Raw genomic sequence first — 121,896 nt, 5'->3', positions numbered from 1 at the left:
GCTCAGCAACAGGGAAACCACACTCCCCGCGTTCAAAGAATAACCAGAGCTATTAATAAAAAAGAAACCAAGTTTCCAGAACAGTCCTTCCTACTGAGAGGCTACTTCTTGTAGAATTGGCCCCATGCCTGAAAGGAAAAAATAATTTAAGCTTGGAATTTACTGTGTGATATGAGCAAAAGACTTCTATCTGCTTGATTCTTAGTACAAGGTGTAACCAAAGGATGTGATTAAAAAAGAGCTTGACTGAAAAAAATTCTGAAATGTTTTAATTCATATCGTACATACTTTTAAAAAAGGCGGAAACATTTAGGGTAACACCACTGACGTGAAAGAATCTTGAGCCACAGGACCTTGAAAATCAGTCTGAAAATGTTTTGATTTCACATTGTCTTTTTCATGGCTGCTTGTGTCATGCTGAAGAGATAAGCTTCGTAGATTATATTCAAGAAGTTGTCATCGTTCTGGAAAACAAAATCAAAAGACCCAAGGGAATGTGATTTGGCTGGCAGGAACCAAAGGCTTCCTCTGTCTTGGAGCTAAACTGGCATTCTGACACTCAGACGCTCCTCTCTGCCTGTCTGCTCCAACGGCTGGTGGTTTTTCACTGCACACGAGAGTGTTAAGTGGGACTGGAGGCCTGACCAAGTCAGCTGCTGGTGTCCAACAGTCATATGAGAAGTAGCAAGTGCTCATTACCTACAGCACGGATGGGCAGCCCAGCCACATGGCAGTATGGGATGAGGGTCACTCAAAAAAAGCCCGGGTCTGTTTCAGGAAAAGATACAGGTTCTAACAGAAGGCTGGAGTGGGAGGCAATGATCCAGGTCAGTGGTCTCTTTGGTCAGGAGATAGCTGGGGCTTCTTAAAGGTTCTCCAAGTCTCCCACAATATATACACTTTATTTCAACATTAGTTAAGATTTACTTGCAACATGCTTCATTTATATCATCGAAACTAGCATAATTCTCCCATTAATTATGGAAAGTTTTTGGTCTGGGTGAGTGGGCAGCAGTTAGACTGGCAGTCTCTGGGCTCTACTGCCTGGCTAGGACTGAGGGAGAATCATGGGTCTAATCAGTGGTGCTCTTTGTTTTTAATTCTAGAGACTTCTCCCTCCCACTCAAATCCTTTAAAGCTTTAGCAATTCACCCACATTTCACATTCCCCCTTCATTCCCTCTTGGCACCCCACGCACATAGAGTTATTCTCATGCAATGAAAGAGTGATTTCTCCCTGTTTTTCCTACAAAGTAGCCACAAAGTCCCTGTGCGTGAGACTGTGTCCTACCAACAGGCGAAGACTAAAAACAGTCTGCATGAGTGACTTCCAAGAGTCCATCAGGAAGATGATGTCTACATGGGGAAAAGTAAAGTGTATGCAGAGAGTGGACGGATCATAATTTTCTACCTAGCAACGTACCAGGCCTGCTCTAGACTTTTGCTGGAGTCTTGGCTCCTGTACAAAGATCTTTGGAACAATGTTTTTTTAAATGGAATGAACCAGAAAAAAATGTGAAACTTTTCAATTTAAGTTTTTTTTTTTTTTTATTGCACATAAAAAAGAAGTTTATAGATGTCCTAAGTCCTCATGAACTTATGAGTGGCTTGAAAAGGTGGGAAATATTTTTACCCTGATATTTGTTTATGGATTATATGGATCAGCAACTCATTTGTTGCTGATCTTTAGTGGGCTGCTATTCTGCTTTCACACTTGGACACTGATTGCTAGCCCTCTCTCCTTCCCTTCCCTCCAAAATACGTGACCTTTAAAAAATGTTTTTAATAACAGAGACCACAGGCTTTTTAACTAGGACGGAACATCTGTGGAGTGCTAGCCAGCTCTCTGAAAGTCTGCCAAAGCTTAAGTAAAGTACCACAAAAATTTTCTTAAAGACTATATCAAAGACACCTAACTATGTTAACTGAGGTGTTTGAAGTCTGTCTGGATAAAAGTGTTCCACTTTTCAAGGCCTAGCATATATTTTTGGGGTATGCTTCACCTGGTAGACTGCTGAACGGCCTCCGGAGGCCCATCCCTTGCAGTCCCATTACTACCATGGCCCCAGCCCAGTGCAGCAGGAAGGAGCACTCTGTAGCCAGACTGCGGTTGAATCCTAGCTCTGCTATTTCCTAGCTGTGGCCTCAGGCCAGTCACTTAGCCTCAGTTTCCTTGTCTTTAAATAGAAAAGATAATAGGGTTGTTGTAGATGGATTAAATGAATTAATATATGTGAAGCATTTAAGACAGTGCCCGGCACAGAGCTCTCTACATGTGGCCACTGTTATGTTGTTACCTCATGAGCCAAGTGAGACAAATGGCTGACAAAGAAGTCCCCTCCTTCTATCCTGTCCTATCAGTAGGTTTCAAAATTATTTGTAAAATATGCCCTTAGTAGTCACAGCCATTACTTGCTTCCCTACCTTTTTCCTCCTTCTTCAACAGTCCTTGTGAACCTTCCCCTAAATGCTGCCACTTACTCAAGATGGCTCTCACCTCCATTTCCCCATGGTGAGCTTTCTGGGCACCAGCCAGCACCTACAATCCTCCCAGTGGCTGCTTAATTATACAGTATACGTTTCTTTCTTTTCTGGCAGGTGACAGCTTGGAGGACCTAGTCAATACTACAAAATCCTTGATGGTCTGAGACACCCAAAGTCCACAGCCAGTATTTTGAATCTCACCCAGCTAACTGAGCATGGATGCCATTGAGGTTTAGGTTGAATTGTTACATGGTCCTTTTATTCTTGGGGAGTACTAAGTAGGCATTAGCTAACTGAGTCTTTATCTCAAAGTGGCAACCAACAGGTCAGCAGGGAAAGGGAAGAATAGAGATGACGTGACTCTCCTACCTGAATGAGATACAGCAGTGCTTCCTGAAGCTGGAGCTTGGTAAGTGGGCTGCTGGTGACTGCAGGGGGTTCTGGGGTCTGCAGAGGCAGGAGGAGGCTGGTGGAAGTGGCAGCTGGTTCTTGGCTTCCCAGAGGCAGGAGCCCACTGTCCCTCTCCTTTGGTGGGGCACAGGTGGGTTGTGTGAACACCATAGGGGACATGAGCAGAGAAGGAGCCACTGTTGCAAGGACGCGCGGAGGTGAGATGGCCTGCTCACAGCAAATACACACAGAGGGCAGGAGTAAGTAGCAACTCATTGAAAAGAAAGGTAGACAGATAAAGAGGCCCCTCGCTGGCAAGAATGGATATAAATGAGTTTCAGTATTAATTGCTCACAACTCCACTAGGTGGAGGAGCCTGTAGGAGCCTGACTCCTGCTCAGTTGTCTCCATATTTTCCTTTGTCATCACTAAGCTGCTCTGGCAGTCTGCCGCTGTGACTATTGTTCCCACTGCATATAAAGCTCATCCTCTGAGTAATATTTTCTGCAGTTTACCACCATCACTTTGCAGCATGCATTTAGGACTGCTGGTCTCTTCCTCAGGGCCAACTGGCCACTACTCTGACCTAAAGGTCCAGCAACCCACGTGAGTTGTTACACTTGCTGGGGGCACACACACATTTCCGCTCCTGATTTCTCTACGTGGAGGAACCTTCCCGGCCTCTCTCCACCTGCTCATGATTTCTCACTAGGAGGGAGACATGCTTATTAGGTTCACCCCTCCTAGTCCCTCCCTGATAGGATCTGCCAGCTCACGGAGAGCATCCAGCTCAAGTATGGGGGCAGGAAGGGCCAGTGGTGCTCAGCACTGCCAGTGACTTATCTGTCCAAGACAGTATGTCTACCTCACTTGGCTAAACACCTAAAACCAAGTTTTCCAACAGCTTTTCCAGTTATGCAAGTGACATTTTATCCCTGTCTGACGGACTCCTACAGCTAGCTCTCATTTGTTTCTAAGGCAGGTGAGAAAAAATGCCCCAAAAGAACTCACGAGAAGAGGGCATAAAGGCTGATAGTCTAGAAGCTGCTGTGATTTTTATACTCCCTCAGTATCTTTTTGGGCAGAAAGAAGCCTGGAGGAAGGCAGGTTGTTTGTTTTCTTTAACTGTCCCTATCTGCCATCGCGAGGAGAGGAGCTAGAACAGATGCCACCCACAGTGCGGGTCCCGGCACCCTTAAGGAGAATGCAGTGCAGGCTGACGGATGCACACTGTCGTGATCAGCTCTCCACGCACGTGGGCACTGAAGAGAAATGAGAATTGTGCCCACTGAAGTTGATGTCAAACTATTAACCCCAACTTTTCTAGCGTCCCATCTAAACCACCAAGAGAAGCAGGTATCAAAGAAAGGGACACTATTGCACTGAAATGAGGAGGGGGGTGGGTAACAATCGTTTCTTTGAGATTGTCATAAATAATCAACAACACTTTGACTCATGTATACAAAGACTTATGCTATGTGACTGTGATCTTTGTTTTCAAAAAGGTGAAGGACTTTTGAGGAACCGTTGTAAGCTACGGTCCTGTAAGGAGGACAAAAAGACCAATGCTGACATCTGTTAATGAACAGAGAGAATGTCCTAACTTTTTTATTTTTTTTAATTTTCTTTTTTAAAGTTTATTTATTTTTGAGAGAAGGAGACAGAGCATGAGTGGGGGAGAGGCAGAGAGAGAGAGGGAGACACAGAATCTGAAGCAGGCTGTAGGCTCTGAGCTGTCAGCACAGAGCCCGATGTGGGGCTTGAACTCACAAACTGTGAGATCATGACTTGAGCCGAAAGTCAGATGCCTAACTGACTGAGCCACCCAGGAACGCCAAGAAATGTCGTAACTTTTAAACCCAATGCCTTTTCACTGAATTTGTACCAATCCAAATGGGAAAAAAAAAAATCAGAGGTCTCCAGATGTTACTCATAGGTGATGAAACAGCTGTGGTTTTCTCACCACTCCAAGTTACTGATAAACTTAGAACTGCCTTCCTCAAAGGACAGAGTATTTCTGAAAGTATTTCCTCCTGTCTGGCACTTTGTGTGTGTGTGTGTGTGTGTGTGTGTAGTTAGATGGCATACTCACTCCTCTCTCAATCTTCATTAAGCTATACCAGCGACAGAAATAAAACCAGCCTGCACCTCTGAGGTGGTGAGTCTGCATGCCTTGTCACTTGTCACACACCTGCAGGTATGTACCCACAGGAAGCACGGTGCCCGGCACGTAGTAAGTGCTCAAAGGTATTTAGTGAATACATGGATAAACAGTAATGATTTTAAAATAATCAGAAAAGGTCGAATGTTTGGCATCTCACAGTATTTCAGAGCAGACAGTAAGTATCCATGGTCCAAGATTAGGGGGTTCTCGGCACATCCGTGTTGTTTCCCGTGTTCACGTGCTTGTGTCAGGCCTTATGACACTGTGAAGATTTAACTGTACAAATAAAGTATCTCTAAAAGGCGGGAAGCCCCCAGATGGCTAAGCAAAGAAAGGATGCTCTCTCCAGGCAGAAAGTTATGGTGATAATCAGATGCACAGATATGGCGCTCGGCGCCCTGCTCTGCACAGAAATGTCCCTAGAGCACAGAGGCTGATGTCAAGCTTCACTGCAGTGCAGCAATACCGCCCCCACGCCCCCACCCCTGTAGACACGCACCTGAAAAAGAGGAGTCTGCTTTTCTGTGCTGGGTGTCTTGTCTATCCAGGACTCCAAGGTCTTCCCTGTCCTAGAGCTCTGGGTTACCACGGGGAACTTTGCTGCCAAAGCCGGCCGGTTAGATGCGTGCAACTGCTGCTCCTGCTGTACAATCTGAAGCTTTTTCAGTAACTCTTGAGGGGAGATCACTCCAGAGCTGCTCATCTGATTGCCAGAGAGGGGGAGTGTCGGTCTCGGGTGTGTTGACTGCTCTTTTCCGTGAGCCTGATGTCCTGGTGTCTGAGGTGGAAGGGAGCCATTGAAATACCCCACCTGTGCCTGCACCAGTCCCCTTACTGGAGCGCCAGGGGTGGCAGCGGGGAGAGTGCTGCTGAGGTTTGGGGCAGCTGAGCCAGCAGGTGCTGGTATACTAGGCTCATACTTGTTCGCTGACCTTGGGGTGCTCCGAAGCTTCTCCAACAGGTTCTGAGTTCTGGAAGCACTCTGTACATGACAGGAAGTCCCAATGCTATGGGGAGACCCTGGCTGGACAGGTCCCAGAAAAACCTCCCCAGCAGAACAGGTATTGCCATTTTTACAGGGCCGGTTTTCAGGCAGCTCTGACAATGGATGGAGGTCTGTACTCCTGACCATGAGTTTCTGAATGGCTGGACAGAGCTGTTTCTCGAGGGGGGGTGAGTGTCTTCTGGGTTCCTCATAGGAGAGAGAGCGTACAACCCCCTGCCTGACCGGAAGTTTCTCCTGCTGCTGCTGCTGCTGCTGCTGCTGCTGCTGGTGGCGGATGGTCTGTGGGGACCCCACAGTTTCTTGACATGTAGATTTGTCCTGCTTCCCAAAGAGAGCTGTCAAGGACAAGTGTTGTGGTTCAGGGTCTAAGGTCTGGAAAAAATAAAAATGTCTGAAAATGGTTCTATAGACAATTTGGTTATATAGGGGGGCTATGAAACATAACTAACCTCACTGATGATTTATTCTATTTACACAGGATCAATTAGAAGGGATGAAAAAACTATAATTATAGTAAATTTTACAAATTTAAGACCTCCTTTTAAGGTCAAAAATTTTCAGTATTCTTCTCTACCACCCCTGAGGTAATGGTCATATTCTAGCATCTGTTGATAAAATAGGTCCTTGATGGGCTTGGGGTTCACAGACAGGGGACCAGTATGGTACAAACATATACTAAAAGGGAAATAATCTCTTCAACAGGAAGTCCGCCTAACCCTGCAGAGTACAAGAAGATGCTGAGAATGCACAGGAATGTGAGGATTTTTGTAGAATTATAAATTTAGGACTGGAAAGAAATCTAAGTCATCTAATCTAACTTGACCCTTTCAACTATATACCAGTAGCTTTAAAACAATCATCATGTGCATACATACTATGTGCCCTGGCCCGATCAGTCACAAAGCTACCTCCTTCCTGCTCTGTATCACCTCCTGCTCCTTCTGCTGCTTCCTGTGTTGTTGGACTAAGAAAACATGAGCTTCATTCTAAAGTCAACCTATTCCAGTTTCTCTATTAAAAAAAATTTCCATGGAAGGCAAACAAAAATAAAAGAAAGCTAAAACATAATTAGAAAAGACTTATTTTTAAAAAAAATCAACATGAGCCTTTCATTTAGACAGTCTTTATGTCTTTTGGCTCTATATTCATTTTCAAAATTGATTTAAATGAATTCCTTAAAAACAAACAAAAAAAAAAATACCAAACCTTTAATGAGGAATAACCATAGGAAACAGAAATAGCCACGTCACATTTGTAATCAATAATGGGACTTCCAGATTAGCAATTTTGTTAATGCTGCACTATTCTGAAAAATATATGTACAAAATATGCCATCATATTTATATATTTAGATGCAAATGCCATGACAAATCATCAGGTCTACAGGGGAATTGTATGCCCCTCCTCAGAACAGGAATCCATTTCTGTACACTCAGTGCCCAGCGCCACACCCAGTATGGTGGAAGTGCTCAGAAATGTTTAACTGACTTGTTGCCTTGGTGTCCTTCCCTCAGTAGCCTTGGGAAGCCAACCACCTACCTCAGAAGAACACAGGCCTGCCAGGTAGTATTCCTGTCAGCTCTGACAATGTTACGAGTTTGCTGTTTTTTAAAAAATATATTATCTAAGGAGTTCAAGTCCACAAGAGATGAGCACAGATTATGGTAAATGCCAAAATTAAAATTTCAACCTGCTTCTAGGAAGAATACATTAATAGTAATTTTTTAAAAATCTTGAATTTGAAATCTCTTTCTTGGGTTTACCTTGAAGCACCCTTGAATAGTACCAGGCTCTCCCTTGACTATACTCTGGGTCAAAGTTCTTTAAGAATTCTAGAGAGACATGGCAAATGAAAAGCACAGGACTTGTACCTGGCTGGGCCGAGGTATGCGCTGTTGCTGGTTTTCACTAGGCTTCACTGGAATTGGTTTGATGAGATTGGGGTTGTCATAGATAGCAGATGAACTGGTTATCTGTTTTGGCTCAGAACAGGTTTTACACTGAAATGGAAAAAAGAACCTTATTTTTGGTGAAAAAGAAGCTTTAATCTTTTTAAAAGTACATAACTTGTTGCTCTTTATTTTATCTAATTGGTAGCTATTTTTTGATAAATTTTTGTGCAAAAAGGAAAATTACTTTATCTCCTCTGATATGAACTATATTTGAGTATAAGTCAAATTCAAATTTAATTTTTCTTTGTTGTACAATTTCAATGCCCTAAAAATATTACCAACAGTGTCAGTCTGCAAGACCCAGAGACTCTGAGATACCTAGATGCTTGAAAGGCTATGGATATGCTTAAGAAGCAATAGTTTAAAGATACAGAGTCTAGGAGCACCTGGGTATCTCAGTTGGTTGAGCATCCGGCTCTTGATTTCAGCTCAGGTCATGATCTCACCATTGTAAGACTGAGCCCCAAGTCACGTTTTGCACTGAGTATGGAGCCTGCTTAAGATTCCCCTCCCTCCCCCCCCCGCCCCTCCCCCGCTCATGCAAGTATGTGGACACACTCACTTGCTCTCTGTCAAAAGAAATGGAGAGAGTATCACTTACTTAACCATATGCTTATTGTTGTTTGTTTACATTATTTCACACTTTTCAACATGGTATAATAAAGATTTTTACTTGTGGAAAAAAAAGAAATGGAGAGTCTAATGCTTTTCAATGAAAACAGTGATAGAAACAATGATTTATTATTTTTAAATTTTTTAATGTTTATTTATTTTTGAGTGAGAGAGAGAGAGAGAGAAAGAGATAGAGTGTGAGCCAGAGAGGGGCAGAGACAGAGGGAGACACAGAATCCCAAGCAGGCTACAGGCTCTGCACTGGGAGCACAGAGCCCTATGCGGGGCTTGAACCCACAAACTGTGAGATCATGACCTGAGCTGAAGTCAGACGCTTAACTGACTGAGTCATCCAGGTGCCCCAGAAACAATTCTTTAAATGCCATGTCTGGATAACTGTATGGTTTATTCACCCACTAGCAGTTGACTTAAAACTGGGGAGTTGCATTATCAAAGTAACTAAACTTTTCGGTCTACAAACCAAAAAGTAAAGCTGATTCAAACCATTGACTTAAAAACTGCTAACATCATCTTTATTTAATAAATGACGTTTTACATAAACAGAATAATTCAAATCTGAGTGTTCTGAGCCACTCACTACAAATTAGAATTTCACAGAGAAAGAGACAAGAGACAAGACTCATCATTTCAAATACTGAATCATTATCATACATTAATCTAACCAACCATGCAATTGCTAACACAGTAGGATTTATAACACCAAGAATACAGCAATGATGTCAGTATCTACCTTGTTGAAACACCAAATATAACTGAATATAAAACCATACCTTCTATTCTATATTCTCCATAGCATTGCTAGTTTCAACTGTCAAGGCCTCAGGCCAGAAAATATCTCACACTGTCCCTGACATGGAATGAGCTATAAAGACACTCTTATTCCTCAAGAATCTAAGGTGTTTTACAGTTATTGGGTTGTATTTTCTAATTCAAGGATGTAAGAGTATGGGGTCAATTACCACCATGTTCATTTGTGTTTGTAAAATTAATTGTACATAGGACTTATTTTCTTCCAAGAATCCTATCAATAATTTGGGTATTTGGCACTAGATTGATTGGGAGGTGAAATCCCTTTGAGTCAAAAAATGTTATTTCTAATTCTTAGGTGAATGCTGGTGGCTGCATGGACCAACTGGCCTGGCTTTCCAAGGCAATAACCAACACAAGACAAGAATACAGCCTGAGATAGAGTCACTTACAAAATGTTAGCATGGAAGCCTAGAACTTCTGCTTGCTATGTAAAAGAAAGAGGACACTCAGATTACTTTCAATGAATGACTGTGTCTGTACTTTTTCATCCTCTCTGTTCAGGGACCTTGAATTCAAACAAAGAAAAACAGATTTTCCCCCCACCTTTGCTATACACATATCTGCATGGGCCGAGAAGCTGCTGTTTCTTGCTATGCATAAGCCCCAGATAGCCCTTCTAAGTAAAACTGCTATAAGCTGTCTTCTGTGTCACTATCTATCCATCACTGAAGCCTTGCTTTCATGTAAAAATTGTTCTTTATCAAATTGCTCAGAATTAAACATCATCTGCCTCAATAGTTTGTAGCTCATTTTCCAGCTGTTTAATTTTCTATGCTTCTCTCGACCCAAATAACTCTATGATACTTGGAAAAAAACACAGAGCTGGAAAAAGTGCATAATGGATTCTCCATAGAGATCCTGAGGCACTTCTTTAAAGCCTTAAAAACTATGTCACATGATCTCATTTTCTCACACAGAAACACACAAACATATGTACCCATGCCAAGAGAAAAGCCTGGAAGAAAATATACTGAAAGCGTTAAAAGTAGACATCTTGGGGTTATAGGATTATGGATATTTTTTATTTCCCTTTTCTACTTTTTTGACTTTCCTCATTGAACATCAAACGACACTTAGTAATTTCTTTAATTTTATAAATAAATCACAGTATATTAAAAGAGACTTATTAATTCTTGCCTTAAACCACAAAACACAACATAGTCCATTTCTGCACACTCAGAACTTAACTATGCAGCCAAGGATCCTTTCTGGCCCTGGTTCTTTTTCTTACTGAGCGTTGGTGGTTTTACTGTATTGCTCATTTGCATATCAGCTAGAAGTCTAATAGGAGGTAAAAAGAGATGAAGCTCAAATTAACATCATGCTACTTTACAGCAGATTCACAGAAAGTTGTTGCTTAGGGGAAAAAACATAAAATATTGGCCAAAATAAGGTTTTTAAATTATTTTATTAACTTCATGTAAGTAATTGCATCTGATGTCAGTAGGCTTCACTTTACCAATATCATGTACCTCTAGCTCAAAAGTTTTCCTCCTCTTAATTTTTGGGATTTTCAAGAATTGAGTAATTTTAAAGTTGGGCAGCATCCCAGAAATCACTGAGTTGAATCCCTACCCAGAGAAGTGAGATTCTTTTCTAGTATCCTGGTATGTCATCATGTGGTTTCTTCCTGAATACTCCTGGTGATGGGAGAGGCACTTCCTCACATGAGAAGTCCGAGGGAAATCTTGTTTTCTTTCTCTTTTGCCTCTTTCTGTGTTCCCCCTTTCCTGTACCTCACAGCCATTTTACTCATGATCTCCACATGTTCTGAAATGTCTGTGTGTGGGAGAGGAGGTAACACAAACACAGGCAAATATAAAGCAGGTTTACACAATGCAACGGAAGTTCACAGAGGAGCATATACATCAGGTTGTGTAGATCAGAAATAACAGGATGGACAAAGACCATTTGAAATGGGCCATGAAGGGCTAATCATACGTTGGCAGGTAAAGAAGGAGAGGGGACAGCATGGGAAGAAGGCATGAAGACACTTGCAGGAAGTGACACTGTTACTCTGTTTGGTAGGAGTTTCAAATATTTGTGGGGGGTGGTGGAGTAGAAGGTAGTGAGATTAGAAGAATAAACTGGGGCTATGTTATGTAATCCTTGGAGAGTCCAAAGGTTCATATACTAGGCAACGAGAAACCAGGAAGAATTTAGACCAGAGAAGTAATGTGATGATTCAGGTGCTCCTGGGTTACATCACTGGCTGTTAATGACAGAAGGAATAATTTCTTCTGCTTACCACACAGTTGGAGCAATTAACATTATGCATATAACATGTATTTGGGTTTAGAGAAAAGCAAGTCTATACGCTGATTAAACATCTGCACCTCACGTCAACACTATAACAACCAATATGGGGGCATAATGATGAATAGAACACTGTTTTGACCTCAACAAGTTTATTATTTTTATTTTTTATTTTTTTAATGTTTTTTTCAATTTATTCTTGAGAGAGAGAGAGAGAGAGAGAGCAAGCATGAGTGGGGGAGGGGTAGAGCAAGAGAGGGACACAGAATCCGAAGCAGGCTCCAGGCTCTGAGCTGTCAACACAGAGACCAACGTGGGGCTCGAACTCACAATCCGTGAGATCATGACCTGAGCCGAAGTCGGATGCTCAACCGACTGAGCCACCCAGGCACCCGTGACCTCAACAAGTTTATAGTGGTAGAAGTTGACTTAAAGGTAACAAATGAGGAAGAACAAAATAAGTTCTAAATAGTAACAGACTGCTGAGTTCAGTAGAAAGAATAATTAATTTGAATGAAGAGATCTGGGAAAATTCCATGTAAAAGTGGAATTTTAACTGGGCTTTGAAGGATATGTAGATTCTGAAGGGCAAACAAAGTGAGGGGAAACACTGCAAGTTGTAGGTACGGTATAAAGTGATAGCCTACATGACATCTCCAAAACCACGTGTGAGTGTTTCTGTGTGTGTGTTCTGTGTCCTTTGATGAGACAGTCAGGTGCAGCTATAAGAGGAGACACTGGAGAGGCTCAGGAAACAAAATTACACTCAAAGGTCCTAGAAACAGGAGGCACAGGACGCCCCGCAGGGCCACATGGGGCAGCCTCAGGGTGGGCAGGGAGCAGAAAGTGGGAGCAAAGGGAAAGCCAAGACTAGAGCCTCTGCTGGGGTTTCTGCACTTTAGGACTGGCTAGTTTGGATAACTGCAGTATGTTCTACACTACAGGGTGGTCCCTAGTAGCCTAACCTGGTTCTGAAATGATTAAGGCAGAGGAATATTACCTCCTGGGGTGCTGGGGCCAGATCCAGGAGGGATGGCTCTAGACTGGTTAGTGTGCATGTCAAAGGCATCCTCTGACTGGGCCCTTTGCTAGTTCTAAGAATGGGCTAGCCCAAGGAGGAGGATTCTGTCCCCAACCAGAAGACTTTTAAGATGTCAAAACATCATAAAAGAAAAATAACACAATATATGTGTTTGCGTATGTGAATGTGTGTATGTGTGTGTATGCATATGTGTGTGTGTATTGAGAGGAGGGAGGGAGAAGAAAGAAAATAATTTTTGTTCAATATATGCATTCATTATTTATTGGCCATCGTTAAGCTGTCCTCACAGAACCTAAGTTCCCAGAGGGCAAAAATGTCACCTTTTAAGATTAATCTTTGGTGTGCCTAACATAGTGCAATTAGTAAAGTATAATGAGTTGACAGTTGCCAAGTCATTAGGATATCTTTCAATGGCTGTTAAAGAATTAAGCAAAACACAAAACTAATACAGAAATAGTTGTTACTGACTGAATCTGGCATTTTAAAGCATCCTCTGTCCAGGCCCTCCAATCGAAGGATAATGAAACTGTGGTTAATTCAGATTCATATTCATTTGTATTCATTCCCTCAACAATCATTTATTTAGCACCTATGTGCTGGGAGCTCTGAAGGTTCTGAAGATAAATGAAGGATGTTCTTAGTACTCAAGTAGCTCACAGTCCAACAATCAAGAGAAGGTCAACCATCAAGTCAAAGGCATGCTAAAGAAATTCAGTCCGTTGTCCTTTACTATGTACCCTCCCCTCAGGATTTTTCTGAGCTTCCTTGTTGTGTCATTGAAGTTGTTTTCTACCTGCCCTTTCCCCCTCTTCCCTTTCATTTTCTGTAAACTATAAAGTTTAAGAAAGCTCAAGACTTAGATTCAGGATCTAATGACATGTAAGAACATTTCGAAGTGGTGCTACATGTTTCTGTTTCACATTATATCACATTAGGAGGCATGTGATGTCTGGTTATCTGACTTTTTTTTTTTTTTTCAACGTTTTTATTTTTATTTTTGGGACAGAGAGAGACAGAGCATGAACGGGGGAGGGACAGAGAGAGAGGGAGACACAGAATCGGAAACAGGCTCCAGGCTCTGAGCCATCAGCCCAGAGCCTGACGCGGGGCTCGAACTCACGGACCGTGAGATCGTGACCTGGCTGAAGTCGGACGCTTAACCGACTGCGCCACCCAGGTGCCCCTGGTTATCTGACTTTTAAAGGCACTGATCAGTGGATTCAGATGGTGGCAGATTGATCCTTCCATGGTCAAGTTTCCATCAAACTTTCTCATAATATTAACATTACTAATGACAATTGCTTGAATCACTTATTTTACTATGGTGATTTTAAGTTCTATCACTTCATCTACATTTAATAGCTGGAATTCTTGGTTGAGAACTTTCCCTCCTAAACCAGGATTATGAGGTTACTCTGAAAATTGGTCCCTGCTGGGCAGGCAGGGTAAATGCTTAATTCCTTCCCATAAACTACCAATTATCAGAGGAACGACTTGGTGTCCTAATACCTCCAAGAATAGCCAACAATTATTTTTTGTTTTGTTTTATATTTTTAGTCTGCTTGCTCTCTCATCACCACGAACTCACAGATTATATATATGCAATGTGTTTCAATCCATTGTAGTCATTCTTATTGATGTTAGAATTTGATGTTTTGGTTAGCGGTCCCTTCACGTTGACTTCTGTGCCCCTTTCACATAACCCTATTGTTTGATTTTCCTATCCCAGACATGGGATATAGGAATTGGGAATTTCTTCAAAGAGCGCTGATACCTTTTAGGAGGGAACAGTATTTAGAAACAAAAATCTTGGGGCCAAGGGTGCTTATTGCTACTGGGTTGTCACTTATCTCTAGGTCTCTTCAGGGTAGAAGTTAGTAACTACATATTTAAGAAACCAAATATGAACTAATTCTCACACTTCTACTTAAAATTTAACATTATATGACTTTAACTTAATATTTTTCTCTCATACGACAGGTTTTGTTCTGAGCACATAAACATACTCATTTATTATATCCATGACAGCTAAAAAAATTACAATGCCAATATTATTATTAACAATAAAACCACTGAATGAAGTTTACAATTTCTTTGCAGTTCTTTTTGTCCTTCAAATATAATGCTCTAAGGGTCCTTATGTCCTTTAGATATAATGTACTAAGGGTCCAAATATGGGGCTCTGAAGTCACTCTAATTTCTTTTCTAAGTAATTATATCACAATATGATATTCAGTTATGTACATTATTTCAGCTGGTTTCCAAATCCTAGGTTTTAATTATCATTTTTCCCTAATTTTCTTTTTTCCTATGTTTTTAGAGAGTGTCAATCTTTTACTTCTCAATTTTTATAAGAGCAGTGTATAAAATAGGGAAATTAACCCTCTTCCTGTTGCTTAAATATAAATGTTTCTCAGTTTTATATATCTTTCCACTTTTTAAAACCAGGCAAAACATTTATTTTTTGATTTTTATATAGCTGAATGAATTGCTTTTGGGTTTTAAGATATAGTTAGGAAGATTTTCCCTTTCCAGATTACAAAGAAATCCATACAAATTTTTCTCTGGTACTTGAATGGTTTTTTTTACATTTAAATTTCTAATAATTTGGAATTTATCCTGGTATAAGGGACAAATCCAATTTTGTATTTTTCCAAATGGCTACCATTTGTTCCCATTTCATTTATTTAAATATCCACTCAAATAGTTGATTTGAGATTTTCATCTTTATCTTCATCCTAAATGACATCCTAATGGGGGGTCATTTTGGACTTTCTCACCTGTCCCATTGGTCTCTCTGGCTGTTTATGCATCGATACCATCAAGACCATAGTGTTTTATGTGCTTAGGTGTTAATGCCTTAATATTCAGAGTTTGCTGCCCCTTCTCTCCCAATAGTGCCCTTCTTTGTCAGAGTTTCTGCTGCTTTTCTTCCTGTATATTTCTTGATGAACTTTACAATCAACATGTCTGGCTCCAGAAAAGAAGAAAATAAACCAGTCTTTATTTGTTTAGGAATCATCTTAAATTTACAGACTAAACAGAAGTGAAAGCTTTAAGTTTCATCTTCTTATCCAAGATCAGGACATATATTTCCATTTGGTCAAGTCTATTTTTATGCCTTCATACAGGTTTTGCCCTTTCCTTGTTACCTTTATTCCAAAGAATGTTATATTAATAGTTGCTACTGTAAATGGGGTCTTCTAGTAAACCTTCTGATTGGGTACTATTTGTATATATGAAGCCTGATGATTTCTTAGGCTACCTTTTAATCCACTTAAAACAAACAAGTCTTCTTTATCCTGCTGAAAGCAAATAAAGACTTAACTTGTCATACAATTTTGTTTGGTGGAAGGAATAGCGCTAAGCCTTTCCCAACAAGCATATTACCACTGTAGGATTTAAGTATGTTTCACAAGGGAAGACAAAAACTCACCTTGGTGTATTCATCTTTGGCCTTGGTGAGCATTCGCAAGATATCTACTTCCTTGCCCTCTCCTGAATTGAGGATCATCGGGGAGTTTCCTGCTCCAGCTCCCTGATGGGCTTTCAACTGTTCATACTGAGTTAGGCTAGAAAAACAGAGGGGAGAATCCACAGAAGAAAAACGAACTCAACATAAATGGCTTTTAAAACCATCCAATTCTCATCCAGTTGTTTTTGTCTTGCTATAGTCATAGAAGTAAGACTGCTTAGGAACTGAAAGAAGAAAAATAAGAGTGGAGGTCCTGAGTACAGTGAGTACATAAATGAATCCAGAGTAGGGGTGGGCAAACTATGTCCTGCAGGCCAAATCTGGCCCACCACCTACTTTTGTAAAGTTACAAACAGACACACTGCTACTGTATCACTTAGCTGCCTCGCACAGTAACTGCCGAGTTGAGCAGATGTGACAGATAACTATGGCTTTACAAAGCCTAAAATACTTGTTTTTTTGTTTTGTTTTGTTTTTCAGAAAAAGTTTGCTGACTCCTCATTTAGAGCATTTGACAGGACTCATTAATTGCTGAGGAAACCCAATTTAGAGTTCTCAAACACTGAGCAAACGGCATGGCATATCGAGATTTCCACCCCCCCTCCTTGTTTCAATATGCCTTGAAGTCAAAGCAAAATTGATTCCAGCAACTCAAATCCTGTAGTCCTCTGGCAGTTTATGAACTATGAAGATTCCACTCTAGAAGAGGGGCATTACAACAAACAAACAAACAAACAAATGGAGCAATGTAGAGTGTCTTCTGTTTTCCTGAAAACAATACAGAAGGGAGACCAGATTGCTCCTATGTGGTGCTAGGTGACACTGAGAAAAATACTTTTCCTTTTGTGTGCTTTGACTTTCAGCTCAAATTTTTACAACTGCCATGTCATTTATGGTAAAAGAGATCTGAGAATTTACTGGGAGATTTAATTCTAACTGAGGAAGGGCTCGGAATCCACACATATCAGCTGCTTATTGCTAGTCAACAATCAATTTCCTGCCCCAGCTGTTAAGTAATTACTGCAGAATGCTAACAATTTTAACATGGCCTCTTGGCTGAGCCACAGGGTATTTTTTAATCTATATAAAATCCTGCTATTATTATCCATTGCACAGTTTACAATAACATGAATGTGTTAGGAACTAGTTGTTATGGTGGTAAATACCAGTTTGAGCACACTTAATCACCATCTGCAACTTGAGCTGGTTACCTACAATTAGCTATCACAAGCTAGATTTTCAGAAATCTATTTATAAAAAAGTGTTCCCCACATTTCGTTTTGGGGGGTCACTTTTAAGTCATTTCCTTGCCTCAGGATTTAAAATTGGAAAATGGTTCTTTTACAGATGGAGATGCTTTGTCAAATCCATGCGGGCAGCAGCCATACTGTGTGTTTGGCGAAGTCCAGTCACTGGCTGCGATATGGCATGTGTAGGAAATTTAGTTCATTCTGAGGCTTTAAACCATCCCCATAAAGCAGGGAAAGAACTGCCTCCCAGTGAGCAGCGTCGGGGCTCAAGAACCAATCACAGAATAGACAGCATGCTTACCTGGGCCTTCCTTTCAAGGCAGTCAGGGGAGCCAAGAGTGGGAAAGTCAGACAGTGATTTAAATTTCCCAAAATGCAGATGGGACAAACCACAACGTATCAAGAGATTAAAAGAAAAAGAGACTAGCTACAAAAAAAAAAAAGACTGTCTACTGATCACTAAACTAATATTAACCCAGATATTTCCAACAAGATTGAAAATAAAGTCTACGTACTCAACAGCATTTGAGATGTGAGGAAATTCTGACCTCCCATAACCATGGGTATGCAGTTAAAGGAAAGAGTTTAGGGCAGGAAGGAAATGGAAGATCTTAGAGAATGTGTAGTGGCCTTTAAAATGGCTCAGAGTGTTCTTTTTACTGACAGCTATACTAATAGCTTTTCAAAGAAAAAAACTGCTAATTTGCAAATGAGTAAAATATTGAAGAAAACTGCCATCTGGAACAATTCATATCATCGATATTTCACACATGCAAAAAAAAAATGAGGTGAACTGTTCTACCTACTGAGGGATCTTATCTAGTGAAAATGTAAAAATATGTCTGTTTTTCATCTAAGTAGTAGTAAATGTTTTCCTAACCACTGTGGAAAGGATTGCTGTGAGAGAGATATTCTGTTAAGAGTATAGTGCAGTCATACTGGGAAACACAAACAAAATCATCATGTCCTGAAAAATACTTAGCCTTTCAGTACCTACTTTTTCATAAGCTCTGCAATTCTTTGGCATTCTTCCTTATCATAAAACCAAATTCCATAAATGGACACTGCAAAAAACACATCAAACAAATTATGAGCACCTTCAAAACTACAAAAGGGAAAGAAATTCCCTTTCCATCTTGAAGAAAATACACACTTACAAATAAATGAAACCAATCACTGGAGTTTAAGCTTGAAAACCTAGTACTCGAATTTTCTAAGGCCACAGAGAAATCTGTAGTGGTCTTATGCGTACACAGACACATATATATACCCCCAATAAAGTATGTTGCCCTTAACAATATAGTACCTGAACATAATGGGCATCTGGCAAATGCTTCTTAAATGAATGAATACAGGCTGAAGACTAAACTCCTGGCTTTGAAGCATCATTGTTTCTAGACTCCATCTGCACATTTATATATGTATTTCATCTTTAAGTATTCAGAAACCTGATGCACAAATTAGGCCTAGAAACCTCTCTCCTTCTCTCAGGAATATGTTAACTGAAAAACTGGCTTTGTAAGCTGTAAGTTAAGAAAGAGTACAGAAAAAAATAAAATTCAATAACAAATCTCTGCCTTCAGAATGTACAGAAAACTTACAACTGTTGAAAGATGAGATGTGACTATGTCTTACTCATTTAGGAATGAAAGAAAAATGTAGTAAGTTGTAGCTGCTATGGATTCATCTAACAATTTTCAAATAAACTGTATACTTTAGTATGTGCCCATTTACATCATTTTTATAGCAAAGGCTAAACAGTTCCAAAGTACATTTATAAAGATCTAGTTAAGGATTTGGTGGTATTAATCATATAAATGATGCATTAACTACAGATACATTTAAATAATCTTCATTGAAAATAGCAGCAATGTTACGATAGAGCAATGAAAAATAACAAAATATTAAAAAAAAATTTTTTTTTAACGTTTATTTATTTTTGAGACAGAGAGAGACAGAGCATGAACAGGGGAGGGGCCGAGAGAGAGGGAGACACAGAATCTGAAGCGGGTTCCAGGCTCTGAGCTGTCAGCACAGAGCCCGATGCGGGGCTCAAACTCATGGACCGCGAGATCGTGACCTGAGCCGAAGTTGGCCGCTTAACCGACTGAGCCACCCAGGCGCCCCAACAAAATATTTTTTTAAAGGAAAAACTTTAAAAATTTAAACGTTCAAAACATTTAATTATATACATATTATTTGGTCATTAAAACAGCTGATATTTTAACAACTTCTTTTCCCCACCTGTCTGACCAGTGCCTCAGTGTGGGATTTCTGCTTCTTGTCAGTAATGATTCAGATACAAAGCTTCAGGAAATGTCTCTTTAGTGCTATTTTAAACAGATATATTTTTTAAAAGGAACCCTATAAATCTGAATTACTGACTCGCCATAAGGTGGCAATGAGGTTTTAAACTTTTTATATGATTAGTGTGCCAGGAATCTTTATCTTACCTACATGTGAAGAGGAAAAAAAAAAAATGGAAAAACCCTCCAGCATTTTCCTGAACAGGACCATTTTATCCTCCTAGAAATACATACACATATTTCTCTTTAGTACATTGATAATCTTTTGAAAAAAGAACATCTGAATTCTGAAGCTTATGTGCTGAGAGAGCCTCAATACTGAAAAGAAATTCTTTCATCTCAAGATCATTAAATGTGTATCTTAAAGCTTTTCACTCAAGGTTCTTTGCAAATCCATCCACACTAATGTCCTATTCTGATTGCCTACACAGATTCCTATACACTCACCCATTGAGCCTTGTGTCCTTGTAAGCAAAAGTGCATTAGGTCACTGACATTCAACGACAATAAATCTGAATACATTTGTGTGTTGTGGCAGTTTTAATTGTAGTTATAAAACTAGGAGCCTGGTCTATTTTTTGGTTACAGTGAAACCTTTCTTTTCTTGGAGACTGGGTTTCCCAAAACTATCAAAAGAGAAAGGTGGTAGCAGGGGAGAAAAACACAGCACAACTAAGAAACTCCAGGCCCACTGGCAGAGGAAAACGAGCCATTTGTGTCTCATCTGTAGAATGTATTAGTAGAAATGTTTTGAGTGTCATTTTTTTTGTTTGATGTTACACATTTGTGGCATTTGACATAAGGATTAGGTTTTCATAAGAGTTAGATGCCAAGGAAACTGTTGATACAAACAGAAAAGCAGTCTGACAATGTCATTACCATGAGGTAACTGAAATGTAGATTTAGGAAGGAAAAATGCTATGAAAACATCTTTCAGATGCCAAAGCAGAATGAAGGGAAGATCAGGTCTGTAATGACTATTTAAGACATGGTGGAGGTTTCTTTAGGACTTGACCATTTATCTCTAAAACAACGGGACTTCAAAATTAAAATGGGATCATTTTGAAATAGCACTTTTCATCCCAGTTAATACTTAGTTTGAACATAAAATTTAACTAGTCGGTGGAGAAAAAACCAGACCGACTAACAGTCCCGGCTACTGAAGGGTAACACTGAGATAAAATGTAGAACTGGACCTAAGTTTTTTTCTCCTTAAAATAGTTTCGCAACTTGAGTTGCATTCCACCAGGAAAGGGCCAACAGTTACATGAGCGTGCACATTCCAACTGAAGTTTTCTGCCTCTTAGGCCCAAGGTCTCCCAACCCCTGGACAAAACTATCACTCTTCCACACAAGAGGCTATATCAAAGCAGCTCGTGCTGATATATAAAAACCAGAGATCAACATGCCTCAGGGAGGTGATGAGCTGACAGGCTGACAGAAACCATTAACTTCACATTTCAATCCCAGTTTTCTTGTACAGCCACTGGGGGAGAGGCCCATCCATATGTAGGCAGTGAGTACAGCAGGCAAGACAGAAAAAAATAGGTTGAAAAGAACCAAAAAAGAAGGTGTGGTTTCTCGAATTCTAACACTTAAAAAGGAATCACCGGGACCTAAATTTGCGAGGTGATACAGCGGTGTAAACTTGTAGAACAATGAAATGGGAATGACTTCTGGGCTTTAAGAAATTACAAGGAGAAAAGCTCATGAGGAGATTTGTTTTAAAAAACTGACCTATTAGTCCACATCTGGACATCCACCATGCTTCGAGCCTTTGTTCAGCCTGCTGCGCCTGCATACCAGCCGCTTCCCAGGCACCCTTCTGCCGAGTCAGAGGTGAAGTTTAAGGGCACTTTGGTGCATGAAGCTCAACTCAACTGTTTCTACATCCCTCCTGGAGGTAAGTAACCCAAAAGTGGAGTACAGGCTAGAAAGAACACGTTGAAGTTTACTCTAAAATATTCTAATGACATCTAGAATGTGTGATGTAACAACTCATCTTTTTGGCAATCCTCTTCGTATTTAATGCAGGACTTTCAATAGCACAGTTGTGAACTTTTGCTGAAAACTGTACTGTCCTGGTCTATCTTATGCTTTGGAAAATTTCAATTGAAAAAAAACAGTGTTTGAAGCAACAGGCAATGTAATATTGCCTTCACCTATCTATTTAAGCAACGATCTTCCACTTTCTTTTTAATTCTGCATGCAAGATTAAGGAAAGTAAAAATTCCCCCATTAGATTTCATGTCTGAATATGTAGGTACACACAGATGACAAAGAGAGCAAGCTGATTATATCTGATAATGGTATTTTCTTCTTTTTAAATTTCTTCAGCAGAAAAATTGAAAGCTGATAAAAATTTAAGAGGGTAGTTAAGAGGTCATTAGAGGCAATATCAAAGGTCCTTAAATGCACTCTTGGATTCGTATTAGCCTGGAGCATTAGTTCATTCTGGATGTTCTTTGGGGATTTACCTCATCTGGCTTATGTTCCTAAGAAGTATTTCTATATAGGATGTTCTTTTAAGCCATATATCATTTGCCCCATGTTTTACCCTAAATATCTTTCAACTCCAAATCATGAATGGTAGTGTGCAGTCGTCTAATAAGGATTCATGCTAATATTTGTGCAACTTCAAAATATAAGGCATATTGCCATATAGTTAGGAAGTAGATAATTCATAATTACATAGGTAAAGTTTAAATAGGCATGAGAAGGATATCTGATTTGGTAATGCTCTCTTCTCTTTCTCTCCTTAATTTTTTTTTAATGTTAATTTTTGAGAGAGAGAGAGAGAGAGAGCACACAAGCAGGGGAGGGGCAGAGAGAGAGAGGGAGATGCAAAAACTGAAGCAGGCTCCAGGCTCCGAGCTGTCAGCACAGAGCCCAATGCAGGGCTGGAACCCGCAAGTCGTGAAATCATGACTTAAGCTGAAGTTGGACACTTAACCAATTGAGCCACCAAGCGCCCCATTCTCTCTCCCTCTTTAATAATTTCATTCAAAAGCAAAAGGATATATGCTTCTTAGAATGCAGCAAAGAAGGCATTTAAATTCTCTTTTTTAACTAGGAAAGCTATGGAAATGTGGCAGTGTAAATTACATAAATCTCTTCTGCGCAGTTAAGGATAAACCAAAATTTAAAATTCCTTCAAACCCCATTCCTTTCACCAAGTCTTTTCCAAATGAGTGGAATAATAACCCCAATGTAAGGACCAACATCTAATTGATGTAAACACTTGTTTTTGAGACTTTGCTCAAATATCACGTTTCTTGAATCTTTCTGTAAGATTGGCCACGTTGACGATGACTTGTCACTGGTATTTGGTGGTAAGTCTGTACACCCAGCTCCTACCCCTTGAAAGATCACCGGTAGTTAAAAAATCAGAAGTTAGAATCATGAAGTTTTAGAGCTGGAAGGCAGCTAAGAAGTGTGCAGTTCAACAACCTATTTCACTAATGAGGAATGTGTGGTCTAACAAGGCAAAATGACTTAGTCAATGTCATTTTTACTGGTTCAATCTGTTTTCTCTAAAATATGCTCCTCCCCCCACCTTACAAATGAAGTAAATAAAGATTGAAACAATTTTTATGTTTGAGGTGTAGGCTTGGTTTTAAGAGATGGGAATTAGCCTTTTTTAAAAACAAGTTTGATATGGACTCTCAAAAAGGAAAAAAGGAAAGATGGGAGGGAGGGAGAAATGAGGGTAGAAGGAAGGAAGGGAGAGGGAGGAAACAAAGAGGAATCTGAGATTTCTAGTATTGGCAGTATTTTTATGGCACTGAATGCTAGGACAGCAATCATACTGCCCATGTTCTGGCAGCCACATATGGGAAACGCAAGCTCTGTTTGGCTGTTCTACGCTGACTCTGTACCTCTACCCCATTTGGAAGGCTTTGCACTAAAAATGTTTTCCTTCATAATGTTCTTTAATGCCTTTAGAGCAGTGTTCTTTCATTCACCTTCTGCCTTAGCTCTACTGACCAAACACGGACACAATCTTGTAAAACAAAATCTTCACTGGCCACGGAGAGTCTACATAGCGGTGTTATCTTTGGCCCCCCGGTCTGGTTCTTTTCATATGACATAGCTTTACTGCACCTCACAAATCAGTGATTCCATGATATCAAAATACTGGAAGGTTCACAGTAGATGAGAAGCAGTTTCTATTTTATGGGTGACTAATACTCATGAACATTTTGTGAGAAACAGTAGAAAACCTAAATAAATATTGTGAAGTAAAAACAATTCTTTTTTCTAAATAAATTATCTTCATTGTAAAGTTAATGTCAGAAACAACAACCACAAAAACAATCTCTCAACTAAAGCATTATAGTAATTTGGATTAAGTTAATATGTATCTCCAACCATACACTAGCATTTATTACTTCAAAAGAAAAGGATGGATTTATCTTTTAAAAGGTTTTTATTTAAAACAAATGCATGTTATGTCATTAGGCCTCCCTAATCTCCACAGAGGTCGTTATCCAAATGAGAAACTTTAGGTCTGCTACTAGCCTCAAGTTCATGAAAGGCCAGATGGAATCTTTTTCATGACATACTAATTTCCTAATTTTATTTATTTCAGGGGAAAGTTCCTTTAATCTGAGATTTAACAAAGTAAATAAACATTAAAAAAATTAGGAAGCAGGAAAAGTTATCGGTAATAATAAATAAGAATTACTTATTCTGCTTTTTGGCCATTTAAATTTATATATATATATATATATATATATATATATATATATATATATATTTTAATTTTATTTATTTTGAGAGAGAGAGAAAGAGAGAGAGAGAGAGAGAACTCATGTGTGCATGTATAAGCAGGGAAGGGACAGAGAGAGAGGGAGAGAATACCCTAAGCAGGCTCCACACGGACAGCCACAGAGCCCGATGTGGCGCTCGATTTCACCAACTGCAAGATCATGAACTGAGCTGAAATCAAGACTTGGACACTTAACCAACTGAGCCACCTAGGTGCCCCTACATCTTCTTTTTGTTCATAATCCTGTGGATTAATTTCAAAATCTCCTAGACCACAAATAACAAACATGGGTTCCCTAAAGTGTCTTTCCCCCTCTCTGAGCTAATAGTTGTCTTCAGAACTATGAGTTTTTCTCATTCCTTTAGGGATAAATAATCTCAACTTCTTTGTTGCTCCCATAGTTTTTTGTACACCCTTGAACCAAAAAAAGAAAAAAAAGAGCACATGTCATAATTAAGTATTTACACAACTGTTTGCTCCACTAGACTATGAATTCCTGGAAGGTAGGACATTGTTAATACACCCAGCATAAGACTAGCATGGGGTAGACAGTCAATAAATATTTGCTGAGTTGAACTGAAATCAGACTACAAGATCTTATACTATCAATATTCCTTGTATTGCTAATATTAATAGTTATCACTATTCTGGGCTAATTACACATCACAGATTAGATGTGCTAGATCCTCTGTATTCAATGATAACAACTTCTACCAGGGATTACATAGCATGGGAATTCTGCTAACATTGCTTAACATTTCTCCTTCTAACCGGAATTTAGTTTCACACATTTGGTAACCTTCAGCATTAGCCATCTTGATGGGATTTTGTCACTGGGGTTGAACTCCCTCAGATTGTATATTTCTATTGCCCCAGCACTTTGTAGGCACTAATGTACTCATTTCATGTGTATTTATTATTATGACAATTCTACCATATGCCAGTCTTCCTGACTGAATACCTGTCAGGCCCTGGCAACTAAGAGCTCAAAGAATGCAATTAATCTGCAAAATCACATGCATTTATCTTGAATCTCAACGTAGCAAAATAAGTCTTATCGCATACAATTATAGTTTATGAAAAATATATGTTTAACCTAAACATAAAAGAGTGTTTCTACATGTCAAAGCTTGTTCCAATGAAAAGCAGACTTCGTCATATTTGACTCAGATTATTTAACCAAGTGTTTGATAATTACAGGAATAGTTTTGCTGAAAATATCCTAACTATTAAATATATGATCAAAGAAAAACTTCTAAGATTCCATATAGCAGTGGCCTAGAAAGGAGCCAAATGCTACTTCTTTAAAAATTTTTTTAAAATTTTTAATGTTTATTTTTGAGAGAGAGAGAGAGAGAGAGAGATAGCATGAGCAGGGGAAGGGCAGAGAAAGAGAGAGGGAGACACAGAATGTGAAGCAGGCTCCAGGCTCTGAGCTGTCAATACAGACAGCTTGAACCCACAAACAGTGAGATCAGGACCTGAGCTGAAGTTGGCCGCTTAACCGACTGTGCCACCCAGGCGCCCCCAAATGCTACTTCTTGATTGAAGAAAAATAAGCCAGAGTTTCTGTACTTGTTCCAATTTGACCTCAATCTATAATTATGGATATAGGAGATACCACTTTTCCCAAAGCCCTTTATGTTATAAACATTGAATCATGTTTTGGTCCTACTTAAATTAAATTAGATCTCTAAGGCTGTATACAGGATAATTTTAACACAAATTCTTGGCTAAAATCGTTTTATTTCTCCAAAACCCCTAAGAACATGAAAAATTCTAACTTTTCCTTCTGTGGGTTAAGAAGTATATTAATCCAATACTTTCAAATTGATTATTTGAAACTATTTTCTAAGTGGTTTTTGGACAAAAGTCAATAATAGAAAAGAAAGACTCTAAAGAAGAACAGATATGAGCACTCAGTGCAGCCATAATGAGCACTGACTATGTGCAAAGCACTGTGTTAGGGTAGGGAAACTAAAAGATGCTTCACACATTAAGCATTTCCGAAAGTGTTTTGGAATCCAGTTTTTTTCTGCCAAGATTTAGACTTCTCTTGTGCCAAACTGGGCTCTGAAAAACAAAATATAAAATACAGTCTGTCTCCAAGCCACAAGTGTAGTGTATGAATCCAAATAGCATCACTATGCAGATGTTTCTTTGGTAAAGTTGAGAATCCTAAAAGTGTTTTTTGGTTCAGGATAAAATAAAAGTGACTTCACTTTAATTTCACTCACATAGTATCTGTGTATCAGCTTTGCTACATGGGTTCTTTATCTAACTGTGCCAGATTGTTAAGTCAAATAAGTTTAGAGATGCATATACACAGCTCCCCATTAAATTCATGTGACTGTCCTATATCCACTGAGTCCTCTGGTAATAATGGAAATCTGGAGGCTGCATAAACTGGGTGGTCAGGGTGAAGAGAAGTATTGTTTCCCCACCTTGTGTGTGTGTTTCAAGGAGCTAGCAAGTATCACAACTCAACACAGTAAAAAAAAAAAACAAAAAAAACAAAAAAAACCATGAAACCTAGACATACTACATGGCTCAAAGGTGAAATTTTGCTTTATGTGAGGCTTTTCAGATCCTTCTTTAACTGATAGGATGTGAATTCTTTAGATTAATAGTCTCCTCTAGAGTTTAGATCTTTTCCTTTCACCACGGACTGAGCATTGACAGAAGAAAAGAGTGATTCTGGGTTAAGGTCAGAGTGACAGGTTTCATCACTCAAGTCACAGCAGATGTACAACCCTTAACCATATATTAAAACACACTAGCTTTCTGAGCAATGGTGCATAATAAATAGGTCAATTTTTCAGTTAGAATGGTAAAGGAGGCTGACAGACACAGAGTAAGATTCAGCGACCACACTGTAAGGTTTAAATTTTGGTGGCCTTCTTTCTTTCTCACTAAGAAGCCCAGACTTCGAGCTGGTAGAAAGAATTCTTGGTTACCTAGTGCAACCAACCACTCCTCTCATGTACAGTAAAAGAGCAAGACTATATCAGTTACCTAGTCTAATTGCATATGAAATGTCAAATTCCTTGTCTCCCATTCCATACTGCATATGATTTGAATGAGTTTACTTTAAGGATCTTGTATCACTGGACAGATCCTTAATAGAACATTCTCTTCTTATTCCTGCAAATACTAAGATTCTGGTAGAATGTCAAGTATTTTTAGCCATATAATTACTTTAAAGATCTTTCTTGACTCTAGAGGGCTTTAGGGGTTCAATAAAATCCCTGAAGTTGTATGCAAAATGATGTGTCTATATGCAAAGAAGACATTTTTGAAGGTAAGAAGTACAAAGCATAACCGCCCCCCCCCCCCCAACAATGCCTGGCACATGGCAGGCAATTAAAAAATGTTGCGAGGGCAGGGAGGAAGAAAAATGTTGCGAGGGCAGGGAGGATCATCAGATCCTCAAAGGAATTTGTGACTCAAAGAAGGTTAAGAACTACTATTTGAGGATCAATACACCAGTAAATACCTTAGAATGGAAAAATAACTCTCAATTATCTGTGGGCAGATAATGTGACTTTCATTTTCTTCGTAATAAATTTACACAGAGTTCACTTTTAACCTTTCAAATTGGTTTTGTAATAATTGCCTGAACTGATTCCAAGGTTAAAAAAACAGTTGATAAAGTCTTGAGGTCTTCAAATTTGTTAAGATGTAAGACCTTTTCCTCCTCCACGTGGCCTGAAGTCTAGGAGAGAGCTTCAAAAACCAGACTTTGCATCCTTGGCCACAGCAAGGGTGAACCACACAGTTCAGCTTCTGTTACTGCTCTACATTAGCTTGAGAGGTAGGATTTTCAATCTTTACCATGAAATGGCCAACAGTGAGGAATTCAGTAAAGTTGGGCAACATTGTGGCCCTTTCTCAATCACCCCAAGCAGAGTATCTTCAAAGCTGGACAAAAACATCAGACATATATCCCTAATAACAAATCTAGAATTCATATGATTTGGGAATTACATTAAGTACATTGTGTCTATTTCTTATCTAGATCTGTTCATTTTCTGTGCTTATTTGGTACCACAGAACACAAAATATTAAGATGTAGTCTCTGCCCTTGGTAATCTATTACTCAGGTCACTGCTTTCTCAATAGTCTAGAGAATCAATAATCAACCAATTAATGACAGAATAGTGGAAGAGAAAACATTTCACAAAATGCATTTGACCTATCTTTGTTTGAAAATTTGGCTTTCTTACTGCTATTACTTATTATGACTATGCCCAGGTATATTTCAACTGGAGCTTTGGAAAAAAATTAAAGCTTATATTTCATAATATGTTTTCTAATAGCCATCAAGAAAAATTGTATTAATTGCTTACTATATATGAATTGTTTACTATATATTTTGTTCTAGAAAAAGGACTGCAAAATAGATGCTACGGCTTCTCTCTGCCAGAAAACTGACTTTATTATTTTTTTCATTTTATTGTTTTTAAATTTACAGCCAAATTAGTTAGCATATAGTGCAACAATGATTTCAGGAGTAGATTCCTTAATGCCCCTTGCCCATTTAGCCCATCCCCCCTCCCACAACCCCTCCAGGAACCCTCTGTTTGTTCTCCATATTTAAGAGTCTCTTATGTTTTTGTCTCCCTCCCTGTTTTTATATTATTTTTGTTTCCCTTCCCTTATGTTCATCTGTTTTGTCTCTTAAAGTCCTCACATGAGTGAAGTCATATGATATTTGTCTTTGACTCACTAATTTCACTTAGTATAATACCCTCCAGTTCCATCCACGTAGTTGCAAATGGCAAGATTTCATTCTTTTTCATGACATTTCATCAAATTTGATCAAATTTCATTTGATTGCTGAGTAATACTCCATTGTATATATATATACCACATCTTCTTTATCCATTTATCCATCAATGGACATTTAGGCTCTTTCCATACTTTGGCTATTGTTGATAGTGCTGCTATAAACATTGGGGTGCATAGGTCTCTTCGAAACACCACACCTGTATCCCTTGGATAAATACCTAGTAGTGCAATTGCTGGGTCACAGGGTAGTTCTATTTTTAATTTTTTGAGGAACCTCCATACTGTTTTCCAGAGTGGCTGCACCAGCTTGCATTCCCACCAACAATGCAAAAGAGATCTTCTTTCTCTGCATCCTCCCCAACATCTGTTGTTGCCTGACTTGTTAATATTAGCCATTCTGACAGGTGTAAGGTGGTATCTCATTGTGGTTTTAATTTCTATTTCCCTGACGATGAGTGATGTTGAGCATTTTTTCATGTGTCGGTTGGCCATCTGGATGTCTTCTTTGGGAAAGTGTCTATTCATGTGTTTTGCCCATTTCTTCACTGGATTATTTGTTTTTGGGGTGTTGAGTTTGATAAGTTCTTTATAGATTTTGGATACTAACCATTTATCTGATATGTTGCTTGCAAGTATCTTCTCCCATTCCATCAGTTGCCTTTTAGTTTTGCTGATTGTTTCCTTCGCTGTGCTTTTTATTTTGATGAGGTCCCAGTAGTTCATTTTTGCTTTTGTTTCCCTTGCCTCCAGAGATGTGTTGAGTAAGAAGTTGCTGCGGCCAAGATCAAAGAGGTTTTTGCCTACTTTCTCCTCGACGATTTTGATGGCTTCCTGTCTTACATTTAGGTCTTTCATCCATTTTGAATTTATTTTTGTGTATAGTGTAAGAAAGTGGTCCAGGTCCATTCTTCTGCATGTCGCTGTCCAATTTTTCCAGCACCATTTGCTGAAGAGACTGTCTTTATTCCATTGGATATTCTTTCCTACTTTGTCAAAGATTAGTTGGCCATACGTTTGTGGGTCCATTTCTGGGTTCTCTATTCTGTTCCATTGATCTGAGTGTCTGCTCTTGTGCCAGTACCATACTGTCTTGATGATTACAGCTTTGTAGTATAGCTTGAAGTCCGGGATTGTGATGCCTCCTGCTTTGGGTTTCTTTTTCAAGATTGCTTTGGCTATTTGGGGTCTTTTCTGGTTCCTTAGAAATTTTAGGATTATTCATTCTAGCTCTGTGAAGAATGCTGCTGTTATTTTGCTAGGGATTGCATTGAATATGTAGATTGCTTTGGGTAGTATCGACATTTTAACAATATTTGTCTTCCTGTCCAGGAACATGGAATCTTTTTCCATTTTTTTGTGTCTTCTTCAATTTCTTTCTATAGTTTTCAGTGTATAGATTTTTCACCTCTTTGGTTAGATTTATTCCTAGGTATCTTATGGTTTTTGGTGCAATTGTAAATGGGATCGATTCCTGGATTTCTCTTTCTGTTGCTTCATTGTTGGTGAATAGGAATGCAACCGATTTCTGTGCTTGATTTTATATCCTGCAACTTTGCTGAATTCATAAATCAGTTCTAGCAGTTTTTTTGTGGAATCTTTTGGGCTTTCCATATAGAGTATCATGTCATCTGCGAAGAGTGAAAGTCTGACCTCCTCCTGGCCGATCTGGATGCCTTTTATTTCTTTGTGTTGTCTGATTGCAGAGGCCAGAAAACTGACTTAAAAAACAACACTGAAAAGGGGAATGGAAAGCTAATTCCTTCCACTCAGGAAAAAAGATCAAGTTGTACAGGTTTTCATATATTCAGCAAAAAGAAACATTTCTTCTTTGGCCCTGTGGAGGAAGTAGATGGCCCAAGCCAGAGGAAAGGGGGCATAGCCTTCCTAACAATCTAGACACTACAAACGCAAATTAAACTATTTCCATTACCTCAAATTACTTAAAACTTTCAGTTGAGGTCAAATTACATGAAGGCTTTGGTGTCATTTGTTTTAAAATCCTGAATATGTCTTTTAGAATAAAGATAGTGAGTTATACCAGGTTGAGGAAGCCAAGATAGAAATTGGAGAAGTGTTAGTTTAGTACTCTCATCAATTTAGAAGAAGAGATCAAGATTAGAAGAAATGGTGGTTAATCATGCCAGGATAAAAAAGAAAGGTAACCAATTATATTTAAGTATTCATTTATGTAAAGAGTATTCTTTTATAAAATTCAATTGTTTCCACTTTTTTTTCAATGTTTATTTATTTTTGAGAGAGAGAGAGAGAGAGAGAGAGAGAGAGCAAGCGGGGAAGGGGCAGAGAGAGAGACACAGAGAGAGAGAGACATAGAATCCGAAGCAGGCTCCAGGCTCCAAGCTGTCAGCACAGAGCTCGATGGGGGGGGGGGGGGGGGGGGGCTTGAACCCATGAACTGTGAGATCACGACTTGAGCCAAAGTTGGACACTTAACCGACTAAGCCACCCAGGTGCCTCTACGTTATGTATGACAAAAGGGACAGAACTCAAAGTGTTTTGTTTGATGAGTTTTGGCAATAATACACTCTCAGGTAAGCAGCCACCCAAAACAAGATATAAAACATTGTGATCACTTTTTCAGTCAAAAACTATAGCATTTCCACCACCAACCCCAGCAGATAAAATCATTTTCTCACTTCTATCACAATAGATTAATTTTGCCTGTTCTTAGACTTCATATGAATGGGATCATACAACATGTACTCTTTTGTAGATGGCTTCTTTTCCTCAGGATGCTTTTGAAATTCATCCATGTTATTGAACCAATCGGTAATTCATTCCTTTTTATTGCTAAGTAGTACTCCCTTATATGGATATACCAGATTTGCTTGTCCACTTACTTACTGATGAATGGACATTTGGGTTATTTCTAGATTTTTCTGGCTATTATAAATAAAATTGCTATGAACATTTGGATAAAAGTCTTTGTATGGACAATATTTTTTCATTTCTTTTAAGTAAATACTAAAGAATGGAAATTGTTGGATCATGATAATTATGTTTATAGGTCTATAAGAAATTGCTAAACCATTTTCCACAGTGGTTGACCATATTACCCTCCCACCAGCAATGTATGACAGCTTCAGATGTTCCCACATTCTTTTTTAAAAAAATTTTTTTAATGTTTATTTTTGAGAGATAGAGCACAGAAAGGGGAGGGGCAGAGAGAGAGAGAGGGAGACACAGAATCTGAAGCAGGCTCCAGGCTCTGAGCTGTCAGAGCCTGTCCCCTGGGCTTGAACTCACAAACTGTGAGATCATGACCTGAGCCAAGTCGGACGCTTAATCGACTGAGCCACCCAGGCCCCCTGACTGTTCCACATTCTTATTAACACTTAGGTAATGTCAGTTATTAAATTTTGGCCATTCTACTAAGTTATGTGGTATTTTCATGCTAGTTTTCATTTGCATATCCATCCAATGTGCGATAAACATATGAAAAAGTGCTCAACACAATTAATTACGGCAAAATGCAGATTAAAACCACAATGAGATATCACTTCAGAACTCCCAGAATAGCTCAAGTTAAAAGGAACAATATCAAGTGTTGACAACGATATGAAGCAATTAGAACTCTTATACATTACTGGAAAGAGAATAAACAGGCGTGCAACTTTAGAAAACTGTTCAGCATTATCTATTAAAACTAACAAACCTCTGTACTACATATAAGTGGTTGCTAAAAACGCAAAACAATTAAGTGCATATACCTACTTGAAAACCATGGTCCAGAATGTTCATGGCAACTTTATTCACAATAGTTTAAAACTAGAAATAATTCAGATAACCCACCAACAGGAGAATAAATTAACAGATTGCAATATTCTGATGCTATAGAATACTATATAGCAATAAAAAGCAATAAGCTATTGCTACAACATAGTTACTTAGAAGTTTCTGGTAATTATTGTTGAGCATCTCTTTATTGGCTACTTATAGATCTTCTTTTGTAAAATGTCTGTTAAAAATATTGCCAATTTTTAAATTGGGTTCTTTTCTTCCTATTACTGAGTTCTTAGAATTATTTACATATTCTGGATATAAATATTATGTCAGATATATGAAGTGAGAATATTTTTTCCCTGTCTGTGGCTTGCCTTTTCATTCTCTGAAAGGTATCTTTAGGGGGCACCTAGGTGGCTCAGTTGGTTGAGTGTCTGACTCTTTCGGCTCAGGTCATGATCTCATGGTTTGTGGGACTGAACCTCACATCGGACTCTGCACTGTTAGCCTCTGCTTGGGATTCTCTCTCCCTCTCTCTGCCCCTCCCCCATTCTCTTTCTCTCTCTCTCTCTCTCAAAATAAATAAAGAAAAAAATTTTTAAAGGTATCTTTAGAAGAGCAGAAGGTTTTTTTGTTTGTTTGTTTTTGTTTTTGTTGTTACAGGTTTTTTTTTGTTTTTTTTGTTTTTTTTTAAAGGGGAAGGCAGATAGGTGGCTCAGTCAGTTAAGCATTTGACTCTTGATTTCAGCTCAGGTCATGATCTCACAGTGGTGAGACTGTTTAGGATTCCCTCTCTCCTCCCTTGCTCCCCACCCTGCACCCAATGTCCCCTTGCCTGCTTGCTTGCATGCACAAGCTCTCTCTAAAAAACAAACAAAAAACCCTGAAGTTTTTGATTTGATAAAATTTTTCCTTTTGATGGGGAACAACTTATCATTTTTTTTCTTTTATGGTAAATGCTTACAAGATTTAATTTAAATCTAGTGTTTGGTAATACTACCTGTTTTTAACTGTTGTTGATAAAGTCTTACAGATTTGGTTGCTTACACAAACATGGAAAAAAGGATTTCTTATTTAATTCTCAGATAAAGTGTCTATAGCATAAGCATTACTGTTTAAGCCATGTGATTGTGATTTAACAGGGCCACTGGAAAATAGCAACATGACCTATTTTCATATATCCTAACTTTGGTGTAATGAATAAACTTCTTTTTTTGGGGAGGGGGGTGCATTTTAAAAAGGTGATTTTATTAAAGCACAGGGATAGGACCTGTGGACAGAAAGAGCTGCCGTGAATAAACTTCTTAAATATCAAATCAGAATGCCTCAATAAAACAAATTTGAAGGAAACATTCTTTTTCTTTAAATGTTTATTTATTTTTAAGAGAAAGAGAGAGACAGAGTAGGAGCAGGAAAGGGGCAGAGAGAGAAGGAAAAACTGAATCAGAAGTAGGCTCCAGGCTCTTAGCTATCAGCACAGAGCCCAGTACGGGGCTCAAACTCACAAACCGTGAGATCATGACCTGAGCTGAAGTTGAACATTCAACCGAATGGGCCACCCAGGCGCCCCTGAAGGAAACATTCTGTAAAATGTTTTTTAAAACTTAAAGTTTCATAAAGAACATTCACATAAGATTAAATTAACATTTTCCCACATTATACATCTCTTCCTAGAACTGTTAAATTTCTCAAGATGAGAATGCATGAATTTTCACAACTTGCAATAATTTCTAGAAACTTTTAGGTAAATGTTACTACTATCTATATAAAATCAACCTTGAGGAGCAGAGGAATTCCTATGTAAGCTGCTGAAATTATTTAGTATTTTGAGTTTCTATCCAGGAACCACACAGAGCTTTAAGTTATGTTTATTGGCTGTTGGATAATGCCCCAAAAGAAAAAAGATTGAAGAAATAGTTGTGAAATTGTTGGTTAAGCTTTATTGGTTGCCTTGAATAAAGAAATCTAATAAAAACTCATTGCAAATATTTAACTGTGCACACTTAATGCCAGGAATTAAGGAGAGTGGAAGGATATCTTGTCACGTAGGAGCTTGCTAATGGAGAAACTAAGACCAATATCTATAAGGTAAAATATAAGTACTAGTAAGTGCCTGCTCCATATTTCCAGCTCAGCATTTAGCATATTATTTTGAACACTTATATTTATATGTCCGTCTTGTGTGCTAGGATAGTAAACTATAAGGGGGAAGGGATGTGCCTTATTCATTAATGAACTCTTGAAATCCAGCATTGATCCATCACTATCAACAGACAAGTGCTCAATAAGCACCTAAACAAATCAAAGTATATGTTGCAGCAAGAAATCACAGCTAGACACAGGAATTATAAAAACAGTAGGGAGAGGTCAAGTTTCACTTGGGTTTTGAAATATGAGTAGAATTTATATGGTAGAGATTGGTCAGGGTGAGGGAGAGAATTCAAGGAGAAAAAATAAGAAACATGTTTAAAAACATGGAGATAAGAAATTAAGGAATATTCTGGGAAAAACATATGTTGTGTTTGGTTACAACAGAAAACAAGTGTAGAAGAATAATGGTAGACTGGGCCAGACAGGTAAACCGGGACCTGACTATAGTAAGGCTTAAACACCTTGTGAAAATGTTTTCTTGGTAGGCATTTAAGATTTTGAGCAGGAAAATGACTTGATCAGACTTATGCTTTAGGAAGATAAATCTAACAGTGGTTTTGCATGGAGGGGATAATAAGCCAGCTGCAAATTATAAGGCTAATGTTATATCATCCTTTTTATATGTTCCTGGGCCCAATTTGCTAGTATTTCTTTTTACTATGGTAAAACATAAATAACATTAAGCCTACCATTTTAACCATATTTAATTACATAGTTCAGTGCATTATGTACATTCATGATATTGTGCAACCATCAGCACTATCCACCTCCAGAACTTTTTCATCATCCCAAACCAAAACCCTGTACCTGTTAAACACTAACTCTCCATTCCCTCCTCTCCAGCCCCCTGGTAACCACTATTCTGCTTTCTGTCACTATGAATTTAACTCTACTAGGTACTTCATACAAGTGGAATCATACAGTATTTGTCCTTTTGTGTATGGCTTATTTCACTTAGAATAAAGTCTTAAAGGTTCAACCATGTTGTAGCACGTATCAGAATTTCGTTCCTTTTGGGGAACCTGGGTACTCAGTCAGTTAAGCGTCCTACTTCAGCTCAGGTCATGATCTCATGGTTCATGGGTTCGAGCCCCGCATCAGGCTCTGTGCTGATAGCTCAGAGCCTAGAGCCTGCTTCGGATTCTGTGTCTCCCTCTCTCTCTGCCCCTCTCTGCTCATGCTCTGACTCTGTCTCTCAGAAATAAATAAACATTAAAAAACTTTTTTTTAAAAATTAAAATTCTGCAACTTACATTAAAAAAAAAAAAAGAATAATTTCAGAGCCACCTGGGTGGCTCAGTGGGTTAAGCGTCCAACTTCGGCTTGGGTCATGATCTCACCATTTGTGAGTTCGAGCCCCGCTTCAGCTTCTGTGCTGACAGCTCAGAGCCTAGAGTCTGTTTCAGATTCTGTGTCTCCTCTCTCTGCCCCTCCTCTGCTCACGCTCTCTTTCTCTATCAAGTAACTGATAGTGTTGCCCAGGTTTCTATATCCTTGCTGTTTTCTGTCCATTTGTTCTATCAATTATAGAAAGGAGTACTGAAGTCTTCCAAGTATATTTGCAAGGTTTTATTTCTCCTTTTATTTCTATTACTTTTGCTTCACATATTTGGAAGCTCTGTTATTAGGTGTATGTTAATGATTGTCATGTGTTTTGGATAAACTGACCTTTTTATCATTATATCATGTCCATCTTTATCCCTGGTAATTTTCTTTGTTCTGATGTTTACTTTGTCTGATATTAAAATAGTCACTCTAGCTTTCTTTTAATTAGTATTTGCCTGGTATATCTTTCTCTATTCTTTTACCTTTAATTTATCTACATCATTACATTTAAAAAGGGTTTTTTAATAAGCAGCATAGTGTCGGGTCATGATTTTTTACCCAATTGGACAATCTCTTTTAATTAGTATGTTTAAATCATTTATATTTAGTATGCTTAATATAGTTAGATTTAGATCTACTGTTTTGTTTCATGTTTATCCTTCCTGTTTGGTTCTGATGTTACTTCCATTCTTGCCTACTTTTGTATTACTTGAAATGTTTTTAGTATTCTATTTTAATTTACCTATTGGCATCTATATCTGTTTGTATTTTTTTAGTGGTTGCTCTAGGGATCACAATACACACACTTAACTTTTCACAGTCTACTACATTTTTCATTTTACGATTTCAAGTAAACAGAAAGGCTTTGCAACTATATAGGTCCCCTTGCGCTCCCCCTTTATATTATAGTTGTCACACATATCACATCTACATACATTAACCCCCCCCCCCGACAACATTATAACTTTTGCTTTTAATAATCCTGCGCATTTTAAAGATCTAGAGAGAAGGAAGAGTACTTTTTATTTACCCATATATTTACTACATATATTGCTCTTCCTAAGGCACATTACAGTTCCAACTTTCCCTGTGGTATCATTTCCCTTCAGTCTAAAGAATTTCTTTTAGCATTTATTTTAGAACAGGTTAGCTGACAAAAAATTCTTTTAATTTTTCTTTATCTGATGTCTTTAATTTCACCTTAATTCTTAGGGGACATTTTCACTGGGGAGAGAATTCGAAGTTGACATTTCTTTCATTTCAGCACTTTGAAATGTTGCCCCACTGTCTTCCAGGCTCTGTGGTTTCTTAAGAGAAATCTATAGTCATTCAAAACATTATTCCTCCATATGTACCATTTTCCTCTGGTTGCTTTCATGATTTTTTAAACTCTGCTTTTCAGCAGTTTGGTTATGATTAAGAGGCACAGTTTCCTTTGGGCTTATCCTGTTTGGAGTTCAGTGAGTTTCTTGACTCCATATATTTGTGTCTCACCAAGTTTGGAAAGTTTTCAGTCATTATTTCTTCAAAAACTTTTCTACAGCAGTCTTTTTCTTCTTTCATGGTACTCCAGTGACACAAGTTCAGACCCTTTAATATTGTCCTATAGGTTTCTGAGGCCCTGTTTTGTTTTCATCTGTTTCCTCTATATCTTCAGGTTGGTGATTTCTACTGATCTATCTTTGAAGCTGCTGACTCTTCATTCCTATTCTGCTATATCTCTATTCTGCTATTAAGACCATCCAGTGAATACTGTATTATTAAGTTCCAAATTTTCCATCTGGTTTGTTTTTATATCTATTTCTCTGCTGAGAATTTCTCTTTACATTCTTTTTAAGAGTATTTAGTTTGGGGGCACCTGGGTGGCTCAGTGGGTTAAGCGTCCAACTCTTGATTTTGGCTCAGGTCATGATTTCACAGTTCACAGGATCAAGCCTGGCCTCAGGCTCTGTGCTGTCAGTGTGAAACCTGGTTGGGATTTTCTCTATTATCTCTCTCCCCCTCATCCCCATGCTCTTGCTCTCTCAAAATAGATAAATAAATAAACATTAAAAAATCAGTTTTACCTCATGGATCACAGCAATAATAACTATCTTAAAGCCACTGTCTTATAATTCCAACATCTATATCATCTCAGGGTAGGCATCTGTAGATTGGCTTTTCCCTTGAGAATCAATCAGATTTTCCTGTTTCTTTTGCATGATTAGCAATTTTGGATTGTACCAAATGTCCAACATTTTGGTTACATTGTGAGACTCTAAAAACTCTTAAAACCCCCCAGAGAATGTTTATTTTGTTTGAGAAGGTGATCAACTCTTTTAGGGTTAGATAGGAAGTTCTGTCTTGCCTTTTGTGGGCCATGGTTCTTATGTCCGTTCCATTTCAAAGCTGTGTACTACTCAGGTGTTAGTCTAAAACTTGGATGGTGATTTATATTGTAGGTGAGTTCTCAAAGCCTTTGCTGTTTCTTTGTCTTTGTTACATGTATGTGAACCTCAGAGGTGAGACCAGGACATGTGTCCATTTATAATCAGAATTAGGAGATTTTCTTATTCAGCTTTCTCCTCTACAGTCTCCCCAACTTTTGAGCTCTCAGGGACCCTTTCCCCCAGTCCTCTGGCTATAAAGTCAGGATATCTGTCAAAGTTTTAGCTTATCACAGTCAGCTAGTCTATATAGGTTGGGATGTTCACAGGTAAAGCAAAAGAAAGATAAAAATATATAGTGGGAATTCTTCCCCATCTTTAGACCACAGGGGTCCTGGTTTCCAGTTCCCGTGGCAGAGACAGGCTGTTTTTTGGAATCTTTAGGTGACTGTGCCACCACCATCACTGCCACAGTGGCAGTTCAGCTTTGCGCTGCAATTGGCTTCAGGGTAGGGCTAGGAGAGGAAAAAAAGGGGGACTGAGGGAGATTCTTTTCATGCTTTGTAGCTTACAGGAGTCCACTTCTCCAGTTCTGAAACTAAAAAAGGAGTTTCTCCTAGTTTTTGTTGTTCTTGTCCATAGTTCTGCGACTTGGCCCACTCTTGAGTCACCATCAGGAGATAAAGAATGAATAAAATCCAGAAATTCACCACCATACTGGTTGTTCTTTAAGCTTTGATTTCCCTCCCCAATATGTCTGTTGTTTACTTGCAGAATCTTCACTTAGTTGCTTTTTGTATTTAGGACTTTTAGTTCTGTTTAGATGTGAGAGAGATGTCTCATAGTGAACTTACATTTTGGCTGCTGCTGGAAGCTTTGGTCATAAGGAGTTATGACATACCCCCAAGTAACAGATAATGCCTGAACCAGAATGGATGTGGGAAGGGAAGGGAAGAGAAAACAGGAGAACCACTACTGAACTAGGGCTTAGCAACTGTCTGAGAAAGCTTCAGTTTACTTTACTATTACCAAACATGCTACAATACAATTCATATGAATATTTAGCCTTACAAATAATCTATTAATACAAATGAGCACTAGAAGTCCTCTGACCTGTAGCTAAGGAAGTTATACATTTGGGGATATACATAAGTTTTATTCTTGAGTAAATTTTCCTATACAAATAATGCTATACATGCTAGTGCTATATTTCATATGTGCATCATTATAATGTTAGTGTGCTATTCTTCAGTATGTGTACACTGGGCTAAAAAGACTCTTGTGAGTTGACTCAGAAATCTAACCAACTAAAATATTATTTTTATGAATGCATTCTGATATCCAGTTTTTTAAAGTTTTAATTTTTTTATTTGGAGAGAGAGAGAATGCGCATGAGCAGGGGAGGAGCAGAGAGAGGGACAGAGAAAATCCCAGGCATGTTCCATGCTGTCAGTGAGAAGCCCGATGCAGGGCTCGAACCAATGAACTGTGAGATCATGACCTGAGATGAAATCAAGAGTCGGATCTTAACCAACTGAGCCACCCAGACACCCCCTGATATCCAATTTTTTAAAAATGTTAATCATTATCAAAATAATACATGTACATAATTTAAAGTCATATACTATAAGGTTTATAATAACAAATAGCAGAACTCTTCTTTAGCCATCACATTCTTTATTACTGTACCTCCAAAGCCACCTTAATTATATACATGACAATTATTACCGCTCTCCATTTATTTCTCATTTAACTTTTCTTGAGGCATTTAAACTTCTTTTTCTATATGTTGTATATACACTACTTCCTGATTTTTAAAAATTCATTGACGATTTAGTTTTCTTATAATACACACACTCTTACATATAAACACACTTTCCCCCATCCTTCCAATAAGTATAAAACCATTCTACAGTCTGTTTATAATTTAGTTATTATAACTTGCAAAGCCATATAGTGTACTATAATTACATTTCCTTTCTTTTACAATATTTTGTTTTCCCAGGAATTAAGAATTGCCTCCTTTTGTTGTACTTTTCCCTCCTTCTCTCAGTTTTCAATGTTTTTACAGCCTCCCAAACTTTCTTAACAAAAAACTATAAATGTCCCAATAGATTCAAAGTATTAGCTGTAAAGTTTTTCCTGGATACCCTTCCTGAAGCCCTTTATTCTTATACTTTAATTTAAACTGACTGATCTTTAGTTGCACAGGGTTCATTATGGGATTCCTTTTTACCACTGTTGTTAGAATTCCTTTACCTCCATCCAGTGTTTGGATTCCCTTTTTCTTGAATGGTTTATGTATCAGTCACAGCAGGCCAAATTATGCTTCAGTAACAAATGACCCCCAAATCTCAATGGTTTACAATGATAAAGATTTATTTCATATACACATTACATGTCCATCATGGGTCACTTTTACCTCTGTGCCATATTATCCTCACTCTAGGATCCAGGCTGACAGAGCAGCCTCTGCATAGAACATTGCTGGTCATCAGAAGGAAAAGAGACATGGTGAATCATGAACCTGTTCTTAAAGTATCTGCTCAGAAGTGACACAAGCCACTTCTATCCACATTTTACTGGCCAAAGCAATTCATATAGCCATACGTGAGTTCAACAGGGTCACTACGTATCCTCCAGGATGGTGGGTCATAGGGGTAAGAACCAAATCATGTAGTCAAGTCTGACACCAACAGAGCAGAGATATATAAACTTTTGCAGGGAAGCAAAGTTAATAATTGTGAATAGTAAAAATATCATAGCATATCTTCCTCTTTCTTGTTTATTTCATCTTTTACGTGAAATGCATCCCCTGCCCTTGTGGATTTATGTCTTTTTGATTTCTTTGTTGTTATTTCAATAGTTATAGGAGAACCATAGGAATGTGTTCAACATGCCATGTCATCTACTAACCAATTAGTTTAAAAGGGCACTGCTAGGACATGGCATGTTTGAAAGAGGAGGACTGCCCATATATTATCTTTTTCATTTAGTGTACCATTTTCCATTATTTATATCAGTTTTTATCAGATCCTACAAATGTCAATAAAGGATTTGAACTGTGTTTCTTTCTGAATACAAAACTACCCAATATGGTAAATTCCCTTAAAACTGAGGAGGAGGTTCTAAAACAACTTTGATCTTAAATATCTTGATTTTGCTTTTATTATTTTCTCTAAACTCCAGGCTTATGTCTGCAATGAAATCAAGCAGCTCAAAAGAATCTTGTTCTAATCCTGTAGCCACACACAATGATACATTCAACATGTTGGTCTAACTCTGAAATCTACCTGCCAGTGCTGTCTCTAATGTAGATATTATGATATATTTGGGAAAATACAGTCTTTTTTAGGTGTACGATGGAAAACACAGTAAATGGTTGCTAAAGGATTATAATATAAAAGAAATGGTCAAATTCAGCTTTTTGATACATTATTTTTATTTGATTTTCTCCTTTCTAATAGCTGAGATACAAGAGATTCTCAACTTAAAAAAAATGTTGGGGGCGCCTGGGTGGCTCAGTCAGTTAAACATCAGACTCTTGGTTTTGGCTTAGGCCCTGATCTCCTGGTTCATGAGATCAAGCCCCATGTCCAGCTCTGTGTTGACATTGCAGAGCCTGCTTGGGATTCTCTCTTCCTCTCTCTCTGCCCCTCCCCCACTCACTCTTGCTCACTCTCAAAATAGAAAAAACTATAACAAAAACACCTTGTCTTTTATTTATATATTTTCATATTTGTATAGTAATACTGGTTTTATTTTCCTAAAGTCTTTCTTTCTCTAGTAACAGAAAGCTATTCAGAAATGGTAATTAAAAGGCATTGAAGGTCACCTGATTTGTTGTATTGGCTTTAGGTCAGTGACTAGATTTTACCAGTCACTGCTCTGTCAGCTTTTTTTTTTTTTTTTTAATTTACATCCAAGTTAGTGAGCATATAGTGCAATAATGATTTCAGGAGTAGAACTCAGTGATTCATCCCCTAGATATAACACCCACTACTCATCCCAACAAGTGTCTTCTTTAATGCCCCTTGCCCATTTAGCCCATCCCTCACCCAAAACCCCTCCAGCAGCCTTCAGTTTGCTCTTTGTATTTAAGTCTCTTATGTTTTGTCCTCCTCCCTGTTTTTATATTACTTTTGTTTCTCTTCCCTTATGTTCATCTGTTTTGTACCTTAATTCCACATATGAGTGAAGTCATATGATATATATATTTTTTACATTTATTTATTTTTGAGAGAGAGAGCACAAATGGGGGAGGGGCAGACAGAGAAGGAGACACTGAATCCAAAGCAGGCTCTAGTCTCCCAGCTGTCAGCACAGAGGTCAACACGGGGCTAGAACTCACAAACCATGAGATCATGACCTGAGCTAAAGTCAGATGCTTAACCCACTGAGCTACCCAAGCACCCCCATATGATATTTGTCTTTTTCTGACTAATTTCGCTTAGCATAATACACTCTAGTTTCATCCACATTGTTGCAAATGGCAAGATTTTATTCTTTTTGATTGCTGAGTAATATTCCATTATACACACACACACACACACACCACATCTTCTTTATCCATTCATCAGTCGATGGACATTTGGGTTCTTTCCATACTTTGGCTATTGTCAATATCAATGCTATAAAACAAACATTGGGGTGCATGTACCGCTTTGAAACAGCACACCTAGATCCTCTGGATAACTGCTGGGTCAAAGGGTAGTTCTATTTTTAATTTTTTGAGGAACCTCCATACTGTTTTCCAGAGTGGTTGCACCAGTTAGCATTCCTACCAGCAATACAAAAGTGTTCCTCCTTCTCAGCATCTTTGCCGACATCTGTTGCTGCCTGAGTTGTTAATTTTAGCCATTCTGACAAGCGTGAGGTGGTACCTCATTGTGGGTTTGATTTGTATTTCCCTGATGATGAGTGATATTGAGCACTTTTTCATGTATTTGTTAGCCATCTGGATGCCTTCTTTGGAAAAGTGTCTATTCATGTCTTTTGCCCATTTCTTCACTGGATTATTTGGTTTTTGGGTGTTGTGTTTGAGAAGTTCTTTATAGAGTTTGGATACTAACATTTATCTGATATGTCGTTTGCAAATATCTTCTCCCATTCTCTTGGTTGCCTTTAGTTTTGCTGATTGTTACCTTCACTGTGAAGAAGATTTTTGTCTTGACGAGGTCCTAACAGTTCATTTTTGCTTTTGTTTCCCTTGCCTCTGGAGACCTGTTGAGTAAGAAGTTGCTGAGGCCAAGATCAAAGAGGGTTTTGCCTGCTTTCTCCTCTAAGATTTTGATGGCTCCCTGTCTTACATTTAGGTCTTTCATCCATTTTGAGTTTATTTTTGTGTATGGCGTAAGAAAATGGTCCAGGTTCATTCTTCTGCATGATGCTGTCCAGTTTTCCCAACCCCATTTGCTGAAGAGACTGTCTTTATTCCCATTGGGTATTCTTTCCTGCTTTGTCAAAGATTAGTTGGCCATATGTTTGTGGGTCCATTTCTGGGTTTTCTATTCTGTTCCATTGATGTATGTATCTGTTTTTGTGCCAGTACTATACTGTCTTGATGATTATAGCTTTGTAATACATCTTGAAGTCAGGAATTGTGATGCCTCCAGCCTTGAAAAACCTTGCTTTTTAAACTTTGAAGTATAAAATAAAAAGATTAAGTATTTCTTAAAAGGTAAGCTTTGCTCAAATGCATCACTGATATGTTAGTGCTTTCACTGCTTGGTCCTGGGCTTTTGAAGTTAGGCTTTCTCAGTTCAAATGTTATTTCCATCTAAAAACTGTCATGGATCCTGATAAATTACTAAATCTCTTGAATCTCAGTCTCCTCAATTTTAAACAATAAAAGAATTTCCAAGAAAAAGTCATAAGAGTCATATAACCCATTTAAAGCCTTGACATGGTACTTGGCAGACAGCAAATGCTCAGTAAATGTTTGTGGAAGAAATGAATTTCAGTCCGTAATTAACAGCTGTCTTATTTACTTTTAAAGCTTATATAGGTCAAGCCTTATTATAACGAAGTTTAAAAGCTATAAATCCTTTACTATAATAAAACCATATATTTCGTGTTTGGTCAAAATTCAAAGTTGCTTATTTATTAAACATCTTTTTTTATTAACTGAAGAAACTTTAAGATTTTTACTTCATTTTGCTCTTCTAAATTCATCCAATTCAAGGCAGGGTTAATTGTCTCCCTATGTACCATTTTTTTTTTTTTTTTAATTTAATGAATCTAAAACACTCCAAGAAAAAACTCACCACAAACCTAAATCAACTTTACCTGCTGAAATGTCCAAACATGGCCTGTGACACACCTAGACCACAGTGAAATGCCAAGACCATACAGAGAAGATTCTTGATTACACAGGTCTTGGGGGATATAGAGTCTTAAAAACCATTTTTGAGTGAAGCTGGGTTCATTGTTCAAAGGACAATCTATATGACAGCAGAGAATATGTAAACCATAAGCAATCATTACATAGAGTATTTGAATTCAGAAACATTTGAGAGGTATCTGAGACTCTGAAAGCACCTGGGGTAAACTCTTCTGTGAACCTTTGATGTCAGAGACTGAAAAGGCTTTTACAAATGAACAAAAACCAAAGACTACGGCTGCAAAGGCAATTAGTACCAGATATTAAGGAGAAAATAAAAAGCAAATAAACCCAGAAAGGTAAATAGATCCATTCCCTACCATTCTTTGTTGTTTAACCGATTTCATTTCTTTCTTATGGAAATTTATTAGAAATATTTTGTTATGCATCCCAAAGGCTGCCTTCAATTTGCATTCGTGTTTAATAGTGCAGAGAACAGTACAGGTGATGTAGAAAAAGCAAAAAAAAAAAAAAAAAGCAGAATTTATGGGTTTCTGTCAGGTCATCTCATTGAGCCTCACTTTTCTCATCTGGTGAAAATGTCTACACTACAAAATTGTGATTACAAAATATGGTAAAATAAATGAAAATGCCTAGAACAGTGCTGTTAAATGGAAATATAAGATAAACCACAAATGTGAGCCACATATGTAATATTAAATAAAAAATTAAAAGAAGCAGGTGAAATTAATTTTAATAGTATATTTTATTTAACTCAATAATTCAAAATATTATCATTTCAAAAGGTAAATCAATATAAAATTATTAATGAGATTTTTTTTACATTCTTTTTTGATAGTAAGTCTTTGCAAATCTGTGTGTATTTTATACTCACAGCACAGCTCAATTCAGACTGGCCACATGTCCAGTGCTCCATGGCTCCTTGCAGCTTGGGGAGACCCTACTAGAGAGCAGAGGCAGCTTGGGGCGACCCTACTATAAAGCCACGGCAAAGCTTAATAGGTTTATTATATCCGAACAGTATTTCTTATTAGATAAACCCTGTGGGACTTAGGAAAGCTGTTTTTTAAATCAACCACATTAAAGAGAATTTGTATTTTTATATTTTTGACATAGTATGTGATATATAATACATAATACTGTGATAAGAATTTAAAATAAAATACCATCTATACTGACTAGACCAAGTATTTATCCCAAGTAAGAGCAATCAGAAAGGATTATTATAAATCACTAAAGTCATTTATATTTATTTTTGTGGTTATTTTATTAGGATTTGAATTATATATTAATTTGGCATAGAATCTAATAATCTAAAAAAATAAAACCTGACAGAACTATAAGCATACAAATAATTCAAATACCTATAAGCTACAATTGACTTAACTACACTCCCACCAAAGAAATAGAAGTAAAGAACAAAATTTTCCCTATATTACTATTTTTTTTACTTCACAGGACTTACCATTGGTAAGTCATGTTACAGTTTTAATGGCTTTTTTTCTCATAAGAATTTAACTGTATTCTCTAAATAATAGATGACCACCTTTCATGACAACTTAATTATATGTGAATATAAGTTAAAATACTATATTTCAAAACAATTCACTGAAGTTAAAACATTAAATATTATTTGCATTACATTCATTATTAAAATTACACTGAAGAGTATATAGTCAGCAACTTCTTGTACCTTGACCTCAAAAGCAAGGTGGCAAACGTATGGAAAACATTTCCTAACTGCAAAGTCTTTCTGCAAGTTACGCATAAAGCACAGATCATGTGCATGCACATACAATTTATATTTAAGGATGCTCTCATTTTCTGTGTATGGAGATGTTCCTGCAGTTTATATACTTTTCATCATTCTTCTCTGGGCTGCCCAATAGTTCAACACAAATGGTCAGATAAGATATAAGAGTAAAATGGAGAGAGAATATCAGATAGGTCATTGCTACCTCATTTCAAATCAGACAAGGCCTAGTTAGTTATCTAATACTACAAAGTGTTATGTAACGTTGAACATTATAAAGTGTTATGAAATTCGTAATGAGCAAAACTCTTTTGGCTTTGGTTTTTCATTTACTATATGTTCAAAAGATGGCAATTCTAGAATATAGGCCCTCTCCCTCAAACATCCTGTCAGGATGTTCAGTCAAAAGTGATACATAAGGAAAAAGTGCCACTAGCTGAATCACTAATTCTCTATCTGTACACTGCCTATGTGTCTGTCCCTCTATAGTCTCCTGACCAAGAATTCACCTCACCTAGCCCTGCTCAGGCTTAAAATCTCCAGTGGGTTCTACTACAAAGTGGTCTAACTGCAAAAGACAGGGTTCAAATACTTCCATCATCATATCACATTGTTTTCATTTAAACTTTCTCAAGGAAGAAGATATTCCCTCTCAACGGGACATGCATTTCCCAAGCTAACTGATGCTGATACTAAACACAAACACAAACACATCCACTGTACAATTTAAAACACTTGGCCAAACTGCAGAAATAAAACTACCAAATGCATTAAGAAAGACTCACATCTGGCATTTCTGTAGAGAAGGAAAGGGTCCTGGAGCTGGAAATCCAGGTCTTTAGTAATGGGTTCTGTCCTGTTTTCCATGCTCAACCTATTCATAATGGTGAACCCATGCTTTGGAGAAGCAGACCTAAAAATCACAAGGGGTGGGGAGGATATCAAAAGACAAGTTATTCAACAGAAGTACACCTTTAGTAGAACTAGTATTTGAATGTCTCTCAACCTTTTTGCATATGTGCATATATATACATATATATATATATATATATATATGTATATATATACAGCTTTGTGCAAGCAGACTGTACACATACAAAGCAATGATTCTTTTTAAGGTTTCTTTTTTTTAATGTTTATTTATTTATTTTGAGAGGGAGAGGAGTGAGAGAAACAGAGTGAGAGACAGAGAGAGAGCTAGCAGGGGAGAGGAGCAGAGAGAGAGAGAGAGAGAGAGAGAGAGAGAGAGAGAGAGAGAGAATTCTAAGCAGGTTCCATGCTCAGCACGGAGCCTGATGTGGGGTTCGATCCCATGACCTGAGCCAAAATCAAGAGTCGGACACATAACCAACTGAGTCACCCAGGTGCTCCTAAAGCAATGATTCTTTACTATTGACTAATAGAATTAATGTACTAATTTATGCACCACTTCATATGTAACACATACAGTATGACTGCCATTGCTGTTCCTTTGGCAAAATCAAGTCCTACTCATTTAGCTATGTGTGTAGAGATATCTTGTTTCCCTATCTAGGTTGTAAATTCCTTTAAGGCAGGAATATTAACCACTTTAAAAAATTACAGACACACTTTTGAAGAATCTTGATAGTTAATAGAGAATGTACATCACAATCATTATGAAGAAATTTTTCATAGAAAATGTTAGTTCGGTTTGAAATTTAGAGAAATGATGCCACTCACTCTGGTCAACAAACTTGTAAAGAGATTCAGTACAATTAAAACATTACAGAAGTAAGCAAACAGCTTCACAGATAAACTAGTATAAAAGTTTTTCTCCATAAAAATGTGGCATTTAGTGATTTTTATTTTTTGTTTCATTGAATAAACTGTCAGTGCCTACTCTCTGTCAGGCAGAAAGAGCCCAAATTTTACACCAAGTAGAACTCTACCAACTACATGTGCATTTGTCTACTCTTGGGTGACAGCCATATAGTAATCCAACTGTGCAACTTCTGGTGACAAATGAAACACCAAATGCTTCTATGCTGAAAATGAAGCAAGCAGAATTCATTTATTTACTTGAAACTAGGGCAGCAGGGTAACAAACCCACAGAAATGTTGTGAGCAATAGGAAGGAAAGGTGTTCATGTTTTAATTTTATTTCACCTTAGCCATTTAATGCTAATAAAGAAGTAAAATAAAGCTACAGTACCACCTACAGAATTTTCTTTTGAGACTTCCAATTTTAAAGTTGATGGAAGGCAATCATTGTGTAACTTATTTTACAAAGAGGTAAAGCAGAGGTGGGCATATAACTAATACTAGAAATAATCATTACAATCATTTCAACTTAAATTCTCAGAAAGTATGAAAACTGAGTTCCAGAGATCTCTGACAGAGGGTCCTTTGGAAGTGTCAAGCTCAAAAATCACCAGTGGGTGTCTCTATGAACTCTCTATCACAGAAAGCAAGCCATGGGAGGAAATAAAGAAATAATTTTTTAAGTGTTTTAGGTGTTTTTATACAGAATCAGAATTTGATTCTTCAAGTATTTCATTATCAAAATAGGACCTCACCTCTGTAATAGTATGGTTATTATATCATCTCATAATTTATAAAATAGGCTCAGGGGATAAATGTGCCAGTTGCTTTAAAGCAATATCCGTAACAGAAGTCAAAATATTATCACCAGCAGCTCCATTACCTGTACTAAACACTCCCTTCTGACTTTTATGAGCTTTCTGTCATTCTCTACTGAGAAAAGACCTCAACATGCTAGAATCTGACATCTATCTGGTCGGCGGGGGGGAATGGAGGGGGGTTGGTGTACCTCCCCCCTAGTAGGGGTGGGGAGAGGAGAGAGATGGGAGAAGCTCCTATTGTTGAGGAGTTAGATTTGGGGAAGAGATTAAGGAACAGGGAAAGAGTTGTTTCTCAACTTAATGGTTTAAGTGACAGCTCCATTTGGAACTCAGAGTATATTAAGAAATACTTGAGAATGCAAAATCTACATTTTTGGGGGGTACAAAAAGGTATAATTTGTTAATCTTCTGCAGACAAAAGAGAGAGAGAGAGAGAGAGAGACCCTACTAAAAATCCCTAAAATAAATCATTAATGTATATGAACACATCTTTTCTTTCACTTCTCAAAAGATTAATACATGTGAAAAATGAATGAGAATGTGTCATTTGTGTGCTTAGCATATATCAGTGTTCAACCGTTTGGTTTTCTTTCCACACTTCAGAATTCTCAAGAGTAATCTACACTCTACTGAAGACACTCACTTGGTGGTATGCTCTGGTACTGTGGAATGTAAACTGAAATAGCCAACGGCTCTTGGGCACTCCCACTTTTCTGAAACCTTGAAGAAACTGGACCTCCTCCTTACCTCGTTCATCCATTCCTTTGTTTCCGCTCCCACTATGGCCTCCGCCTGCACCTGCACCTGCACACTCTTTCACCATTCCTGCATGGTGCCCGCATCTGGCCTCTGTACCATTCTCATTTTGCTTGTATTTGTACGGCTGGCTCTTCTCCATCTCTCTGGGGCCCTAAAACTTGACCATTAGCTTTTGTCACTTTCCTGTCCTTCAGAGAACACTCATTCTCTCATGGCTTCAATGACCAAATTAAGGCAGATAACTCCAAACTCTGTATCTCCATTCCTGACCGGGACCGGGCATCTCCAACTGAATGCCCTGCTATCATTCCAAAATCGTTATTTCAAAATAAAATTATTTTCAGCCGAGATTCTCGACCTCCTGTCTTTCCATTCTGCTCCTGGTTCTGTCAGTTTTTCAGTCTTCCCTTTCAAAACTTCCATTTTTTAAATTTATTTAAAAAATTTCATCACTCCTTCTATATGTGCAATGTTTCAAGAAATCTTCTCCAGGGGCGCCTGGGTGGCGCAGTCGGTTAAGCGTCCGACTTCAGCCAGGTCATGATCTCGCGGTCCGTGAGTTCGAGCCCCGCATCAGGCTCTGGGCTGATGATGGCTCGGAGCCTGGAGCCTGTTTCCGATTCTGTGTCTCCCTCTCTCTCTGCCCCTCCCCCGTTCATGCTCTGTCTCTCTCTGTCCCAAAAATATATATAAAAAACGTTGAAAAAAAAAAAATTAAAAAAAAGAAATCTTCTCCAGCTCCACTCCTACCATTTTAGTCCCTCCCCTCCTCATCTCGTATCTACTCCACTGCAATAATCTGTCCAATGTCCTAACTCCAACTTCTTCTGGAATCAGTGCATCTTCATAATGCTAATGTACTGACTTACCCCACACATTTTGCCAGAACTATTATTTCCCTGGTCATAAACCTTCAAGGACTCCCTACTGCTAAGAAAATAAATGTCAAAATCCATAGTCTGACATTCTAAGCCAGCAAAATCTCTTCACCCTCACTGTCTCCTAACTAACATAAACCAGTAAAAACTCTCTGCAGCCAAAAGTCATTTTCCTTACTGTTCCTTCACCACACTGGGTTCTATGCCTCAGCTTCCAAAATTCTTCCTGTTGAGACAGCCCTTCCCTCTCTTCTATGCAAGTCAAGTACTACCTTATTCCTAAGGCCTACTTGAGACTCACCAATTCTAAAATGCCTTCCAGAATCACAGCAGCCCATTCATTGCTTATAACCTATCAACTGGCCGTGAGGATAGGCTATCTGTATTGGGGTTTATGTTTATTTGGGGGGGGGGGGTATCTTTAAATGTGAATGTGTAAAAAATATATACTTGCGTGTGTGTCTCTGTGTGTGTGTGTGTGTGCATTTTCTATCTCCCCAGTGAAACTGTTTGCTCTTGGGGCACCTGGGTGGCTTAGTTGGTTAAGCGCCTGACTTTGGCTCAGGTCATAATCTTATGGTTTGTGAGTTTGAGGCCAGTGTCAGGCTCTCTGCTGTTAGTGCTGAGCCTGCTTCAGGTCCTGTCTCCCCTCTCCCAGCTTGTGCTGTTTCTTTCTCTCTAAAATAGATACTTAGGGGCACCTGGGTGGCTCAGTCGGTTGAGCGTCTGACTTCAGCTCAGGTCATGATCTCACGGTCTGTGAGTTTGAGCCCCGCAGCATGCTCTGTGCTGACAGCTCGGAGCCTGGAGCCTGCTTCAGATTCTGTGTCTCCCTCTCTCTCTATCCCTCCCCTGCTCACGCTCTGTCTCTCTCTCTGTCAAAAATAAACATTAAAAAAAAATTAAAAAAAAATATACTTAATATATAAATATCAAAAAAAAAAAAAAAGAAACTTTGCTCTAAGAGGGTTTGTACTAGGCCTTTGTATTTTATCTTTGTCCTCCCACTGACAATGATGGGCCTTAGCTATGACATTTTACGTGAATAAGACATTTAGCTATTAAGACAATATACATACTACATGTATCTGTATGCATATATGATGTTAACAATTTCTGATACAAATGACAAAAAACTTGAGTTTATTAAATCTATCCTGAAACACATTCTATTAACTATATAATGGAAGACTCAAAGACATCTTTAATTTTGGTGCATATTTCTTTAAAGAGTCAAAGGCGGGTGTGTGGTGAGGTGACCAATAAAACCTTTTTCCAAATAATGATTAAATAATCTGATATTCTTAATAGTGTACTTCTCTCCTTGCCAATGCATTATATTCAAGGACCTTGTACCATTAATTTGAATTAAAGGATAAATACTTAATACTATTTTTAAAAGAATGCAAAGGGGCACCTGGCTGGCTTAGTCGATTAAGCATCCAACTCTTGATTTCAGCTCAGGTCATGATCTCATGGTTTAGTGAGTTCAAGCCCCACATTGGGGTCTGCACAGGCAGTGCTTAGAATTCTCTCTCCGTCTCTCTCTGCCCCTTCCCCACTCATGTTGTCTCTGTCTCTCTTTAAATAAATAAACTTAAAAAAAAAAAAAATATATATATATATATATATGTATATATATATGTATATACATATATATATATATATATATGTGTATATATATATGTATATACACATATATATATATATATATAAAAGAACACCAAGATTTAAGTTTGTCTGTATTGGAGTTTAAGTTACATTCTGCAATTAGTATTCCTCACATGCTACCAAGTGACATTACTCAGTATTCTCTTCTTTATATCAACTAATAACTTCAAACTAAGATTCAGGTTTTTTTCTTCTTTTTGAAATAAAACTACATTTGAGGAAGAGGGACACAATGGAGTCAACATATTCTTTCAAAGACTGTCAGTTTCTTTGTAAAAGTAAAATTTTCTTACCTTGTGTAAACAAATAAAGTTCCTTCCACATCAGTCTTTTCCTAAAAAAAAAAAAACAACACAGCAAAATATATATATTTTCTTCATTAATAGTAACTTTCACAGAAGCTAGAGAACATTCCATTTCAAGTAGGGCCAATCTATGTAATATTCCTAGGACAAGGAGGAAAGCAGTACTGCCTCAGCCTGGCAGTAGCCCTGCTGATTCGACATCAGGAAGCATCCATTCTCCTTTTGTCGTTTACAAAATAAACCGTCATTATCTCTTTTCACCAAAGACAGGGACAGCAACACACCTCTGGCTAAAACAATACAAAAATTTGCTCCATGGATTTCATTTGAAAGAGGAGACTAAAAGTGTGCTGCCTTCTCTATCCTGTGAGCGGAGTATATGGCAAGCTGCGCAAATCACTCATGTCTGCCTTTCATTACGCTTCTATTTTCTGGGTTCATTATCTCTTGCCATATCCTGTCACCTAAGAGAGCAGATGATCTGCCAATAATAACTCTACTTTGACTACAACATAGAAGAGTGGAACAATGTTGTAGTTTTCAGAAAAATTAATCACCAACATGGTGTGGAATATTTAGAGTCTAGTTTGGATCTTTGAAATCAAGTTAGAAACATTGCTAGGCTAGGACTCAAGAAATGTCACAGAAACTGGTTAAGTGGTAAAGTTAAAGTGATCAACTCATTTCAGTTCATTTGGAAAGGCTCTCTTCCATCTCTCTGAAGACAGGGGCCCAGGCCATGATGAAAATGTTCATCAATATAATGCATAATAAGTTTTAACAGTAAACAAGTTATAATTCAGAATTTCAAAGGCACTTTTGTTATTTACATGTTTTAGTTTCAGCATTCCATTTAACTTAATATTTTATTATTAATCTCTATTATCAAAATCATTTGAAATTTAAGTACACTGTAGTTGTAGGAGAAATATACTCTTTAAGAACAAGGATATATAATATCAAGTGGTAATTTTTTAAAGATATATTTTTAAATAATCTCCACACCCAACATGGGACTCAAACTTGCAACCCTGAGAATAAGAGTCACATGTTCTACCGACTGAGCCAGCCAGTGCCTTACATGCCTTTTTTAAAGGCACATAAGGGGCGCCTGGGTGGCTCAGTTAGTTGGGCGTCCGACTTCGGCTCAGGTCATGATCCCGTGGTCTGTGAGTTTGAGCCCCGCGTCGGGTTCTGTGCTGACAGCTCAGAGCCTGGAGCGTGTTTCAGATTCTGTGTCTCCCTCTCTCTCTCACCCTCCCCTGTTCATGCTCTGTCTCTCTCTGTCTCAAAAATAAATAAACGTTAAAAAAAATTAATTTAAGAATAATTTGTAAATATTGGGGCACCTGGGTGGCTCAATCGGTTAAGCATCTGACTTTGCTTCAGGTCATGATCCCTGGTTAGTGAGTTCGAGCCCCGCATCGGGCTCTGTGTGGACAGCTCAGAGCCTGGAGCCTGTTTCAGATTCTGTGTGTGTGTGTCTCTCTCTCTCTCTGCCCCTTCCCCACTCACACTCTGTCTGTCTCTCAAAAATAAACATTAAAAAAAAAAAAAGAAGTAGAGATTAAATTTTTGGATTATTACATTTATAAGAAACTGAAATTGAGATATGTACTGGTGAAGAAACTAGACTAAGAGCCTATATGTATTGCTAGGGGCACTTGCTGCAAGGCCAAAACACTTTTCTGTCTTCCAGTATTTGACCTTGGACTGTTTCATCTTAGTGATCCAAACCAGTCTGTTTCTATGGATCGGTACACATAAAGCTAAAAGTTTTTGACTTGTTTCCTTTCTTCCTCCATGAAATAGTAATAGAAATTACCTTTTCTTAAAAAAAATAAAAATAAAAAATACTTTAATGCCCAATTTTAGTTTTGAAAATCCAGAATCAGAAATATAAAAGTCATGTTTCTTCTGAAATTATTCTCCAACTGGTAATAAGCAATTTTTTTTTATTCCACATATAAGTGAAATCATATGGTATTGGTTATTTCTTCCCCTGACTTATTTCACTTAGCATAGGGTCCTCAAGGTCATGGACCCCCCTCTTGATAAAGTGTTAAAGAATTTGTGGCCATCTTCAATTGCAACAGGTCCTTAAAAAGTTAGAAATTCTCTGTGAATGGCTAGGGGCCATACTTCCACACCCCAATACCACCAGTCTGGTCTCCCTGTATAATGAATATCATCAGGCAACAGCTTTGGAGTTTTCCTTGGGATCCAGACCCAAGTAACTAGGTAAGGCTGCACCAAACAAAATCCACTGTGTCCACTGCCCACCATGAGCACTGCCATCAGCACTGAATTAAAGTGTATAAGGGATTTCTTAAATCCTGATTATGAATACTCAGAGTAGGGTTCTTTCCAGGTCATACTGGGCTAGCTAGTTTATTCTTTATTCTTAGCTAGTTTCTCCACTGAAAAGATAGAACCAGTCTATACCACTCAGATCTTGATGGAAAACACATATTTTTTTGAAAAACATATTTTAAGTGCTCTGTTACAACTGGATAAAAAGGACTTTGTTAATGTAAATTCTGATCTATCATAGCTGAACAGCTCTAATTCATGCGTGCATTTTCCTGGTGCCTACAGAGTTATCCAAGGGTAACCAGATTTTTCCCCCCCCCTGGGCAAAGCCCAGGGTTGAGGTTCTGGGGTATAGTTAGAACAAGATTTTATTAGGTCCTCCTTAGCTCCTCCAGGCAAGGAGGACTTCTATGTTAAATCATTAGTTTATAGTTCTGGGGAATTTTAGCTAAAATTTTAAAAGTACAATTTAATGGTTTAATATTATACTTCATTATAAAATCTAACATGTATTAAAAAAACTAAGCAGTTCAAAATTTAAAATAATAAAATGGAATATAAAACAGTGCTAGCTGGCAAATTATTGGGACTTGGCATAGTATTTGGCACTTTTGAAACAACCCAAAGCAATCTCTGCATTTCTGATTATCTATGTTAATATAATGAAAAAGTAGGTCTCCATTTATCCTCATAAATCGGTCTCTCTCAGTCATGCATGTAGCACCTAAGTCAACTGTGAAGCTTTTAACAAATAGCAAATGCCTGGACTTCACACCCAGAGATTTTGATCTGGCAGGTTACACCATTTAAAACTCCAAGTGATTTTGATACACAGAAAACTTAGAAAACCACTAGCTAGAAACAAGAGGACAAAAGTCACTCTGAAGCAATTTCTCAAACTCAGCACTTCCAACATCTGGGGCCAGATAAATCTTTGTCACAGGGGCTTGTCCTGTGTGCAGGGTATTTAGCAGCAGCTCTTGCCTCCATCCTTTGGATGCCAGCAACAAGTTCCCTGGAGACAAAGTCAAAACTAGTTACAAACCACTGCTGAGGACTGACATGAAAATAAATAAGGTTATACTCTTCAACTGACACATAGGGATTTGGGGGGAGCAGTCTTTCCAGATAATGGGAAGTAGTTCCAGCTCTAAAATTCCCATCCCAGTCATGACATAATCTTTCTTAATCCTTCCTTCAAGTACCTCATTTTCTATCTACCCTTTATTACTAATACCTCCTGCTCTGAATGCCTGAAGTCATTCTTCATCTATTACAGTGTAGTAAGAATTCTCCTCCGTTACATCCCATCTGCTTTCTTGCATATACTTTCACCTCCAATCTCAAGACTGTTCGTTAAACTTTTATTAGGTTTATATTCAAAAGGGTCCCATCCTGAGGCCAAGTGATCGCATATGGAGAGAGTGGTGACAAACCATTTACCCTCAGCAACTGCTCTGCATCTGAACTAGGTCTCTTTTTTCCGGCTACCACAGCCTTGAAGATCAGTACTTTGAAAGAATGACCTTTTACTGAATGAAATATGCCCCGTCTGAAGGCAACAAGTCCAGGAAGCAGGAAAACATAACTCCTGTAAATAACGCACTGTGACACTTCTGCCTTTTGATGAGGCTTTAGAAGGACTTCACTGGCTATCTAATAAACCTCTGTAACTATTTTAACAGGTATCTATCATACAGATCCTGTCAAAAGCCTACATAGGGGACAATTGTTTTCCATGATTAATGTTCTCCTCTACATGTTAACAGTATCTCAAGATTCTCCAGACTCTACTCCTACTGTTCAGTCAGTTCACAGGACTATACATCCTCTGTCCTTATCTACTACAAAATTACCTTGACAGAATTAACACATTATGCCTTCGGCCTTTTTTTTTTTTTTTTTTTTTTTTTTTTTTTTTTTTTACTAGAGCAGTATAATAGCAATACAGGTATAGAATATCCTTGTATTTTTTCTAAATTGTCATTGATGAAATTATCCAGTACATTGCTTAATGTCCTTTAAATAAAGACCCAGGTGACAAATTCTCCTGAAAATTAGGAAGAAATAACCTCTCTCCTGACCAAGTGGCATACTTTCTATTACAGAGCAATGAATATTAAAGAGCTCTCCCATTTTCCTTTTTTGCTTGATTACTAGGAGTACAGACCTAAATTCCTTGCTCCATTCCAGTAAATTTCCTCAGTTAAGAACTTCAGGCAAAGCTATTCTCTTCTCCCCCATTTTTGGGTCTCCTTTTCAATCTTTTTACTTTTGTTAATGATTTTCAGGTGAATTTTTATTACAGACTGCTCAAGATCCACACTAGAGATAAGGAGGCTATGTACATTTACAAATGCAAATGTTAAAAAATATGTGAATTTGTTCAATATGCATGTTTTCCTTGCTTGAATTTTGATGTCTTGGAGAATACATTTAAAAAATCACCTGAAATCCATTAATCTAGGCCTTATTCTTTATACTGTTTTCTAACTTATTTAAAAATGATGGATGGCTATATAATGGATGGATTAATATTATTTGGGACAAAAATCAATACGAGGAAAAGAGAAAAATCACATCTCTATATTCAAGTGGGTGGGTTACAGAATCACACGCAGTAATTCCTGCAACAGGACACAAGTGTCTTGTGCTCCTACCCCATTCTAATTGTGAGGAAAATTAAATTTCATCCCACTGCTATTTACTGGGGTTTTGCTTTGAAAAGTGCACTAAATAATTCAGCTCCCAAACGGACTCAGATTTTAAACCCATTTTGGTCTTGGTAGGCTGTGGTGTAATGATTATCCCAAGAGCGTCAGCCTCCTTCGAAGTGTTAGACCCAGCCCCATTTTGTCCTTGATCTCCCGATGCTTGCTCTTTTCTTGGTGTATTCCCTGAGTTCACAACTTCTACCAAGGCTTCACTTCTCTTCGTCCCATCTAAGACAGATGTTCCAGAACCAGAACTCGGTTTGTCCATCCGTCCCCTAACTCTGCCTCCCCTACAGCCACGTTTTACTGTAACAGAACCCTGCTTTACTTTCTCGTAGTACATCAGTCTTCCGGCCTCGAAACATCAGGGCCCCCTCCTTCCTTCAGCTCTCAGGGTCCCGTCCCTGATCGGTCTGGTCTCCCCACGTGGGGTATCGGAGATATTTAAGTCTTTTCCCCAACTTCAGGTGGCTTCTCAGAGCGGCCTCCCTCTCCCCCAAAACCTTCGGCCCAGGAGTCCAATTGCCACAGCTTCGGCCTCAGGCCGCGATCCACCACCATCCACCTCCATCCACCTCCAGGGCGTCAGCGTCTGGTCCCCCTCACCGGGTTCTGGAGCCCCGAGTCTGACCACCCCGTCCCCACCCTATCCCTGCCTGCACGGCCCCGTCGCGTCCGCACGCACCCACTCGTTGGCCCGATGGCCGAAAGTGTACAGAGCCACCTGGCTGGCTACGTCCACGATGCGGTTGATATAGGGGTCGTGGCGCTGCAGGGCCGCCAGGCTGATGTCGCGCCCCTTTCCCACCAGGCCGCCCGCTGCCACGGCCGCCATCTTCCCTCCCTCCCCGACATCAACCCCGAGCTGTCGGAAGCCACTCTCAATAGATCGCAGAACGAGCGAGCCACCTTGCAACCGAAAACAGGCGGCGACCGCAAGTCCAGGGAGGCCTTCCTTCTCCAGCCATGCCCCCACCTCCTGTGACGGACGCAAGACATTACTAATCGATGGCCGCACTCCCGCCGGCGACGATCGTTGCCACTGGCAACGGCAAGCCCAGGCTGGAGGTCTGAATCCTGTACCCCCTCCCCAAGAGCTGTTTTCTTCTTCTGTGAGCCTTGGAGCTGCACGCGCAATAGGGTGTATCTCTTGGATGTGTTCGACGTCTTGGCATGTATTTTCTTTGACGCTCAGTGATCAAATCTATAATAATAAGCCTCAAGCCTCAAGCATTAATAACTGAGGAGAAACAGAACTGTGATTTCTGTAGGCGCTAACACCTACAGCTTCTCAAAGCGTGGTTCTGAAACCCCCTGGTAGTTCCTGAGACCCTTTCAGTAATCGGCCAGGTCGGAGCCATTTTCATGGCAATACTAATATATATTTGCCTCTTTCACTGTGCTGACATTTGCACCAATGGTGCAAAAACCATGGCGGTAAAAGTGCAGGTGTCTTAGGAAGAATCAAGGCGGCAGTACCACACTGTAAAAGCCAGTGTCACTTAAGAGTGTTCTCAATAAAGCAGTAAAAACTATTGACTTTATTAGAGTCTAACTCTTTGGTTCACTTTTTAAATTCTGTGTGAAAAAATAAGAAAGAAGTATGTTCAAAGCACATGTGCTGAATATGAGAGTACTGTATATTTGTCTCCATGAAAACACTTCTGTGCTTGAGTTAAAAGCCGAGTTAGTATATTTTTATTTTTATTTTCATAGAACACTATTTTTACTTGAAAGAAAGATGGGCAAACTATGGTTATTCAGACATATTTGATAGACATTTTTTCAAAAATAAATAACATGCATCTGTCACTTTCAGGAAAACAAGGACAATTATTGTTGCCAATGATAATTTTTGAGCTTTCAAGCAAGAAATCGAAGTTTAGAAAACATATATCTACTACCACAAGTTGGACAGCTTCTCAGTACTTGAGGTCTTTTCTGATGAGATCAGTAGGCATTTACAAAGTCTGTGATAAGGATTTGGTCTTTAAACCTTGAGAGAAGATGAACATTCGTCAGTTTGATTATGTATAACTGGATGTACCTTTTTGTTAAAATCTTTTAGTAAATGTTTAACATTTCTTTTATAAAGGAATTTGCCTTTGTATCTTGAGGCCAGTGGGCAAAGTCTACCTTTCCCAATATTTTAGGGAACACAGATACACCCTAGTTGTCTCCCTAGCAGTTGGTCCAATGCCTTGTGAATAGAAACTTAGTAAATGCTCACTCTATTGAACTAAACCATGAGATGCTTAAATTTACTTATTAAATGTCTTTTTTTTTTTTCTTTTAAGAGCTCTTGACTTATAAAATACTGGAATCTGAGTTGGGATAAAAGAACCAAATATATCAAGTCCTGATCTTTCAGAGTTTACATTCTGAGGGAGATTGAAAAATTGAATCTTAAAAAAAAAAACTTTACATAGTGTAAGAAAAAAAGAAAAAGAAAAGGGGAAAAACCTTGAGGATTAGAAATAACACTCAAAAAAGATAATGTCGCAATGACTTCAGCATTGCCATATTGTTCATCTCCTGGCCCACAGAACTTTGTTCTGTTTTTTAAGATTGCTTTTCTCAGGGCGCCTGGGTAGCTCAGTTGATTCAGTGTCTGACTTCTGCTCAGGTCATGATCTCACAGTTATGAGTTTGAGCCCCATATCAAGCTCTCTGCTTTCATCGTGGAGCCCACTTCAGATCCTCTATCCCTGTCTCTCTCTGCCCCTCCCCCACTCATCCTCTCTCAAAACTGAATAAACATTTAAATAAATAAAATTATTTTTCTCCAAACTCTTTAAGCTCTAGCCTTCTAGGATAAAGACAGACTTCTACCTAATTTCTATTTGAATAACCTGTGTAAAACAGGTCATTGCTTATCCAAATATACTAAATTGCAGGCTCTATGTTAGTAAAAAGACCATTTACAATAGGCGAATTCTTTTTTAATCCCTATCACTTCAACTTCCATTGGCTTCCAAACTGCTGGCATACTTCCACTGTGTTTCCAGAAGCCTCATTATGATACCTTGAACATCTATTGGTAACTTTGGGGTTTCATGATTATTTTATAACTGTCATTATGAGATAAAACATGTGCTAATACTTGGTATTTAAATTTGTACACCACAATTTAAGACAAGTTTGTAGTATGATAAATAATGTCCAGGTCTGTGATTTTTATACCATTGCAATGACTAAGATAGAATTCACCACCTAATCCATAAAGGTAATTTCAGGAACAGAATATGTTTAACTTGTTTGAAAATAGGGATATAACTGAAAAACGTTTGGTTTTGTAGCTATGTATGAATACTTGTAAACAAATATAAATTGACTTTTTAGGGCATAATAATCTAGAGACAGAAATACACAGTCTACTTTATTAGTACTCTTTTCTTTATTGTGTAAATAACCTCTAAGTTTTGCATTTGTCCTAGTGTAGAATGTGTTGGAATGGAGGGGAAAGAGGAGTTTGCAGGATACTCCCTAAGAGTTTGTGATTCTAAAATGATTTAAACAAATTCTAATGTTCTGCTTGTGCTGCCTGTGCAAACCATCCTTTTTGCTAGGAATTTTGTACTAAATGATGATAGAAGTAAAGAATTAATGAATGCCCTCTTTCTCCTAGTGGAGGGAATGGTTTGAAGCTGTGTTATCAGTTGTTTTCAGCGCAAGGTTCCTTTCTTTTTCAGGCAGCAGTACATAGTGGAACAGGCACCCTTTGGAAAGGGAAATTACTTTAACCTCTTTTTATCAGTCACCTTCAGCAAGTGACCTCACCTGTAACTTAGGGATCCTAAATAACATCCACCCTACCAATTTTATAGAGTAAATGAGATCAAGTTAGAAAGAGTACTTGAAAAAGATTTGCAATCTATAAAATGTTCTGCAAATGAAAAAAGCTATTATGATTATGATTATTATAACTGTACTATCATTAGTATTATTTTCTTCATTGCTATTACTATTTATAATAGAAACCCAGAAGGATCCTTCTTGTCCAATTACCTGGTCAATGCTCAGTTCATCTCAACAAAGTTTTGTGTGACAAGGAGCTCATTAATTCCACAGACAGTTCAGTCCTAGGATTTTTACAAGATAGAGAATCTGAGCTAAAACATACTTATCAGAAACTTCACAAAAAGAGGAAGAAATAATATAGGAGATATAGGTATGTGTTCCATGAGATTCCAAAGCAGTTAAGATGTGAAACAGCCATCAGAAGGCCTTGGAACAGAAGAGAAGGGGCAGATGTGGGGAAGGAAGGGACTTGTTGGGTGAACCTTTGCTTGAGCCTGTAAAAAAGATCAGAATTTCTCCATTCTGGGCCCAGCCACTGACAGGATTAAGCCTCTGTTAACCTGACCTGGAGTGGACATGGGGTAATTGGAGCTCTTTGGTGTGGGGAGACCACGCATGCACATTCTCTTCTAATCTCACTTTGCCTTGAGTCTGTCTGCCAGTCCTACTAAACCTATTCATTTTGTCTCATTGTCAGGGGTCAGGCTTAGTGGGCTTAGAGGACCTCTATAATAACAACATATTCAGCTACTTCTCAATGCTCAGAACATACTAAAACATGAGGAAGTGCCTTGAATTCCACACAAAGAGATTATAGGCTTAAAATGCAAAAACCACTGTGATAACTTATGTCCATGAGTCTCAACACCTGATTGCTAAGAAGGCTTCAGGAAAGGGTGAGTTGAGAGGGCAAAAGACAAATCTCCCTGTTTTGAGAGTGCGTGGTGGAAGGGACCATAGAAGTTGCATAGACCCTCTGCTGTGTCTCTGCAAACACAGGCTGCTCTGTGTCACGTGATTCAGGAAATTGTTATTGAATGTGGCCAATTTCATATAAAGCAGTTTGTACTGGGACAGAGTGGGGATGTGGGGGATTCCTAGTGGACTGTCCATTAGGACTAGGATAGTAAACTGAGTTACCTCTCAAATTACCTAGGTGTGTGTGGTGCTAGCTGGTTCACCATAGTGGTACCAATCCCATAGAGGAATGGCTTTAGAATTATTTGACTTGGGTGGAGTCCACAGTTCTAGGCAAGTCACTTAACTTCTCCGTGGAATATGGTGATTGAATTAGAAGAATTCTTCCCCCTCTAGATAGCGTGACTGTCTGTTGAACCACCTCCATTCAACAAACCTGTAGATGATCCCAGAAACGATAATGAACAATCTGTTTAGTGCACAGTGAAATTAGGTCAAGATAGCAGCCCATTAAGGACTTAGTAATGTTACATCAAAACTGAGGGCTGAATGTTTTAATCAAGAAAGAGAAAGGTGTCTTCATTCATTGTGCTCTCTTGTTCTCAGATGGAAGCAGTCATTGTTCAGAGGAATGAATGTTTATCCTTGCCACCCGTTAGGTCGCCTGCTGCCAGGAGTGATCAGCTCTCTCTGCAGATTTTTAATTCAGGTGAAATACAGATTTCAAGTTACCTTGATGATTTACATGGCAGCCTATAGGAAGCAGTCAGAAAAAGTGTCAGGGACTCTTGGCTGGAATACATTCAAAGAGTTTTCTAATTACTTATTATTGATGCAACCCTACCATGTCAGCTCTTCACTTTGTGATTGATTTTTTTCTTTTTAAACTAATGTATGAATCCCAAAGGAAAAATGAACAGCAAAATATTGTGCTGAACTAAACTTACGTCCAAGGAAAGAGGCTTTGGAAAAACAATTGGCTTGGTCAGAAGCTAGGACCCTAAAAAATGGGCTAGAGGCCTGAGGGGGAGGTACAGAATCTGCTGATAAAATGCTGATATTTCAAAACATTTCCCAGGCTGGACCCTTAAGCGTATTGTATGTAGTCTCTATTGAGTTGACAAACTACAGCCCACAGGCCAAATCTGGCCCTCTGTTTCCTAAATAAAGTTTTATTTGGGGCACAGTCATGTTCAATGTATTGTCTGTGGTTGTTCTCACCCTGGAACAAAGGAATTGAACGGCTACAACAAAAACCAGATGACCTGCAAAGCCTAAAATATTTACTATTGTTTCCTTTGCAGAAAAAGTTTCCTGACTCCTGGTATATTTGTTTTTTTGAAATGATTTTTTTTAAAGTTTATTTTGGGGCAGAGAGAGAACCCCAAGCACGTTCTGTGCTGATAGCATGGAGCCCAATGTGGGACTCAAACCCACCAACTATGAAATCATGACCAGGGCTGAAACCCAAAGACAGATGCTTAACCGTCTGAGCCATCCAAGCACCCTTCCCAATAAGTAACTTACATCAGTAGGCACCCAGTTTGTGCACATTGTAAGCACATAATAAATTAGAAAGGGCGACAAAGTTTGAAGCCTAGTTTTTATTCTCAAGGAACTTAAAATCTAGTTGAGGAGATGAAGATAAGCATACATGGAAAAATGGTGAAAAATAAAACATAATATATAATCAAGGGTTAAATTTAATGTGTGGACAAGCACCAGACTTTAGAGAAAGGGAAGGAGGGTGTGTGAGTCCTCTAGTAGTTGGAGCAAGCAGTATTTAATATAATAAAGTTCCAGGATACCATAAGAGCTTGAATGCTCCCTTGAGGTCCACTGTAATTGGGTTTGACCTGTATTTCTACTCTAGTGTCATTTAAATCACTGATATTTTTGGCCCTGTGCTTAGGGGATACCTTAATGACCAGAAGTATTTCTGAGTAACTTTAACTGATTGATTTTTCTGGGATTTGGGATTCCTTCAATATCCCTAAACTACAGAGAATTTAATTCAGTCATAGTGGCATAATGTCTTTCTTTTTGGAAAAAATATAGTGTAATGATTAAGAACATGAGCTTTAGAGTCAAAGAGACCCAGGTCTAAATCTTGGCCTCATCTTCTCCTAGCTATATAACCTTGGGGGTTCTGTTAAACTCTGGACCTCAGTTTCTTCATCTACAAATTAAGAACAATAATAATGCCTACCTCTTCAGGCTGTCATGAGAACTAAATCATATAATGCATGCGAAGTGCTTAGAATATAAAGCGCTTGGTACAAAGATGGGGCTTGATCAATGTTTAGTCATTGGCCATTACTTTCTTAAAATTTTTTTGACATTTATTTACTTTTTGAGAGACAGAGAAAGCGTGAGTTGGGGAGGGGTAGAGAGAAAAGGAGACACAGAATCCAAAGCAGGCTCCAGGCTCCGAGCTGTCAGCACAGAGCCTGACGCGAGTCTCGAACTCACAAACCGTGAGATCATGACCCAAGCCGAAGTCGGACCGACTGAGCCACCCAGGTGCCCCTTCTCCCCCTTTTTAGTTTGTTGATGGTTGTGATTCTTAATTTTTATCATTGTCGCCATTGCCAGTCTCCTAATTTATTTCCATAATGTCCTTGGGAACTTGGGGACAGGGAGCACTATATAAAAAATGCAAATACAGATCTACACTTTGATGTACTGGCAGGAACCTGGAGCTCTTTCAGGCTCTATATTGACTGTCTTTGGAGGAGAGGTAAGTTGACAGTTGTACTAGCCTTGTGGATTGAGGATCAGCATCTATAGGTTTTCACCTATTTCTGTGATGATAGGAGAAATCATGTAGAAACAAGACCAGTTTTTCTTGTCTGTAATGGGGGGTAATAACACTTATTTTTGTAACTGTTCTGAGTATTCCTGAAAGAGCTCTTTGAAACACTTTAAGTATTTTGATGTAGTCATAAAATATAAGGCTTTAAAATCAGGATTTGAGTGTCCAAAGAAGGCTCTCCTTCCTCTGTGGATAAAAACAATGATAGCATTGCTTTTTGTTTCCCTTGAGGTAATTTGAAGATTAAAGGACAGGGTGTTTTCTACATTGCCTGTTGGTAATAAACGGCCTTCTGCAGGGCTTTGACCTTCACTGCTGTTTTGGAGACTCCTAGGAGCAGTGGCCATGACTCTAGCCAGCCTCACTCATTTTATTACAGGGTTGTTCCTCTGAGGGCCTTTAATGTTAATACATTTTCAAAGAACAGCAAACACTGAATCCATTGTTTGGTTTTAGTTGCTTTTGTTAAGAATTATATGGGCTTTATAAGGAAATGAGAAAATGTCAGGAAAACAAGCATGTTTATTTAACCCAAATAAACCATGATTAGTCTAAACAGGGAGAATTATTGTAATAAGTAGGGCAGCTTCTGTCTCTCTCCTTCCCTGTGAAGTAGATAGGAAGTATTGGTGTATTCATTTGTCAGATATCCTTTACATTTAATCATTTATTCACTCAGTGAACATTTGGTAAGCTCTTATGATGGAACTGGCACCGGACTGGGAGCTGAGAATACTACAGTGAGCAAGACAGGCATGCCATGCCCTCCTAGAGTTTAGTCTAATTGGGAAGATGGACACATAAACAGCTAATGACAATCAAGTGGTCGGTGCTATGTAAAAGGTTTGGGATGCCATGGGAGCACATGCTGGAGGCTCAAGAAAGGCTTCAGTTTCTTTAAATGAATTGCCAAGTATAACAAAATGAAGGTGTTGTATATCTTCTCTTTAGGCTCAGACCAGGGTGGAGTGGCCCTAAGATTGAGAGACTGGGCCCTGGTCATTCTTACACTATGAGTTTTCTTGGGTGGTTTGAGCTTTTTGGTCTTAGAGAAGTCCTAGAGACTTGTCTGAGTGGGGCCGTAGACATCATCCTAAAGCCACCTTGATACCCTCTGGTCCTGGAGGACAGCTGACTAACTAAGACCCTCCCAAAGGCAATCCTTTCCTCCTTAGGGACTACCAAGTCTTAGTCCAGGTATTCATCTGTATGAATAGTATGTACTTGAACTACCAACAGTTTTCACCTGATCAGCCCTCCCTTATTCTCCTTGGGATCTCCCTTCCCAAGGGGGCAGACTGGATTCTCTACTTCTTCACACTTGTCACCCTGAGGCAGGGCAGAGGAGACCTTGTCAGCTATGAAAGGGCTAGTTTACTAATCAGTAGACTCTTCTGTACTCTGTCCCTTTCCCCAGTGCTAAGTGATCATCTTTAAGTAGGGCTAGCAAGGCATACTTATTGAGTTACATTTATTCCTTCTTATTCTTCCTAGGGAGCTATACAGCTTTTGTTCCTTCACTGCATTTCATGAAGTAAGCTATAGTGTTGGCTTGTCATAGCCCCAATTTCCCTTTAATGGGGCTAAAAACTCCAAGAGAAGGCTGACTAGGAGTCCACATATGGAGATATCAGGAGCCTCCTCTTTGCTCATACCTGAGGTTAAGGATAGACGAGGGACAGGGATAATTCCTAGGCATTCAAACTTGAATTGTCACCAAGATAAGTAGTTTTAGCCTCTTCTTTGTGTAGAAGAAAGCTAAGCTAGAGGAATGGCTTTTGTGAGGTTACATCAGTTTAATTTTTTTTTTTAACGTTTATTCATTTCTGAGAGACAGAGAGGGAGGAAGACACAGAATTCAAAGCAGGCTCCAGGCTCTGACCTTTCAGCACAGAGCTCAATGGGGGGCTGGAACTCATGGACTGCAGGATCATGACCTGAGCTGAAGTTGGATGCTTAACTGACTGAGCCACCCAGATGCTCCAAGGTTACATCACTTTAGAGAGAGCCTAGAGAAGAAGTTCTCAAGCCTTGGTGGAAGGCATTTAAAAAGAAGTACCAATGGCCAGGGCTCACCCAGACTAGTTCATCAAACTCTCAGATTGGGCCTTGGTAAATCTCCTTAAAGTAAGTCTAACTGCAGCCAGGTTGGAAAGTCCCTGGACAGCATGGCCAAAGACATGGCAGCCTGTGTGCCAAAGACAAGCTTCCTAGGTTTGAATGCAGCATGGCCAAAGACATGGCAGCCTGTGTGCCAAAGACATGGCAGCCTGTGTGCCAAAGACAAGCTTCCTAGGTTTGAATGTGGCTCAGCTATGTCAACCTCAGTTTTCTTTCTATAAAATGAAGTTTCTAATGAATCCTACTTTGTAGCATTGTTGTTGAGAATTAAATGAGAAAGTACAAGTAAAGCACCTGAAAGGTATCAAGTGCCTTTAAATAAAATGGCAATGATAGAACAGGATTAGACTGTGGGTCTACTGATTTCCAGACAATGCTTTTTCCACCTTTATTAAGGCCTATGGGATCAATTCAGTGGCAATTGGGCTGCTTCATCCTTTAAAATGATTCACTGTATTAAAAAATGACATGAAGGGGCACCTGGGTGGCTCAGTTAAGCACCCGACTTGGGCTCAGGTCATGATCTTGCAGCTCGTGAGTTCAAGCCCCCCGTTGGGATCTGTGCTGACAGGTTCTTCGGAGCCTGCTTCAGATTCTGTGTCTCCCTCGCTTTCTGCCCCTCCCCCACTCATTCTCTCTCTCTCTCTCTCTCTCTCTCTCTCTCTCAAGAATAAATAAACATTAAAAAAATTAAAAAATAAAATATAAATAAAAAATGACATGAATGGCCTGGTTTCTTAAATAGGGAAGAGTATTCCTTATTTTAAGCTTCTTTTTCTTTAATATTTGTCTATTTATTTATTTATTTATTTATTTATTTATTTATTTTCTTAACATGAGTAATATTTTTATTGGAAAAAAACTGTTTCCCAAAACATACAGTTAATGCAATGAATGGCATTGTTTTGTATTTTTTTGCAAATCTCTTTAATATCTGGTTTAGCAAAAGAAAGCTACATTGTCACGTGGGCTCTGCATTCAGTTTGTTGTGATACATCAGTTTGGTTAAAGGACATGAAAAGAATCAAAATGTTGCCTACAATCTTTTTGATAATATACCAAAAACTGACAAGGGGTAGTTCCTTAAAGTTAGTTGCAAAATGGAATCTGAAACCATATTAATTAACTTCTCATAATCTGTTACATTATAATTCAATGCCTTGCACTTTGCAAGAATCTTTTACCTATGAATGATTTTGTAATATCATGTACTGATTACCTAAATCAATATTGGTTAACTGTTTTTATGCTGGTCTCTCAAATACTGATATAGTTCATGACACGATATCAAAAAGTTTCATTTGCTAATATCATTAATCTCATGAGAAAAATTTTTAAGTTATTAGGATGCTATTAAGCTCATAGTGACATATACAAATTTTTCAAAATCCTAGCTTTCACTTAAAAGCTTAAATTTCGTGGATAGCAACAAATGCCATCAGCCATTTGTCTTACAGGGACATACTCATTTCTTTTTTTTATGTTTTTTTTAATTGAATTGTTAACTTTTCAGAGTAGTTTTAGGACCACAATAAAATAAAGGGGAAGGTACAAAGATTTTCCATATACTCCCTCCCCACGCACACACACATGCACACACACACAGACACACAGCCTCCCATTGTCAACATCCCTCATCAGAGTGGTACCCAAAGTTCATAGTCTACACTGTGGTTCACTTTTGGTGTTGTACATTCTATGAGTTTGGAAAAAAGTATAATGGCAGTCATCCATCATTATGGTATCATATAGGGTACTTTAACTGTCCTTAAAAAGCCTCTATGTGTGGCCTATTTATTCTTTCCCTACTGACCCCTGGGAACCACTGATTTAATAGTTTTTGAGGAATTTTGAATCTACTATGTTCATTAGAGATATTGATCTGTACTTTTCTTATACTGTCTTTGGTTTTGGTATTTCGGTAATGCTGGCCTCATTGAATGAGTTAGGAAATATTTCCTCTGCTCCCACCCTCTGAAAGAAAGTGTAGAGAATTGCTTTAATTTCTTCTTTAAATGTTTGGTAGACTTTGCCAGGGACACATCTGGACCTGGTGCTTTCTGTTTTGGGAGGTTATTAGTTACTGATTTTATTTCTTTAATAGATATTCAAATTGCCTACTTCTTGTATAAGTTTTGGGATATTGTGTCTTTGAAGGAATTGGTTCATTTCAACTAGGTTACTAAATTTATGGTCATAGCATTGCTTATAATTTATTATCTTGTTAATGTACTTGGGATATACAGTGAGGTTCTCTCTTTCATTTCTTTGTTTTTAATATATGAAATTTATTGTCAAATTGGTTTCCATACAACACCCAGTGCTCATCGCAAAAGATGCCCTCTTCAATGCCCATCGCCTACCCTCCCCTCCCTCCCACCCTCCATCAACCCTCAGTTTGTTCTCAGTTTTGAAGAGTCTCTTATGCTTTGGCTCTCTCCCACTCTAACCTCTTTTTTTTTTCCTTCCCCTCCTCCATGGGTTTCTGTTAAGTTTCTCAGGATCCACATAAGAGTGAAAACATATGGTATCTGTCTTTCTCTGTATGGCTTATTTCACTTAGCATCACACTCTCCAGTTCCATCCACGTTGCTACAAAGGGCCATATTCTTTCTCATTGCCATGTAGTACTCCATTGTGTATATAAACCACAATTTCTTTATCCATTCATCAGTTGATGGACATTTAGGCTTTTTCCACAATTTGGCTATTGTTGAGAGTGCTGCTATAAACATTGGGGTACAAGTGCCCCTATGCATCAGTAGTCCTGTATCCCTTGGGTAAATTCCTAGCAGAGCTACTGCTGGGTCATAGGGTAGGTCTATTTTTAATTTTTTGAGGAACCTCCACACTGTTTTCCAGAGTGGCTATACCAGTTTGCATTCCCACCAACAGTGCAAGAGGGTTCCCGTTTCTCCACATCCTCTCCAGCATCTATAGTCTCCTGATTTGTTCATTTTGGCCACTCTGACTGGCGTGAGGTGATATCTGAGTGTGGTTTTGATTTGTATTTCCCTGATGAGGAGCGATGTTGAGCATCTTTTCATGTGCCTGTTGGCCATCTGGATGTCTTCTTTAGAGAAGTGTCTATTCATGTTTTCTGCCCATTTCTTCACTGGGTTATTTGTTTTTTGGGTGTGGAGTTTGGTGAGCTCTTTATAGATTTTGGATACTAGCCCTTTGTCCGATATGTCATTTTCAAATATCTTTTCCCATTCCGTTGGTTGCCTTTTAGTTTTGTTGATTGTTTCCTTTGCTGTGCAGAAGCTTTTTATCTTCATGAGGTTGTCTATTTATTTTTGAGAGAGAGAGAGAGCAAATGAGCAGGGGAGGGGCAGAGAGAGAGGGAAAAAGAATCCCAAACAGGCTCTAGCTTGGAACGAACTTGATCCCATGAACTGTGAGATCATGACCTGAGCTGAAATCAAGAGCTGGATGCTTAACCAACTGAGCCACCCAAGTACACCTTATTTTAAGCTTTTTACATTTCATTCTGTTTAGTGTCTCTTGCTTGCTATAATTTATTGATTTATTTGTTCATTCATTTTTTCTTTGATTTGACAAATGTTTGTTGTGTTATTTGGTTGCCGAATACTATCTAAATATTGTCAATATGACAAAAAATTAAAAACAGATCCTGCTTTCCAGCAGTTTAGAGTTTGCACTAAAGCAAATTACTGTACACTGTATTTACTATGTCAATAGATTTATAAAAATAAATAAGTAAAAGTTCTTTTTTTTAAGTTTACTTATTTATTTTGAGAGAGAATACATTCAAGTGTGCACATGGGGGAGGAGCAGAGGGAGAGGGAGAGAGAGAATCCCAAGCAGGCTCCACACCCAGCACAGAGTTGTACATGAGGCTTGATCTCATGACTGTGAGATCATGATCTGAGCTGAAATCAAGAGTCAGATGCTTCACCAACTGAGCCACCCAGGCACCCCAAATATGTAAAAGTTCTAAGAACAATTTCTAGTCCTGTAGGCAATCTGGGTGACAAAAATACTATTATAGTTTTGGTATTATTTAAGGTGCCAGATGCTAGCTTCAGCCCAAGACATTCTGACTTAATTGATAGGGGTGTGACCTGGGCATCAGGATTTTTAAAAGCTCCCAGATGATTTTAATGTATATTAAAGTTTGGGAATCACTGATGTATGAGCTTCCTGCTCATCAAGGATACAACTGTAGGTAGACTGGAGCTAGATGCTTAGGAGGCTTCTGGATGTGGCTTGGACTTTGGGACTGGAGATTATTCTCTAGTCAACAGGCTGAAGTTTAAGAGAGAAGTGACATCTGATTTCCAGAATGATACTTCTGGCTGCAATGTAGAAAATAGATAGGTCTGGAGACAGGGTAACCCATTAGGAGAAAAAGATGACACTGAAGGCCTAAACTGGACTAGTATGGTCAGAGAGTGATGGTATCAAAACCCTGGGCACACCGGGGAAAAGAAAAGGAGTCAGGGCAATGGAAATGTTTTGCTTTTGCTGGTTTTCAGCTTTGAAATTGAACTGCCATCTTGGTAAACATCTAAAGAATTCAGTTGCTACTTCATAGGTTGGTCTTTAAATGAAGGCTGCTCCTTCAAGAACTCTCAAGCATTTATGGATTTCAGAATCATACAGAGATAAGTTTTCACCCTTTAAAAAAAAAAGGATACAGATTTTTTAATTATCCAGTTAATTTTGGCAAAATAGATAATTACACTCCCAAATAGACTTTTTGGAGGGAGAGGAGAGGAGTGGTCTGGTTACTTACATTGATCCAATTACTTGGATAATTGCCAAATATCCACTTATGTGATGTGAAGATTTTTTTTTTTGGCCTTATCCAATGCTGCTTATAATCAAAACGTATTTTTACTGTTGTTGGGTCTGTGGAGCTAATGTGACTCTGGTGGTGAGATGATTGGGTTCATTTGCCTTGTGCTGTATCACATTTCTTTGCCAGTTGAGTCTAATGCCAGACTCATCATTCTCAGGAAGGAGGTAGAAGAAAGCAAGAAGAGCTGGCTGGAGGCTTGCATCTTGGCTGGAAGGCGTAGCACAACAAATCAGAAAGAACTTTGGTTGCCTTCTAAACTGACACAACACAGTATTAATGTCTCAACCAAAGTGAGGTTCTGAATATTTGTTAGACTTCTAAAGTATAAAAAGTCATTCTGTGCTCAAGAGTCATACAAAATCAAGCCACTGGCCAGAGTTTGCAGACCCTTGGTCTAAACAGTGAACAAAACAACACATCAAGGGCCGATATGTAGCATTTGCTGATTTCTCTGCTATAGATATTCCCACTAAGACTTGATTTCACATAGCAACACAAACGTCGAATGTGGAGTAGGAAAGAAATGCTCAGTAGCCTATGGTTTTCCACCATACAAATTCAACAGACCTAAGTAAGTCCAAGAACAAAGATAATGGCAAAATGTAGTAAAGCAGTTAGGAAGTGATAAGATTTTGACTGTTTCTTCCCTTTGTTTTTGATGTAACTCATTTAAGTGTAAGCTTACATATTTGATACCTGCTATGTTTAACAATTGGTTCACAAAACTTCTGAAAATTTAACAATCTTCTCTCATCAGCTGGTGCAAGCTGCTCCTGTGCACCACTCATAGCTGTGATAGGCAGAATGGAAGGGAAGGTGGAATGCTGAGAAATAACTGGGGTAAAAGTGAAGGAGTGTGGAAAGACGAAATTCAAGGGTGTGGACAAACTCTTCATCCATCAACTGAGATATAGCCAAGCTTGGGCATTGCACAAGACAGTAGCTGATTTTACAGAGCTAATCTGGTCTCTCTCTATCTTAACAAGCATGACTCAACTAATTTGAGAAGAAAATCAGTTCAGTTTGACCAATACCCGGTAGGGACAGAGAACTTGACTTAATACAGGACACATCTGATTTTAAAAACAAGTACTCAAATTTACATGTGAATAAAACTATAATGGTAAAACAAAAGATGGAGCTTTTCCCTTATCATCATGCTGGGTTTTCTTTCCCAATCCAGCTCTCTTACAAACATGCAAATAAACTGAAACCAGCTAAAGCATCAGTCCCAAGTCCTAATTAAAAAAAAAAAAATTAACCCTCCTTTAAACATTGTCTGATGAGGGGGTAAAATTTATCACTCTCCACTGAGAGATGGGATTCCTGATTTCTGTGGAGGCTATTGGAGGGAAAAAGGTAGAAGTCAAACTGGGTGGCTCCCTGAGTTGTTACTTGGGCTCTAAGCTGCATGAGTCTTTAACTGCCCCAGAATAGTGCAGAATGGATGGTTTGGTAGGGAGGAAGGAGGAAGGGGAAAAGCAGAGGTTGAGATGCTTAAGGATGGGAAGTAGAATCCAGATGGCCTCTAATGGAACATGTTATTTTTGTGACAGAGTACTATTAACTATAGCGCTGTTTGATTTGCTCACAGACTGATTCAGTTTTCAGTGCCCATAATATGTTAAATATTACTTAATATGAAGTACGTAACTGCACATATTTAATATTTACTACCTAATGGTATCCTTAAAATATCAATGATAGATGGTTTTATGTTTCTGTTGATTTCTCATGTTCCTTAACTTTGTGTAGGGAGAAACCATTTGTTAAATTTCTTATGTTTCTTACTATTCAGGATTGTGGCATGAACATGGTGGGCAATCTTTAAAATAGGGTTAAAGACAAACATTAAAGGTATACGATTCTTTCAGAGATCTTCTCTCTCTCTCTCCCTACCCGCCCCCTCTCTCTCTCTCACACACACACACACACACACACACACACACACACACACTTCTCTTGGAAGCTGAAGGAAAGGCAGGAACAGAATCCTATCAGCAAAAGCCCTTTAATGGACATCAATAAAAATAATTGCAAACTTTCACTGAGGAATCTCTGTATGCCAGATACCATGCTAAGCATTTACATGCATTACATCATTTAAATTTTAGAATAACTCTGTGAGATGGGTACTAATATTATCCAGACTTTTTAGATAAATTAACACGGATCAGGAATATTAAATAAGTTGCTCAGAGTCACTCACAGTAGTTGGGAGAGCTGGATGGGGTGCCTAGGACCATTTGTTCTCCAAATCTGTGCTCTGCACCTTTACTTCCTGGTACCTTCCTTCCCAAATCATTAATCAGGATAGGTTTCCTGAAGTCGATTTACATGGAGTTAACTTCAGAATGAAAGAATAAAAATAGAAGGCACTGGGGGATGGGAGAAGGTAGACTCCTTAAGACAGATACAGTAGAGAAGAAGGAGAAAAATTCTAGATGCTGTAAGCTTCCCGAGTCTATAAGTACACTTGGCTGGAATGAAATGGTTGAAGGGGAAAGAAGGGAAGACAGAAGGGCTGATTTGGTGGAAGGCCATGGAGGGAATAAAATTAGACATTGTAGTTACAGAATAGAAACTCTGAAACTACACTGAATCTACAGCATCTCAGGAATGGAAGAGAACTTGAATGCCATCTGCCTAATACATAAATTTGCTCTGCGTCTTGACAAGATGGTTGTTAAGCCTCCTTGAATGCCCTTGAAGATGGAGAACTCATTAGGCAGTGTCAACAGATGGTGTATTAGAAAGTTTTTCCTTGTGTGAAACCTATATATGCCAACCAGTAACTTCTCCTCAGTGGCCAGGAACTGACTTTTTAGTGCCATATACAACAAGTCTCAGAATAGTTCCTAGGATAAATACAGAAATATCCACACATTGACTATTTTTTCCCAGTAGTAAAATTATTCCTAGATATGGAGTTCACAAATATTCCCTAATCACTGATTATCATTCAGAACACTTCTCAATCAACTGACATCCTCCTAGGTAATAATAATAATAATAATAGTAATAGTTGATAATAGTTGAGTGGGTGTTTATATGTCAGGAGCTTTATATGTGTCATTTCCTAGGTGATTATTTCTGTCTTATAGCTGAGGAAGCTGAGGCTCAGAGAGCTTAAATAACTTGCTCAGGGTCACCCAGCTTATAGACAGAGGAGTTGGGGTTTGCATACAGACAGCTTGGATACAGAACTAGAATACCCAATAAATAAACCAATCTGCCTGGTATAAAAAGAGAATGTTATGGGGGCACCTGGGTGGCGCAGTCGGTTAAGCGTCTGACTTCAGCTCAGGTCACGATCTCGCGGTCCGTGAGTTCCAGCCCCGCGTCAGGCTCTGGGCTGATGGCTCAGAGCCTGGAGCCTGCTTCCGATTCTGTGTCTCCTTCTCTCTCTGCCCCTCCCCCCTTCATGCTCTGTCTCTCTCTGTCTCAAAAATAAATAAACGTTAAAAAAAAGTATTATATATATAAAAAAAAGAGAGAATGTTACGGAAGGTAGAATCTATCCAGGGATATGTAACTTGCACAGTCCCACTTAGAAGGGCTCTGAGCTTGGTTTAATGCTCTGCTGTCCTTATCTTAAAATTTCTAATGTATTGGGAACAGGGAGCCCTGCATTATCATTTTATAGTGAGCCCTGAAAATTAACTGGTTCTTGGCCTACCAATGAAAAAATCAAGCTAACAAAGAAACTACCTTTTTTTGGCAGTGTGGTGCATCTAGTGTCCTGTAGTTGTGAAGGTTAATATGTTTTGGAATGACCTGTAGAACCCACTCCCCATTCTGTGGCTCCTGATTCACTGCCCTGGAAAGCCCCAGAGGGCAGCTGCAGTGGTCTGGGCACAGGACGTGTGGATGGCTTCTTTCCTTGTATCTTCAATGCTGTGCACAGAGGATGGGCCGAGTTCTGGCAAGGATGCTTTTACATTTTTGGTTTTGTTACTTTCTACTCCTTTGACATCGTGTTTTCTGTCAGATGAAATTTATGGGCACATTATAATAGTTGACAGGAACAACAAGCCTCCAGGATTTCCCCGGGAGAGACTTCCACCTGCTGAGTGAGAGCTTCCTCCTTTTGGCTAACATGGGAGCTCTTGGCTCTCCTCATTACTTCCGCAGACTGCTGTAAATGCCAGGAAGGTGGACATCACAAGAGTCGACAGAGGTGAGATCTGGAGCTGCAGCAGGATCTTTCAGTAACTGTTCCAGGAAAAGTCAGCTGGAAGAGGTCATGTCAGCGCTCCTTGAATATCTCCCTTCATTTGTCTTAGCATATCCAGTTGAACAAAAATGTGCCTGTCTAAGTAAATGTGACTCAGCCTATGGCTGCCAATTAAGAAAAAGGACAAACAACATGTAATAACACACATCCTTCCAATACCTTCTTTATAACATCAGTTGCCTGATATGATATTTCACTGCTCATTAGTCTTCCTTTAGACTGAATTCTTTCAAAGTGGCAGGAAGGTATTGAGAGCACTGGATTGAGAGTTAGGAGAGCTGGGTTTCCGACTAGTTTTACCTGTCCTAATTAAGTGAGGGGGTTAAGTAAGTAATTGCCAAATCCTGCTTTTCATATCCAGCCCAGGACTTTTATAAGGCTTTGTAATTTGGGAATGGACAGATTTTTAGCTTGAGTTTTCTTCTCTTGGCTCAAAGTACATAGGCTTTTGATCAATGAAGAGGTATTTTCTGATGTCTTTTTATTCACTGCACTGTGAGTACAACATCAGAGTGATATGTACAGGCAAACAGGCTTATTATTAGAAAATCCCATAGGGGGTTGCTTTCTAGACTTTCCACACTTTCCACTTAGGGCCATGGAGTCTTGGCTCTGTCAGGCAGGATCCACCTGGGCCATATATTTGCATATGACATCCTTAGATGGGATACAGATTTGGCTGCTGTAAAAGAAGCCCAAAATAACAGTGAATTAAATGGAGGCAGACATTTAATTCTCTTTTGAGCAAGCCAGTGCTTCCCAGTGTCAGACACCCAGGTCCCTTCTATCTTGTTAAGTTAACCTCCACACCTAGGCTGTTGCCTTCACATGCATGGCCCAAGATGGCTTCCAGGCATAGTCACTGTACCGGTAACAGGATGAAAGAAGAGGACTGAAAGTAAGCTGCAGCCATCGCATTCCTTCCTAGCCTATCAACCAGAACTCAGTCTGTTGGAAGAGGGGAATGAAATATTTATTCTAGGCAGCCATGTGGGACACTTGCCAATGGATATTGGCAGATAAGTAGCAGTCTCTGACATGTGGTTTTTATCTTAGGATTTGATTAAGATGAACAAAAGTTCTGTTGGGAGCATCTGCACCCTTGACCTGTCAGAAGATCTCTACATACATTTAGTATATGAACTTATATGTGATGAATTATGAAGACTAAAGCAGGTTATGGCATCAACAATCCATCCTCCTCTGAGGAGTTAGTGTAAATCTTCAGGCCGTGTGGCCATGGATACAATCTCTGTACTGGCTCAGTATAGGTCTCCTCAGAATACCCCACAGTGTTCTTGTTTGGACTGTGCTAGAATGTCAACTTCTAGCTCTTAGGCTTCATTTATGGACTTGTCAAAGTGTAGTCTCTGGGCACTGGTTTCTATGGAAGGCAGGCTTAGCTTCCTCCTAATACCCCCAACAAAATGCTGTAGCTTCCAGTTTTTCTAAACTGAATTCTCTGCATCTCTGTGGGATCTCTGTAGGGAAGGGGAGGAGGCCCCTTTTGGAAGGAAAAGTTACTTCCTACTTAGAGTCAGGGTGGAAAAATGATCTCTGGCCATACGGAAACATGTTCTGTAGTTCCGTGTTCCATGCAACACCTGTAAATGCTGATACCAGGCAGTGGTGTCTCAGCAGAGCAGGGGCAGTGTGTGTGATCCCCCCATCCCCAGGCCAACATCTGATAGGCAAACAACAAGGGACATTGTGGGGTACACAGGGACTCTAGAAGTGAATGTGACAGTATGCTTTTCCCATCCTAGCTCTGTATGCTCTGCACAATGGAGGGGCAGGCATTTTTTTGTTACCCACCAGTTTACTCAAAGCCTCTAAAATCGTTCTTGGATTGCTTTATTTTTAGCCTCCAAACAAGGCTGAGCCTTCCTGTTCTTCTTTTTTCTCTCACATTCCATCCTCTTGGAGTGTAGTTCTGTATTCTGTATTCTGATTCAAGTTCTCTTTGTCCATTGAAGACTCCAATACCTCTTCTTGGAGAAGCCCTCCCACAAAATGCCAGCCTCTGAATTTTTTTGACACTTGCTGATTTTACCTCATATTTCTTATATTCGTTGACTTGAACTATCATTGATCTATATTGTTAAGTACTTAAACTCACATGTTTTTGTCATCTTTTCTCAGGTTGTAAACACTTGAATTCTTTTGTTCCTGTATTTATCAGTCATTTACTAGGGCCTGCTCTGTGCTAGGTACTGTGCTAAGCACTGGGTATGCAAAGACAAACAATTTCCCTCCTAGCACCTGCCTTAGATAACTGAGGAGGGAGGGCAGTTACTAGAAACAGCAACAGAGCAAATAATTATTCTACTGGTAGACATATGTGTGAATGCTTTGAAAAATAAGAAAATCAATTGCCTGGGAATGTTGGAAAGTCTCATGAAAGAGCTGACATTTTTAATGACCTATCAGATGGAAAAGATGGGAAGTTGCTGACGGAGGGAGACAAGAGTGTTAATGTCTATGTTCCACGGTTTGAGGGAGGTGGGGGTTGGAGGTCTGCATGTGTTTGGGTGGGGAAAGGAGAGATGAGCAGGTGAAAATGCTGAAAAGGTGAGGTGGGCAAGATGGTGAAGTACTTATAGGCTCTGCTAAAGTTTTTGGGTGATCTTGTAGTGAATGCGGACCTGAAAACTCTTAAGGAGGGGCATGGTGTGATCACATCTATATATTAGAATGATGATGTTGACTTCAGTGTGAAAAATAGATTGATTGGGGTAGGGAGTAAGACCAGAGACAGGTGGATCAGTTTGATACACATTCCTGCTGGAAGATGGCACTAGCAAGATGGGGTGGGGAGAGGCTAGGAATGAATGAAGGGAGCACATCCGGGAGGCATGAGATTGACTCACTGTATGTGGAGGAAGCTGTAGGCGCCAGAAGCCTTCACTCCTCTGCAAAAGGCCATGTCTTACCCCATATATGATAAAATATCAACTGAGTTTTAAACACTGTATGGGACACCTGGGTGGCTCAATTGGTTAGGCGTCCAACTCTTGGTTTCAGCTCGTGTCATGGTCCCACGGTTTCATGGGTTCAAGCCCTGTGTCAGGCTCTGCACTGGCAGTGTGGAGCCCGCTTGGGATTCTCTGTCTCCCTCTCTCTCTCTGCCCCTCCCCCACTCATGCTGTCTCTGTCTCTCTCAAATAAACTTAAAAAAATTTTTAAACACTGTGTACAAGTATACTTTTGTGAATATTTGAGTTTTGATGTTAACACCTCAGATTTAAACATTGATATCATTATTTTTTTAATTGATTATCAACAATTCATGTGAGTTTACTGCCTGAGTACAAGATGGTGTGATGATGATGACCAGCCTATTTGGTGGTCAGACTATTTTCTTATTAAGTAGCCTTTGTGACATTTTGGGGAGTTCACAGTGTACATTCTGGGAGTACATAATCAAAATGCATTCCCTGCCATGTTACAAAACAAACAAACAAACAAACAAGCCTAAAACTGCAAAATGTTTCTTTTACTTCAGGTTTCATGAGTTAAAAAAAAAAAAAAAGTAGAGAAATAGTCCTCTAATTCTTTCCAGCCATTCCCCAAAGAAAGGTACTTATGATGTTTTATTAAATTCAAACAGTGAGGGGTTTTTTGTTTGTTTGTTTACTTGCATCAAGCCAGCAATCTGAACCACGATGTTGGGGGTGAGGGGAGTTAAGAAAAGGAAAATGTTTCCTGGTATAATCTCTCTACTAGTACTAAGAAAGGCTTTGTCCCTTGGGTGGTATATGCCACCCAAATGGCAGAGCAAGGGGATTTAGGAAAATGTCTTTTCTTTTTTGTCTGGTGTTGCCCATAACCACATAATTGTTTTTAACTTAATTGGTTCAGATGCTGCATTGTTTCCAAAGGAGATCAATCTTTCTTCTCTCCATCTCCCTCCTGTTTTTTTCTCCCTATTTGTTAAGCTCCTCTGCTTTAATGCCTAAATGCTTAACAGTTTATCTGCGGATCCCCTTAGCTCCCAGATACTGAAAATGAATTATCTTTATGTTATGGCTGCTATTAATATATTCCTGTTTGTCTTGGCCTCTGAGTTATGGGTAGCTGTCTGCCTTGAACATTGCGTCATAACAGTTGTATAACCTCTTTCAAGCACTGCAGCAAACTTGAATTTATAAATGCCTGTGGAGTGAGAGGGGCTGACTTGAGCATGAAGTTCCCTTCCCTGGAGGTCTCTGTCAGTTGATCTTTCCAGAGTGACTATAAGAGACTCTTACTCTTCCTGGCATTTCTTGTCCAATTATTCATTGACCAAGTTTAATTGCAGGGATCCAGCAAGATATCAGTATCAAGTTTTAGAAAGAATGAAGTGGGGTTGCGTTGAATGACATAAAATTCTAATAAATGATCCAGCTTAATAATTTTAGGCTATTTAGACAAAACACACAGATCCAGAACTGAACAGCTTGTCTCCTGGGAGGGGATCTGTTGGGTTAGTAACATTTAGCAGTTAGTTAAAAGGGATGCAGAGAGCTCTTTGGAAGGCTTGGGTTTTGAACATTTTCATTTTGATCTGGGATTGCATCCTTGGAGGGATTCCACTTGCACTTCTTACCTGAAATCTTCACCAACTCTGTACAAGGTCATCAATTCAAATAAATACCTTCGAGTGAAGTGGCTAGAATATTCCAAGTTTCCCCACAGCATTAAATAATGCCTAAGGATGCAGTATTTGAAATTAAAATTTTTAGGTTTTATTTTCAAAAGAGCTTCACGAATTTCTATTTAAGTGGGTCTCAAACTATGTTCCACAGAGTCACAGGGGTTCCAAGAAAGTGTCTCAGGAACTGCCTGGGATGTAGAAAGAGATTCTATTGTTCTTCCTATGCCACTTTCATCCAGAACAGCTCCACACTTTTATATACTTTATATGTTGGCCTTCCAAGTAAGTTTAATTCTAAGAATGAGTTCTGCTGCTTAAATAATTGGAAAACAATTGCTCTAGTCCAACTTCTCAGTTTTAATAGAAGAAGATACTGAGGGCCAGAGAGGTTGTAAAATCTGCTCACAGTCACAATACCAATGACCAAGATGGATCTAAAACATTGATCTCTTGTCTACCAGTCCAGGGCTCTTTACTTTTCCTAATGACTATTAGATTCCTCAGTGTAGCCAGAACCAGCATGAATCTAATAGCACCAACCTTAGAGCTAAGCTAGAACCAAAAAGAAAATAGATTCTGCCTATAGAGAGGCTGGAGAGCACAGAGGTTAAACATGAGGGCACTGGATTTGGACTGTTGGGGCTCAAATCTCTTCTCCACCCTTAGCTGTATGACCTCGCATAAGCTACTGAACTTTCCTTGCGCCCTGCTTCCTCGGCTGGAAAACAGCTGTTACGATGATAAAATAAGTCAGTGGTATACAAGCACTGCCAACAGTGTGTGACAGGTAGTAAATACTCAATAAACATTAGCTTTTATTTGAAAGTTTGTATCTTAAGCTCTTTGAATACTGGGATTTCTGTAACTTTCCCTTGGATGCGTTGTAACCTGTAAATCCTATTACATTTGGTGCTGAGGATGACCACATTTGTGGGTATGTGTCCCCTAACATTTGTTAAAGACTTTATCACATGGCAGGAGCAGTGATAGGATCATATGCTATTTGAACTGGAAGCTTGTCTTACGTTACAGATAGCTGAGTGAGAGCTGAGGCCCCACGATCAGAAATGACTTGCTCAGTCTTCTGGGATTTTCCAAATTGTGACATCTGACACAATCCTGGGGAGCCTGCAGTCTATCCTAAAACTACTTCTTATTCTTTGCGTCAATATGTTTATGTTGCAGTTAAAATTTTTTTAATGTTTATTTATTCCTGAAAGAGAGAGAGAGCACAAGCAGGGTGGGGCAGAGAGAGAGGGAGATACAGAGTTGGAAGCAGGCTCCAGGCTCTGAGCTGTCAGCACAGAGGCTGGCGCAGGGCTCGAACTCGTGAACTGCAAGATCATAACCTGAGCCGAAGTCGGGTGCCCAACCGACTGAGCCATCCAGGCATAACCCCCCCCCCCCCCCCGCAAAAATTGTTTTTATTGAGGTAAAATTCACTTGACATAAAATGAACCAGTTTACAGTGTACTACTCAGGGGCATTACATACATTCACGATGCTGAGCCACCATCATGTCTATCTAGACACCAAACATTTTCATCACTTCCAAAGGAAACTCTGTACCTGTTGAGCCGTCACTCCCCATTCCTGTCTCCTCCCAGACGCTGTCAACCACTAACCTACTTCTTGTCCTTATAGATTTACCTATTCTGGATTTTTCAGATAAATGGAATCATTCAATATGTGAGCTTTTATATCTGGCTTACCTTACTTGGCACAGCGCTTTAAAGGTTCATCCACATTGTAGCATGTATCAGTGCTACATTTCCTTTTTATGACTTTTATATCGCATTTCAGTTAAAGGATTCCATGCTCCCTTTTGTCTCCCATCATCCCCCTGAACTGAGGCTAACTGATTGTAACACAGTTTTCTGTTTTACTGTTTCTCTTTTCCTTTCCACTCCAAACCTCCATCATCGATAAGGGACTGCACTATGGTTCCCTTTCTTACTACCAACATATCCCTAGTTTCTCAAGACAGGAGCCCAAGAGCAGACAAAGCTCACCCACCTGCTATTTTATCTAGAGTATATCTGTGAGGCACCCCTTCCTGCCATTTAGATACATGCTTATGCCCAGGTATTTGTGAACTCTGAGGACCAGGCTGGCAGCTATTCTGTGAAGAAGGAAGAAACCTCAGAGGCTGGACAGTTCAGCCTCTGGATGATACCTAGGTTCTGTACACAACCCATATGGCCATGGAGAGGCTCCCTTTTCATCAATGCCAGCTCTGCCAGCTTTTTGTCACACACTCCCAGCCTGAAAGGGGAACCAGCTAGCATGTGGCCCACTCGGTCTTGGCAACAAGCCATAATGCAGATGTCATTTCATGATATTGAGGTGTTCTGTTAACCAGGTGAGTTCCTTGTCTGTAAGGATGGACATCTGAACTAGAGAGAAGGAAATTTAAAAAATAACATCACTATACTAATGAGGCCCAATAATTCCTATTTTAAGGTTGGATCTAATGCTGAAGAATCTCTGGCATCCTTCCTTGGAATCAATTACAGTCAATTTCATCACATTTTACATCAGGTAAAGGAACATTGTCAAGATAAAATCTTGCCCAACATAGTTTTTGTTTTGTTTTGTTTTAATTTCCTTACTCTCATAACCAACAACTTCATAGATTATTTTGCCAAAAACGTATTTTTTGAGCCAAATTTTACGGGTTCAGTCTTTATTTGGGCTGTGGTGAGGAAAGCAGCATCCTCCTGTTCTTGATCTCACATTGGTTAGCTGTACTGCTCTGGTCCTTCTCCATGGTTCTCAGGTGTGCCCTGGTGTTGACCTTTTGTCTGCATGCAGGGGCCTGTGTCCTGTTTCTTTAGGTGCTTGTGAGGTTGTGTCTGTCTCATTGATGGGATTATTTGTGCTAATCTTTCCAGAGGACAGGCATGGGCCACAGCAGGGCAGAGCTGCCTGGGAGGGGTCAGAGCAGGCAGCCAGAGATCTGATGGGCAGCAGAGCCTCGGCAGGTATAAGGCTATGCTCCACAGTTCTGAAGCTATGGACAAGCCAACCTGTAGGTCTAGGCACCAGGAGCATGAACTCAGTGAAGTTGAACTCAGAGTAGCTGAGGCAGAAAGGATCAAATGTGAACTTTTATACCACAGGTGAGTTAAGTAGCCAGCAAGAGGACCACTAGCAGGTTGGGACATGGCCCATGAATTTAGGTTTCAAAACAGAGGCAAGCTTTGTCCTGACCTCTTTGACCTTCTTTTCTGTTCCCTGTGTCAGGCAAGAATCCACAGGGGTGTGCTGGCTGCTGGAAGGCAAGACAAGCCTCCACACGTGCAATTTATTTCTGATTAAGGATGGACAGAGAAGCTCAGACCTTTTCATAGGTCTCCTAGCATGAGTTGTTAATTAGATTTTGTTCTGTTGTCGCATAGGGATCTAGAGACACTGCTGCGTAACTACCCATGGCCATTCCTGGGCCACCTACCAGGCAGACCTCCTCATCATCAAACTTGGAATATCCAAAGGGTCAGACACCTCTTGACTCTCTTAGGGGTCCAACCTGGATTCTTTCTCATCACTGTGGTCTCAGTATGGGGAAACTCTGGAGCTTATCCATGCTTTCCCTTCACTGAGGTTTCTGGTGTCCATGTGAGCTTGAACTGGCTAAATGGTGGCCCAGGTTCCTTAGCACACAGATGGGTAGAATGGCGAATGTGGGGTTGATCTGAGTTCTCCAGGCTCAACCATTTGGAAGACAATGATTTCCTATCTGCTATCCCTCCTTCCTTGTCTCATATCTTTCTTTGGGCAGAAGAGGATTGAAGAATGAGTTTCTTTTTATTTCCACCCTTATTTTCTATGGGAATAAAGTTTCAAAATAAGTCTGCTTGAGTGTCTACCTCTTTTCCTCTCCTGCTTCCCCTTACCCCAGAGCAAAGTTTCCGAATGCAAAACGGAGTCACCATTACAAATTCCTTTACCCAGGTTGCACCCCCAACTGATTAAATCAGCACCTCTGAAGTGGGTCCCAGGCCCAAGCTGTTTATGCTCTCTCAGTAGGCAGTCATGGTTGGGAACCAAAACTGTAGCAAAACTTCCTAACAGTAGCCTAGACAGGGTCATCTTGGCCAATGGAGGCATCTCTCTGCTCTGCCTTCCTGGATGGGATCACCAGGAGGCGAGGCTTCGCTGCAGGTACAGTTCTGCATCTGAGGCAGCACAGCAGTTAAGAACTTGGCTTCTGGCCCTAAGTTGTCTAGCTGGAAATCCTGACTCTGTCACTTACTGCTCTGTGTCTTCACCAACAATGCGGGGCTGATAGTTGCCCAGGCTTTGGAGGGTGGTTGTAAGGAGCCTTTGAGTTATTGCACACAAAAGGTTTAAGGGATCATGGCCCATAGAGGTGCTAAATAAATATTATTATCTGTTACGGAATGATTCGTTTTCGTAAAACTTTACTCTTGAACATGATCTTTGCCTCTTGGTGGTTCCTCCTTGGTCCTAGTGTCAATTTCCTCCTCAAAGACAAATGCTCCACCCCTGCTGTGAGGGCTGTGCAGGACTGACATAGATGTGAGTGAGGAGCACAGACTGCTGGTGTCCTGGTACCTGGAGATGGAGGGCACACTTTGGGCCACCCCTGGGGGAGATTCCTGTGGCCCCAAACCCCAGTCCCTCTCTGTATGGAATATCTTACGGTTTTAGGTTTCATCTGAGTGTTTGTATCGTAATGACTCCCATTGGCCTCAGTGTCACAGACTATCCCTAACATGAACAACAATCTGTCACCAGTCACATCCTGGTGCTCCTCCAGGCACACAAGTTCAGAATAACTCTGATGCTCTTGAAAAGGATTTTTTAAAATGGACTTAGCATCTTGGTTTTCCTTCCGTTACTAACTAAACCTACCAAATGCATCTTTAAATGAAGTCAAAGTTAGGACAATTGATGTTTCAGAATAATTGACAAGCATGAGAACCTGCTGGAAACAGCAAGGTTATTAGGCAGATGTGTTTGTGGGTGTTCAGATGTGAATTAAACCGACCCATTACACTTGTTTGGTGTTCATTGGGGCTGCAATATTTTTATGCAGAAGCCGTGAAAGGAGACACAGTTCAGTCGTGTTTATTAGTGACCTTGTCTTGTCCTCTGAATTATGGACAGGCAGCTCAGAACATCAGGAGGTGGTGCTAACAATTGTGCCGTGTTTCTGTGTATTCTGTATCCGTGAGATGTTGCTGCCCTCTCGGGCTTGAATTTTGAAGTAGAGAAAGTGAATGTGGCTTTTCAGATCGGAAGTATTTATAGAACTAGGTTCTGATATAACAATGGCTGAAGCCCTTGTGCAGGAAATAAGAACACACCAGAAAAGAAAGAGAATCTCCCTCCCTACAAAACACCTTCCTCCTGACAGTGTCTACTTTTGGGGGGAGTCTTCTTTATGACAAATTGAGGGTTTGCCAGTCTGATCAAAGGGATATTAGACTGAAAATGCGGGTGGTGGAAGAAAGTGCTAAGCCAACCCTATGGCACTGAGAGGAGCACTGGGCTGGCACAGTGATGCAGCTGAACCCTCCCTGGAGGTGTCCCGCTGGCCTAGTCTGCTTCTGGAGAGATGTGTGGGATCTCCAGTCCTTGACTTGTAAGGAATCCTGGGGCATGTGTAAGCAGCTCCTCCCACAAGTGAAGCCCAGTCTCTGTGTCCAGCTGGCTCCTCCTTCTGGCTTCTGACACAGGTGCCCTAGAAAGCCCACCCGCATGCCGTGGCCATTAACCTGCTCGCACAAGCAGACACTGTCTGGGCCGCACCTCTGTCCTGGAATTCTGTGTGGGGCTCAGGCATCTGATACCTCTGGCACCCAGAACATGGATCCCTTTTCCCCCTCCAAACCCAGACTACTTTTATACCTTAAAAATACAAAAGCCTGCCTGTATGTTCTTTCCTGGAAAATTGAGCTTTATTTCCATTCTTCTATGCTAAATGCCTCTTGGGGTCTTACTGTCCTTGAATGGTCAGTGGCATTATCTTCAGGGCCTTGAGTATGATTCATGCTATAATTCTTTTGTTTTCTTTTAGGTTTATTAATTTATTTTCAAGAGAGAGAGAGAGAGGGAGCAGGGGAGGGGCAGAGAAAGAGAGTGTGTGAGAGAGAGAATTCCATGTAGGCTCCACACTGTCAGCACAGAGACTGAAGCGGGGTTTGAACTCACAAACTGTAAGATCATGACCTAAGTTGAAATCAAGAGTCAGATGCCCAACCGACTGAGCCACCCAAGTGCCCCTCATGCTATAATTCTAAGGGCAAACATTTTCTAGCTGTCTCATACTAAAACAGATGAGAACAACAACAAAATTCCACCCCCCCCCCACTATTGTATCATAACACCCCTCGCCCCCGCAGTCAAACCTCCAGCAATCATCTCACCACAGACAGGAGCATAACATGGCTAGATGCCCAGGAACTACAGAAGATGCAGTTTCCAAAGGAGCCAAAGGAACCATAGGCATCACGAATAGAAGCATCACATCTAAAATGACAGTGGTTGATGATTTGTGCTGGTCTGGTCACCACCCTGAGAGCTCAATTCTGGTAGCATGTTTTTTTTTTTTTAAATGTTTATTTATTTATTTTGAGAGAGAGGGAGAGGGAGACAGAGAATCCCAAGCAGGCTCCGTGCTGTCAACACAGAGCCCCACGGGGGGCTCAAACTCACAAACTGTGAGATCATTACCTGAGCTGAAACCAACTGAGTCACCCAGGTGCCCCTGGTAGCTTATTTTGAGAGAAACACTGATAGAGAAAGAGAGATGAGGATGGCAGAGAATGTGAAAGTAGCTTATGTTTTGGCTTGGAGAGTAAAAGATTCATAGAAAAGGGAGGAAGATCTTATATATATTATTTCATATATTATCTATATTATGTCTCTATAGTAATGATCTATATTCTAATAATAATAATAATAGCAATCATATTTTGAATATCTGCTATGTCTTAGATCTTTGGAATGTGTTAACTAGACAGCCCTCATGACAATCCTGTTGGGTACAGATGATGAAACTGGAGAGGTGAAATGACTTGCCCAAACTCCCACACTTAGTAAGTGCAAAGCTGAGATTCATGTCTGAGTCCTTCCAGCTCCAAAGGCCATGTTCCATCTTCCTTGTCTCCCTGCTTTGTGGAAGACAGTACGCTTTCTCTCGGTGCCAGAAGACTGAATTAGAGTTACAGAGAAGGAATTGAAGCAACAGAGATTCAACTCAACCTTAGGCAGAACTTTCCGTCATGCAGAGTTGTCTAGAGATGAAATGAATAGCTCTACTTTGAGTTTCTAGTCCCTCAAAGGTCTTTAGGCACAGGCTGAGGGGCTGATGTTGAGGGTGCAGTGGGGGTTATTGAGTATTATAAGAAGGAGCCACCAGATGACCCATAGTGATCCCTCCTATTTTATTAGTCTACATGAAGTAACTCCCCCAAACATACAAGCTAAAAGAGAAGGTCAGTTAATATGCTGGACCAATAACCAATCACTCTGAAATAATTCAAGGACTAATTGTGCCATCCAGTGTTATTAAAGCTTGTTATTTCTCATTCATTCATTCATTCACTTACTCAACAAGTATTTTTCTGAGAGCCTACTATGTGCCAGGCCCTAGATATATAATGGTGATTAACACAGAGTCCCTCTCCTCAAGGCAGAGAAAAGTATAAATAGGTGATTTTAATTCTGTGTGTAAATATAATTAGGAAATTACAGGATGCTGAGGGATGCCTAATGCGACTAAGTGGAAACAATTCAGGAGCTACCAAGGTGAAACCCTGAAGAAAAGACAGAGATCCAGGCAAAGAAAACAGCACATGTAAAAGGCCTAGAGGCTTGAGAAACTATGGCTTGAATGGGAAATTCCAAGCCCAGTCATGCACTTCGGGTGTGAGCGCCCCCTGCTGGTATGGGTGGACCTCCGCTCCCCTGCAGGGCCCAGTCTCCTCTGGCCCCACCATGGTGCATGTGACCTATGAGAGAGGATCCTCAGGTCTGTTCCAAGACAATGTCTCCTGCTGCTCTAAAACTTGCACGTTAAAGTCTTGCAAAGGGGCAGTTGGCCCTGAAAATTTCACTAGGCCAGAGCCATTCTGAATTTCTCCACAGAGATGGGGGCACCATTCTTTCTTCCACTAGGTATTATGCTTTGTCACTGGGAAACAAGGCAGGGCTGCTTGTGTCCCGGTGTTTCTTGGAGTCCCTTGGTTCTGCCAGCATCAGCTGCAGTTCATTAGACTCACATGGCAGGGAGTGGACAGGGTGTTATAGAGGGCAGGAGAGGGGGAGGGGAAGAACTTGGAAATGACAGCTCTGTTTCTTCCAACTCCGTTCTTTTCCCCCCAAAACCCCAGCACACAACTCTTCCATACAGACACCTTCCCACCTCATGCAGACAGAACACTGTGGGTCTTACACCCTTTCAACAACTTGGACACATCTGATTCCCAGTGGGGGGCACAGCCCAGATTCAACCTGGGATCCCTATGATGAGTACATCTATATCTAGGTGTGCTTGTAGAACACCAAAATGTGACAGGTAAGGGGATCATCTTATTATTTTCCAACCTCCAAGGCAGGACTGTACTTAAACCATCTCAGACAGATGGTTAACTGTCCTATTTTAAAAGATCTCTAGGGAGGACGATTTCGCAATTCCCCATGGCTGTCTGTTCTAGTATTTAATCATCTTCATTACCAGCGAGTTCTTCTTTATGCTACATCTAAATCTCTTTGGTTGTGATTTAAGTCTTGTTCCTTGAGGGTAGATGCTGTGGATCTTCTGCTTTATGGGAGGGAAGGATTCTGGTCCTAATTTTGCAGGCTTGGGAATCATCCATTCTATTTTAACCCCCTTCTTTGGGGGTTATTTATTTATTTTTTAATTTATAAACATGAGGGTTGAGTTAGGGCTGATTCCCAAGGAGTTGTCTGGCTCTAAAAGCTGTGACATCTCAAACTAAAAGTGCTGCACAGGTATCCTGTGTGATTCAATACTCCGTAGAAAAAAGAATGCTTTGCTGCATGAAAGGCTTGTGGCTGAAATTTGAAATGAGGCCATATAGACCTAGTCCAGAAAGCCATCTTTCCATTAGTGACATAAGATGGGACTTTAGGAAAGGATGGACAATGGAGGGGCTGCTGCCACTCAAAGCTGGACCTTTCAGAGTCTCTTCAGGGCCATCCATGACCACATTTTGTGGGTGCTATGCCAGCCTCTAGTCCTTGACAACTGAGAAAGTGAATACCTGGTTGTATAGAAGGCTAGCTTTTCACCCTCCCCAACCTTCTCTATCTTTAAAAAGTCAGTGCTTTAGGAAGGATAATACGTTAAGCCAATACTGTGTAACTCTTCAGTGAACTGAGAAAGGAGCTGTGACAGACTCAGTTTTGGTTTAGAGAGGCAGTGGTTGGCATGGGAGGATTCAGGCTGCCTGAGGATGGAGGTTTGCCAGGAACGAAGACAAAGGCCCCACACAAAGAGCAAGAGGATGCTGAACACAAAGTTCACTTATTTCCCATTTTTTTCCAAAGCATTCTTGTTTGCTACCTTTGGTATGTGTGTCCAGAGGACAGCTTGCTGAAGGCTGGTATTAGTTAGCTCACTTTAGGGGAGAGCTGTTGGGCATAGTTTATCCCAGGCAAAGTTCTACCAGCTAAGCTCACTGAGCATCCGGCCTCATCGGTACAGATCTTTCTCGACTTGTAATGGGGTTATGTCCTGATAAATCAATTGTAAGTTGAAAATATCAGAAGTCAAAAGTGCACTTAATACACCTAACCTCCTGAACATAACTTAGCCTAGCCCACCTTGATACTTACACTAGCTTACAGTTGGGCAAAATTATCTAACATAAAGCCTATTTTATAATAAAGTGTTGAATATCTCATGTAATGTATTGAAGACTACTGAAAGTGAAAAACAGCATGGCTGTAAGGGTAAAGAATGGTTATAAATGTATCGATTGTTGGCCATGTGATCACGGGGCTGACTGGGAGCTGCGGCTCACTGCTGCTGTCCAGCATTGTGTGAGAGAGGATTGTATCACATATTGCTAGCCCAGGAAAAGATCCAAAATTCAAAATTCAGAATCCAAAATTCAAAGTACACTGAATGCATATTGCTTTTTCACCTTCGTAAAGTCAGAAAATCTTAAGTTGAACCATCATGAGTTGAGAACCATTGGTCCTTAGCAGTGAAGGCAGCTTCAGCCAATGACAGGATCACATCATGAGACAGATTAACCTACCACTCACTTGTATACTCTTACCTCCTCAAGTTCTTTAAAAAGCTACAGAAATAAAGAATTTGTTGTTGGGTAGGCATGCCAGGAATTTTAATCTTCTACAAATATAAATGTGAGATTGTTGAATTTCTCTTGCTTTTATTACTGGTATCATCAAACACAGCCCTAGACTCACTGTCTGCTGACAGCCATTCTTGTTTTATTATCTCAGAGTTAGCTGGGAGTTAAAGTGTATTAAGGACCCAACTCGGTCTTGAAATTATTTGTTAAAAACTGTAGGGTACTTAGATGGCTATATACTGTATGATTCCAACTCTATAACATCTAGAAAAGGCAAAACTATAGACAGTAAAAAGATCAGTGGCTGGGATGGGGAAGAGATGAATAGGCGAGCAAAGAGGATTTTTAAGGCAGTGGAAATACCCTATATGATATTATAATGATGGATATAGTCATTATACATTTGTCCAAACCCACTGAATGTATAATACTGAGAATGACCTTGTAGGTAAACTATGGATTTGGGGTAATTACTCTGTCAATATAGGTTCATCCTTGGTAAAAAAAAAAATATACCACTCTGGTGAGGGATGTTGGTTCATCAGAGAGGGGATGCTTCTCCTTCTCAACTTTATGGTAAACCTAAAACTGTAGCAAAACAAAACAAAATAAAAATAAAAAATCACGTTGTGCCTCTGAAGGGGAGAGAAAGAGCAGGACCATCCCACCTGGATTCGAGTCTTTTAGGAAGGGGTGTGGGCAGATAAAGCGGGGTGTGTTGCAGAGCCCATTCTTACCGTTGTACAAGTCAGGGAAGAATTTAAATTAGCTCAGGATTCTAACCATCCCCCACCTGATGAATAGCACAAAGTTTTGAAAATACCTGAGCCTTCTATATAGCTTCTCAAAGCTTGGGGACTGGCAGCATCCTCCTCCTCCGGGAGCTTGTAAGAGAAATGCAAAATCTCAGGCTCCACCCCTGTCTGTGGAATCAGTCTGTATTTTAACAAGACCCCCAGCAGACTCATATACATATTAAAATTTCAGGGGCAGCTGGGTGGCTCTGTTGGTTAAGAGTCTGACATCAGCTCAGGTCATGATTTCCCAGTCTGTGGGTTTGAGCATCAGGCTCTGTGCTGACAGATCAGAGCCTGGAGCCTGCTTCAGATTCTGTGTCTCCCTCTCTCTCTATCCCTCCATGGCTATTCCTGTGCTCTCTCTCTCTCTCTCCCTCAAAAAGAAATAAACATTAAAAATTTTTTTTAAAAATTTAAGGAGCACTGGAAAATGAGAGTCCTTCCAGGTAGAGTCTTAGCATACGATCCCAGGCAAAATTGTGAAGGAGTTCTTCAAATTCACTAGTTACTTTTTGATAGTCTTTTTTCTCATTCAAGTTTTCTTCTCCCTCCATTCCTTTCTACTCTCGTCCCCTTCTCCCCAGACTGCCCCCCCTCTAAAAAAAGCCCCGATAGGCAAATAATAACACAGACTGTATACTCAGTATGGCCCAGGTCCCTTACATACTGGGACAAAAGAGATATGAGAAGATAATTCATGTTAAATTGTAAGTGACTTCAAAACTTGAAGAGTTCTTTTGTTGGGATATTATAAAATAGAATACTTAATAAATCACTAACCTAAAGAGTGCATTTCTATTTGTAGAAACTGAGTCATTGTGGTACTCTGATAAAGACTGTAGACATCTGGGGGATAGGGTGACTTTCTTAACACTCATTTGACACTTTGTAGGCAACCACTTAACTACATAACAGACTGACTTAACTGAAAGGATGACCCCTAAAGCTTCTCAGACTGGTAAGTCCTCATTGCTCACAGACACTAAATTCTTAGTGCTGCATCTCAGATACGTTTTTCTTATCTGTATTATTTTCATGTACTTGGCCACTTAAGGTACTAAGTCCAGGTTTAAAAATACGTGATGGGGCACCTGGGAGGCTTGGTTGGTTGAGCGACCAACTTTGGCTCAGGTCATGATCTCATGGTTCAAGAGTTTGAGCCCCGCATCAGGCTCACTGCTGTGGAGCTTGCTTTGGATCTTCTGATCCTTTCTCTCTTTCTGCCCCCCAGCTCTCTCTGTCAAAAACAAATAAAGTATTAAAATAAGTGATGGATGTTAGAAGAGTTTTGATAAGCCAAAGGAACATAAGAGAATTTTATTTTAAAAATTTTTTAAAAAGTTTATTCATTTTGAGACAGAGACAGCGTGAGTGGGGGAGAGAGAGGGTGACAGAGAATCCCAAGCAGGCTCTGTGCTGCCAGTGCAGAGCCCAACATGGAGCTTGAACTCACAAAACCGCGAGATCATGACTTGAACTGAAACCGAGAGTCAAATTGCTTAACTGACTGAGCCACCCAGGTGGCTCAGAATCTAAGAGAATTCTTGGGGCACTTGGCGGGCTCAGTCAGTAGAGCATTTGATTCTTGATCTCAAGGTCACAAGATCAAGCCCCACGTTGGGCCTAGAGCTTACCAAAAAAAAAGGGGGGGGGGTGGAATTGTTGAGATAATATTTCTGGAGATACGTGGACCCATGCTTAATAGGTGCTAGTGGTTTGCCAGGCAGCTTTGACATGTGATAAATGCTCAGATGTTTTTGTGTCCATTTTCTTTCCAGTTACTGTAGGAACAGATCTGACTTGCGTGATATTTCCCCTTTTTATTGCTTGATCTGATTTTTCTCTCATTTAAGTCACTTCCTGGAGATGCAATCCAACATCACAGCAACTCCCTGACTGTCCTGGGCCCAAATGTTTTCAGAGGTGAAATCCCTAAACATGAATTTTGTCAATAAGTGATAGTAAAAGACAGATGCTAGGAAAAGGAGATGGATAAATACAGGTGTTACAGATGGGGCACTGGCAAATGCAAGGATTGCAAATGCTTTGTAAGTAAACACAGCTTTTATAGGTAGGAAATTGCAAAATACAGTTGCTATGAGCGATGGTCTTTGGGGCCAACAGTCAGTCCCTTGCATGTAACAGGGGCCTCTTACTAGAAAAATAAGAGTCAAAACATGCATATAGGGTCCCAGATCCCTAGAAGAGGGTCTTTTTAGCTAGATAGCCCACTAAACAATGATGAGCAGACAAGTGAAGCAATTTCCTAGTTTAAAGAACTAATCATTGTGGGTAACCTACCAGGGAGCTTCGTCAGGAACATTAACTACCAGCTCAAGGCCACCCTTTCATGTAGATACTTCTGTGAAGTGATTGAGAGAAGTAGGGCAGGTCTCCTGGTCTCAAAATATCTCCTCTGCCAGTCTGTAATATGCCTGAAATTGCACCATTAGCAAATATTCCTTTGGATAAACTCCCTACCACCTCCAGAGATTGATAGAACAATCATTCATTCATTCATTCATTCATCAAATGTTTCTTAACCACTTACTATGAGCCAAACACTATTCTAGGGAACAGAATTTTATAGGCAAATACAACATGGTTCTTGCCCTTGAGATGCTCAAAGTCTAGTCAAAGGGACAGGAGGTAAACAAATAACTCAAATAAACAAATGGCAATTAACGATATAACTAGTGCTCTGATACAGATAATTGCAAGGCTCTGTGAGGGACAGAGGAAGAGGATTCTCGCCCACCTGAACAGGTGAAGCTTCAGGACATGACTCTTGACCTGAGTCTTATAGGATACAAAGGATGCCAGAAAGATGCCAGACAAGTGCCAGATAGATGTCAAGGATAGGGGTTGGCAACTTGGATGTGGAGAGAAGGAATGGGAGGTGATTTTGGACTATGGGGCTCTGTAAGCAGGAGGGAGCATCCCTGTGTCTAGGCAGAGGAGAATAGACCTTGGGTTCCCATGGAACATCATGTAGGCATTGCATGCCTATGTGTGTTTAGAGAGTGCTTCTGCAAATTGGGGAGGGGAGGCATGGCAGAATTTATGCCCAGAGATGGAGGATGGCTCAGACCAATTTGTCTACTTGGTCACTTTGTTGAAGGCACGATAGCACCCTATTTCTCTTCATTCAACGTTCATCCATCCCTCTTTATTCAACGTTTTGCCACCCACATGCGGCTTTTCTATCCAGTGAAGTCTCACTCCATAGCTTCAACAATGAGAGGGTTAACCAGCAGATTTTTGAGGTTAAACAGTTAAACTCCATCTGTGTGTGTTTTTTTTTTTTTACATTTATAATTTGGGCATTTAAAAAACTATTGAATATGGCTTAAATGGGGTCTTTGTGTAATGGGAAATGTTTTAAGCCCCATGCTTACCAAACTTCTATAACATTGATCTGTCCCAGGAAATGGAGCCTGCTCTGCCCTCTGCAGTACAATTCATCTTAATGGGACCTTAGCTAAATGCATGACTTGGCAGCAAATAATTTGGTTAATCTAAGTACTCCCTTTACAGGATTTGCTTTTGGAGTTTTAAGGGAAATTTTCAAGCAGAAAATGGTTACTGGGATAAAATTGTTGAAATTTAGTTTGCCTTTCATGGGAAATTTGGCAGAATTTGGTTATCAAACTCCAGGTGTAGGCTGGGTAGTGTGGAGACGTTGAATATTCTTGACTTCTGCTTCTGAAGAATTGGTTTCAAATATTTTCTCTTCAAATAGATAGTGTGGACTCTTACATAAGCAGTGGTGGCCAACTCTTTCTCCTTTTTCCAAAAAAGGAATTAAAAGACAAAAAGAAAGGACTGGAATTGTGCTTAATGATACTCAGGTTGGACCAGAAATGATTACTGGGTGCTACCACAGATTGTCAAATATGATTTAAAATTCCATCTTTCTGGTAATTTTCTACTTCCTGCTATTTTTCTACTTTTACTCACCACATGTTTTCATATTAATGTTGTTTTATACTCAGAACCCTCTTCTAGGGGGTTTCCCAGTTTATGGTTGAGGGAACTGATACTCAAAGAACATAAGAGACTTGGCTAAAGTTACACAGCCAGGTAGGAATAGATATAAGCTTTGAACTCGGATTTCATTCTCATACCTAACCTTTTTGGCTCCCAGACTGTACATTAAAATATGACAGATTCAGATCTGTTCAATAAATCCTGACTGAAGGCCAGAACCAGGAGAATTTCTCCTGAGGCTGAGAAAACCCAATCTCAAGTTGTTGAAAGGGTAGACCCAAGCAGTGAAGTCCAATAGTCTTCTCTGTTGGGTCTCTATGGATTAAAAACATACTTGAAAATTGAATGATTCTGTCATGGAATAAAATACAAATAATCTGGGGTCAAAAAGAATCCTCAGGAGTGTTTGGATTGTCATTTTCCAAAGGATGTTTTCTATACTCTCTGGGATAACCAGAGACATGACCACATGACACTTAGCATCTCTTTCTCTAAGAATCTCAAGACTAAAAACCTTGAGAAGGGAGGCAAATTGCTCAAGACCATGTTGGGGATAAACAAAGGGTGGGAAGGAGAAATCAGACATGTTAATTTGTTTCACAAACACATGCTTATAGACCAGGCACCTGGCGTTGGGAGCCCACCTCTCCTTCTGAAGAGCAGTGCACACCAGTGTGGAGGCAGAGTTAGCCTATCCATAGGCTGCCCTAGGTGGGCCTCCCTGGGCCTCAGTCCTTGTTGAGCCAGGAGTCCCTACACTGCTTTGCTTGCATATTTCCCAAAAAGAGTTTCAAAAAGTATGTGCTTCACTATGCATTTTCAAGTTAACATCCAAAAATTTTCAAAATAAGTTTAAATGGTTGTAAATGATGCAATTTCTGGTGCTTTGTAGATCTTGACAGTTTAAAATAAAATAAAACTGTTGCACCCCTCTTTAAAAAGTTTCCAATGAAATATAAACACCATTGCTATTTGAAACCTCTATTTATCCACTCAAAAATATTATATAAAAGCTGTTTTTTAAATAAGATTTTGCATCATTTCTTTTTCACCTTAGAAACATATTTCCATTTCATTTCCTCCATAAAAGTTTACCCTGATGCAATATATTTTTATGCTGAAAAGTCTCTCATTGATTACACAATCATACTATTCTGCAACAAAAAGAGGTATATAAATTTAAATGTAAACTAAAAAAATTTCCTGTGACTATAAGGCTTGGTGCTACAAGTTTCTTCTGGGTTGAATTATCATCACAAATATTATTAATATACAATCGAGCAAGACAACATACATACATTATGAGCTTTTTTAAAAATTCAAGTATAATTAACATACAGTGTTACATTAGTTTCAGGTGCACAATATAGTGGTTCAACAATTCTATACATTTCTCAATGCTCATCAAAAAAAGTGTACTCTTAATTTCCTTTATCTATTCCATGTGTCTCCCCACTCACCTCCCCTCTGGCAACCACAAGTTGGTTCTCTGTATTTAAGAGACTGTTTTTTTTTGTTTGTTTGTTTCTTTTTTTCCTTTGTTTGTTCATTTGCTCTCTTAAATCCCATATATGATGAAACAATATAGTATTTATCCTTCTCTGACTGACTCATTCACTTAGCATTTTACCCTCTAGCTCTATCCACATTGTTGCAAATGGCAAGATTCCATTCTTCTTTATGGCTGAGTAATACTCCATTGTATAAATATACCACATCTTCTTTATCCATTCATGTCTGGTTGGGCACTGGGATTGCTTCCATATCTTGGCTACCATAAATTCCACTGCAATAAAGCATACAGGGGCATAAAATCTTTTTGAATTAGTGTTTTTGTATTCTTTGGGTAAATACCCAGTAGCAGAATTACTGGATCATTCTATTTTTAATTTTTTGAAGAACCTTCAAAAGCCTCCACAATGGCTGCACCAATTTGCTTTCCCACCAACAGTGCATGAGTGTTACTTTTCTCCACATCCTCACCAACAATTATTTGCTGTGTTTTTGATTTTAGCCATTCTGATGTATGTAAAATGATATCTTATTGTGGTTTTAATTTGCATTTCTCTGATAAAAAGTGATGCTGACCATCTTTTCATGTGTTTGTTGAACATCTATATGTTTTCTTTGGAAAAATGTGTATTTTTAATTGGATTATTTGTTTTTTTGGTGTTTTAGTTATATAAGCTCTTTATATATTTTGGCTATTAATCCCCAATGAAGTAATGATTAATATAAAAGTTAAAAATTATCCCAAATGTATCTCTTACAAAGATGGATGACTGGAGAGGGTATGGTGTTTGATTAAAGGAGGCTTTCTGGACATCAGTATTTCAAATATCTCCTTTTTTGGTGCCCTGGTGGTACTCGCATCACAGGGAAATGGATCACGGAAGGATGTGTGTGTGTGTGTGTGTGTGTGTGTGTGTGTATAAAGGCATGACTTTCTTCTGTAATGTGAATGAAGGATGCTTGTGAAAGCTCAGAAGAGAAAGAGAAAGTGGCTGGCAGCCTCCAGCCTCTGCCCCAGTTTGTCCTTCAAATAGTGTTAAGATTGGATACATGTGAAAGTTGGGGATCTGGAAACTGATTCCATTAAAACAATCCATGTACCATGAAGATAACCCATACATCAGTTTGAAGATGCCATAAACTACTCCAAATACTTTCCAAACCTGCTTAGGAAATTGCTAACATGTTCTTGATGTATCTAGATAAGACTAGTTTGCCTAGACTATTCAACATAAATACAGGCATAAATATACCTTTACTTTCAGTAAGAGAAAAGTGTGTTTGGGGGATATTTCATCTACAGAATCAGTTGAAATGGATATTGTCATTGATTTATCTAGAACAAATAAAAGCTATTATATGCCACATAAATTATAAATGGCTGTCAATATTACTCTATCACAAGATTGTTATGGTTACAACGTACCCTCTTATGAATTAGAATAATTGAATGATTTTATGCTGATTGGAATGGGAACCAATTCAACTAATCAGAACTTGGCATATCCCTAGCACACATGGGTCACAGACACACAGAGTCGTTGATTTATACTAGTCCGTTAGTCAGGATAGGCAATGTCGCACAATTGGTGATGACTTCCAAATTTTGGAGACTTAGTACAATAAATGCTTATTTCTTGCTCATTCTATATATCCAGAGGGGGTTTGTGGGAGAGGTTCTGCTGCACAAAGTCACTCAGGGATCTAGGCTGATGGATGCTTCTCAGTCTTGTAGCTGCACCATCTGGATTATGTGGCAGAAGAGAGAAATGGGAACATCGCAATGGGTCTTTCATCACTTCAAACTTGAAGTGACACATGTCATTTTTACTTACATTTCATTAGTCGGAACTAGTCCCACAGTGCGTACAGGTACAGAGTAATTGAGAAGTGCACTCTTCCATGTGCCCAGAAGGGGAGGAAAACAATATTATTGGAATTAAACTGTAGTAAAGTTGATATAGGTGTCAGTTCATAAGCAGCATTAATCATCTTGGAAAAAAATGATTACCAAGGGTTGGTGATAAATAATAAAACAACGAGGTTATATTCATTGCAAAAAATGATTATAGAAGCAGGACTGAACATGAGAAAAACAGAAAACTTGAATCTGTTTTGGAAAAAGGCAAAACTGGCAAACTTTGAAAGAATGAAACTTGTCTTCAAATATGACTTTTTTACCTAAGACCTCTCTAGTAGGTAGAGCTGGTTCTGCAGGGTCATATGAAGAGATAGTTCCAAGTCTCCTGTTGCACTTGAAAACTCTGCCAACTTCTTGACTCTACCAGTCTCCACCTGGTTACTGAATTGGAGTCATTTAGCAAGTTCATGATAGTCATCACTAGGAAGATATTCTTTTTGTGGACCATGTAAGCCCTTCAGCTTTGCTTTGTCTAAGTTGTTACCTAGATGTGTTATGGGGCATTGACCTCACTGTAATGGTGGTAATGTTCAGCTATAACTTCTCCATCTCCTGGGGCTTGGAAAATCACTTTTCAACAATTTAGAAGATAGAGTGACTAAGCCAGATCAAGCGTAATTAGTTATAGGAAATTTGGGTTTACTTTCTGAGAATGTAAATATTTGGAATTATTCCTATCTAAGTAGCTTATATTAGTATTCTTTCAGATTTAGTACAGGCAGGGGACTGCTGCAGGTTGATCCAGGGTATCCCAATAAAAGATCCTTAGAATCTATAGTCAGAATAGAGGACCATCTTCAAAAAAGAGGTCTTAGGGAACAAATATCCTTCTCTTGTCCAATAAGGTACCCTTCCCCCAAATGTCAGGCAAAGGGCTACCTCACCTATGTCAGATCAAGAACCCAAAATTTTCAAGGCTATGAGAACTCTAGTCTAACGTGATTTGTGATCTTGTAGGGAAGCAAGGTGGAAATTAATGCCATGGAATTCTAAAAGGGATAGATGCAAAGTGACTACTCAAGAAAGAATGATCCAGAGCACAGGTATGAACTGAACCATTATCCATGGGTAAGAAAGAGAAAAACCAGGTGTCAGAGAGAAAAGACATTATAGGTTTAATACCAGCTGAAATATCAAAGGAAAGGTGAAATTACCAAGAGTGGTATTAATAGGAGGGCTGTGGATTGAACAAGAGAGTTGATAACTGCTTTCTGATGGCCAGGGGGGGAAAACATGTTTTAAAGATAATAGAGAACTTAGAATGCATTTACAAAAGGGTGGAGGGAGAGGAAAGAACGTTTATAAAGTTGGTTAGAAGAGGAAGTTTCTGGAAGGTTTACTGAAGAAAACACTTTACAGTTTACTTTGAAAAACATTTTCAGGGCACCTGGGTGGCTCAGTCAGTTAAGTATCCCACACTTGATTTCGGCTTAGTTCATGATCTCCCAGTTTCATGAGTTTAAGCCCTGTATCAGGCTCTACTCTGATAGTGCAGAGCCTGCTTGACATTCTCCCTCTCTCTCTGCCCTTCACCTGCTCATGCTCTGTCTCTCAAAATAAATAAATAAACTTTAAAAAAAATTTAAAAAAATAAAATAATAATATTGCTCCAAAAATAGTAAGATACCTAGGAATAAGCCTAACCAAAGAGGTGAAAGATCTATACTCTGAAAACTATAATACTGCTAAAAGAAATTGAATATGACACAAAGAAATGGAAAGACATTCTATGCTCATGGATTAAAAGAACAAATATTGTTAAAATGTCTATAATACCCAAGAGCACCTGGCTGGCTCAGTTGGAGGAGCATGTGACTTGATCTTGGGGTCATGAGTTTGAGCTCCACATTGAGTATAAAGATTACTTAAATAAATAAAACTTTAAAAAATGTTTATACTACCCAAAGCAATCTACACATTTAATGTAATCCCCATCAAAATACCAACAGCATTTTTTCACAGAACTAGAACAAATAATTCTTTCTTTTTAATTTGAGAAAGAGAGAGAGAGAGAGAGCACAAGTTGGGCAGAGAGGCAGAAGGGGAGAGAAACAGAGAGAGAGAGAGAGAGAGAGAGAGAGAGAGAGAGAGAATACCAAGCAAGCTCCATGCTCAGTGCAGAGCCTGATGAGGGGCTCAATCTATCTTATGACCCTGGGATCATGACCTGAGCCAAAATCAAGAGTTGGACGCTCAACCTACCGACCCGCCCAGACACCCTGAGAACAAACAATTCTAAAACATGTATAGAACCACATAAGAACCTGAATAGCCAAAGCAATCTTGAAAAAGAAAAAGCAAAGCTGGAGGTATCACAATTCTGGACTTCAAGTTACATTACAAAGCTATAGTAGTCAAAAAAGAGTGGTACTGGCACAAAAATAGACACATAAATTAATGGAACAGAATAGAAAACCCAGAATGAACCCACAACTCTATGGTTAATTAATCTTCAACAAAGCAGGAAAGAATATCCAACGGGAAAAATAATTTCTCTTCAACAAATGGTGTTGGGAAAACTGGATAGGAACATGCAAAAGGATGAAACTGGATGATTTTCTTATACCTCACAAAAATAAATTAAAAGTGGATTGAAGACCTAAATGTGAGACGTGAAAACTTAAAATCCTAGAAGAGAGCACAGGCAATAACTTCTCTGACATCAGCCACAGCAGCTTTTTTTCTAGATGAGTCCCCCCTGAGGCAAGGGAAACAAAAACAAAAATAAACTACTGGGATTACATAAAAATAAAAAAGCATCAAGGAGCCTGGGTGGCTCAGTTGGTTAAGCATCAGATTCTTGATTTCTGCTCAGGTCATGATCTCACGGTTCATGGGTTTGAGCCCCACGTGGGGCTCCACGCTGATAGTGCAGAGCCTGCTTGGGATTCTCTCTCTCCCCCTCTCTCTTCCCCTCCCTCACTTGCTCTCTCTCAACATTAAATAAACTTTAAAAGAAAAAAAACAAAATAAAAAGCTGCACAGCCAAGGAAACAATCAACAAAACTAAGAGGGAACTCATGGAGTGGAGAAAGATATTTGCAAATGACATATCTGATAAAGGGTTAGTACCCAAAATATATAAAGAACTTATAAAATTTAACACTCAAAAACAAATAAACCAGTTAAAAAATGGGCAGAAGACATGAACAGACACTTCTCCAAAGAAGACACATAGATGGCCAACATACACATGAAAAAATGCTCATCATCACTATCATCAGGGAAATGAAAATCAAAACTACAATGAGATATCGCTTCACACCTGTCAGAATGGCTAAAATTAACAACACAGGAAGCAACAGGTATTGGTGAGGATTTGGAGAAAAGGAACTCTTTTGTACTATTGGTGAGAATGCAAACTGGTGCAGCCACTGTGGAAAACAGTATGGAGTTTCCTTAAAATATTAAAAATAGAATTACCCTAGAGGTGGCTGGATGGCTTAGTCAGTTAAGTGTCTGACCCTTGATTTAAACTCAGGTCATGATCTCATGGTTGGAGGTTCAAGCCCCGCATCAGGCTCTGCGCTGACAGTGCAGAGCCTGCTTGAGATCCTCTCACTCCCTCTCTCTCTGCCCCTCCCCTGCTTGTGCTCTGTCTCTCTCAAAATAGATAAATAAACTTGAAAAAAGCCCAAAAAACAGAACTACCCTACAATCCAGTGATCATACTACTGGGTATTTACCCAAAGAATAAAAAAAACACTAATTCAAAGGGATACATGCACGCCTATGTTTATAGCAGCATCTACAATAGCCAAGATATGGAAGCAGTCCAAATGTCCATCGATTGATGAATGGATAAAGGAGATGTGATACGTATATACAATGGAATATTATTCAGCCATAAAAGGAATGAAATCTCGCCATTTGCAAAGACATGGATAGAGCTATTGAGTATTATGCTAAGTGAAATAAGTCAGTCAGAGAAAGACAAATACCATATGATTTTATTCATATGTGGAATTTAAGAAGCAAAACAAGCAAAGGGAGAAAACGAGAGAGAGAATCAAGAAACAGACTCTTTTTAAAAAAAATATTTATTTTTGAGAGAGACAGAGCTTGAGTAGGGGAGGGGCAGAGAGAGAGGGAGACACAGAATCCAAAGCAAGTTCAGGCTCTGAGCTGTCAGCACAGAGCATAATGTGGGACTCAGACCCACCAAGGGTGAGATTATGACCTGAGCCAAAGCCAGATGTTTAACCAAATGAGCCATCCAGTAAGAAACAGACTCTTAACTACAGAGGACTGATGTTTACCAGAGGGGAGGTGGGGCAGGGTGGGTGAAATAGGTGGTGGAGATTAAGGAATATACTTGTTATGATGAGCACCAAGTGATGTAAAGAAGTGTTGAATCACTATATTGTACACCTGAAACTAATATTACACTGTACATTAAATAACTGGAATTAAAATGGAAAGTTAAGGGGCTCCTGCATGGCTCAGTTGGTTGAATGTCTGACTCTTGATTTTGGCTCAGGTCGTGATCTCAGTGGCTCTGCACTGAGCATGGAGCCTGCCTGGGATTCTCTCTCTCTCTCTCTCTCTCTCTCTCTCTCTCCCCCTCTGACCTCTCCCCTGCTCACTCTCTCTAAAATAAAATTAAAACTTAAGATTAAATTTCAAAAAATAAAAAGAAAAGAAAAACATATTCTATCTAGCACAGGGAATAATTTTGGAATTGGCCAGGAACAGTTAAGAAGGTAAAGAGGTTAGGGAGTCTGAGTAGCAAAATGAACTATGGGGTTTAAAGTCAGGTCCACTCCTACTCAGCTGAGTTGGTGTGGACAAGTTACTTAACTTCCCCAAATGTTCAATTTCTTTAAATAAAAACTGGGGATAATGTTTACCCCACAGAGTTGTTACATGTGTGAAGTTGAGTATTGAGGGAAAGGAGTATCTTCTGTAGTCTAGCAACTGCGCTAGGTTTATTTGCCACTCATTCAAGTATTAACATATGCCCATAATTTCCATTTATAAATGAAGAACAGAGAGAGAGAGAGAGAGGGATTGCCCAACTAGTAAATATTGGACTTGAGATTGAAATGAGAATGGGTGAAGGGACTTAGTCTGAGTGAAGGTAGTATGTGAGTTGAATGGAGACTCCTCAAAATATATGTCCATGTCCTAATCCATAGAACCTGTGAATATTACCTTATTCAGAAAAATAGTCTTTGTTGATGTAATTAACTGAAGGATCTTGAGATGAAGAGATCATCCTGGATTATCAGTGAGTCCACCAACAAATGATGTCTTAAATGTGAGGCAGAGGCATATTTGACAGCCAGGAGAGGTGGAGGCAATGGTGACCACAGAGACAGAAATTGGAGTAATGTGGTCACAAGTCAGGGAATGCCAACAGCCACCAGAAACTGGAAGAGGCAAAAAATGAATGGTCCCCTGGAGACCCTGAAGGGAGCATGACCCCGCTGAATTTTTTTGACTTCAGCCCTCAAATCTGAGAGAATAAATTTCTGTTGTTGTAAACCATCCATTTAGTGGTAATTTTTTATTGCAGCCCTACGACATTAATACATATGGGAATGGCTTCCACTCTGTGAAGGCCCTTGAGCACCTGAAAGGTGGACACAATATTGGACTGGTTCTGAGACTTACTGAGGGGATTCCTTCTGAGGGTCAGCAGGCCACCCATATGAAGCTGACTTTCTCAGGGCCTTGACAAGTAATCAAGAAAGTCATTTTAATGACTTAGCTCTTCTTTGGGTATCAGCTTTTCTTTGCAAAGAGCCATAAGAGATGAGGCCACTTGCCCCATTTTTCAGATGGGGCAAACAGGGGGACAGGCTACTTATGTGACTTACCCTGGACCGCTGAGTTGCTGAGTTAGAAAAGAGAGTGCCATGATTTGAACTCACATGTGGCATATGAATTCTCCTGCGAGAACAGCTGGTCTTCAGGATTGGGCCATGAACCATCTCGCTGCTTTCTACCTTTGGGCGTTAAGTATTGCTGAAAGTCACAAGGGTGGGTATTTTACCACAACGTTATCCCTGCCATTTAAGCTTGCTCTAGGATGAGGATTGAATTCCCCCCACACCTCAAACACTCTGGCCTCCTCTTTGGAATTGAAATTGGGGCTGAGCTGCCAGGAGAGCTCTCCTTAAATGCAATATATAAAGACAACCCAATGGGTTAGCGGGAATCTGTTTTTATCCTATGGCTTCTAGATAAGTAGGTGAGGAGGAGGGATTCCAATGTGATATAGAAAAGAAGTCTGTCAGTAGAGGTTCTTCAATACTGACATGGGTTATGAAGGCAGCAGGGTTATTGTGGGCCTCTCAAAAGGAGGGCAGGGATCACTCCACCCTCTTCAGCTCTGCTCATTGAATTGTGAGTAGGGCGAGTTTTCCTGAAGCCTTTCTCTCCCCTCCATTTTAGATCCAGTACCTGAATTGTCTTGTGTAGTAGAGTGGACTGCACACAGCCTCTGGATTTGCATAGACTTGGGTTCAAATCCCAATTTTAATGTGTTTATTTACTTATTTTGAGAGAGAGAGAGAGAGAAAGAGAGAGAGAGAGAGAGTATGTGAGCGGGGGCGGGGGACAGAGAGAGTGGGAGACAGAATCCCAAGTAGGCTCTGCGCTGCTAGCATGGAGCTTGATGTGGGGCTTGATCTCACAAATGCTGAGATCATGACCCGAGCTGAAATCAAGAGTTGGACACTCAACGAACTGAATCACTCAGGCACCTTTATATTTTTAAATGCTTTATAGTTTTAAATGGGCAGGGGTGAGTCTCTTTGGCAGGGCTGTGGTGGAGTCACATATTAGACACTTGATAAATCTTTCTTACGGGGATGAGGGATGATAACAACTTTAAATGAGCACATTGCACACTCCTTACCTGGATTATTAATTCTCCCAAGCACTCTAGAGAGGTAGGTACTATTGCTAGTTCCATTTTGTAGAAACTGGGCATTAGGAGGTGAAGTCAGGAGTCCACATTCCCACAGCTTATAGCAGGGAGGGCCTGATTCTACGCTTGGCCTGTCTCCAAAGACCAGGCTCTTAACCATGGTTAAAGCACCTGCCATGGTACCAGACACTCACTAGGTGTTATTAAGTGATGGTACTTAGTCTGAATTCAAAAAGTATATATAAAGAGCACCTATGTTCTGGGCACTATTTACTCCTGAAAACATCTAGGCAAGTGACCTGGGAAATGCTGGGATGAATCAGTTAGGTTTGATTAAGGAAGCAGTACCCTCATGAGTACTGGGGGTGACAGGGAGGAAGGGATTGGTTATAGGGCTGAGACTTACCCAGTGATGGGTCTGAAGTAGCTATAGATCAGCAGGGCCAGAAGTCTGGAAGAAAAGCCAGATGTGAGGTGGGAGAGAGTGAGGCCAAAGTGAAACCCCCAAAGGAACTTTTATTTTTCTCTTGCCACTTTCAACCTTGACTTTGAAACCAAAAGCTGGTACCCTTTACCACAGAACGGGACCTAAGCTTTGCTCCAGACTCAGAGTAGCTGAAGGGGAAGATGTGGCAGGAGCTGGGGAAGGCTGTGGGCCCACACCAACAGGGAAAGTCCCCGGATGGGTCACAATGTGTTGACAAGTTTGAAGCAGCCCCCGTAGCCACACACTGACCTTCACAACATGAAAGCTGCCGTTTCACTTCTACCTTCCAAATGCTCCACAAATATCTGTTGTAGGCAATCCTGAGAAACTACATACAGAAGGTAATTCTAGGAAGGAATTAGTTAAGTTGGCCTGATGCAAAACCGCTGCACCAATGTTCCAATGGTGCCACTTCACTGATGCGCATGGCCTTACTGAGGTACAGAGGGTAGATAAACCTCTTGGAAGGCACATTGAGGCAGAGCCTTCTGACTCACTTCTTCCCTGGCAGCCTTGGGTCAGACAGAAAAAAAGAAGAATGTACCTGTGATCCTACTTCCCAAAGAAAGCTCTTGTCAACATTTTGGTGTGAAGCCTTTGTAGTCTTTTTCTTAGTTCAAATATACACCTAGTTCAAATATTCAAGAAAAATGGAATCTTAGCATACATGATATTTTATAACCTGTTTTTCTTTTAGTGTGAATAGCCTTTTCCATGTCATTAATATTATTCCTTAACATTGTTTACATCTGCGTAAGAATTCCACAGCATGAATGTACCTAGTTTATCTATGAAGTGGTTAATGGCATAGTCTCTGAAGACAGACTACAGGGATTCAAATAACAGGTCTTCCAACATTTGCTAGCTGTGAAAACGGGCAGGTGAGTTAGCTATCCTTAGTTTCCTCACCTGCAAAATGGGGGTAATAGTACTTCCCTCAGAGGGCTGTTCTGAAGAACAAATGACTTTTTATATGTAGATAACCTACCTCTATTCTGATATTATTTAATCAACCTTCTAAATTGAATATTTAGATTGTTCCCAAGCCTTTCACCAAGGCTTTCGCTTTTACACATACACCATAATTAACAAATTAAGTATAGTAAATATTTGTGGTCACATTAGGGAATCTCTTCCAGAGTGAATCATGAACTCTACATACGTTGAGTGTCCATAATGTACAAAACATTATGCTATTCACAAAGAAAAATGAACACAGTTCTCTTCCTTAAGACATTTGAAATGCAGTGGGGGTGGAGAAAAGGCACATTCATATACAAATATAATATTATGTACAAACATACCAGCATGTAGACAGAGGGCACAAATGAAGAACCGTGGGAGAGGAGAACACACCTTCAGCTGGGGAATCAGACAGGCAATGGAAGAGATAGAAAGACTTCGCCCTCTGCTCCCATCACCTCCCAGATCCTCAAATCAGAATTCAGAATGGTTTTCGTTTGTCAGGTTCAGAATTTGTTACCTCGAGAGAGAGCACCAAGGGCTGTGTTCCAAAGGTTCCAGGGATAGAGGTGTACAATGCAAGACCAAATATTTAGGAAATACCTTTTTTTCTGGAAAAGGAAAGAACACATTTCACAGCTGAATAGAGAAGTGAAAAATGAAACTAAAGAAGCATGAAGGTAATATTTACTTGCTAGATTTATACGGTGCCTACCTTTAGAAAAGCCTGGCTATAAATCCAGCATGTGCCCTCCCCTCCCGCATCCCCCCCCCCCCCCAACATACATATACTCTGTTCTGTTATCAGGCTCTGAATTCTCTGAAGCACATTTTGCGGTCATTTTACTATCATTTTAAACTCTTCATCCTTCTACCCACCCCAGATCACTCTCAAACATCCTCTCCAAGAGTAGATGTTTGGAGTCAGACACTCCTAGGCTAAATCCAGACTCTACAGTTTACCTGCTGGGTGACCTTGGACATGTAACTGAAGTCTCTAAGTCTCAGTTTCCACATCTATAAAATGGGGACCCGAAGAGCAATATCACATCACCTATTGCACCTAGGGATGCAATGAGGATTACACGAGTGAGGCCTGTAAAACACTTACACAGTACAGATCACTCAATGGTGTGATCACTTATCACTCTGACATAGGCTTATAAGGAAGGCCTTAAGGAAGAGAACCGTGTTCATTTTTCTTTGTGTGTTCATTTTTCTTTGTGCATCCTGAAACTAAGTGGAAGAGATATTTAGATTTGTGTCATTTCTAATTTTCTCTGTTAGGTTGAAAATTGAGTATGAAAACACCAGAATGGTGAAGAAGTCAGATTTCTCTTGTAACCAACAAAATCTAGACTGTTTCTAAATCTAGGCTGCTTTTCTAAAGGTAGGCACTGAATAATCTAGACTGTTCACAGGAGAATGAGGATGACTGATAATGTGTAATGCCTCTCCCAGGGGGCATTTGCATTTTCAACTGGGGCCAAAACCCTTGGCCAAAGGAATGAAGATGGAATGGTGGGATTTCAGCTACCAGGCAGGGGACAGTGGGAAATATTTTGATGCAGTGAATTTTAGTACTCCTAAACCATTTCAGGTACTCATTCATTCATTCACTCATTCATTCATTCAATGCATATTTATTAAGTAACTACTGTCTGCCAGACATTGTTTTATGCACTTGAGATACAATAGTGAACAAAATAGACAAAGATCTCTGTCCTCATGGGTTTCACATTTTAGTGGGGGCATAAAGACAATAAATAATATAATTAATGAATAAGTAGGCTTTATTACGTTACGGATTAAATACCATGTAAAAACTAGAGAAAAGGGGAGAGTGGCAGTCCTGGGGGGAGGTTGGACAGGTTGCATACTAAATATGGTGGTTAGGGGGCGCCTGGGTGGCTGGGTCGGTTAAGTGTCTGACTTCAGCTCAGGTCATGATCTTGCAGTTTGTGAGTTCGAGCCCTACGTTGGGCTCTGTGCTGACACCTCAGAGCCTGGAGCCTGCTTCGGATTCTGTGTCTCCCTCTCTCTCTGCCCTCCCCCTGCTCACGCTCTGTCTGTCTGTCTCTCTCTCAAAAACAAACAAACAAATAAATAAATAAAATAAATATGGTGGTTAGGATGAGCCTCATTGAGAAAGTGACATTTCCCCAATGTTTTGAAGGAAGTGAGGGAGTTCACCAACTGGACATCTGAGGAAAGAGTGTTTCTCAATGGGGACAGTTAGAGCAAAGGGCTCAGGGAATATGTGTGTGTGTGTGTGTGTGTGTGTGTGTGTGTGTGTGTGTGAGAGAGAGAGAGAGAGAGAGAGAGACAGAGAGACAGAGAGACAGAGAGATGGAGAGGGAGGGAGATGGAGATGGGGAGGGAGAGGGGGAGACAGGAACTGAGAGAGACACAGAAAGAGAAAGGGGCAGTGGGAGAGATAATTCCTGTAAGTGCTTGGGGAACAGCAAGGATTCAGTGTGGCTGGAGAAGGTGGGAGAGCACTAGGAGATGAGAAGGTGTGCACTACTGTTCAGGTGAGTTTGTAGGCTACTCTAAGGAACTTGGCTTTTACTAAGTGAAATGGGAACCACTGGAGGGTTTTGAGCAGAGGAGTACAGTGATGTGACATTTTATTTTTTTTTTTTAAATTTTTTTTTTCAACTTTTTTTTATTTATTTTTGGGACAGAGAGAGACAGAGCATGAACCGGGGAGGGGCAGAGAGAGAGGGAGACACAGAATCGGAAACAGGCTCCAGGCTCCGAGCCATCAGCCCAGAGCCTGACGCGGGGCTCGAACTCACGGACCGCGAGATCGTGACCTGGCTGAAGTCGGACGCTTAACCGACTGCGCCACCCAGGCGCCCCTGATGTGACATTTTAAATGGATCGTTGTGACCACTGTATTAGGGATATACCAAAAGTGGGGAGGGAAAGGTACACCAGCGGGATCAGCTACTGCAGAAACTCAGGTGAAGGATGATGTTGGCTCAGACCAGGGGGGCAGTAGGGGAGGAACTGAGAAGTGGTAATATTCTGCATTTATCCAAAGGTAGAACAAAAGGGATGTAGGAGGATGAGAGAAAGGAGTCAAGAATGACTCCAGGTGTTTGGCCCCATCAGCTGGGATGAGGAAGGCTGTGTGAGGAGGAAGGCACAGAACATAAGGAATTCAGGGTTTGGATATGTCAGGTTTGAGGTATCTGTCCGACTCCCAAGTGAAGACTGAGGTTGGCTGTGTAGCCTGGCACTCAGGAAGTCTGGGCCGGAGATACAAATCTGAGATAGACAGTTGCTTAAAGGCATGAAGACAGATGGGATCACCCAAGGAATGAGTGTGGATGGGAAGTGAGGCGGTCTGAGGGCGGGAAGGTAAAGGTTTTCCCAGAGGGAATTGCAGGTTCCCCTGCTAGAGCTGACGAAAGGTCCATTCTAGAGCAGCCCGGGCCTGCAGGGGGTGCCCTGGAACTGGCTGTGGTTGCAGTGATGGAGAGAAATGTTTGCTTCTCCGGGAAGGAGAGACGCTCAATAGATTCCTTCGGGAGTGGCAGGAATAATTAAGAGAAGTAGGTAAGGATATCCTAGTAGCACACGTGCTCGGCTGCCTCCAAGGAATTGGAAAACCTGGGTCTATTAATCTGTTCAGACATCTGGGCACCACCGCCTAGCCTACGAGGCCCCGCCTCTCCAGTCCTTTCTTTCTCTCTCCCCTCCCCTCCCCTCTTCCCATCCTCGCCTCTACATGTCACTTCTACAACCGCTCTGATTATAATTGATCAAACAGAATCACGGAATCACGGCTCATTTTGCTGTTTTGTTCAGTGGCCCGATCTGCAAAGAGACTCTGGTAGTTGGGCAGATTGTATTCTCCCCTCTTGGAATTCCGCTCACAGAGGCCTTCCCGTCGTGGTCTGCCGCGCAGGGACACGCCGGTGCCGCCGAGGATAACGAGGGCGGGGGGCTGGAGGCGGGCGGGGTGGGGGTGGGGGACGCGGCGCCGGCGGCGGGGCGCGAGGGGGTGTGTCCGCGCCCCGGCCCGCCCGCCCCCCCTCCCGCCCTCCCCGGGGGCGCCCCGCGCGGCCCCTCACCCCCGCCCCTCGCCGGGCCCGCCGCCTCGCCTCGCTCCCCTTGACGTCATGTGGGCAGCAGGCTGGCTCGCGCGGCGCGGCCGAGGGCCCGAGCGGGTGCTCAACTTCGGGCTCAAGTCCGCGCGGTGCGCCCTGAGCCGTGCGCCCGGCTCCCCGCGCGCCGCCGCCGCCGCCACATCTGGAAGCGTTCAGCGCGTCTGCCTCCAGCGCGCCGGGCGGGCGGGCGGGCGCGGGCAGGGGAGGGCGCGGGCGCGGCGGGGCTGGGCTGGGCGGCAGTGAGCGCGGCGCTCTCTCGCGCGCCCGGTGTCTCCCTCTCCCTGCCTCTGCAGAAACAGCTCCCTGCCAGAACGGCGCTCGGCGCGGCGCGGCCCGGAGCGGCGGCGGCGCCTCTTCCTGCCTGCTAGCCCTCAGGAGTTGCTGGTTCTTTTTGACAGAAAAAAGCCGACAGGGGCCTCGAGGAGGACTCGCCACGAGCGGGCAGAGACGGTTCGGCCCCCTGCTGGCCCGGGCGGACCCCTCTCCCCGCGTCCAGGGGTCCGCTGCTCCCCCACTCCCCTCCTTTCCACCTCTTCTCGCTCTGCCTCTCTCGATTTATTTTTTCGAACGGTGTAGCCGCCAGAGGTGCGGTGCTAAATTCTTGGAAGGGGCCCGGATGTACTGAGGATGCATTACAATTTCACAAAAGGAGGCAGTAGTGGAAAGGAGCAGTTTTTGGTGTTTGATGCAATAATGGGAATCAGGTAATCCTCAGAAGGGAAGAAGAAAATACTGCAGATCCACGGCTTCCTTGAATTTGCACGAAAGCCGCCGACCTCGGAGGAGGGATTAATCCAGACCCGCTTGGGGGTGTTTGGCCATTTCTTCCTCTTTGTGGCTTCTTCTCCTTTTAAAACAATTTTTGGTCAATGGTCAATGAGAACACGAGGATGTACATTCCAGAGGAAAACCACCAAGGTAAGGCTGGACCCCGCCGCCTCGCCGGGGCTCCAGCCCGGTCTCCCGCCCGGTCTCCCCGCCCTCTCCACCCCTCTCCCGCTCTCCCCCGCGCGCTCCCCGCGGCCCCTGGGCCGGTCCCTGCGGAGTTGCCCCGGGCTGCGTCCGCGAAGGGCGCCGGGCAGCGGGGCGCCTCCGCCTCGCCCGAGCGGCCGGGAGCCCGGCGGGACCCGGGCCGGAGCCGCCCGCGAGCCGGAGCGGAAAATTCCTGCCCCTCCCCCTCCCCGTGCCCGGCTTCTCCAGAGCATGTGTTTCCTATGAAATTCCAGGCGAGGGGGAAAAGTTCCCCAAGTGTCTGCTCTGCCTCGCTTTCTCGCGTTTGCCTGGGAAGCCCAACTGCCCGGCCGGCGGCGCCGGGTGGGGGGAGGGGGCGCCGCCGAGCCCCCCGGGCCAGGGTCCCTCGCCTTGCTCCGGGCGCGGCTGGGAGCGCGCGCGCGCACCCCGCCCCAGGTCGGCCTCGCGCCCCCGGCCGCCGCCGGGCATCCCGCTCGCAGCCGGGCGCCCCTTCCCCCCGGCAGCGCGCTCCAGGTGGCGGGTGGGGGCCCGGGATGCAGATGTGAGACTCGGCGCCTCTCTCCCTCTTTCCCGTCTCCCTCGTTCCTGTCTCCCTTCCTCTCGCCCGGCTCCCTTTCTCCTCTCTTCCTCTCTCCCTCTCTCCCCCCGGCTCACCTACACCCACCCACCTCTCTACTGCCATTGACCCCGAGTGCACCCACGCCCCGTGTGTTCTTATTCGCACCCACATGTGGGCTAGCACCTGAGGATGTAAGCAGTTAGAATTCGGGCGGTGTGTGGGCTTTGCTTTTTCATGTTTTAAGGAAATAATGAAAGGGTGTGCCAAGCTCACGCGGCTGCACACTATTGCCCAGTGTTTGCCAGCATCTCCATCCTTGGCATCAAGTGTCACCAGCTCCCCCCAGTGAGGGGGAAAGGCTTTCAGGTAACTCCCCACTTCTTGGAAACTTTCTCCCTCACCCCCATCCCCATATTAACAAGTTATTATGTTTTGGCATTGCTCAGCGGTTAAGGTTATGATGGAGTGTGGAGGGTTGGTCTTGCTGGAGTGTGGCAGCCTCCAGCTTCATCTCTGTCTTGTCTCTATGGCTTTCTCTGTCTCTTTTGGGTGTAGTCTTTCCTTTTTCTCTCCCAGTTTCCCAAGCCTCCCTGTTTACAATCTTCCTTTCAATTTCTTCCTCCTGAATACCTGTCGCTGTTAGTCCTGTTACTTCCTGGGGTATACTTTAAGTGATTCTCTGAGGACCCCAGCCTGGTGTGTGTGGCGGGAGCGGTTGTCTCCATGTCTCTTTATTCCAGCCTCCTCCTGCCCCCATCTCCACCATTTGGGGACAGAGCCCCTGTCCTTTAGAGCCACCTGGCTGGTCTCTGTCCATCCTGAAACCGATTTGAGGGTCAGCTGTCCCTTTGCTTTCCAGCTGGGGTGGCAGCGTGATGATTTTGACTTCTTGGTAGAAAGAATTTTGTCAAGGGCCATGGGTTCTAGGGTGAGCCAGGGCTTTGTCATTAGGACAGCTTCTGTCCCTGGATTTCTCGATGCCATGACCCTATCCCTCACCTGTTCTCCTGTCCCCTTTCTAGCAGATGGAGCAGTGGATGCATTAGGAGGGAGAGGGTGAGAAACACAAAGGAAAGGGTGATATTTGTGAAGTGTGGGGATGGATGTCTCCCCTCCAGGCTCTCAACTCGGTGAGCAGCCTTGAAGAGGAGAGCTCAATAGTATTGTCCTTACTATCACTAATGATGGCAGTATACTGTGGTAAGAATTATTATTCGCATAACGATAATATTAGTTTACCAGGTCCCCTCTTAGTGCAGGATAAACCCCTCTTGGCCCCTTTCCTTTCTTTTGCCCCTTTGTTCCCTGGCATCCTTCCTCCCACCCCATATGCAGGGAGCAGACATTAAAAGTAGGAGCACTGACCCTGGAAAGGTTTATGAGAAAGATGGAGGGACAGGAGCAAGTGAGCCGTGGCCGGGAGCTCTGCCTTTCCAGCAACATGCCAACAAACACTATGGCAACCTGAATTCCAGTTCTCTCCCTTGAAGCTGCAGTGATTATATAATTCACAGGAGCAATTTTGCCTCCATTCCTGGATGCGGTTCTCAGGTGAAAGAGCACCAGGATCCCTGTCTCCCCTCCATTTCCCATCCCCCTTTCCCTGGTCTTTGGCATTGCCCAGGGTTTTTTTGCAGGGAGGCGAGATGGAGGGTGATGGAGGTAGGGAAGGGCAGACCTGGAAAAGCACGAATATCTACAAGGAAGGGGTTGCTGTGGTTTAATAACCAAAGGGGTGATGAAACATAATTGGGGGTTAGAGTTTCAGGAAAGAGAGTAGAGAAGCCAAACAATTACCTCAGATCAGTGATGGTGACGAACCAAAGAGTGGAGAACCGAAAAAGTTGCCAGTGGTGGGGCTTTACATTCTTCTCTTCCTGACAGAGTTGAAGGCACTGGATGCACTGGCCCTTTCTCCCCAGCTTTTCAGTGCTGTGTGTGTGTGTGTGTGTGTGTGCGCGCGCGTGCGTGTGCATTGAGAGTTGGGATATGGAGACCAGTGGCCAGTGCATTGGGATAGCCTGAAGGTTCACTGAAGGACTGGCTTTTGACCCTGGGCTTCAGGCTGGGAGTGGCTCATGTGGGCCTTGCCTCACCTCTGGTGCCCTATCTACTCGGTCCCACACCAACCTCCCACTTTTCTGGGCTGATTTTCCATTGCAGGCTCCAGCTAGCAAATGAGTTTCTTAATAGTCAACCAGTTAGCAAATAAAACATCAGAATGTCCCTTATCTGCTGGAGACAAGGCAGAGGGGAGAAACATGTGTTCTGGGAGGGAAGACATACTGTGCTTTTCTTTTAACTACTTAGCAATACGGCAGAATAGTAATCATCATAATAAAGTAATAATAATAATGATCACAGTTAACTCTCTTTACAAATGGTCATAGACAATGTTGCTTGCACCTTAGCTTGTGTGGGTTATAGAAAGCATGACATTAGCTTCTCTTTCTCTGGGTACTGCATGGAGGAAACTGGAGAAAAGGGGCTATTGAGGCTCAAAATATCATTCCTAGTATTGCTCTGATACTTTACAGTGTATCAGAATACTACATAATAAACTATATTACAAGAACCAATTATTCATTATTTCCATAGAGCACATGCTAAGAGTATTTAAATGCACACGTGCGCGCGCGCGCACACACACACTGAATAAGGAAAAGATTTCAGATTACACAAGAGTTTAATGCACTTTGGGGACCCAGTGAGTTGTGGAGAGGAATATTGGTAATGCAGCCCCCTAAGACTGTTTGGACATTTCTACCTCATATGGTAGAAATGTTAAGTGGAGAATTGTTCTCTACAAGTAGATGTTACAGGTATAGTACTTTGCAGATGAAACGGTGAGCTGTTAGCCCCTGCAGCTGCCTCTCAGAGTCTTGGTGATGACTTGAACTCTTCCTGCATTTTTTTCTTTGAGTGAACATTGTCCTAGGTGGGTTCATCTATGTATATAAGACTTTGGACTTAACACTGAAGCATACCGAATGGGGATTTTGAGGCCCTGCTGATCTTTGTATCCTTACTTCTGGCACAGGTCCCCGCTCATTCAGGCCCTTGATACATGAATGAATGCATGCTGGTGAGAACGAATGAATGCAGACCTAGAAGACCTAAAGTGGATGTGCTTTCTGCCTCTCCCAGTAGGTGGCACTCCAGGGCTTAGGAGTCAGGAAAGGGGCAGTCTCCCTGGGTTTGGTGAGGAAAGATATTGGGAGAGTTTGGAGAGAATTTCCTGTGTGCTGTGACTCTTTGCTTATGCCTATACCTGCCCCAGTGCAGAGAACCCCAAAGACCAGTGTGTGTTCCCGTGCCAGCACACACACCAGAGGACCCCCCAGTGTGACTGAGGCCCTCAGTGACCTTGCCACCCTCTGGTAAAGAAAACCCGCTTTGGATTTCTCCCACTTTTGCACACTCTTACCTCAGACTTCTGTTTACCTCTAAAACAGCATCCTACTCAGCCTTGAGGGAGCCTTTTGGGTGATTAGCTGAACTTGTTATGGCTGTATATTAATTTTCTCCCTGATTTACCATAGATGTTTTAGTAACCAGAGGGGCCAGGACTTCCCAAGCCCAGTGGAATATGAGGTGACCAGAAATTTGGGATTTGGAAACCCTAACCTATAGGGTTACAGAGCTTGTCAGCTCAAAGGCAAGAAGGCGTTTTCCTAACTTTATTAGGGGAAAAAAAAACACAAAACAACTGGGTACACTTCACAGCTGATTTCTGTTTATGAGTCTGGCTGGGCTCATGCTGGGTAATGGCAGAAAAGCTCCCGAGACCCAGGTTAGTCAGTAACTGAGATTTGTTCTAATTTTCAGTGATGTTTTCCAACTCCTGGTTGTTTCTTTTCTATCCCTTCAGTTGGCCTTCTTAGTTGTGGCAAATTCTGTGAGGTCTGAGAACCTCTTGCTATCAGGTTAAGAAGGGGCGAATGAGTGGACCATAGCGTTTTCTTCCTTTTCAGTAATTCTTCCTGCCTGGTGAGGCATCTATTTGTTACATGGTAGTAACAGGTCAGCTGGCGTCATCCCCACTTTTCCTTGCTGGGACTCCAAAATCAGTGCTCCGCATTCAAAAGTAAGAGACAATTTTATTTTCCAGTATGGACTAAAGAAAACTGATAGATTGTTTGGGAAACACCTGAAGACTTAAGAGCAAAGCCAATTAGCAAATGATCGCACTAATTTAGTCTGTTTTTAGATCCCATCCTCACTGTTGCCTCAGTTAATGCTGGGCACTGTGGAGGAGAGCAGAAGACTGATTTAAAAAAAAAAAAAAGGCATGGGGAATTGTTTTGCAAAATATCAGGTGCTGAATATTTAGCAACATGAGTGCTAAACATTCTGATAATGAAACAACACTCCATGCCATGGCTGTCATTATTAAAATAATTTAGTAAACACCTGTTTACATGTACCTCAAGGTTAGATACTGTATAAAACAAGTAAAAGTGACAGGATCCCTCTGGGAAAATGGAATGATTTTCAGTGCTGTTCTAAAGCCAGCACTAAAGCCAGTCCTGTTCTAAAGCCAGGTCCATAGACTTTAACTGAACCCGGGTCAGAAAAGCAGCATGGAGGGCTGAAGAAGCGAATGTGATGGTTTGAACCAATAGCCCAGGTACTACAGGAAAGGTCTTCGATGTATTTTAATTCCCAGATGGAGTGCTTCTGTATTCAAGATGAGGCTTTACTGACCCTAGGAGGTGCACACCTAGAACATTGCCACAGACCTTGCTTCTTTCCCTCCATGGTGTAGGAGCACTTGGAGGCAGGTGCTCGTGGCAAGAAGGCAACTGGAGCGGAGTCTCGGGTTCCTAGGAGGCTTGGGACCCTGAGAGCCATGCTGCAGTTGTAGTCTGTGCCCTGTGTGGGTGGGGGCCCAGGAGGGCCTTGTAGAGGAGCAGAGTTGTGAAATGGCTGGGAGCTTCAGGAAGCCAGCTGTTGGGAGAAGGACGCAGGAAGAGGCCCAGATGACCGGGATGTGTCCAGGGTGGGGGGGTAGTTTGGGGAACACAGTTACAACTTGTGGAACTGAATTAAATCAAGTGGGGATTTAAGGGACATAAGGAAAGCAGTTTGGGCCTGGAGCTGGGGAATCAGAGGTTGAAAATAGGCCCTTCCCCAGAGACCAAGTGAATGAAGGGAATAGTAAATCTGGCTCAGAGCCAGAGAATGAGGAAAGGGTGGATTAACTGGCAAGAAGCCAAAAATTCCTCCCCTTCCCAAAACCTCACCAGACCATTGCTGTCCATAACATGTTCACTTAAAAACATCTTCTTGCTGCACTGTGCGTGTGTGTGTGTGTGTGTGTGTGTGTGTGTGTATGTATGTGAGAGAGACACAGAGAGAGGGTGGGGAGGGGGTGGTTCTAGATTCATGAGCTTTGAAGGGTTTGTCAAACAGACGTAGAATAAATGTAATGTCTCTGGGAATTTACTTTCTAGGATCAAAGCATTTTAAGGAACCTTAGGACAAACTCTGTTTCTAGTTACGAAAACAAAGGCTCCTAAAGAGTCAGTCATTCAGGCAGGGATGTGACAGAAAACAAGGTCTTCAGGCTCTTTTTCCTCCTGCTTTCTCTTGACCACACTTGGTATATGTTAAACCTGATAAGAAAGTATTGCTTAGTATTTCTGGTAAAATTTTGCTTAATCAACCTTTCAACCTCTCTCTATTCTACCTCTGTCCAATCCCACCTTTGTACTGACTTAAAATCACTTCTGAGATGTTAGATTTGGAAACAGAGTTGGAGTGGGGTGGGGGTAGCTATCATTGGAAAGGTTTAAAAATAATTTCTCAGGCTGCAGAGTAAAAGTTCATACATGTCCACAAGGACCTCCAACAAAATTCAGATCACTGTTCTGTCTGCAAACAGATATAGCTCCAAGCTGTTTTTATTTGTGTACTTCTTTTCTGTCCCGCTCTAGGCTCATTTCAGCCCCTGTGAGGGAGTGGGGTGATGAGAGGCTAGCTGTTCTGTAGGACTTCCCTTGGCGAACTGTTGGCAGTTCTTCGTGGACTGGCTTTGCTGTTGGCCAGTGCATGGAGTCACATCACTGCAGGGTAGAAACCGTGGGGACATTTAAGTTGCAGGCTGGCCAGAGGACCGGCTGCTGTGGACTCTACCTGAGTTGGAAGAACAAAGGCTTCTCCTTGCTTCTTTGTCAGGGCTGGTCTTCTAGGACAGGGCTCTGCCCAGGAGACGTTTAAATAAGGAGCCCTGGTTTAAATCAGCACATGGAAAGGAATTCATCTAGGACCTGCCTCTGACATTCCCATCATCCTTGAAGCGTTTGTTGGCTGACTTGTTTGATTCTCTTATAAATTGAAAACTGGAAGGCCTTTTAGGCTGACTTGATCTCTAGCTTTAAGACAGGGGCATGAGCTAGACTCACCCTTAGAGATGTGGCCTTTGAGATCCCTGGGGGAAACCACCATTTCAGAACATAGTGTTGTGATAATTTCATGAAATATTCACACTGCCAGTCTGCCGAGGGGGGTTTCTTTTAACACACTTGGCTACACTTGGTATTGCCCGCTTGAACCTAGCTAAAAAGAAAATAAAATAATCTTGTCTCCTGTCCTTTAGAGAACCAAGCCAAAACCCAGACAGTAAATGAATGTTCTTCCCCATATAGCCTGTGGGCAGAAATGTTGACTTGATTACTCAATTAAGCTCTATTTACTTTGTAACCATTGTGTCATGTTCAGTCATTTATATTGTTTTTTCCTTCGAAAATAATCCATGTTGGGCTAAAAAACTTTCAAAGATGTTAGTTAGCAAAAGTAAAAAATAAAATAAGACTATGGCTAGAAAAATGACTGGGGTCACATTCTTTGACTTGATCTTTTTTTGAGAGTTCTGAGGAATGAAGCCTTACATTTTTCATCTATAAAATGGAGATAAGAATCCTTAGCCAGTCAACTTTACAGGGCAGCTGTGAAGCTCCGTATGGGAGAATGAGTGTAAATCACCATGCAGGTATCAATTATTCTTATCAGAAAGCAGACCACTAGGGTTTGAAAAAGCAGTGCCATGAAACAACTTTCAAAGTGTTTCAAACTACTTTGTAGGTGTTATTGGATGACTGACATTATTCAAAATTTCAAAGATGGAAATGGAAAACAAAAAGCAAGAGACCGAGGTGGTCTGGCTGATACCAGAATAAGCAAAGAAGTGAAAAATTGGTCATGATAGGCTTGGTATTTTGGTTTTCTTGACATCTGTTGACCAGTGTGAGGCCAGTAGAATCCCAGGACTGTGGGACCGTCTGAACTGCTGTTTCCAACCAGAGTGTCAGGACCCAGGGATGCAGGGTTTCCTTATGCCCACCCAGCAGCTGTCCACCTGACACGCTGCCGTCCTCTCCCACCCACAGCGTGAGGCTCTCTGCCTTCAGCCTAAGGTCCAAAGCCAAACTGGTCAGAAGTCCTTTGGTGGTACAAATATCTGAAAATAGGGCCACTGAGCAGGAAGGACACCAGCTGGGCAAACGAACATCCACTTGCTTTCTGACATGAATTGCCGAAACCTAAACACAGCTCCTTAGTATAGAAGGACAGACTGCCTGAAAAATAAAACTTTGCTTCAGATGTAAAACTTGCTTTAGAAAAAAAAAAAACAAACCCCTATTTTTCATGAATAGTAAAAGTGCTAGAGGTTTGTAGATAAAGAGAGGGAATAGTTCCATGCAGCACTGAGACACTTACCACAATAGGAAAAGGCTTTAATTTTCCATCTTAAGTGAGAGATTAGCCTTT

At 40.5% G+C, this 121,896-nt stretch overlaps 2 protein-coding genes and 2 long non-coding RNA genes across 5 annotated transcripts in view; 3 read left to right on the top strand and 1 right to left on the bottom strand.

The window, feature by feature from the left end:
• Positions 1-247: 247 nt before the first annotated feature.
• DCP1B (decapping mRNA 1B) lies at positions 248-59,194 on the bottom strand. Its single transcript, XM_060658892.3, has 9 exons — positions 58,938-59,194; positions 53,214-53,254; positions 47,795-47,922; positions 18,459-18,525; positions 16,173-16,308; positions 7,915-8,043; positions 5,537-6,415; positions 2,853-3,101; positions 248-464 (listed from the first exon to the last, which is right to left on the bottom strand). The coding sequence occupies exons 1-9, from the start codon at positions 59,085-59,087 to the stop codon at positions 384-386; spliced, it is 1,860 nt and encodes a 619-aa protein (XP_060514875.3). The 5' UTR covers positions 59,088-59,194; the 3' UTR covers positions 248-383.
• Positions 58,328-61,109, top strand: LOC132694918 (uncharacterized). Its single transcript, XR_009617529.3, has 3 exons — positions 58,328-58,683; positions 59,064-60,804; positions 60,907-61,109. It is a non-coding gene; the product is annotated as an uncharacterized LOC132694918 (long non-coding RNA).
• An 854-nt stretch (positions 61,110-61,963) lies between these two features.
• On the top strand, positions 61,964-86,380 carry LOC144616950 (uncharacterized). Of its 2 annotated transcripts, XR_013556900.2 has the most exons (4): positions 61,964-62,634; positions 62,751-62,949; positions 63,578-63,680; positions 84,072-86,380. It is a non-coding gene; the product is annotated as an uncharacterized LOC144616950 (long non-coding RNA). The 2 variants fall into 2 exon arrangements; XR_013556899.2 differs by having other exon boundaries at positions 61,964-62,949.
• A 26,462-nt stretch (positions 86,381-112,842) lies between these two features.
• CACNA1C (calcium voltage-gated channel subunit alpha1 C) overlaps positions 112,843-121,896 on the top strand; it is a 664,490-nt gene continuing 655,436 nt past the window's right edge. The window contains exon 1 of the mRNA XM_081796086.1: positions 112,843-113,510. Coding sequence (XP_081652212.1) covers positions 113,462-113,510 — 49 coding nt within the window. The 5' untranslated portion in view covers positions 112,843-113,461. The remainder of the gene's footprint in view (positions 113,511-121,896) is intronic.

This window comes from Panthera onca, chromosome B4, assembly GCF_046562875.1.
Source record: "Panthera onca isolate mPanOnc1 chromosome B4, mPanOnc1 haplotype 2, whole genome shotgun sequence".
Lineage (NCBI taxonomy): Eukaryota > Metazoa > Chordata > Mammalia > Carnivora > Felidae > Panthera > Panthera onca.
This window is presented reverse-complemented; position numbering and strand designations above follow the sequence as displayed.

Bases quoted from the DNA above. Each gene is read 5' to 3' on its own strand.
- DCP1B (XM_060658892.3), bottom strand. From the start codon at position 59,087: ATGGCGGCCGTGGCAGCGGGCGGCCTGGTGGGAAAGGGGCGCGACATC. The intron at 18,526-47,794 runs GTGAGTCTTTCT...TGTTTTTTGCAG, and splicing joins TCTCTACAGAAATGCCAGAT to TGTCCATTTATGGAATTTGG. The intron at 6,416-7,914 runs GTACAAGTCCTG...TATTTTTTCCAG, and splicing joins GCATACCTCGGCCCAGCCAG to ACCTTAGACCCTGAACCACA.